Consider the following 144,179-nt stretch of genomic DNA (forward strand, 5'->3'; position numbering starts at 1 on the left):
ATATTAATTTCCATATTTATCATCTATGTGTTCAGACTCAGTTGGGCCAACCACCCCATTTCTCTCTCTAACCACTGCATATACAAAGTGCCCACAATATACAATATCTGAATTATGAGTTAAAAGCAAGCAAAGGTACCAGTAGATCAATATTCAGAGAGGAGCAGGAAAACACCAGATGCAAAATGCTAAACTAACTGAAGTCCAGACTCAATACATCAACGTCTGCAGTCCAATGAAGTGAAAAGCCACCTGTTGGTGAATAGTAGAATTCCACTATTGGCAGACTGGTAACCCCAGTAGCAGATGAAGCAGGTTACAACAGCATTCCTAGCAAGCTCTCATACTTATCTTCTAGTGTCTAGATCGGTTTTGTAAGTCATGTGACCCCCCTCACTCCCATCCATGCAGACTGCTTGTGCTTACTTGCACCAGCTTGGGATTATGGCTGTTCATGCATCCATCTTATCCCCAGGAAACAACTTTCTCCCTAAGAATATACTAGGAGTTAAGCAGCGGGCTAGCTGTTTCAGTTTCACAACCCTCCTGGAAGAGCTGGATCATCCACAAGGCAAACCTAAGCAGTTGATTAGTCCCTACCATAAGGTCTACTGCAGAAGAAATCCCAGCCACCTGCTTTAACAGAAATGCAGACGTAATTCTTATGGTGGCCATACATGGTACAATTTTTTCATACAATCTTACCATTTCTATGTAATATAAGGGAACTGCATACATTCTCCTTTCAGTATATTCACTTAATTTACCCTTATACTACATAGAAATGGTAAGATTGTATGAAAAAATTGTACCATGTATGGCCACCATTACACCTTTACAAAACTCTGGACAGAATAGAACCCTCCACAAATCTGGTATAGGACAACAGTTTTGCCTACTTTCGATGTGCATACAATAGTTTGTGATGTATGAATGAGTGTAATTGATGAAGCTGTCAAAATATTAAAGCAATGTTAGATGAATACACATATACAAACAATGTTTAAATTATAATCAATCTAACAGTGTAAACTCACAGAAATCATTGATTTTCATAGTCTGAAACTCAAGTGTCTCTTCTATGAACAACCAAAGCAAATAATGATGATGATACATTTTCCTTAAGGAATAACACAAGAATTGGTGCCATGAAAAGATGGAAGGATCTAAAGTGACTGAGCTGTGTGCATTTGTTTGTATGTGTTTATATACATTTTTTTTTAAAGTTTTTCCTGACATTGGAGGTTGCCATGGAAACTACCAGTGCTGTGGGAGGTTTATTCTGACAGAGCCAGGAAATCATGCTAGGTGCTCTTCTGAGTGCACATAACGCTGAAATGCCAAGACGGTCTAGTAACATTTCTGCTCAAGAATGTTCTGTGGAAAAGCAGCCTTTTGTGAAAAGGGACAGCCAATTATGTGATTGTATAGAAAGTATTTCCCAGGGATTCTTTCTAATTTAGCTATACTTGGCTACATTTTACTGTACTGAGAAATTCCCTATGTAATAACACCCTATTATTCTCTGAATATGAAAACATTTAAAGGGAACCTGAAGGGAGAGATTTATGGAGGCTGCCATATTTATTTTAAATTTTATTTAACAATGCTAGTTGCCTGGATGTCCTGCTGATCTCTTTGGCTGCAGTAGTTTGTGAATCGCACATCTGAAGCAAGCATGCAGCTAATCTTGACATTTTCTTGTCAGAAACATCTAATTGGCATACTTCTTCAGGGTCTATGGCTAAAAGGTGTTAGAGGAAATGGATCAGCAAGGCAGCTAGGCAACTAGTATTGTTTAAAAGGGAATAAATATGGCAGCCTTCACATTCCACTCACTTCAGGTGTCCTTTAAGTCAAAGGATGAAAAGACCAATTGCAATCCAGCATATAATTTAGATGCAACAACCAATGTTTGCAAAACTGCTAGTGAACTCTGTTACTTGCCACAACTGCAAATGACAGCCCTCTGGAGCTTAGTTACTGGCAATAGGAAAGCATTCATGTTTGCTTAAAGAGTATCTGTAGAAAAATAAAAATAAAAAACAGATATTTACCTAAGGAGAGGGAAGGCTCTGGGTTCTATAGAACCTTCCCACGCTGCCCATGCATGAGTGCGTGAGAGAGGGTGCTCACGCGTACACAATGCAGAGCGGCCTGTCTTCAGAAGCCCGAGTGCCTTCAGAAGCCCACCAGAAGTGGAAGAGAGCAGTCTCCAACCCATGGGTCAGAGACTGCTAACGTGGGAACTTGCAGGGAATGTGGGGCCGGTGAGGAGACTGGGAATGTAGGACCCAGAGCCTTCCATCTCCTTAGGTGAGGTTCTGTTTTTTATTTTTATTTTAACTTCAGATTTTCTTTAAAGCTGATTCCCAGGAATGCAACTAATCAGTGTTATCCAATCCCAGTCCTACGTGACAGATGGTAACAACAATCCATTTAAAAATATACTCTTTAATCATATGTGTACTCCTGTTTCTGGTGCCATGGGTGAGCATTGAGGGACAATGCTAATGAGGTGATTTAGAGACAGTCTAGTGACTAGGCTTGTTATTTCAATGTTAACAACTTTGACCCCAAGAACATTCAAGAGCCATTGAAGCATAAGGAAACTAAGTCAAACAAAGCCCATGTTCAGTTGTGCACGTTTGGTGGGCATGGTGGGCATAGGGTGAGGTTCCCCATACTACTCTGGCTCTCTCATGCAGCCTTGGTTTATAAATCAGGACGGGGAGGAGCAGGAACATATTTTTTCCTCTTAGATTTTGCAAGCAAAGGACTAAATGCAGTGTGGGTGTAGGTGATGTACTGCTACAGGCTGCTGTGTGCTAGGTTAGCTAGTGTAGGAGTCTGAGACAGTGACAGGAGGATTAAATATCAACACTTTACTGCTGCTCAGTGTGTATAGTCATTCTTCTACTAAAAAACAAGGAAAGTACACTATACCGTATGTGTTTTAAAGGGAACTCGAAGTGAGAGACATATGGAGCAATGACGAGCCCAAATATCACATATGTGTAATTTTGCACCATAATTTGCAATTACGATGTGAAAGCGTAATTTGTAATTTGCAGCGAACACATAATTAATTTGGTCATAATTGGTAATGTCACATCATAATTCTGCGTTAACTTGTAATTTTGTTTAATTTCGTATATACTCGTGATTTTGTAACTTCTCGTGATTTATCGTAATTACGTGAAAATGTATCAATTGTAATTGGTTGGAATTACACAAAATTGTGTGTGATTACGAAGTAGCTATAACAAAAATAATTTTGAAAATTATGCATATACTCATAATTATGTCAAATTTCACTTCATTTTTCACAATTACAATTTTCTATTATGATTGTTATTGAAGCAGCATCTCTACAGCAAAATAAAATGTATTCAATAAACAGAAAATACTATGCATCTTAACAAAATTAGACAGGAGCAGCAATTTGGGCACCCCAACATAGATATGAAATCAATACTTAATTGAGTCTCCTTTTGCAAATATACTGTTTCAGTCTCTAGTTGGCTCCTACAGTCTTTGATGAGCATCTGAATTTTGAAAGAAGGTATTTTTTTCACCAGTCTTCCATACAAATTTAAATCAAATTTACATTTAATGGAAAAACTGCTTCAAATCATCCCATAGATTTTTCGATGATTTTAAAGTCAGGAGACTGTGACATCCATTCCAGGACTTAGTATTTCACTCTCTGCATAAATTTCGACCTGTGTTTTGAGTCATTGTTTTGTTGCAATATCCAACCCAAGCATAACTCCAACTTTGTAAGCAAAGCTTGAACATTACTCTGCAAAATTTGTTGATATTGGGTTGAATTAATCAGACTCTCGAATTTAACAAGGGCCCCAGTCCCTGAACAAGCCACACAGTCCCATAGTATGATGAAACCTTAAAGAGGAACTGTTGCGAAAATCTTAAAATTTAAAACACACACAAATAAGTAGTACATTTCTTCTGGAGCAAAATGAGCCATAAATCACTTCTCTCCTATGTTGCTGGTATTTACAGTAGGTAGTAGAAATCTGACAGGTTTTGAGTTAGTCTATCTCTCCATAGTGGATTCTCAGCATGGCCTTTATTCTTTATAAAGACCCTCACTGAAAAAGATTTATACAAAGATGCTCCCCTTACACTTTTTTTGGCAGTTGGATGGAACAACTGCCATTCACTAAGTGCATTTTAAAAATAAAGACATCCCTGTGAACCACCCATAAGGAGATGGGCTAGTCCAAAACCTGTCGGTTCTGTCAGATTTCTATTACCTACTGCAAGTGACAGCAACATAACAACATAGAAAAAATGTATGGCTCATTTTACGCTGGAAGACACACTCTGTACTTCTTAAGTGTAAACAAGTGCAATCTAGAAAGAAAACAGAGCGCTCCATGGTGCATTACCAGACAAAATGTTTAATTCACGCAAAGTAAGCTTCTACTTACAAGATTAAAAAAACACATTTGCATGTCTCAAAGCCAGGATGCGTCTCCCCTCACTCCAAAGCTGTGAAAACCGCCAGGCTGTGGCCAGCAGAGTGGCGTCTGGTATTCGGGAAAGTCCACTCACTGGAGGGGGCGTGTCCCGGGGTACAACGTGCCTCTAGTGTGATGACGCCTTTTGGCATCACTGCCTTCGTCAGATCACGCTAGGGCACAGGCACGGTTGCATTAAATGCGTTTAGTTCCGCCTGCCATGTGTTGCTATAGTGATGGCAGAGGGGTGGGGTTTCTGATGTCACTACGGCGGCTGGTTTTCCCCACCGTGTGTTGCCATGAAAACGGCAGGGGGGCAGAGCTATGAAAACGCGGCATCTGCCGTGTATATCGGTGTTTAAAAAGGAAAAGGTTGTTTTTACGCTTTTATGGGTTTGGCCTTGCATTCACCAGTGTATTGTCAAAAGTGTATTGTCAAAAGACAAAATTGTTTTCCTAGACCTTGAATTATACACCAACGACGTAAAGGCCATTTGCTCAAAGACCCATTTTAAGCCGACAGCAGGTAATTCTTAACTACACCCATCCAGTTGCCACCATAGAAAATGGATCTCCAATATTCCTAGGAGCCAGTTTTGCAGGCTCAGGAGGAATTGTACGTTAACAAAAGACTATAAGGAACAAGGGCTTATACTAACTGAAAAATTCATTGAAAAGGGGTTTACACCACTGATAGTAATGTCAGAGTACATGACAAAGCTCATTAAACAAACAGAGAGACCCACCATCATAAAAGAGGAAACAAGTGGGAATGATATTAATTTTATTACCACTTATAACAAGGAATCCATGAAAATTAAATGTATTATAGAACAAAACTGGCCCTTAATCGGCCAGGATCCGTTTCTAAAAAATGATCTCCCAAAAAGACCAGGAGTAATTTTTAAAAAGCAAGGTCTATAAAGAACAATATTGCACCTAGTAATGTTAGAAAAGTAGAAATTAACCACAGCATGTTCCCCACTGTTACCGGTAATTACAGCTGCCATGTGAAAAGATGTGGATGTTGCCTGTTTTTGGGCCACCGAGTAGAAGAGTTCAGAGACAATAAGATTCAGCCTGTTCCGATTAAAGATTTTATTAATTGCAGTAGTGGCTATGTGGTCTACCTTCTCACCTGTGCCTGTCCTAAATTTTATGTAGGTAGGACCACCAGACCACTAAGACAGAGACTGGGCGAACATAAACGCAATATTTTAGCAGGAAACGAGAAGCATAGTGTGTCCAGACACTTTAAACAATACCACGAGAGTTCAGTGGAATCTTTAAAAATTATTGGTTTGGAAACAATTCCAAAAACCATAAATACAGGAATGTGGTACAGAAAACTTTGTGAAAGAGAAATCTTTTGGATTTTCAAGCTTGACTCTCTATCCCCTGGTGGCCTCAACGAAGGCCTTGAATTAGCCTTGAATAACCTATATGTAAGATGATCATGTAATGTTGGATAAAATGTATCTCTTTTTCCTCCTTGTTGAGTTGTCCTTCATATTTTTCTTGCAGTTCACACATGCTATCTATTTGTTTCTTAAAGGGAACCTAAACTGAGAAGGATGTGGATTTTTCTTTTTCAAATAATACCAGTTGCCTGACTCTCCTGCTGATCCTGTGTCTCTAATACTTTTAGCCACAGCCCCTCAACAAGCATGCAGATCAGGTGCTCTGACTGAAGTCAGACTGGATTAGCTGCATGCTTGTTTCAGGTGTGTGAATCAAGCACTACTGCTGCCAAAGAGATTAGCAGGACTGACAAGCAACTGGGTTTGTTTAAAAGGAAACATCCATATCCTTCTTAGTTAAAGTTCCCTTTAAGGGAGTGGTGAGTAACCATGCTAATAGCAGTAGTTCAATAACTCCGAAATAAGGCTTAGATAGTAGTCCTAGTAGTCTTACTAATGATATGACACTTGCATGTTCTTTTTGTTTGTTTTTTCAGACACAAACATCCATTCATTTCCATTTTTTTATCTTATTTCCATGTTTTTATTTTATTTACATTCCTCCTTCTCCATTCAAATTCCCATCTTAGCCTTTCACCACTGCCAATTTTATTCATTGTGCATAAAATATAATGATTGTATCATTGTATATCATTATTTCATCTGGTATGATGTTTTATGATTTGAATCCATTTGAGGGTGCAGAATAATATTGCATTCAATTTCACTCCTTTATATATGTGTATTTTTATTTGTGATAAGGGTGGACACCTTGGGCTGTTACCCCACAGCGTGGCTCCTTTTTTATATACATTATATATTTTTCACTTTTTCATTCCCTTCCCCCACTGTCCAATACCATTTTTATCTATAGTATTCATCTTGGTCTTTTACCTTCAAGCCCTCGCCTAAGTTCCACCTGCGAGACCAGCTCTTATATACGTATTATACGGTGTCTCCCGATTGTTCTTTATATATATATTTTATAATTTTTATCTTTACCTCATGAATTATTATATTGTAAAAAAAACGTTTACTAGCTACAAGTAAAAACGACCCTTTCCTTTTTAAACTCCGATATACACGCAGATGCCGCGTCTTCATAGCTCCGCCCCCCACCATTACCACGGCAACACACGGCGGGCAAAACCAGCCGCTGTAGTGACATTAGAAACCCTGCGCCTCTGTCATCACTATAACAACACATGGCAGGTCGGAACTAAATGCATTTAATGCGACCGTGCCTGTGCCCTAGTGTGATCTGACGAAGGCAGTGATGCCGAAACGCGTCATCACGCTAGAGGCACGTTGTACCCCGGGACACGCCCCCCCCTCCAGTGAGTGGACTTTCCCGAATACCGGACGCCATGCTGCTGGCCACAGCCGGGCGGTTTTCACAGCTTTGGAGTGAGGGGAGATGCATCCTGGCTTTGAGACGTGCAAATTTGTCTTTTTAATCTTGTAAGTAGAAGCTTACTTTGCGTGAATTAAAACTTTTGTCTGGTAATGCACCATAGAGCACTTGTTTATCTAACCCTTTTGGAGAGCGGCTCAGGGAGACAGACTTTGACACAGAAGTGGATTTTTATTGTTTGGATTTGAGCGCTGGACATTAGTGTGTTTCCTTGTGGTTACTTCTTAATTGTATATGTTTAACATATATTTTAATTTTTAAGATTGTCTAATCCTTTAACCAAATTTGACACTAGTTAGCAGGTGTTTTTCTTGGAATGTGTACTTCTTCTGCCATGTAAAACACTTTTTGTTAATACCAAATACCTATACCGGTACTTTTGTCTTATCAGTCTAAAGTACTTTGTTTCAAAATGGATCTGGATTGTCTAAATTAGATTTTTTATACAACAAGCAACTCTGTGGCGTGAGTGCAGAAAGGGCTTCTTTCTCATCATTCTGCCATACAGATGTTCTTTGTGCAATTTGCACTGAATTGCCGAACAATGTACAGATACACCATTTGCAGCAAGATGTTTTTGCGAATCTGTGTAGGTGATCGGTGGGTTGTCTGTAACTATTCAAAATCCTCTACATATCCTCCTGTGGTTATTTTGGTTGGCCTGTCAGACCTGATCTTAAAGGATACCTGAGCGCTCGTTAATTGTAAAAATAGAGGGAGCAGGCATGTGTAGAAAGCAGTCCTCATGCCCACTGCTCCCCCCTTTTTCCTCCGCCCCCTCCATTATCTTCTAAAGGCCCTCCAAAGCTACTTCCAGGTCAGCCGGGTGAGTAGTGCACAGACGCTGCTTGGCCACTTGCATCCTTGATCGCGGGAGCGTGGCCAGGAGCCCTCTGCACTTGAGCACTATGTAGTCATGCGCATGCGCAGAGCACACTCGGCTGCAGGCGGACAATCAAGGACACCTGTTGCCTGGCGGCGCCTGTGCACTACTTACCTACCTGAACGACCCAGAAGTAGCCTTAGGAGGACCTTTAAAAGATAATGGAGGGGGCCGGAGGATAACGGGAGGAGCAGAGGGCATGAGGATTTACAATTTACATTTATGTAATTACAATTTATGAATGCTCAGGTATCCTTAAAGAGCAATTGTGCTTGTGGCCTTGCATTTCCTGATTACATTCCTTGTACAGTAGTTGACACTGACAGTTTAAACCTCTGAGATAGCTTGCCTTCCCCTAAACCATGATTCTGAACAATATTTGTTTTCGGGTCTTTGAAGAGTTGTTGTGAAGATCCCATGCGGTCACTCTTCAGAGGGGAGTCATAGAAAAGCACAACTTGCTTTTGCACATCCAGTTTCTCGCGCCTGATATGACATATACTTTAAACTGATACTGATTCACTAAAAATCTTTGTTTCTAAAACACCTCAATACACAGATGTCACTATGAAATGAAAGACAGACCACGGCTACTTTTTTTCTTTCTGCTTTGTAATAGCCGAATTGACCAGATCCAAAAGCGACCCCTGGTATCTGAAAGCTGTATGGCTATTTAAGAACCGAACTCCAGCTGCTTTGCCAATGTACCAGTTTTAACTGATCTAATAAATCTTGTCTACTCATACAATACATATAATTGCATCAGGTAAAGAACATTTATCATGTTCATTTCCCTCCTATGTGTCAAGTGTTCACCATTAATGCACTGCCAAGGAAGTAAAATGCATGGTCATTTATATTACCCTATTTTTAGTTTAGTAATGCACTTTGTTTGTATACCAGAGGCTTTTCCTTAACCACTTCCCGACCGCCTAAGAGGCGGCCGGGAAGCGGACCCCGCAAGGACCAGCTCACCCACAGAGGCGGCGGTCCTTGTAAGGGCATGGGTGGAGCAATCGCGTCATCCGTGACGCGATCCTCCGCCGGCGCCTGACTCCGCTCACCCGCCGCAACATCCCGCCGGCCATACGGAAGCGCCGGCAGGATGTTAACCCCACGATCGCTGCATACAAAGTGTATAATACACTTTGTAATGTTTACAAAGTGTATTATACAGGCTGCCTCCTGCCCTGGTGGTCCCAGTGTCCGAGGGACCACCAGGGCAGGCTGCAGCCACCCTAGTCTGCAAGCACACTGATCTCCCCCCCCCCTGCCCCCTGATCGCCCACAGCACCCCTCAGACCCCCCCCTGCCCACCCCCCAAGACCCCTGTTTACACCCAATCACCCCCCTAATCACCCATCAATCACTCCCTGTCACTATCTGTCAACACTATTTTTTTTTAACCCTAAACTGCCCCCTGGGGACTCCTGATCACCCCCCCCACCCCTCAGATTCTCCCCAGACCCCCCCCCCCCCTGTGTACTGTATACCTCTATCCCCTGATCACCTGTCAATCACCTGTCAATCACCTGTCAATGCCACCCATCAATCACCCCCTGTCACTGCCACCCATCAATCAGCCCCTAACCTGCCCCTTGCGGGCAATCTGATCACCCACCCACACCAATAGATCGCCCGCTGATCCAACGTCAGATCACCTCCCAAGTGCAGTGTTTGCATCTGTTCTCTACCCTAAACACCCACTAATTACCCATCAATCACCCCCTATCACCACCTGTCACTGTTACACATCAGATCAGACCCTAATCTGCCCCTTGCGGGCACCCAATCACCCGCCTACACGCTCAGATTGCCCTCAGACCCCCCCTTATCAATTCGCCAGTGCATTAGTTACATCTGTTCTTCCCTGTAATAACCCACTGATCACCTGTCAATCACCCATCAATCACCCATCAATCACCCCTGTCACTGCCACCCATCAATCACCCCCTGTCACTGCCACCCATCAATCAGCCCTTAACCTGCCCCTTGCGGGCAATCTGATCACCCACCCACACCAATAGATCGCCCGCAGATCCGACGTCAGATCACCTCCCAAGTGCAGTGTTTACATCTGTTCTCTACCCTAAACACCCACTAATTACCCATCAATCACCCCCTATCACCACCTGTCACTGTTACCCATCAGATCAGACCCTAATCTGCCCCTTGCGGGCACCCAATCACCCGCCTACACGCTCAGATTGCCCTCAGACCCCCCCTTATCAATTCGCCAGTGCATTAGTTACATCTGTTCTTCCCTGTAATAACCCACTGATCACCTGTCAATCACTCATCAATCACCCCCTGTCACTGCCACCCATCAATCACCCCCTGGCACTGCCACCCATCAATCACCCCCTGTCACTGCCACCCATCAATCAGCCCCTAACCTGCCCCTTGCGGGCAATCTGATCACCCACCCACACCAATAGATCGCCCGCAGATCCGACCTCAGATCACCTCCCAAGTGCATTGTTTACATCTGTTCTCTCCTCCAAACACCCACTAATTACCCATCAATCACCCCCTGTCACTGCTATCCATCAGATTAGACCCCTATCTGCCCCTAGGGCATTCAATCACCCGCCCACACCCTCAGAACGCCCTCAGACCCAAGCCCTGATCACCTCGCCAGTGCATTGCTTGCATCTATTCCCCCTCTAATCACACCTTGAGACACCCATCAATCACCTCCTGTCACCCCCTAGCACACCTGCCCATCAGATCAGGCCCTAATTTGCCCCGTGTGGGCTCCTGATCACTCGGCCAAACCCTCAGATCCCCCTCAGACCCCCTTCCGATCACCTCCCCAGTGCATTGATTGCATCTATTTTCCCCTCTAACCACCCCCTGAGACACCCATCAATCACCTCCTGTCACCCCCCAAGCACTCCTATCCATCAGATCAGGCCCAATGCAACCTGTCATCTAAAAGGCCACCCTGCTTATGACCGGTTCCACAAAATTTGCCCCCTCATACACCACCTGTCATCAAAATTTGCAGATGCTTATACCCCTGAACAGTCATTTTGAGACATTTGGTTTCCAGACTACTCACGGTTTTGGGCCCGTAAAATGCCAGGGCGGTATAGGAACCCCACAAGTGACCCCATTTTAGAAAAAAGACACCCCAATGTATTCTGTTAGGTGTATGACGAGTTCATAGAAGATTTAATTTTTTGTCAAAAGTTAGCGGAAATTGATTTTTATTGGTTTTTTTCATTTTCCGCTAACTTGTGACAAAAAATAAAATCTTCTATGAACTCGCCATACACCTAACGGAATAGCTTGGGGTGTCTTCTTTCTAAAATGGGGTCACTTGTGGGGTTCCTATACTGCCCTGGCATTTTAGGGGCCCTAAACCGTGAGGAGTAGTCTAGAAAACAAATGCCTCAAAATGACCTGTGAATAGGACGTTGGGCCCCTTAGCGCACCTAGGCTGCAAAAAAGTATCACACATGTGGTATTGCCGTACTCAGGAGAAGTAGTATAATGTGTTTTGGGGTGTATTTTTACACATACCCATGCTGAGTGGGAGAAATCTCTCTGTAAATGGACAATTGTGTGTAAAAAAATTAAAAAAAATTGTCATTTACAGAGATATTTCTCCCACCCAGCATGGGTATGTGTAAAAATACACCCCAAAACACATTATACTACTTCTCCTGAGTACGGCGGTACCACATGTGTGGCACTTTTTTACACCCTAAGTACGCTAAGGGGCCCAAAGTCCAATGAGCACCTTTAGGCTTTACAGGGGTGCTTACAAATTAGCACCCCCCAAAATGCGAGGACAGTAAACACACCCCACAAATGACCCCATTTTGGAAAGTAGACACTTCAAGGTATTCAGAGAGGGGCATGGTGAGTCCGTGGCAGATTTCATTTTTTTTTGTCGCAAGTTAGAAGAAATGGAAACTTTTTTTTTTTTTTTTTTGTCACAAAGTGTCATTTTCCGCTTACTTGTGACAAAAAATAATATCTTCTATGAACTCACTATGCCTCTCAGTGAATACTTTGGGATGTCTTCTTTCCAAAATGGGGTCATTTGGGGGGTATTTATACTATCCTGGAATTCTAGCCCCTCATGAAACATGACAGGGGTTCAGAAAAGTCATAGATGCTTGAAAATGGGAAAATTCACTTTTTGCACCATAGTTTGTAAACGCTATAACTTTTACCCAAACCAATAAATATACACTGAATGGGTTTTTTTTTATCAAAAACATGTTTGTCCACATTTTTCGCGCTGCATGTATACAGAAATTTTACTTTATTTGAAAAATGTCAGCACAAAGTTAAAAAAAATCATTTTTTTTGCCAAAATTCATGTCTTTTTTGATGAATATAATAAAAAGTAAAAATCGCAGCAGCAATCAAATAGCACCAAAAGAAAGCTTTATTAGTGACAAGAAAAGGAGCCAAAATTCATTTAGGTGGTAGGTTGTATGAGCGAGCAATAAACCGTGAAAGCTGCAGTGGTCTGAATGGAAAAAAAGTGCCTGGTCCTTAAGGGGGGTAAAGCCCACGGTCCTCAAGTGGTTAATGAATACAGTATGGATCAATTTGTTTTTTGGAATACAAAATATTATTCATCAGCTGGACAAAGAAGTCCAGTACTGCCAACAAAGAATAAAGAGAAAACACAAAGGATATGGTAAGAGAATGCTCATCAGTTATGTGGAAACATAGCTATACTCAGCTTCCTGCTGGCCCCAATAATCTGTGTGTACTAATGATAGGAAAAAAAAATACTCCTAAATTAGAAGTCTACTTTGTTCTCTTTAGTTCTGAATGACATTGAAATGTAATGTTGTTATTGTTGTCTGTGTCCTCATGGCGGAAATTCTAAAGCATGTAAAAAGGGCGCCTAAGGCACCCTGTTAAAAATGGCACCACCATAGGCAGCAATGTTTAAAGCCATAATTAGTGGCTATAAATGGTAATTTGGGTGTCTGGAGACCTCCAATAAAATAGCAGGCATTAGCCACTATTTACCGTTTATAGCGTTCAATCGCAACTTTAACATTGTTGCCTATGGCAGCAGAAATATCAGGAGTTAGGTTAAGGAGGTGGGGGTCTTTAGTGTTAGGATTGTATGTAGGGGGCTCCTTTGGAGTTAAGGTTGGGTACCATGGGGGGGTTAAGACACCAGAGCAGGGGTTAAAGGTTAAAGTTAGTCCCCCGGGGGGGTTAAGGTTAGGCCCCCACCGAGGGGGTTGAGGCTACACACCACCAGTGTTAAGGTTAGGCACCAACAGAGAGTCTTAGGGTTAGGCATTAGAAGTGGTAGTGTTCTGTGTGAGAGTAGAGTTAGGTTAGACCATAGTAAAATATCGGTTATGATATTTTACTGTCAGAATTAATAAGTAGAATATTGGTAATTTTACCGATATTCTATTAATGGCCATCTCATATGCGCTACCTTAAGCCACTTCCCTTTGTCATAAGACCATATTGCACTCCTACTATGTATCCTAAAACACACTGCCTTTATATATTTTATCGTATACTACCCCTCCTCTTTAGATTGTAAGCTCGCAAGGGCAGGGCTCTCTCCCACTTTTGTGTCTTCGAAATCATTATACATTTTATTCATCATGTTACTTTTATCACTGTCATTACCACTTCTGTATTTTTTATTCTGTATGCTGTATAATTTTTTGTATTTTGTCACTAATTATGTATCTTGTATATTAGTGTACACCATTGTCTGTATTATGTACCCCATGTTTGTTTCTTACTTTGTACAGCGCCATGGAATATGTTGGCGCTTTATAAATCAATAATAATAATAATAATAATAAATAATAATCTCTTTTGCCCTTTTTACCGGGTGCCTTTTTTAAATGTATGCCAGAAATTCCTCCCAACTTTTATTGTTATTTTTTTTATGTATATTGCGCCAACATCTTTTATAGCGATGAATATAGCACAAACCAAATATTGGGGAATTTATATACATGAGAAGTTTGAGACACTGTACAGTCATGACATCCAGAAATACAAGTACAGATGCATAAATAGATGGATTGAGATATTATTAAAATTGGTATGCATTCATATGGTAAATGTCCTACATCCAATCGCAGTTCGAGACCTCCATCCTCCCACCTAGCATTTTGTGATTGGACAGCTGCATGCTTTTAACCATGCTACACAGACTCTTCACCACGCTGCTATTCACTGATGATCCAGTATATCGGGGGAAGCGCGTCTGGTTTCCCAGCCTGTATCTCACTATTGGGACTCCTCCCCTGCACTTGGACCCCATCTTTGGTCTCTTGCTATGGATCTATAGCTAAATCCCCTGGATTTAAGCCCTTGGATATGCAGTTACTGGGATCACTTATTCGGAGGACATGCACAAGTATACCCATGCACTTCATGTTTTGCACACTTTAATTTGAACTTTCCCATAGTGTTGGCAGGCCTCTCTGACCAACCTGCATGGGCTTGGAGGCCTTGATGTGCTAAACATCACCTGGCACTCTGACCCCTTTTCAAGTCATCCATAATGCTTCCACTTATGTGCATCTGCGTTGCTTATTTGCACCAGACCATCTACATATTTGGCTTTTAGCCGTGCATTAATGCGCTTAATGTCTGTATTGCTGCTGCTATAGACTTTTGCTCTCCTACATTACCAATGCATAGCGTGGATTCCCTCTCTAGAAAATACGAGTGGAATCTTCCTGCATGTTCTTTGTATTGATTGGCATACCACAAGGTCATATACTGTACATGTGTGTTGGGTCCATTCAGGAGGATGTCCCGGTTTTTCTTTAATGTGTGTTTATTATATTATTTGTGCTTAATAACATTATTTTTTACTTTTTTACATGGTCGCCTGTGTAAGTCCATTTATTTGCTCTTCTTTTTACCAGATTACTGACAAATTAAGTTGTCACTGTCAGTCAGTCACTTATTCAATACTGTAACTAGTTTTGAGTAGAGTATACATTAAATGTGAATATACAATACAATACAATACAATAACATTCGTAAAGCGCTTTTCTCCCATAGGACTCAAAGCGCATAGCTGTGTCTCAGATTAATACAGGGTTTCAGGCTGGGTTGTGTTACAGAGGAGATAGTCAGATGTTCATGAATGCCAGACTGAAGAGGTAATATGCGCACAGCACAGCACACAGTACACCCTGGTTTAACTTTTCCTGAAATGGATGCATGTATCTCTCTATCCCTCTCCCTACTAACAGCTTGAAATTGCAAGGCAGAATGAGAACCTCCTCCCCTCTTCCCCTTTATAATTGCCTGTGGTGTGATCTCTTCCGATTGGTTGCTTGGACAAGGGGTACATTGCGGGAAGGAGTTATTGGCCAAGATAAGGGAGTTTCCCACATTTCCTTCCCGATTTTTTTCCCGCCCAAACACCCTCTGGGCAGTACTTTCTTGTTCTCGCCTAAGGCAAACTTGACGAGGCCAATTTGCTGCAAAAGCAATTAGTAAATTTCACTCTTGCTTTTCCCTATACATCAGGAATGCTGAATTCCATGGTTTAGTTTAAATAAATACATTTCTGTTTTGAATAGAGTATATCTTTAATGCAGAGGAAAATGGCTGAAACACTACATGGGTTTTGTTCTCTAGTTAAAGTATACGCATTTCATCCCAGATGCCATTTGCAAATTGAAGCTGCAGTTACATTGCCTGAGTTTCTGGGGGCTATTCTTTGTTTCAGCTACACCTTCACAGAACTGCTAATGCTGAATAGACCCCCCAAGACATAGAAAAGTGGACATGTAGGAAGCCAGTTCTTCAAACAATTCCAATTAATGCTTCTCTAGATCATTTAACAGCTGAGGGGAAACTTTAGCAGCTCGCAGCTCTCACTGCAAAACATTGAAACAGAAATCTCATTAAGTGTAAATCTCTCTGAGAAAAAACAGACTGATGAAAACTCCTGCCTGCTTCCGCAGTGGTGCAGGCTGCTGCCTTAGCACTAGGTTACCTCCGTGTGGAAATAGGAGTTAATTAAAAAAGAAGGTTACTGCTGGTGACACCGTACATTTTTCTGTTCTAGCAAGCGTGGTCTCTGACCCCTTTTTAAGTATTTAGGATTCAGATTTGGGATTATGGAACAGTATTCTCATGCAAGATAAACATACTGAATAGTTAATTTCCTTCACTATGCATGCAGATAGACATTAAAACTCAAGTCTTAAATAAAACACAAGGTGCCTTGCTGTATTAAAAACAAAGTTGACCAGAAGATTTTAAATTGGTTATCTTAAAATAGCAATATGGCTACCCAAACATTCAAGTGAGTTTCAATATGTCCAAAAGTGCAGTTCACTATCTTTTCATGCCACAAATTTGCCACAGTTATTAAGATGTTGCGGTTTAGGCATTGACCCATAGTGGTTATCATTAATAAACTGTTCTTCTCTCTTTAATACATGTCTCTGACACTGTGGCTGTTCTTGACAGCTTTTGGTGCTCAATATCAATTGTTCTGTATAGAGTGCTTGATGCAGCCCCATGTAAAACTCGTACTGCGGCCCCTAGCGCCTTGGCTACACCACTGACCAAAATACAATGCTGCTGAAACACTACAGGCTTAACAAAAGTGTTATAGCTCAGTAAGCTGCTCCCGCACTTCTGGTGAAGAACATTTATCAGCTGACAGAACTTCCTTCCACTCTTCATAATCTAAATCATTGTTCAGAGTAATCTATTTAGATTTGAATTGATTTGTATGGGATAGTGCAAATTGGTTTATCAGTACCTTGTAAATACTGCCAATGAGGGGTTCAATAAGAATATCTTTAATGAGGTCAAGCACTGGCGAGTGATGGAGGATAATGGGAAAATCACTGAACTGTGTTCGCATAACATTTGCAAGTTTTAAATATCTAAATCTTTGTGAAACTGGGATTAGAAACTGTGACACTAGGTCGTCAAAAGAGGAGTCTCTCTGACCAGATAATTTAGCCAAGGAAGACTATCCCTTTATTAACCAGAAGTGGACATCTGGAAGGGGCGTCAGTTATCTGAGGGAGGGATTGTGACATTGTGACACTTGAGCCTATTTAGATTCAAATAGGTCTTTAAACATTTCCAGATTAATATTGTCTGGCCTACAATGGCGTGTTGCATACTCTGATTAGACATAGCGCAACGCAATATATCCAACACAAAGTTGTCATTACTTATTGCAATGGGGTACCCATAGGTTTCCAGATTACAACCATTGTTGCACTGAAACCAATATGCAAGCTGTTGAATTTGTGCAGCAACTTAGTATTTATGGAAGGAAGGAAAGGCAAGCCCACCCATATCTTTGGGGTTTGGAAGTAGTATGTACGCAGAAGTTGAGGAGGGGCTGTTGAAGGTGGTCGTGAAGTAGTGATTGGAGAGGTAGGAGGAAATCCAAACCCCTTGATGCCCAAGGATTGTAGGGACTGGAGGAGATTGCCCACAGTATCACATGCCGGAGAGACATCGAGCAAGAGCAGGATGGAGTTACTGCCTTTGGTTTTGGCAAGGGTAAAGTCATTGAATACCTTGGAAATGGCTGTTAAGTGTGCAGGTTGGAATCCAGATTGTAGGGGGTCAAGAACGAAATTGGTGTTGAGGTATTGGGTAATCTGCCGGTGGACCAGGCATTCGAGGAACTTGCGTTATTCGATTTTGAGAACATTTTTGCGAATATAGCTTGTAAAATAATATTTTACCACACTAATTTGCAAAAAGCGCAAAAGAAAACAATATTTTTATTCTGAAAATGTTTACCTCAAAAACTGGAAATATTTATATTTTTGACTTTTGCAAAAATCTCAACAGAAGTTATTTTCAATGGCTTTTTCGCTTGAAAATCAAGATTAACATTATTTTCATGAAAAGAATATTGGCATTTTTGCTCATCACTAAATGGGAAGGAGGACGATTCGGCAGTAGTTTGAGGGTAGGGATAGAGCTAGTGAGGGTTTTTTTCAGCAGGGGTAGTATGGTGGCCTGTTTGAAGGGTTTGAGGAAGGTGCTTGTGGAGAGGAAGAGGTTGAACAAAGAGGTGAGGCCCAGGGCCAGGCTAGGGAAGTGGGGTGAAGGGTGTTGGAGGGTATGAGGGTCAAGGATGGTGGAGGTAGGAAGGGAAGTCACCAGCAACAGCTCTCCTGAAATGTGTCCTCACGCCATGCTCTTCAGGCCATGCCCCAATATAATACCACTTTAATTTCACATATTAAATATGTATTTAAAGTGGTATCCGGTTATTTAGTGAACCAGACATTGGATGCAGGTCCAGGAGATGCACACCAAAACTTGCAGGACTGTGCAGCAGGCTCATTTTTACTTTAGTTTAGTTTTAACACTTATTTTCAATTGCTTTAATCTGCTATTTCTCTCCTTAATAGATTATTTAAGGTAATATTTAATTGGAACATTTCATAATTACTTTTTTCCTGAGGCTTTGATTGTAATTTTAATTGCATTGGCACACTCAGTTTAAAAAACGCCTTTATGAAATGTCATTGGGTTGGGGGCAAAGAATAGGAGTAACTTTTATAATTTAACCTCTAAAACATGTCATTCACCCAAAAAAAAATTGCTACATCAATTTTTAACAATGTATACACAGGAATAAGCTAATCATCAGATGAGCACACTCAACTTTGCCTTCAAATACTGGAAAAACAACATAATTCAGTGGTAAGCTGATGATGTCCATAGGTCTCCCCCAGTCTCCCATGCAAGGTATGCATTGCAACTTCTGACTCCACAAGCAAGCCCCAGGACCATATCTGCAGGTCCTAGAGCTCTTGGGAGATGTAAAAAGGTGGAGGAAAGATGTGAGGGCTGGGTTTCTTTTTTCAAATGCTTCTCTCAGAAAAGGTGTATGAATTATCTCATAAGGGTAACTAAGCTTAGTGAAGCTGGCCCTCAATCAGCACACATAAACACATAAAAAATCCATCATGTTTGGTTAGTGCTATGTATGAGTCCATTTGTGCTGCAAAAATTAAAGAGACTCTGTACCCCCCAAAAAAACAACCCCTCTGGGGGATACTTACCTCGGGTGGTGGAAGACCTCAGGGTCCCAATGAGGTGTCCCCGTCCTCTGTAGCTTGGGGGAATCCAGCGCTGGCTCCCCGATACCTCCTTGACAAGGCTTGGCAAGTTCTGCGCCTGCGCGTAAATATTTACCTACCACAATCCAGCGCAGGTGTAGTACTGGCTCTTCGTTTGGGCTGAGGCGGAAATAGCCGACCCCGATCTTATCCGCTTTACTGCTCAGGCGCAAAGAACTCGTGCCTGCACAGTAGAGCGGATACGATCGGGCACAGCTATTTCTGCCTGAGCCCGAATGAAGAGCCACTACTTCGCCTGCACTGGATCGTGGTAGGTAAATATTTGCCTTGCCGCTGTTCAGGGGGTTGTAGGGCTGGACGGAGGAGGACAGGGCAAGCCTTGTTAGGATTCAGAGGCTTCCCCCTCCCGAGGTAAGTATCCCCCAGAGGGTTTTTTTGGTACAGGTTTTCTTTAAGATTTGTGCTGCTTTCATTTTGAAGATATTAGCACCTATTTTTTCCCAGACAATAACATCATCCTGCTCCTGTACAATGGAAGTAAATATCATTTTGGTGATAATAATAATGTTATAGTTTTTTATTTTTTTGTTTTGTTTTGAGAAAATTAGAAAGTTATAGTTTTTGTAGTTTTTATTGTTTTGAAAGTTACAGTTATTGAAATTTTTGGTCTTTTGAATTTAACAATTTTTCTTTTTTGAAAATTATCGTTTTCACATTTAATTACAAAGGTATAAATATTGAAATCTTTGTGTTTAGTGTAATTTTTTCTTTTTTTTGATGCACACGGTTATAGGGTTATGCAAGAAGGGGGGGTTAGGGTTAGGCATCAAGAAGGGGGGTTCTAGGGTTAGGAGTCAGGAAGGGGGGGTTTAGAGTTAGGCAACAAGAAGGGTAGTTTAGGGTTAGGCAGCAGGAAGGGGGTTTTTAGGGTTAGACATCAGGTCCAAGGTTAGGTGTCGGAGGGGGGAGGGTTCTGTGTGAGAGTAGGGTTAGGTTTAGTTGTAATATAATATCGGTTAAACTTATCAATCTTTTACTATCATCATGTACCACTGTAAATATTTTTTCATTTTCATCTGGTGGCCTATTCACAATGATATTTACCGTTTAGACTTATATCAGCTTCACCAGGTGCCCATTTTTCCATGGACATGAAACTGATATGGTTGGATAGTGCTGTGTTTGTGCTCATTTGTGCTGCAAAAATTATCATTCTAATGGTGGCTATACACTAGAGTTGGGTGAACTGTTAGCGCAACTGCAGCCGAACTGTTCGGCTGCCCAACCTGTCATGTGGCTGTGGCTCTTACTACTTCCGGGTCGCAATGACCCGGAGTAGTACGTCTGCGCTGGCCCGGCGGAGCGTGTCCTAGATCGCGCTCCCGTTGCCGGGCACTCTCTGCGCATGTGTGTGACGTCACTCATGACGTCACACACATGCGCAGAGAGTGCCCGGCAACGGGAGCGCGATCTAGGACGCGCTCCGCCGGGCCAGCGCAGACGTACTACTCCGGGTCATTGCGACCCGGAAGTAGTAAGAGCCACAGCCACATGACAGGTTGGGCAGCCGAACAGTTCGGCTGCAGTTGCGCTAACAGTTCGCCCAACTCTACTATACACGGTACAATAAAAACGTTCGATTTTCCCGTTTATTCGATTTAAATGATCGAATTGAATGAAAGTTGAAAAAAAAAATTTCCGATCAAGAAATTCGAGCGATTATCCCGTTTTTTCTGGAAAAATGATCGGACATGCTGGAAAAGTCTTTATATTCCATCTAATGGAATAATCGAACTAAATTATCTAATTGAAAAATTGTACCATGTATGACCACCTTAATGTTTATAGTTTGTGAGATATTCAAGATTTTATGAAGGTCATAACGTCACTCAGCCTTTGAAATATTGTAGGGTGACTGAGTGAACTTTTGACCTTTAGCACAAATGTAGCACTAACCAAAGAAGATGGAATTTTTATTTGTGCTGATTGTAGGGGGGTACAGCTTCATGAAGCTGGGTAACTGCCTTTACTGGAAAAAACAAAACAAATGAGGAATCACTGTATATTCCAGGATCACTAAAACTGACTTTTCCCAGTGCTTTAGCTAGCAAGGAAACAATAATACTCTATTTTCTAGTGCCAACAAACACTGAAAATAATCCAGGCATTCATGTGAATCCTCTACAGCAGTGCTTTTTAACCCATGGTACGCGTACCAGCAGTGGTACGTTGCGTCTGGCCAGGTGGTACGCTCTAGGGAGATGAGAAGGAAGTGTCTGTGGCTGCAGGGAGATCAAAGGTAAAAGTGATTTAAGGCTGGTCCAGTGCCTGGTGTTTTCAGGTTTGTTTTTGTAAGACAATGTGAAGCACTAGGCTAGTTGATAAAAGCACAATTACAGAGCAATTAGAGGGCAGGCAAGCTGGTAAATATATACAGCATGGTGCAGAGCTTGCCTGGAGGGTCCATGGAAAAAATCTATCTGGTCTCTCCCCATTGTTATAATGATTGCATGTGCTGATAAGGTGTTAAACAGGTTGAAAAGTTTTTGACAGTCCCTAGACTCCAGGAGGGCTGCTGGCAGCTTGTGTGAAAGACTGGCAGTGACAGGAGTCCTATTACAGGCAAGTAGCCTCCGTGTGGTGTGGGACTGCAATACAGATAAGCTCTCTGCTCCATCTCAGGCTACTCTCAGTCTCTCTCCACTTCTCCACTCTGTGGGCTAGTGCACGCCAAAATCGCAACAGCAATCACTAGCAATTTGGGAGTGCGATTTTGTGAAGCGATTTTTGAATGAATCGCTCCAAAAAATGCTACATGCAGCATGTTTGCGTTATTGAAAAAATCACAATGCTGCTGTTGGAACATCCTCATAGGGTAACATTAGCCAAGCGCTTTTCAAATCGCTGGCGATTTGAAAGACGCTCAGAAGCACTCTTGGTGTGCACCAGGCCTCCCTCATTCAGATGTTACATATGCAGTGCTAGGAGTGAAGTCACTGATGGGTGACTGCTCTGCACAGCAAGTAACAAGATTAGCTCTCTGCCTCTGCCATGTCCTGCTTGGATAAACAACTCATTCACATTATGATGGGGGTGGGCAGCTCTATTTAGATACTCATTGAATGGTGAACTTCTTAAAGTGGACCTGAACGTCCTCTCTGCTCTAAAATATACACAAAAGCATAAAAACCTTTAAACAAACAACATTTCTTTGTTACAGCTGATACAAATACTGCAATAAATCTGCACTGTTTCTACTTCCTGATTCATGGAAGCAGACATATTGGTTACAGCCTTTGCTTTCAAATGGGCTTATCTGCTTATCTGCCATAGGCAGTCATGTGACAGAGGGGGAGATCAAATTACAAGTAGTGATTAGACACAAAAGAGGGGGAATTACACAGGCTAAACTTTTTAAAAACATCCAGGGTGCATTTCTGTTATGTTTTCCTTCTGTCCTGAGCAAGAGTTCTGGTCCACTTTAAAGTCATACATCAGAAGATTATGGGCAAATTCCACAAATAGAAATTTATCTCTAATTGAATCTGATTAGAGATAGATTTGCACCCAGAAGTGAGGGAAAAAGCTATTGTACCTTTACTGCCATTTGGTTCCACACACTTGAGCGAAAAAGGCGTTTTTTTTCATTGACATGTATAAAAAATAAAGAAAGGAACTGTCTTCAGATGGAATCTGACTTGATTCTATCAGTAAGCACAGGCACAAATATAATATTGGTTAACACGGTATGTATAATCATCGACCAGCCCTGCGTAATATGTTGGCGCTTTAAAAATACAATAAATAATAATAATAATTAATACTAATAGTACATACTTTATCCTTTTTTTTTCACTTATTGGGTTGTTGACATCTTACGAAATCACTGGTGGTACTTGAAAATTTTCATGTGATAAAAGTGGTACAATTTCTGAAACGGTTGAAAAGCCCTGCTCTACTGCAGCGGAGGTGCTCTTGTGACATAGCCTCATTGTGACCACAACCACGGGTGTTGTATACATTTCACAATGCTTTGCGATAGATCTGTTCTGAATAATACAGTTTATTGCCTGATTCAAAATGTACACAGTTCCTAAACGTTTGCCAATAAAATGTTGACATGAAAATAATAACCTGTGGTAAACAGTTGCCAATTATTCTGCTTCAAATAATTTGTTTTTCGGGAGAGCTAATATGGATTCATGATTTAATTTTTCGGTTGTCCCAGGTAATCGATGTAGGTAATTTGAGAAGTGGGGCAGGTCGTGTTGATACTAGATTGCACAGTGTAAGCTATATAATTATAGTTTTTCTTGGCTTGAAATAATTTTTAATCACTGGACAACAAAAAGAAGAGTTTCCCCACCTACTCATTAGCGGATTATGAGAATTTTGTTTTCTTTTAGTACCTAATATGTTAACCACAAGATTTCATTTTTTTTCAATAACATATTTTTATTGCTTTATCCTGCAGTGCCCGGCCGCAACTTATTTAAGCATCTGCATTCATTAGATTGCCAAGATGAAGCAGACATCAGGCATATGCACTTACTGATCTGCAGAATATGGAAAATAAAAAATAGAACAGATTTAGAAGTTGGATGCAAGGCAGTTATTACAACATGCACACTCCACTAATGGTACTTTGGAGTGGGCACATAAGCCTGTATGTTGTTGACATAGTTTAGGAAGTTAAAAAAAATATCAGGCATGTAAAATGGCCTTCATCTTAATGATGTGGCTTAGCCTGGAAATGGCTGATTTGTCTCAAATGTGGCTGTCAGTATAATAAATTCAGTAGTTCAGAAAAAAAAGTTGTATGAATCAGTTGTATTCATCATAAGGAAAGAAAGAGGCACCCTATTTAATGCAACTACAGGTCGTGCTGGTGTACAGTAGAGAGGAAGGAGAAGAAATGTGAAAAAAACAAGTAATTGCAGAAGAGGCGCACACTAATAAATCTATTGAGCCCTATTTCAGAAACACAGGGTTGTAAATCGATCTACTGAGGGCTGTTTCACACTTAAAATCAGCAAATGCAATCTTCAAGCAATTGCTAAGTAGTGATGAGCTGGAATTTTGCAAAGTAGTAATTTTGTAGTGAAATTTTAAATGTCAAAATTGTAACTATGATGCGTAATTTTGTAATGAGGCGTCATTTTGTGATTTTTTTTATATATATAAAGAGACACTACTGATGTCATGTTTCTAAAAAAAGGGCTCCTGCTTTTGGGGTTCACAAAGGGTTGTTCCTCCAACCACCCCTCCCCATCACTTAGCCACCTCCCACTCCCATATACACACACATAGAACAATTTATTTGGATACTGCTAACCTTACTAGCTTCTGACACTGGTTCAAGAAGAGGTCAAGATCGCTGACCTTACAGTCAGCCCTAGAGACAGAATTACAAGGCACTTTCACTAGGGAGATTTCTGATCTGCCACCATTGCTTAGTTTCTAAAGACTTATTTTCCATTACAGACACCTAGATCTACATGTCTCTAAGGTTATGGAGACCTCTTTGAAAGAGTTAAGATAATGAATTTAATGGGCTGAATGTACAAATGGACAGAGATACACAAGAAATGTTTAACTCATAAAGATTTTAAATACAAAAATCCTGATACTTATAGAACCTATTTCTTAGTAACAAGCATAGTTTCAAGACATAGCACACAGGTATGTGACCTCTCCTTAAAGGGACTCAGAGATCAAATCAATAAAAAAAATTATACATACCTGGGGCTTCCTCCAGCCCCTTAGGCACAGATCGCTCCCACGCCTCCGTCTTCCGCTGCCCGCAGCTACAGGAACCGGGTCCCATCACTGACGTCATCGGAGCCAGCCTACGCAGGAGAAGTACGCCTTCTACTTATCTCTCCAGTGGCTGCTGGACAAATACGCAAACAGCGCGCTTCTCTTACGCTAGACTGGCTTCGACTGACGGCAGTGACGGGACCCGGATCTTGTAGCTGCGGGCAGCGGAAGACGGTGGCGTGGGAGCGATCGAAGTGGATGGGGCTGGAGGAAGCCCCAGGTATGCATATTTTTTTTATTTTTTGATCTCTGGTACACTCTAAGGTGTTACATTAAAGTGGAACTGAACTCTTGCACAGGACAGTAGGAAAACATAGAGAAATGCACTCTGTATGTATTTAGAGAGTTTAGCCTGTCTAATTCCTCCTCATCTGTGACTAATCATCGCTGTAATTTGATCTTTTAGCTGTGTCAGCTCATGAATCCCCTCTGCCACAGCAGAACAGCTAGCTTGTAAACACAGGATGTTAATACCATGTCTGCTTCCCTGAAAGCAGGAAGTAGACACACTGCAGAATTATTGCAGGATTTGTATCAGCTGTAACAAACAATTTTTTTCTTGAAAGGGTATTATGTTGTTATTTTTTAGAGCAGAGAGTTTTGAGTTCAGGCCGCTTTAATTATACTGTATTATAACCTTTGCCTGGAGACCTGATTTAAGGGCTTTGAAAATAAAAATAATAATATTTTTAAACAATTTTATAATAAAGAAACATGCATATCTTTGAGGAGTCAAGGGGTCATTAGTTTACTGGATTTTGTTTTCCCACAGTATTGTGCTTTTTCACCTTGGGGAAATCAATAAAGATAGAATGTTTAGCACAACACTTTCCTATGATTGATACAATGCAACACTGACATGCATCCAATGGCATCCAGTTCCAAGTCAATAAAGAAACTACATTGATTCAGTCAATTGGATTTAAGACTGTGATCTACGAGACTAATATTGGCTGCTATCCTGTCTTAAACCTCAATTTATAGCATTCAGCATTATGCATGCAGAGATTGTTTGAATTCAATCACATTCTGTTTTAAATTTAATCAAGTCAGTGCTGGTCCCGGCAGAAGATGGTTATAGATAATACTAAAGGCTATCAAGGAATAAAATATCATTCAAATGTAGTTCGCTGAAGGGTCAATGAAGTAAATATCACACTAATGTCTGCTTAGTGGCCTGACTTCTTTTTGGTTTATTAAGAAGAGGTAGGAACAATATTGCACACAGCATGGACACTACACATTACAAGTACTGCTCAAATACAGAGCATCACTCAAGAATTCCTTATCTTAATGTTAACACTGCACAGCATTATCACACTTGGCGGTAGTGATAATATTTGTGCAAATTTAATTTGGCACAGAGAAGGAAGGAGACATTGAGTCACAACAATGGATGAATGGATCGAATGCAAAGGCATCAGCACCAACCACAGAAGACTAGGTTTGAACAAATCTCATCAGTACTGGGTGTCTCCCCATCTACCAGAGAGTCATTGACACTCTTGTGCTATACACGTGGCAGTGTTACTCTTTATTAATGGACAACTATCAAACATGCCTAAATTAATTTGCCTTGTAGGTGTATAATGTAACAATTTACACATTTATACACACGTTTTTGAAACATATTCCCTGAATCAAATTAAAACTCATCTTTTGCATTAGATCACCAGGAATCAGAACTATGCCACAGTGAAATGGATTGACTTGAAAATCTATCTGCATAGTATAGTACAGCCCTGATGTTACTACAGTATTTCCAATGGAGTTTAGTTTACTATTATTCTTTTTTGTACACTTTCTCAACATTTTCTTCCTCACTAATTGTTTAAAGCAGAACCAAACACTAGCACAGCACACAATTAAAAGTCTTTATTCCACAAGTAGTTGGAGAAGAAATTCACTGATCAGTGTACTGTATTTGTTTAGCTAGATCAAAGTGGCTAATTCGTTCTTATCAGTAGCTGTGAATAGACTGCAGAAGGTCAGCGGGGAGCTCTGCTATGGGGAGATCAAGAGAAAATCGAAACTCGTTTTGGATACAGACTCTAAAAACACTGATCTCAGATGGCCTCAATTAAAAATTGGAAAAAAAAGTTCTTATCATTCTATGTTTTTAGTTGCTCTCTTTTTAATAATAATAATTGTGTTGTAAACCTAATTTTTAATGTTCTTTTTAATTGTATTTACAATGCAATATATTTATTTTTGTCTCAGTCGGAAGTTTTACGCTTTAAAAATACCATGAGAAATTTCTGTGCGTACATACAAAATCAGATTTTCATTATTCCTCTACCAGCTTCCCCCCCCCCCCCCCCACCACCACTTTTACCCCCACTATTCTCCTCTATATCCCTCTCCCTCTTCCCCCTCCCTTTTCTTTCCATCCACACCTGGTCCTTTTCACCCTCTTCTTTTAATACAACAACTATACATCACTACATACTAGTATTGAATGCTTTGGCACTTTGGACTATATTGGACTATTGTATAAAGCATTGAATATAGCACTGCATATGGCACTTAAAAATGCATGTTTTTGTATCTTGTACCCTCACATCTTTGGTGTCCTACCCCTCCCCCCCATTCAGGCAATACATCCTCTGATGTTAATTGATTGATGTTGGTGGGGGTTGGACTACAAAATAAATGTTTTATGGAAACAAAACACTAAAGAAATCTAAAAATGTATTCTATTTTTTAGCCACTGCAGGGCAGCAGCACCAGTAATGTATCAGTACATACTGTATCTTAATTTTTTATCTTCAATTTTGAATTCCTTTGTATCCCTATACAGCCTTCATTCTTCACCATGTTTCACTCTTTATTTATTTGATACTTTTCCCCACAACTCCTCCACTGATGACACGCTCACATCCATATCATTATGGGTAGGTTTGCCATTTTTAATTATGGCCCCAGCACCCTTTCTCCTGAAGCGCACACACGCAAGAGCGCATGACGTACATAATGTTCTGTTTGCTCCTGCCCTTCACAAATATAACCTTCCTTAGTACTTAGAGAGTGTGCACATGCACAGCGCATGACGCACGGAGACACTACAGGCCTCCGCACTGTCCCTGCCTCAGCCGCATATTCATTCTGGCTCTCAGAATCCACAAGCTACAGAGGTATAGTACCATTATTTACACTATTTCACAGCTGAGTACCATCCTTATCGCCACCCAATTCATGTCACCCTCCCCTTTAAAGAACTCACATGGCCCTCTATTATGCAGTTTGCAGTGGAATGTACTTTTTGTATACTATCTTAGGCAATTTTAACTTCATCCTCTTGCTATATTTATGTCACATTAGCCCTTTAGTCTTTTGTCTCCAACTGCTGAATTGACAGTTTTGCAGCGGTACTGTGTAAGCAGTCTAAGGCCACATACACACATCAGACCATAGTCTTTTGAAAATGAAAGATCACAGACCAATCTTACCACCCTTCATGTAGTATGAGAGCCATACTCTACACAGTCTTTTCTATGGAGCTGAACTCCACATCAGAAACAAATCTTTGCAAGATGCTGCACACACAGATGCTGTACTGACACAAAAGATCAGTATCTGCAAAAGATCTGTTCCTGCCAAAAATCCATTCCTGCAAATTGCAATGATGGTCTATGAGATCTGCAGATCATCATACACACATGATTTAACTGACATTCATCTGCAGATCAGATCCACCAGGATGGATTTTCAGATCTGCAGATGACTGCTTGATCTGCAGATGAATGTCAGTTAAATCATGTGTGTATGAGGATCTGCAGATCTCATAGACTATCATTGCAATTTGCAGGAATGGATTTTTGGCAGGAACAGATCTTTTGCAGATACTGATCTTTTGTGTCTGTACAGCATCCTTGTTTTCAGCATCTTGCAAAGATTTTTTTTCTGATGTGGAGTTCAGCTCCATAGAAAAGACTGTGTAGAGTATGGCTCTCATACTACATGAAGGGTGGTAAGATTGGTCGGTGATCTTTCATTTTCAAAAGACTATGGTCTGATGTGTGTATGAGCCTTTAGGGTGAAATTGTATAACAGGATACAATGCAAAAGAACAGTATTCAGTTGATCTTACTTGTGGTTTCTCTATTTGCAAACCTCGTAGATACATGTGGATTTGCACACTTTATATCCTATGCTGCTTACTTCACCATATGCATATTTTTATGTTTTAATTTTCCATTTTAAAATCATTAGCCCTTAGCTAAAAGATTATAAGAATCAGATTGTAGATTATATAGAGAGATAGAAGTATTTTATACGATTAGTTATTATGAATCTTGATTAAAGGACCACTATTGGGAAAATCGTAAAATTTAAAATACATGTAAGCACATACAAATAAGAAGTATGTTTCTTCCAGAGTAAAATGAGCCATAAATTACTTTTCTCCTATGTTGCTGTCACTTACAGTAGGTTGTAAAAATCTGACAGAACCAACAGATTTTAGACTAGCCTATCTCCTCATTGGGGATTCCAGGGTTTTGTTTCGCTTTAAAAGCACGTCATGAATGGCAGTTGCTCCGTCCAACTTGCAAAAAGGCTGGCCAGCAGCATAGTATAAATCCTTTTCAGGGAATGTCTTTATAAAGAATGAAAGCCTTGCTGAGAATCCCCCATGGAGAGATGGACCAGTTCAAAACCTGTCAGTTCTGTTAGATTTCTACTACCTACTGTAAGTGACAGCAACATAGAAGAAAAGTAATGTATGGCTCATTTTACTCTGGAAGAAACATACTTCTTATTTGTATGTTTACATATATTTTAAATTTTAATTTTTTTGCGATAGTGGTTCTTTAAGCCTCCCATTGTATAGGTTTTTTTGGTGGTATTTTTATGTTTTTCCAGTTGCGCTTGCCTGAGGAAGCGAGCTACTGACCCGCGAAATACGATGGAATGATTAAAAAATATCTGGTCTGATCTGAAATGACTTATTGAGTCTTCACTGGAGAGGTAAGTGCACCACTACCTCCCTTTTTTAAACTGTTAATAATACATATTATCTTGCTTTGGCACCTCTGTTTTGTCGACTACTTCATATCTTATTATTCTTATTTTAAGCAAAACAAGGTAAAACAAAAAAGTAAAACTAATCATTATTTTAACCAGTTGAGGACCATAGGCTTAGACCCCCCCCCCCCCCCCCCCCTAGTGACCAGGCTGTTTTTCACTAATTAGGCCACTGCAGCTTGCTTCCACTGCAGCTTGCAGGGCCGTACAGCACAGCACACAAGTGATCCCCCCTTTTCTGCCTACTAACAGAGCTTTCTGTTGTTGGGCTCTGATCCCTGCTGGGATGTTTGTTTATTGTTTTTATTTTATTTTTTTGTTTATTTATGTTTAATTTTTAAATAAATTAACTTTTTTTTTTTTAATTATTTTTTCTTATCCCTGCCCTCCCTCCCCCTGCTTCAGCCTATGAGAGCTGATCGCTTTTGTGCCACCAGAGGGGACAGCCAAGTGACATGGCTGTCCCCAGTGCAGCCAGATCGCAGCGCTGCACATTGTATGTTTCGCCGTTTAACAGTCTCTTAGCGGTGATCACCGCTGGGAGACTGATGACAGAGCAGAGCAAAACCCCACCCCACCCCAGGACTTGACTTGGTGTTAGGCGATCCTGGGGCTGCCGCCACGTTCACGCCCGTTGGCATTACGTGGTCGACTCGTCTAGAGGTTAAAGCAACTAAAAATAATAATAATAATATATGTCATAGAGCATTACTTGAACGCCATTATTTATAGAAGGTGATGGGTGTTAAAAATCACTGCTGGCAAAGATCCCTCATCTATTTATGTTAAATGGTACCTGCATATGCCATGTGCCAAATGTAACATACAGTTTTCATTCATTTATAAGACAGCAGGAAATCACCCACTGGTTGTGTGTTCTGTGTCTCTTTAGATGTGTGACATTCCATTTGCTGAAACCAGGATGCTTATTTTCATAACAAGCTTGCTAGATGTATGGCTGTGCATGCATGCTCAATGTTTTCAGCTAGGAAATGACCCACACATTAATAATCCATGGTGCATTCCTGCTTAAATCCCACTCTACATGAATCAACATGGCACATATCAATATTATCAAAGGCCATTATTATTATTTACTAAATATATCTTAATGGATTTTTTTTTCTTTTTTTACAACATTATTTTATACATCTTTTCATCTGTGTTTTCCAATTGTAACATCTATCCTCACCTTGATTTACATTCCTCAATTTATCACATATAGGGTCATATGCAATTCATTTTTCCCCCTGAGCTTACTCCTAGGAGAACATTTTTCATCTTTGATTTAAAATAACTTATTAGCACTTTGCAATGGAAAAAGTATCAAAAAGTGTGTAAAAAGTACTATCAAAATTATTTTGAGTTTTTTTTTGCTTGCCGGTGGTTTAAAAGGGATTTTATTAACAAGTTTTAAAATATCACCTAGGAGAGAACTCAGGAGAAAAGGTGAATTGCATATGGCCCATGGTTGCATCATTACTGCTGGCAATTGCTGCACTGTGGAATGTTTGTTATTTGACATGAGCAAATACAACACCTGGGCCCATATGCAATTCACTTTTTCTCCAGAGTTTTCTACTAAGAGATAATTTTTCATCTAATATTTAAAATAACTTTTCAGCACTCTGCTAATGAAAAAGTAGCAAAAAGTAATTGGAAAAGGTACATTCAAAATTATTTTGAGTATTTCCTTGCTTGCTGGAGGTTTAAAATGCATTTTATTGACAAATTTAAAAATATTATGTAGGAGACAAATCAGTAGAAGATTTTAATTGCATATGGGCCCCGGGCCCATATGCAATTCACTTTTTCCCCTGAGTTTTCTCCTAGGAGATAATTTTTAATCTCTATTTAAAATAACTTTTCAGCACATTGGCCCATATGCAATACATTTTTTCACCTGAGTTATCTACTAGGAGATCATTTTCATCTTCTCTTTAAAATAATTTTCTCAGCATTTTACAATTGAAAAAGTACTCAAATGTTGGTGAAAAACCACCATCAAAATCATGTTGAGTATTTTCTTGCTTACTGGTAGTTTAAAATGCATTGTGAAAATATCACCTAGTAGAAAAATCAGGAGAAAACGTAAATTGCATATGCCCCATTATGTCAAAATGTTCATGAAAAAGTGGAATTTTCACCTGTCAGCGCTCCTCCTATTCATTCCCCAACAACTTTTTCACTACTTATCACAACAAAATGATCACCTTGTTTTTTCCGCCACCAATTAGGCTTTCTTTGGGTGGTACATTATGCTAAGAATTATTTTATTCTAAATGCATTATGATGGGATTAATAATAATAATAATAAAAAGAAAATGGAAAAAAACATTATTTCAGTTTTCAGCCATTATAGTTTTAAAATAATTCACGCTACCATAATTAAAATCCACACATTTTATTTGGCCATTTGTCCCGGATATTGCAACATTAACCACTTTACCCCCGCGCGTACGTATTTCTCCGCCCCTTTTTCCATCCTTTAAAAACCAGGGACGGAGAAACACGTACTTTCCGCGTTCCCGACGCTGCCCGCGCTCCCGCTCGTAAACACGCCGCCCGCCGCTAGTAAAACCGCCGCCGCCCGCTCGCCCAGAGATCAATGAACGGGAAAATCAATTCCCGTTCGTTGATCTAAGCCCCGCAATGATCAGCTGCTCTCCTATGGGCAGCGCGATCATTGTGAGAAAAAACTCACGTGTCCAGCCTCCTTATTCTTCCTCCAAGCTTCCGGAAGGAAGCTTGGAGGTCGCATTAAAACAAAAAGTTACTGTGGCCATCTTGTGGCCAAATAGTAAACTACACCCTACACATTTTTCACATACAAATAAATGACTTTTACACATAAAATTAACTCATTACCTCCCACACTCCCCATTTTTTTTTTTTTTGTAATTAAAAAAAAATTAAAAAATTTACAATTAAAAAAAATACATAAATAGTTACCTTAGGGACTGAACTTTTTAAATATTTATGTCAAGAGGGTATAACACTGTTACTTTATAAACTATGGGCTTGTAATTAGGGATGGACGCAAAACTGAAAAAAATGCACCTTTATTTCCAAATAAAATATTGGCGCCAAACATTGTGATAGGGACATAATTTAAATGGTTTTATAACCGGGACAAAAGGGCAAATACGTTTCATGGGTTTTAATTACAGTAGCATGCATTATTTAAAAACTATAATGGCCGAAAACTGAAAAATAATTATTTTTTTCCCCACATTTTTCCTATTTTCCCATTAAAACACATTTAGAAAAAAATAATTCTTGGCATAATGTCCCACCTAAAGAAAGCCTAATTGGTGGCGAAAAAAACAAGATATAGTTCATTTCATTGCGATAAGTAATAATAAAGTTATAGACGAATGAATGGAAGGAGCGCTGAAAGGTGAAAATTGCTCTGGTGGTCAGGGGGTAAAACCCCTCAGTGGCGAAGTGGTTAAAATATTTCCCTAGTACAATGTATGGTGACAATATTTTATTTGGAAATAAAGGTGCATTTTTTTCTGTTTTACATCCATCACTAATTTTTAGCCTAATATTTAATAATTATATGCCCTCTTGTCATAGATATTATTTTTTTTCCCTAAAGTCAGTAGGTGTATTTTACTATTTGGCCACAAGATGTCCCCGCTGATCAAAAATCCTATTAGCGTACTTTGTACGCTAATAGGATACAATGTATCATTACATTGGAACTAGGGGAAGTGACGTAGGCTTCCATCGGAATCCTCCGATCACAGTGGCGGCGGGGAGATTATGAATGGAAATATTGTTTCCATTCATAAATTTAACGATCGGCGGCAGAAATCGGCGGAAATCAGCGGCGGCTGTATGTAAAGAATAAAAACAGTGTTTATTCTCGGCGGACATGCTCGGATTGGCACAGGGGACTTTTGTAAAATTCGGCCAAGCTGCTTTGAACTAAACAGAGGCATTTCTGAGCAACTCTGTCAGCTTTTTTTTTTTATTTATGAGCTTCACTACAAGAGGAAGTTACATGAGGAATACACAGGAACATTCTCGGTATAAGAATACATGCTAGAGGCTGCACAGTGGTGAGTAGGTAACTACCATATCTTTTACACCGTAATACTCACTTTTTTCCTCCAAAAAGTGGGGGAAATGCCAGTGCATCTTACGGTGTGAATCTGTAACCCCTACCCCTGCGTTAATCTGATGGGTCCACTATGTAAAAAAAATTCCCAAAGGGCTCTTTCACATCTGAGATGGTGTTGGCAACAGATCAATGCATACGTTTTGATGTATGCAGCTTCATGCATTTTTATATAGGCTATGATGCGTTGCGCTTTACCGCATTGAGTATGCATTTTTAATGCATTTTCAATCTGTCACAGCACATAGAAAAAGTAGGCGATTTTATTATCTTTTGATTTTCAACTGTAACTGCATGCATTGAAACATTTTAAAAATGCATGCTCTTCTCGGAGTTTGTCTACATTGACTTTCATTGTAACGCGTAACGCAACCATCGCACGATTAAAAGCTCCAGAGAACGTTGAACCGCAACGCACAAAAACGCAGCGTTAAATGTGAAAGGTTAGATGAAAGTCTATGGACTTTCATTTTACCTTAGAAAACACACACAATAGCCGTTGTCGAAATGGCCAAAATCATCCCTGATGTAAAAGGGGCCTAAGTGACTAACTAGAGTAGGGTGACCATATTTTGATTTCCAAATAAGAGGACGATCACAACAGCATGTGGGCGTGGTCATGGGTGGGGCCAAATATACAAGACCTTAGCAGTGTGCTGTCTAACTTCGCGGGCATGGAGGGCCGTTTTTTTTAGTGATTGGTTGATTCTAGTGACAGGCAGGCAAGCAGTAATTGGTCGAATCTAGCGGCAGGCAGGCAGGCATTGATACATTGTTCCCCTCCTCCCAGCCAGTGGGAAGCTGCTCTGTCATGCCTCCTCCCAACTCCATAGAAACAGCACACTGTTTGGGTATACCCAACTGATGTCACACTAAGAATTGAACTTGATCCTTACTGGTGACACTGGCACGGTGTTGTAGTGGGCAGAAGGATGGTGTAGTGGCTATAGCTCTTGCCTTGCAGCGTTGGGACCATGGTTCAAATCCTAGCCAGGGAACTATCTGCATGGAGTTTGTATGTTCTCCCTGTGTCTGCCTGGGTTTCCCCTGGGCACTTCTATTTCCTTCCACATCACAAACACATACAGATAAGTTAATTGGCCCTAGACTATGATACATGCACTACACGATACATACATAGAGATATGACTATGGTAGGGTTAGATTGTGAGCTCCTCTGAGTGACAGTTAGTTACAGTATACTCTGTACAGCGCTGCGGAAGATGTTGGCGCTATATAAGAACTAAATAATAATAGTTTTAATAGGAGACTCATCACCCTCACTGAACTCCCCACTTCTCTAGCTGAGACTACAATACTACCACCCCCTCCCCCCTTCTAAACATTATCCCCTGCTGAGGCAATCCTATTATCCTTCACTTTATTCTTCCAATGGTCCCCCTAGGCTAGACCTGGCCTCCAACAGTGTTTCCATAGGGCAACACCTCAGGCACTGACCAGCTGTCACCTGACCTGATCAGAGCAGCAATATCATCTGATCAGGTCAGGTGACAACTGGACAGAGCTGAAGTATCGCCCTATGTAAACATTGGGAAGCATGTCCTCAGGAGTGCCTGAGCAGGGGACATTGTACAGAAGGAGGGGAGGGGGGAGCATTGAAGTCTCTGCTAGGAAAAGGAGGGGGAGGATCAAGGGTCCCAACAATGGTGGAGGATCAGCACTATCACCTGCGAAACACCCAGGCTCAGGATAATTGACACATGGAGGGGCAGAGCTGTAGCCCACATCATGCTGTGCAACTATCTTCTGAGGCCACATGTCACTCACAGGCAGCGCTCCATGCCCGGGTGACCCCCCCTTTCCTGTCACTGTACTACTGACTCTAGGCCTGCACCATTTGCATAGAAAGGGAAGGGGGGAGACAAAGCCTTTTGAATTTAGACTACTCTATTCTCTCCCATCCCCCCTCCACTTCACAGACTCAATGGTAACTCTCTCCCTCTCAGTTCCCGGCAGCCAGAGACAGTAGAAAAGTAAATATAGCTGGAGAAGAGAGAACGCCTCACCCGATCCTACCCTGTAGCCTGCACGGAACAGAAGTTCTGTGCAGTGCTCCGTCCGGAATCTGACTTCCTGCATGTGCGGCAATGTTCAATTTCAAAGCAGCGGTAGGCGGGCCACTCGCATTGCGGCTACGCTGCGGGCGCTCTGCTGCTGTTTAAATCTCTATAGGGGGCCATTCAGTAGGCGCCTGTGCCCTATAAGGCGCCTGTAGGCTCGGCTCGCAAAGAGTCGGCTCTCTGTCTCTTCAAGCGGCTCTTCTGTTGCTCGGCTCGCTCAGTGTTCGGCTCTCTTCACCCGGACATTTCAAAAGCCCGGGAGGACAGCCCGGACAGGTCTGAAAAAGTGGACCTGTCCAGGCAAAAGAGGACGCCTGGTCAGCTTAAACTAGAGGACTACCATAATTAATCTTGTCACTGCCTCTGTCCTCAACCCCTTAACTATGAGGGGTGCTTTCCATGTTCAGGAAAACACACTACAACAAACACATTCCACTAAGTCCCAGGGTTCTCCCCTCCCTCCCTCCATGCAGAGTTATGCACAGTTACGTCTGTACCTGACCCTCCCTGCAGTGGCAACGGCTCTACTGTGATCAGCGGTGTACCATACTTCTCTTCAGGGTCTTCGCTTGATGGCAGCAATCTGACATGTTACACAGTCTTCCTCTTTTTGAAATGTAATTGACCTGATCATCACAGCTTAGATCTATTCACCCTAAGAGCATTTGACTATGAGTAGAGACCCATATGCTGGGAATACGCAATGCGTTTTTGCGGTCGATTTGCCGTTCGATCGTGTTTCGATTCGTTTTTCTACTCGATTTCCTGCTTGATTCTCTTATCTTTTCTTATCAATTTCCATTCACTTCTATCAGAAATCGAGCGGTAAAACAATCAAAAGTGAGATTGGACATGTTGGAATTTATCCATCAAACCATCTATTGACCTCAAAAATGCATGGTGTATTCCCAGTAATACACTGATCAGTTATTTGCCAGTGAGCACCAACAGGTATACACAAACTATAATTAAATTAGCTATCAGAGAACAAAAGGTAATAAAACCTTGAATAAAAGATTGGGAAATCTGCTAGCAGGCCTCGCTGTCAAAAAGAGGAAAACTGTGTAACGTGGTGTCAGATTGCTGTATACACCAGAAAATAATATATATGTTTCTGAATGTGACTTTACTTTTGTACGGTTCTGATCCAGTTCTGTATCGTGCCTGAAGAAAAAACTTAAAGTTTTGAAAACTTGCAAATAAATCTTGTACAGTTACAGTAGTCATTAAAGGTATCACCTAAACAACTTTTGTTGCTATGTCTTTGGGTTCTCTACATGAGTCTAACACTGGACCACACGCATCTGGAGATACCATTGGATGACAAGAAAATTGCATATAACTTGACTGTGTTTTCATAAGCACTGGACAGCAGCCCAAGAAAAGTTGCAGCAGTACAGCCCAGAAACCAGCTATCACAGTGGAGTCACCCTACTAATGGCACCCAAAGCAAAATTAATAAGGAGGGCTTTGGCTGAATTTGTCCCCTACTTACATTTTAAGGTGTGATGTCGAAGCTGACCAGCGGACACATATTTCAGGAAAAAGTTTGGAGATCTGATTATTATTATTTAGTATTTATATAGCACCAACATCTTCCGCAGCAATGTACAGAGAATACATTGTCATGTCACTAACTGTCCCTCAGAGGAGCTCACAATGTAATCCCTACCATAGTCGTTTGTCTATGTATGTATTGTGTAGTGTATTTATTGTAGTCTAGGGTCAATTTAGGGGGAAGCCAATTAACTTACAGTGGTGTGAAAAACTATTTGCCCCCTTCCTGATTTCTTATTCTTTTGCATGTTTGTCACACCTAAATGTTTCTGCTCATCAAAAACCGTTAACTATTAGTCAAAGATAACCTAATTGAACACAAAATGCAGTTTTAAATGATGATTTTTATTATTTAGTGAGAAAAAAAACTCCAAATCTACATGTCCCTGTGTGAAAAAGTGATTGCCCCCCCTTGTTAAAAAATAACTTAAAGGTGGTTTATTACACCTGAGTTCAATTTCTGTAGTCACCCCCAGGCCTGATTACTGCCACACCTGTTTCAATCAAGAAATCACTTAAATAGGAGGTATCTGACACAGAGAAGTAAACCAAAAGCACCTCAAAAGCTAGACATCATGCCAAGATCCAAAGAAATTCAGGAACAAATGAGAACAAAAGTACTGTAATTTAAATCTATCAGTCTGGTAAAGGTTATAAAGCCATTTCTAAAGCTTTGGGACTCCAGCGAACCACAGTGAGAGCCATTATCCACAAATGGCAAACACATGGAACAGTGATGAACCTTCCCAGGAGTGGCCGGCCGACCAAAATTACCCCAAGCGCGCAGAGAAAACTCATCCGAGAGGCCACAAAAGACCCCAGGACAACATCTAAAGAACTGCAGGCCTCACTTGCCTCAATTAAAGTCAGTGTTCACGACTCCACCATAAGAAAGAGACTGGGCAAAAATGGCCTGCATGGCAGATATCCAAGGCGCAAACCACTTTTAAGCAAAAAGAACATTAAGGCTCGTCTCAATTTTGCTAAAAAAACCATCTCAATGATTGCCAAGACTTTTGGGAAAATACCTTGTGGACCGACGAGACAAACGTTGAACTTTTTGGAAGATGCGTGTCCCGTTACATCTGGCATAGAAGTAACACAGCATTTTAGCAGAAGAACATCATACCAACAGTAAAATATGGTGGTGGTAGTGTGATGATCTGGGGTTGTTTTGCTGCTTCAAGACCTGGAAGGCATGCTGTGATAGATGGAACCATGAATTCTACTGTCTGCCAAAAAATCCTGAAGGAGAATGTCCGGCCATCTGTTCGTCAACTCAAGCTGAAGCGATCTTGGGTACTGCAGCAGGACAATGACCCAAAACACACCAGCAAATTCACCTCTGAATGGCTAAAGAAAAACAAAATGAAGACTTTGGAGAGGCCTAGTCAAAGTCCTGACCTGAATCCTATTGAGATGTTGTGGCATGACCTTAAAAAGGCGGTTCATGCTAGAAAACCCTCAAATAAAGCTGAATTACAACAATTCTGCAAAGATGAGTGGGCCAAAATTCCTCCAGAGCGCTGTAAAAGACTCGTTGCAAGTTATCGCAAATACTTGATTGCAGTTATTGCTGCTAAGGGTGGCCCAACCAGTTATTAGGTTCAGGGGGCAATTTATTTTTCACACAGGGCCATGTAGGTTTTGAGGTTTTTTTTCTCACTAATAATAAAAAACATCATTTAAAACTGCATTTTGTGTTCAATTATGTTATCTTTGACTAATAGTTAACGGTTTTTGATGAGCAGAAACATTTAAGTGTGACAAACATGCAAAAGAATAAGAAATCAGGAAGGGGGCAAACAGTTTTTCACACCACTGTATCTGTATGTCTTGGGATGTGGGAGGAAACTGGAGTGCCCAGAGGAAACCCATGCAGATACGGGGAGAACATACAAACTCCTTGCAGATGTTGACCTGGCTGAGATTCAGCGCTGCAAGGCGAGAGCGCTAACCACTACGCCATCATGCTGCCCATGAAGTTTTAGCCCTAATATATTACTAGTTAAAAGGGCAACCAATACTTGGCAAGAACTGTTAAGGCTGTATTACACACCTGTCCAACAAAGACATTGGCCTCATTTCATTAAGCATTGCTGCATTCGGCAATGCAGAAAACAGCTCACTTTACCGAGCACTTAGGAAAGTTTCAATTCATAAAGGCTGTTACCGCATGAAAAATGGAAATTACCGAGCAGCGAGGTAAATAACCGACTTGTGGGGTAAATACCTCAACACATGTCAGTAAATGTCAGCAAATATCAATTCATAAAGCCTACAACAAACAGTAATACCCTTGATAATTACCAACACCTCTGGTGAGGTCTTGACAATGCGAAAAGTCTGTGTGAGTCTGTGTTGGAGCCTGACTCACACAAGCTGAAGCAGAGACAGCTGTGACTGACAGGAGCAGGGAGCCAAGGAGCCAAGAGAAACAGCCCCTGCCTCCTGATCGGATTTTGATAGGACCCTCAGGCTTCTCCAGCCCCAGGCAGCCAGCAGAGAATCGGAACAAAACAGATTTTCCCCAGAAACCCTTTAGCACTTTTGCGGAGGAATTAGTGGGTAAAATCACATAAGTTTGACATATGTAAATTCTCTTGGATATCATCCAAGCTGTGGCAATTAAATTAAATTAAATGTTATCAAAAACTAATGGACAGAGATTCAGAGGGAGCAGAGGCAGTATAACAAACGTGCATTCTAAAGGGATGTCGGGGATGCCTATTACTATTGTAATGCTCTCACTGCATGTAACAACTTGTAACAAAAGAGAGACAACTCTACACTTCTGCTGTTACCGCTCAATGGGCTTCGGTAATTTACCGCACTATAAAGGCACCTGAGAAAATATTTATGAATTAGCACACAAAAGTCTAAAATACCGAATGCGGTATTTTAACGACCAGAATATTTTATCGCACAGCCTTTTATGAATCTAGGCCATTGGAAGACTTGGAAAGTGACAGACAGTACCGGTGAAACAGTTCAATTCAGGGGTCAGGAGGGACAAAGGTTTGCACATTCTTACTGTACGTAAAATGCTTCTGGATCTGAAATTGTTCTCCTGAGGGACATGTTCATGATTTAATCATTACCCAGCTGTTGCAAGCAAATACTATGTATATTGTGGCATCTGAAAAATAATTTGCTATCCTCTTTTGGAAATATGAGGGTTTGTATAGTTAAAAAATCAGAAAAGAAATAATACGCTTACTGACAGACATTCTAAACCTTTCTTTATGTACGGAAAAAGTGAACAGTATGTGTTGCTTTTTGTGTTCTAATTCAGCTGGAGAAATGATTTCACTTTTATAGAAATTCTGATCGGATTAGTTGTAAATAATCTCCATTGATGGGCACAATCGATTACGAACGATTATAAAAATAGTTGTCCGGTTGGATTTTGGTCAAACCAAAATTTGGATTTTCTAGTTGGTTGTGAATTTGTGATAGATAGGAAGCAAAGATTGGTCTGTTGATGGTGTAGTGAACGATTTTTTCTCCGATTAGAATTATATATTTTTCGCTAGAAATTGGATAGTTAGTGGCCACTTTTAAGGTGGCCACTAATGGTCCAATTTCTAGTGAAAAATCATTAGAGCGACCAGAAATTCTGACCACAAGTGTACTCGTTCACTACACCATCAACAAACCAATCTTTGCTTCCTATCACAACCAACTAGAAAATCTAAATTTTAGTTTAACAAAAATCCAATCGGACACTTATTTTTTATAATCATTTGTAATTGATTGTGCCCATCAACAGAGACTATTTACAACCAATCCGATCAGAATGTCTGATCGCTGAAACAATTTTTCGCTAGAAATTGGACCGTTAGTTAGCCACACTGTGGGCGAGGATGTAAGGACGATGTCTGCATCTGGGTTGTTCTCTGGGCAACTGCTATGTCAATCAGGTTAGCCTGGAGTTTGAAAGAGTGGATTAAACTATTATGCTAGCAAGGGCAGGAAAAGAACTCTGTAATAAGTCTTTATTTCATTACTTTTATGCTATGTTTACAGTGGAAGCTGCATTGTGCTCCCTGTAAAAACACAAACGCAATGGAACAAAAAAATTAGCAATGCATGTTATGTGACCTTTAGGTTGTATACAGTCAATGAAAAGTATGCTTCACAGCCTCTGTTAATGACTGTGTTATGTGGTAATGCACTGCATGCACTGCGTTTGGATACTGTAGTGCGTTGAATACCAACGCACCACATGCACTCTGAACGTTGCATAGATTTTCTATTGAAGTGCGCCTTTCTGCATTAAGATGCTCACATAAAGTCACACCACAATGCACCACAATGAACGCAGCCTTAGACCATGTTCACAGTGGTGCATTGCAGTGCAGTGTAATGACCGCTTTGTGACACGGCTTACCGCACTGCAATGCACCCCCTATGCAACGTTCACAGGGCGATGGGTGCGTTGAAGTACAGTGGAGTGCAGCATGGTAACAAACTGCAACGCACTGCATGCATTATCACTAAACACACAAGTTAACAGTAAAAGTGAAGCATACTTTTTATTTACTGTATGCTTAACTGTACTCAATGCAAAGTGAGGATAATGAGCGGTGCCGCTGTCACAATCCATTGGGTCACTTTTTTTTTGCTGTCACAGGGAACGCAAACGCAAGAGCCACTGTGAGCATAGCCTTAAAGTCACTAACAGGTCCTTTTTGTAATTATTTTCCATTAATTTTCAACTAATATTTAATTACATGTATGCAACAACCTTGACTGCTTAAAGGGGCACTATGGCGAAAAATTGTAAAATTTAAAATATGTCCAAACATATACAAATAAGAAGTACATTTTTTACAGAGTAAAATGAGCCACAAATTACTTTTCTCCTATGTCGCTGTCACTTACAGTAGGCAGTAGAAATCTGACAGAAGTGACAGGTTTTGGACTAGTCCATCCCTATATAGGAGATTCTCAGGGATTTATTTATTTTCAATAGCACTTAGTGAATGGCAGTTGCTCTGTCCAACTGTCAAAAAACTGTGTAGCGAGCAGGGAAGCTGGCCAGCATCATTGTTAAATCCTTTTTAGGGAATATCTTTATAAAGAATAAAAGCCTTGCTGAGAATCTTCTATGAAGAGATGGACTAGTACAAAACCTGTCACTTCTGTCAGATCTCTATTACCTAATGTAAGTGACAGCAACATAGGAGAAAAGTAATTTATGGCTCATTTTACTCTGAAAAAAACGTACTTCTTATTAGTCTATGTTTGCATTTATTTTAAATTTGACAGTTTTCCACCATAGTACACCTTTAAGGCTCAGCAGTGCCAGTCAATAAACCACTGTCTGAGAACCCTTTCCAAGCTTGCTTAGTCATTTTAAAGGCCAACTCTAACTACTGTTGTAACTCTTTGCAGCAGCTAAAGCAGTGACTGAAGCTGCTCTTTAAAATGACTGAACAAGCTTCAGTAATTTTGAATTTAATTGCTCAATTTTAACCCTGATCACTTTTTCCTAGGAATGAAAGAAATACAGGATTCTAGATTACTCTCTGCATGCAATTAAATCATAAGTCTTAGTTAAAATTAAGTCAACCACATCATTGTATGTGTGCAATGGACTTTAATTATTCTCTTAAAGCTGTTACATTATTTAAGTTAATTGAAAAACTACTTTCAACGTACATGAAATAGGTTTAGTGTAAACATACTATGCAGCCCTAGTAATAATTTTTCCACAGTAACACCTTTTACATTTAAATGACAAAGACCATGAATAATTTTTTTTCAGTAATATATAAGCACAGCATGGAGGGAATAACTGCCTTTTATTATGCTTCCTGCTCAGGTCTATGTTCAATGTTAGTGTGCATTCCTGGATAAAATAAAACACTGAACATTTACATGTTATAGTTAAGCCCACATTTGAAGTAAAAATAGATGTAACTTATGTCACTGCTACATAATCTTTTTTTTTTAACTACGCAAAATTAAAACAGGAAAAAAGGGTGCAGGAGTCCTTTACGGAAAAAGGACGCTGTCATAGGCACCCTTTATAAAAGTTGCGATTTGCGGCAAAGCAGGGAAATATGGGTGCCCGGAGGCACCCGATAAAATTGCGGGAGCCGAGGCAAGCTGACATGCAAATTGTGGCACTTCATGGCGAGTGCTTCATGCCCGCTTTCCAATGCTGCAATTTGCATATTGGCATGCCCTGGTGTTCCCAAATCTACCTTCTTTGCTGAAAATCGCAGCTTTGCGGCTGCGCCTCCAGGTGCCCAAATTTACATTCTTTGACGCAAATTGCGAGATTATGTAGGAACAGAAAATGTATAAAGAAAAGACCTATTTATATTGCGAATATGTTTCATAAACACTGAATAAAAATGTATTTGAAACAAATGTGTAGCATTACTTTCTGAGCAATCTACATACATGTTTTTTTTGGGGGGGGGTTTCACATGTTTTTTATTTAGAGGCAGATTATATAGTGATGGTAATGTGTAAGAGAACTCATGGAGAAGCATGTGATCACTTTGGTCAGGTGATAGATATGCAAGTCTCTGATTTGCTAGTCATGATAACGTGCTAAAGCAGGATGTGATCACAGCAAATCTGAGCTTAGCAAATCTATGAGCTGATTAAACAAATCACCTTCTTCTCCATGAGTTCTCCTAGAGATGACCGTCACTATAGATTAATAGTAAAATGCACTTAGAAATCACAAATAAAATGCAAATGTGCAAATGGAACCTTAGTGCTCTTTTAAATGAATAGTAAGCTGCAAGCTTTCATATTACTCAAAGCTCTGAATTTCCTTAGTAATTGGTTCAAGAGGAGTAGTATTTCCACAATACTGACCTCATGATGAAAACTATTGTTTCCATTGCACAAAATGTCAGTGAAAACTTTTGTTAATGGATATATTGGAAGCTATCATTGGACTTTAAGGACAGAAGACAGTAGGTCCACTGCAGCCAGGATTAAAGATACATGACAGGAGATTGAAGATACAAATAAAAGACTGCAGATAAGCCTAGAAGCTGAGGAAAAAGAATGGAGCAGAAAGATCCTCGGCAATCAAGCAACAATAGATCAAGGGAAACATAGAAATCCCCCATTAAAAGTTTAAACTGATAGTAATAATCCCCTCTTACTGTCATCATCTTTATGGCACTAGAGGCAGCAAGGAATCAGGTGACCATCACAATTGGACAACAGTATATCACGATGGCGGAAACATCCCCCTTGTGAGACATGCCCAAATGTCAAAAGGCATGAGAGCTGGTTTGATCTGTGAGGACAGTGGGGCACACCCTCACTGGATTTCTTCCAACTCTCAACCACGAGGGCCACATGAATTAGAAATGGACTGGTGGTTGGTATCTTTAGGAGGTATACGCCTTTTTTACACAGTATCCCAGTTACATGCAAGCATAATTTTGCTTTAGTTTAAGTAAAAATATGTACCTGTAATAAACTCACCTTCCGATTGCGCCTGCGACGATCACCACACTTCCGGGTCCCAGCCGCCTGCTTTGCAAAGTGCGCCCGCTGCAAATCAGCGTGCACATGACGTCACTGGTGGGCGGGCGCAGCGCAGCAGAGAAAAGGAAAAAGAGAGCCAAACCAGCGTCCGGAACAGGTAAATATGAAAGCACTCCCTGCACCCAACCCACTTTGCATTGGACTGCATTGGGCTATGCAGAGTTTCAAGTGTTACTGCTCTACTTTGTGTATCAATAACATGGACAATAAAGATTTCTGTGAATGGTTAGAATACTAATTGAATATTGTATGCAATATATATATATATATATATATATATATATATATATATATATATATATATATAAATTTTATTAGCAGTTGCAGTTTTTTTTTACTGTGTCTCTGTACTAAATTTTCTATTTATTTCTTGTAATGCATTGATTTGAACAAGTGAGGCCAAGAATGAAAACAGAACTCAGTAACTATAATGAATTGTCTCGGCTCAGCAAAGTGAAATTGATGGCCCTAAGCGATGCTTTATAGTCAATTCCATAAATGCTGATATGTCATCTTTTTAAAAAAAATGATTTCACTGTCCTGGATAATTTACAATATATATCCCTTTCACTGGTCCTCCGAGTAGATGGGACATGATTCATTGAAAAAAACTTGAGAAGATTAAACTGTTTAAAGCAATCTATGGGAAGTTGAAAGTCAGCAATATTTTTATAATACCTACCTAATATTTTTGTGCACCGAGGATTGTCCCAGGTGTTCCAAAAGAATAAAGAAGAATTCTCATAAATCACAGAAACAGGCTTGGCAACTAATATCCAGCACATCTTAACAGTTAAAAAGAATCTAACGTGAAAATAAACTTATGAGATAATGATTTGTATGTGTGGTACAGCTAAGAAATAGAACATTAGTAGCACAGATGTGAGTCTCATATTGTTTCCTGTACAGGAAGAATTAAGAAACTTCAGTTGTTTTCTATGCAAAAGAGCTTCCCTGAGTTCTCTGACCAAGCTTGGTTGGCTACAGTGCTGTTTTCTGAAGCACTTATCTCAACCTGTCTCTCACTGTTTCTTATTTCTTTAAGGTTTTACTACAGAGGAAAGTTCAAAGGGTCATTAGCTCTGCTCTGTTTCATAGTTTAAGATACAGGGGCCCATATGCAATTAACTTTTTCTCCTGAGTCTTCTCCTAGGTGGTATTTTTAAACTTGTCAATAAACTGACTTTTAAGAAACCAGAAAGCAAGAAAATACTCAAAACAATTTTGATAGTACATTTTCATTTACTTTTTGGTACTTTTTTAGTCGAAAAGTACTGGAAAGTTATTTTAAATAGAAGATGAAAAATGATCTCCTCTGAGAAAACTCAGGTGAAAAAGTGAATTGCATATGGCATTTGTAAACTGCAAGTATTAGAGAATGATGCACTGTTATAAAAATAAAGCTTTATAGCTAAAAATAAAGCTATTCATTATATGTGCTACACATACAATTAATTATATCATTTTTTTTTTCTCTTCAGTGTCACTTTAAGAGATACATTAAAATGTACCAGAGCTCAAACTATAAGAAGATCCGATACTTACCCGCTGCTTCCTCCTGCAGCATAACACGTGTGAGTCCCTCGCCGTCCTCCCGCGGTTTGCCGTTCAGCCGCGATAAGGCTCCGTCGGGATCAGTCTTGGTATTCTGCGCTACTGCACATGGGTAGTAGACCCGGACTGATGCGACTGAGACAATTACTGGGGCTGATCGTGGCTGAACGGCAGACCGCAGGAGGATGGCGAGGGACTCACACATGTATATGCTGCAGGAGGAAGCAGCGTGTAAGTATCGGTTCTTCTTATACCTAGAGCTCTGGTTTCCTTTACATATTCTCTTCTAATTTACCCGTCCATGAGGTTGATTCACAAAACCTCTGTAAAACTACCAAACTGATTACACTGATACCATCAACGTAATTCATGTTGTACAGACAACACAACTTCCATTAGGGGCACTGCTTCTGCGCACATTGTGTACATAACTCAAATTGCATTATGTGCACAGCACATGTGGGGACAGGCTTTCAACATCTGCACACAGTAGTTGTCAGGCTTGCAACCCTATTCTTCCTATCTTTACATATCCTGATTGGCCTAACTTTCAGCTTCCCTGTGTTTTTTTTTTCTCATGAATGATTTGGAATTCCAGAAAATATATTGTTTGTAGTAAACTTACATTAAAATTGGAAAAAAAGTATTCTACTTGCATTATAAATCTTTGCTCTATTCTAAGATACTACTGTGTGTGGTATTCCTGGCACTCAGGCAGATGTGGTCCTCCTTTCCGCAAATATTGGAGAATTAAAATCACTCCTGCAGCTCCAAAGAATCTGCTGACAGTAGGTCCCTGAGGCACTGAAATGCAATTTTAATTTGAAGCCATCCTAGGAGGGGATACATTAGGTACAGGCAAGGCCGGATTTACACTTTTAGTGCCCCTAGGACTAGTATGTTGTCACTCCCCGTTTTTTGTGCTGCAGCGCCCCACCCATTCCATGTGCAGCACCCCCTTTCTTTCATGAACAGGATCAAGTTACAACTTGTGATTAGTCATAGAGGAAGGGGAATTAGACAAGCCAAACTCTCTGAATACATACAGGGTGCATTTCTCTATGTTTTCCTTCTGGATTTCTCTATGTTTTCCTTCTGAAAGAGTTTAGGTCCACTTTATGGACATCGTTATACACAGCATAGAAAATCAGCTTCATGAAAGCCACATTTTAAACAGTTCAAATCTTTAACATTACAGAACCTAACTCTGCTGTTTTGGTGACTAATAATTAAGCCCCATAAATAGTAAATAGACTGTAAATAAAAAATGAAAACAAAAATCCTTATAATCTTCATTTAATGATAACCATGCTGACAATCATTCTGAAGGAAATAATTTAACATCGAAACATATTTTTTTCCTTACTGCTGTTTACCAAAACAAACATGGAAATATTTCAAAAGTGGGCTTGTTGCTCAAGGTCAAATCTACCTCTGCCTTAAAATGGAATAAAACCCAGCATTTCTTCTTTGCTCTAAAAAAATATTTACAGCATATTATACACAACCAGCATTTTTTTTTACTAGAACAGCATTCAAAGGGTTACACACAGGACTTCAAAGTTCAGTGCAGAGAAATCTGGACGCATCCAAAGTGGAGATAATGTTATCTTGTGTTTACGTAATTGTATCAAGTGAGGAATGTGACACATTCTCTGACTGTGCCAGACAGACACTCAAAGCATTTCTGCCTTCAATACATACCGTATTTTTCGGACCATAAGACGCTCCGGACCATAAGACGCACCTAGGTTTAGAGGACAAAAACCAGGAAAAAAAATACTAAACCTGTGGCATCCATGGTACAGGGGCATCTTGTGGATATTCTCCCCTCCCCAATTTATGTGCCCCCTTTGTACCTGTAGTGTCTCTTTTTTGACCTCCACTGTCCCTGTGTGGTCCTCTGTCCCCCTGTGTCCTCATCCATGCCCCTTATGTCCTCTAAGGTGTCCCCTGTGTCCTCCAAAGTGCCCCCCTAGGTCCTCCAAAGTGCCCCCTGGGTCCTCCAAAGTGCCCCCTGGGTCCTACAAAGTGCCCCCTGGGTTCTCCAAAGTGCCCCCTGGGTCCTCCAAAGTGCCCCCTGGGTCCTCCAAAGTGCCCCCTGGGTTCTCCAAAGTGCCCCCTGGGTTCTCCAAAGTGCCCCCTGGGTCCTCCAAAGTTCCCCCTGGGTCCTCCAAAGTTCCCCCTGGGTCCTCCAACGTGCCCCCTGGGTCCTCCAACGTTCCTCCTGGGTCCTCCAAAGTTCCCTCCTGAGTCCTCCAAAGTGCCCCCTGGGTTCTCCAAAGTGCCCCCTGGGTTCTCCAAAGTGCCCCCTGGGTCCTCCAAAGTTCCCCCTGGGTCCTCCAAAGTTCCCCCTGGGTCCTCCAATGTGCCCCCTGGGTCCTCCAACGTTCCTCCTGGGTCCTCCAAAGTTCCCTCCTGGGTCCTCCAAAGTTCCCCCCTGGGTCCTCCAAAGTGCCCCAGTGGGTCCTCCAAAGTTCCCCCCTCCTCTAAAATGCCCCGTGTTCTTGTGCACCCTGTACTTTTCTGTCCCCTGTGACAACCTGTCTGCCTAAAGTGTGTGTGTGGCCTGCAGTATGCTAATGCACAGTGTGTGTCCCCCGAGGCTGCCGCGACCCTCCATACATTGTTTCCGCCCGCCCCCCCGTCCTCCTCTGCCCCTCCTCTGCCTCCCTTCCCTGGCTCTCTAATGTGGGGATATGCGGGGAGTGCGAAGGCTGCTGCGGCTTACCGAGTGATTATCGCGCTGAGCATCGGTAAATCCGCCGAGTTAGCAGCCGCTGGGTTGTCCGTGCACGTTGCTGTAGCCTCTCTGCCTTCACTTCCGCTTACATCACCAATGCGGAAGTGAAGGCAGAGAGGCTACGGCAACGTGCACGGACAACCCAGCGGCTGCTAACTCGGCGGATTTACCGATGCTCAGCGCGATAATCACTCGGTAAGCCGCAGCAGCCTTCGCACTCCCCGCATATCCCCACATTAGAGAGCCAGGGAAGGGAGGCAGAGGAGGACGGGGGGCGGGCGGAAACAATGTATGGAGGGTCGCGGCAGCCTTGGGGGACACACACTGTGCATTACCATACTGCAGGCCACACACACACTTTAGGCAGACGGGGCAGCCGCGGTCACTTGATTTTAAGGCTGGGGGGACAACTGGTGCCGACTGAGGCCGGGCAAAAATTGCAGCATTTGGACCATAAGACGCAGGCACTTTTTCCCCCCATATTTGGGGGAGAAAAAGTGCGTCTTATGGTCCGAAAAATACGGTAATGAATAAAACCAGTTATGAATAAAATGCAAAGTCAGCTCTCAAAGCAAAAACATGTACTTTTGGGAACTTGTAATTTCTAAATGAATATTAAATACCTATGTATAAATGCAAATATGATAACCATATGGCATATAAAAAGTAGGAAAACATGTTTTTATTGAATATTATGTCAGGGTTTTATACCGCTTTAAGAAAAGAGTGGTTGAAAGCAATGTTACTAGTGAAATACAGAGATCTATATTATGTCCTTGTAAGCATGCTCAGAAAATTAGCATGTGTTTTTTGCTCATTGGTTTGGACTCTGGAGGAAGGCCTGCCGTTTACTGTGGAGATGCATAGCAGCCTACTTGTGCATTTATTGCATATGTATCACATGCAATATACTTCCTGCTTGAGTACACTTCCTGCTTCCTGCAGTAGTTGGACCACAAACTATGCCGAAATTTTGTCATACCCCCATTGCTTTTTGTATATTTGCAAGTATGTGTAACTAATGCCTTTACTTTAATAACAAATAAACACAGTGTACGTTTCAAGCCTACTGAGGGTGACTGGGAATTTTTCTTTTGTCTTGTCTTTTTTTGTCAAACACAAAGCCTGTCAGTATATTTTGGGGTTATGGTAATAAACCTGAGTGTCAGGAAGAAAACACAAACACGGTGAATACATGCAAATGCCATACAAATAGTGTTTTGATCAAAATTGGAACCCAGAACCCAATAACCACTGATATCTCCAACTTAGACCCTAAAGCTTCAGACATACCATTGAGAACCCAGTTAAATACTTTGGGAATAAGAACTGTGATAATCTCCTCATAAGTTTCTGGAAAAAATATGCGTATGGCCAACATGTAACACAGAAATAACCATGTGTTATTTTGGGAAGCTGAGAAATTGGTTTTCAGCAGGAAAATAACACTATGTATACTGCAGCCAAAAATGTAAATAGAGGAACAACTAGCTAAAAGCTAGTAAAAGATAGAGACGCTTTACAGTAAATATAAAATTACCATACTGATTTGGATAGGGATAACTAGATAAAAGAGAAGACAAGAGAAGAACTATGGTTTACAGTGAAACAGGAACTAAGAAAAACATTCAAAGCTCGAATAATTTAAATATGGAAACAAGGCAGAAAGACTAGTGTCTATATTTTGTGTACAGCACTGCCTGTATTTCTATGTACTCCATGTTTTGTTCTTACCCTGTATCAGGGGAGGACTGGGACCTTTTGGCCTGGAGGGAAAACACAAACTAGAGGCCCGGCTTCACGGCAGCCCCAGCCCAAATGACGTCACATGCGCCCCACGTGCTATATACCAGTAGTCATATGGTCATGCCAATGCAGAAATACAGCAAGGATACTCGAGGGACAGCATAACAGGTAAAGCATAAATGCACAGGCATCGTGGGGTACAGAATAGATTTTGAGGGAAAACGCTGGGGTTTCCATTGCGTACATAGTTTGTTATTATCGCACTTAACGAGATTTCCCAGCATCTCAGATTGATACATTCAACTACTTTCCACCCAAAATAAGTCAAATTGTTGATTGGGCATGCTTGTGGCGGCACAGATTTTCATCCAATTGGATAATTATCGAAGCAGTAGGTGGATCGGCCAGCCCTAAATCATTTAAGGAGAGGCAGCCTGGGGGGAAATCTCCCCCCTTCCCCCCTGGCCAGTCCTCCCCTGCCCTGTATGGTGCCACAGAATATGTGCCACATCCTTTAAATCTGTCGGTGTGGCCCTGGCATGCAGAAAGCTGGCAGATAGTTGTGAGCAGGAAGGTAGTTATGGGCACTACTGACAACCAATAATTTGGGGGCACACTGCCAAATGATGTTTTGTGGCAAATTGCTAGTCAAGTTATTTTTTTAAAAGGCACATTGCCAGACTAATTATGGTGAGCACCACATTACTAGCCTTATCATGCTTTGGGCCACACTCCCTAAATATGTTTAGGGTTGCACACTGCTAGCCTAATTATGATTTTGGGCAAGTCTTTGAGACACATTGCATGATTACATTTTGGGGCACACTGCCTATCTAGGTTGTTCTGGGCAATATTATGCCAAATATTTAATGTTTGGGGTCACTTTACATAATTATGTGTACTGCGCATGCGTGAGCGTGCTGCCTGAAAGCCCAAGTGCTTACAAAGACTGCTGAAGTCTCCCACGGTGGAAGATTTAAACCGTAAAGCCTGCAGGGGAACAAGGAGACCAGGAGGAGACCATGGATAGAAACCAAAGTTGGTACAAATGAAATTGCAGTCATCAAAACAGGCAAAAGGACTGGTGAAATATGTCCAAAATAGAGAAAAGTAGTAGGTGCTTAAGCTATAAATTATTAAGTGCTGTAGTGGAAATTCCTATTTGATAAAATGTATTATGTATTCATTATTACTGTGACTCAGAAATAATTGAGTGTTTAGAGACAGTGCTGACATTAATGGAAGTGTGCAAGAAGTCTAGGCGTAACGATTGTGGAATTATTTCCGTGGTCAGCGCACAAGTTGCGCGGCGACACTACGGAAATCCTCCACAAACGTCTGAATAACAGAACCCAGCTTTGGTGCAATGCACCTGTAGAGGGGAATTCCCACCGGCAGATGGAGCTGTGGAGTGCAGAGGAACAAAGCCTCTGCACTGCCATAGATGCCAGATATGAATTGCACGAGGGGAAGCAATACAGGGCAAGATAGCCCCCAGTGAAAGAAAATGAACACAGAGACAGAATGTATGTGTGTCTACCAATCTAGTCGCCACCCGGCGACAGTGAACACACAACAGCGGAAAGCAAGTGGGAATGCAATCGCAAGAGTGGCGATTGCCAACAGTGACACAAGACCGAGTAGAGACAGAGCACAAGTGTAGCGAGAAAGACACAGCAAACAACAATGATGAAAACACCAAGGAAAATAACAAACGCACTCGATAAGCGCGGTCACCGCACGAAAAGCACAACAGCGAAAAAGCACGCTAATGGCATGGTCTCCGCACGAAAAGCGCAACAGAGACAAAACGCGCCAACCCTAACTAACCAATGAAACACGAAAATGAATAGAGAACGCGAACGCTTGCTAAACGGTTACCTCACCGAGCCTAAAGCAAGCGTTCGTTCCAGACAAGACAGACAGAAAGAGTAACCAGTAGCAACCGCAGCTCTGGCCTACACTCCCAGACAGAGTACAGAAGGAACCACCGCCACTACTGCTAGTGCGAATGCAATCCCAACAGACAAAACGATTTCCTGTCAACCACCACTGGCGACAAGACAATCGCAAGGAAAGACAGAACGATTCGCTACCGCCAACCGCTGGCGACAGCGCAATCGCAAGAACAAAACACGACAGAATAGGCAGTACAAATATACACAATCCTGACTGCACTAAACACGAATGCAAGGAGCACTCCCAAGGGGTATCTACTCTAAACTAGCAATAATAGCCAACAATGAGCAGAGGGCTGAGACTCCAGGCAAGTTAACAGGAACAAACCATCATGACCAGCAGGGAATTCTGGGAGCAAAAGGTATTTATACTGCAAGCCATCAAATGAAGCAGCTAAGCAATTTGCATGACAAGTGGACGCAAATTTCTCACCAGTAGAGCAACTCTGAAACTTGCAGTGTGAAGACAGGTCTCTTTTCCAGAGACCTGCAGCACTCAGACCTAAAAAATGGTCAAACAGCTGTCTGCCTGTGCAGACAGCAGCGCAGATCATTACACTAGGCATCCGTGTTTTATTTCATAGCACATACTCATTTGGGATAACACCAGCTATCCACTTAACATGCTCCAAAAAGGTTTCAAAGACTAAGAGCGAGATTGTTATATTATTATTGGGTGGACTTTTTGAAATAACTAAGGGAAGATAGTCAAAGTTTAAAGATATAATGAGAAAATATAACCTGTCCAGGAAGGATTTTTTTTACTGACACTGAAGCAAAAAAAAGTATGATATAATGAATTGTAGGTTGTAGTACGGGTAAATCATAGAACATTAGTAGCAAAGAAAAGTGTCTCATATTTTTATTTTTAATTATAGTTTTTTTTTTATAACATTGCATTATTCTCTAATATTTGTAGATTCCAAAATATACTCTGTATTTTAAACTATGAAACAGAGCAGGAAAGTTCAAAGAGTCATTAGCTCTGCAGAAAAACCGTAAACAAACAGGACACAGTGAGAGACAGGTTGAGATAAGTGCATCAGAAAAGAGCACTGACTAAATTAGTCAGAGAGCCAAGAGAAGCTGTTTTACATAGATAACAACTGAAGTTTCTTAACTCGTCCTGTATTGGAAACAATATAAGACTCATATCTGTGCTACTAATGTTCTATTTGTTAGCTGTACTACACATACAAATCATTATATCATAAGTTTATTTTCACTTCAGATTCCCTTTAAGTACAGCTTTAATCCCTTTGATGCTCGCAACTAAAAGAGATGGCTCAATGAAGCCCTTTTGATAACTTTCTAAGCCTTGGGCACAGCAGTAAATCTATATCTGAATTATATAAAGAACTCAGAGATCAAGTGCTAGAAAAAGGACTCTGGAATTATATGAAGAGCTGGCAAAAGGATTTCACACTAGGTCCACAGCCGGACTGCTTTCCCAGAGCAGACAGCAGCAGACCAACAAACATGCAAAATGGACCAACAATGCTTTCCTATGGAAAAGTATGGACTTACAGTGCTGCCCATAATTATTCATACCCCTTGCAAATTTTGACCTAAAGTTACTTTTATTCAACCAGCAAGTCATTTTTTGATGGGAAGTGACATAGATGTCTCACAAAAGATAATAAGACAATGTACAAGAGGCATTATTGTGGGAAAAAAAATCTCAGCTTGTATTTATATTTGAGCAAAAAGTGTCCATTCCAAAATCATTCATACCCTTCTCAATAATCAATAAAAAAAAGCCTTTATTGGCGATTGCAGCAATAAAACACTTCCTATAATCGCAGACCAGCTTTTTGCATGTCTCTACATGTATTTTTGCCCATTCATCTTTAACAATGAGCTCCAAATCTTATAGGATAGAGTATCTTCTTACCATCACCCTGATCTTTAGCTGCCTCCACAGATTCTTAATTGAATTCAAGTCAGGACTCTGGCTGGGCCAATCCAAAACGTTAATGTTGTTGTCTGCTAACCATTTTTTTCACCACTTTTGCTGTGTGTTTTTGGGTAATTGTCATGCTGAAATGTCCACTGGTGCCCAAGGCCAAGTTTCTCTGCAGACTGCCTGATGTTGTCATTGAGAATCCTCATGTATTGCTCTTTTTTCATGGTGCCATTTACTGTGAGAAGGTTCTCTGGTCCATTGCCTGAAAAAACATCCCCAAAGCATTAGGTTCCCACCACTATGTTTTACAGTAGGGGGGTTTTCTTTGGGTTGAAGGCTTCTCTGTTTTTTACACCAAATGAAGAAAAGATCAATGTGACCAAACAATTACATTTTCGTTTCATCTGACCATAACACAGAAGACCAGAAGTCTTTTTCTTTGTCCAGATGAGCATTTGCAAAGGCCAAACAAGCTTTTGTGTTCCTTATCTGGAGAAATGGTGTCCTCCTTGGTCTGCATCCGTGGATCGCAGCAGTGTGCAGCGTCTGTTGGATTGTCTGCCTTGAGACATTGCCACCAGCAGACCCCAGATTCACAAAGATGGCCTTGTGGTGATCCTCAGATTCTTTTTCACCTCTCTCACTATCCACCTGGCCAGCGCAGGTGTCACTTTTGGCTTCAGACTACTTCCTCTGAGATTTTTTACAGTGTGGAACATCTTGTATTTTTTAATAATGCTTTGTACTGTAGCCACTGGAACTTGAAAACATTTAGAAATAGCCTTGTAGCCCTTTCCGGACTTGTGAGCAGCCACAATGTGCAACCGCGGAGCTCCTTTGTCTTAGCCATGACTGTCCACAAATCAACTGCAGAGAGCTGCTGTTTTTCACCTGTTGAGTTGTTTAAAACAGTTGTTCCAAATTAATCAGGGTAATTAGGATGCTTTAGAACAGCTTGGACTATTTGGAACGGTATAGAACGTTAGATTTTCCCACAGACTGTGGCAGATTGAGAAGGGTATGAATAATTTTGCAATGGATGCTTTTTGCTCAAATGTAAATAAAAGCTGAGAATTTTTTTCCCACAATAATGCCTCTTGTACTTTGTCTTATGTGTTTGTGAGACACTTATGTCATTTCCCGTCAAAAAAATTACTTGTTGGTTGAATAAGAGTAACTTTAACTCAAAATTTGCCAGGGGTATGAATAATTATGGGCAGTACTGTATTTACACATGTTCATCTCCAAAGTGTCCTAGTGTGTCCTTTGTGTTTTCACAATGCACAAATCTGTATGATTTTTTTTGAAGAGAAAATGCCAGGAAATTTGTATTGTTTTAAGTGAAATAAATATGTCAGCCCCCATATTCCTCTCACCACAGGGTCCCTTTAACTTTAGTGAAGAGAGTTAAAGTGAACTGAGTTTGAAGATCTACTGTATTGTATTATCCTCATTGCCGCAGGGAAGACAATATTTAATTGTTGGATTAGAGCCATTCCCCATCAATATCAATTTTGAAAAAAGAATTACAATTCCTGTTCTTAATGGAAAGGTTGGACACACTACAAGCAAAAGGAAACAGGAAAGACAAAAGACTTTTCACAATATGGAAGAAGTGTATTCAGTTTCATTCATTTAGCAATATATATGGGCATCAATACACTAATGGAGGTATCCTAATATATACAAGATTTAGGAGCAGCAAGGAGGTGAATAGGAAAGATTCAAATCTATAAGTGGATGATCTAGCTAGAAATACCCCTTATAGAAAGGAAGTTAAAAAAATAGATGTGAAATAAGCTTAAGGATGAGACAATGTGGCTGACAATTCTAATGCAGAGAGACAAGGCAGGGAGTGAAGGATGTGGAGAACTAAACTAAAAGTTTTGGAACCTGGGGAAGATGATTCACTAAATGAGGAAAGTTTTGAATGGCAAAAAACTGCCCTATGTATATTTACAAAGCACATACTGACTCACCTGCATCACTCTCCACCATCCTCAAGTGGGGGCAGGGCCTCTCCGCTGTGTGGTGGAAAACTCCAAGCTTTTTTCTCTGGTCCTGAGTGCACCCCTCTCCTCCATAGTTATGTAAGGGGTGGGGGTGGACCTATAAAGCTATAATATCTTCCTTCTCCCTCTGCCCCCCCCCCTCCCCTCCCCCCACACACACACACTTGGCTGCTTTATGTATAGGGCTGGAAGGGGGGAGGGGCAGGTTGGGAAGAGAAAAAGAGATGTCAGTGCGGTCTGGTTGCTGAACTCCTGAGACATAAAGGGGGTGTGCTGCAGGAGCTTTGTATGCAGGAGGTACATTGATTTCTAGCTGTTGGTGCTTCAGACATTTCAATGGGCCCCATACAGCAGTACTGCTTGTACGGCTAGATACTTAAGCATAATATTCAGTTTACTAACGAATCGTGGCAAATAAGATTTGTCTTCAAGGTCCTAGAACAGTTTTCAAACATTTCAACATCTATACACAGAAAATATGATTCCTACCATCCATTATTCTGCTTCCATAACAAAAAGAAGCAGCAAAAAAACCAAAACAAACAAAAAAACAACAACAACCTAATACACAACAAAAATACAGGCGAAACAGACGTAAACTGACTAAACAAGAACTCAATTAAATCTATCATAATTGAAAATAAAAAAGGCAAACAAGTTTAAGTATTTGTCTACCTTGTGATACAGAAAAAATGCCAGGGATAAAATTAACAAAGCAAACTATGTTTTTGTTATGGAGAAAACTACAGTATATAGAAAGTCATACCCAAATGCACAATGATATGGATAAATAGATTGATAAAATACAGAAAACAACAGCTACATTATACAGGGAATCTGTATAAGGTTCTTATTAACCAAAATAGCTAATTTACAACATTTTCTCAGCTGATGTAAAGTGCAAGTCTGGTTACTGTGATAAGGAAGATGTGATGAAAATGGTGAAAACGTGTCTGTAAAAAGCATTTAGGGACACCACATAAAATAGCTCTTTGGTTAACTGCAGATGGGAATAGAAGATATGGGCAGCTAAACAAGGTGAAGGTCAACCGCGAAAGAGACTGAGGGCCATATTCTATTGCTGAACTCGCCAGCGCTAAGCACTGGCGAGTTCTTAACTTAGGCGATGGGGGGCATGGCCTAATCTAATTAAACTTTAGACCCCCCCAGGCGGAAAAGAACTCGCTTGGGCGATATAATCGCCCAGCGAGTTCTTACCACGGAATTCAATTACCCTTATCATGTCTCCGTGAAGCGATGCTTCCCGGCAGACATCAGCGTTAGCTTAGACCTGCAAAAAGCAGGTCTAAACTAGCTAACGCACGTCGTCGCAGCAGCATCTGGGGGTCTCCTTTAATAAGGAGACCCCCAGAGCTCCGCGTCGGGTCGCCGCACAGTTTAGAAGCCCAGGCGCAGCTCTGCAAAGGCTCCCCTGTCATACGTACCGCCGCCGATCACTCGCCACCTCTCGCCGCAAAATCCATCACGTAATTACATTGTATCTAACACTGTAATTACTGTCCGCATAGAAGGAGCCCGGGCAAAGCATCTTTGAATCTGCAGCCGGGCTCCCCATTGGTCTGCTGTCTGAACCAATAAAATGGCTCAGACAGCAGACCAATGGGGAGCCCGGCTGCAGATTCAAAGATGCTTTGCCCGGGCTCCTTCTATGCGGACAGTAATTACAGTGTTAGATACACTGTAATTACGTGACAGATTTTGCGGCGAGAGGCGGCGGGTGATCGGCGGCGGTACGTATGACGGGGAGCCTTTGCAGAGCTGCGCGGGGGCTTCTAAACTGTGCGGCGACCCGACGGGGAGCTCTGGGGGTCTCCCTATTAAAGGAGGCACCCAGATGCTGCGGCGGAAGATGTCGGCGATGTTCGGCGGGCGAGTGCGCATGTGTGGGGAGTGAGGCCGTGGTGCTGATGGACAGCATCACAGCGTAAACCTCACTCCCCATCGCTCAGTAAAAGGGAGCTTTCGCCTGAGTAATGCTCCCTAACGATCGGCCATCGCGCGAAGGATATGGGCAATAGGATTTGCCGGTAATCCTCGCGCGATGGCAAGGTGACAAGTAGCTCGCATCTGCAAGCTACTTATCATCTTGAATAGGATATGGCCCTGAGGGCCATATGCAATACACTTTTTCTCCTAAGTTTTCTCCTAGGTGATATTTTCACACATTATCAATAAACTGCCTGTAAAGCCACCAGCAAGTGAGAAAAGGGGAATTAAATAAAGATCTGAGAATTTTGGTGCGACTTAGAACACTATCAGCAGATAGTGACAAATTACACAAAAAGCTCTATTTGCCAACTAGGCATGAAAACAAATCAGTAAGTTCAGTATCAAAATATATTTTCTTTAATATTTCCAAATAACATAAGACTTCAGCTATCCACATGTGTCATCTACTCCAACTTACTAAATGTAGCACTACTAACTGTTCTTCCCAAAGAAAAAAACTGAACACGTCCATGAAATACTCAGAAAAACGTAAACTTTATCTATTAAAGTTTAATCTAAAAGTCGCCTGGTTTGACCCTGAGAAAAGGAATGTGTGGGTATTCAATAGCAATGCCCTATATAGGCATGTTACATTTGAGCTGCTCAGCAGAAAACTGAAGGTTTATCTGACAGTTACATGGTAATGCCTGTGCTTTGAACATTAATAATTGTTCAACTGTTTCAGAGCTTCAAATTAAATTTGACGTCTGCTGTCAAAGATTCCAGGTCTCATCTTTGTTATTTTCTATATTATTGGTTATGTAGATGGATGACCAGTTATATGAAATGTTTTACTATAACACTTTGTGAGCACTATTAAGTGTCTTTTCATCCTTATTTCACTGTACATATAAACAAACGAAATTGTGAAATTGTATTTTATGGTATTTTATACTACAGAGAATAAATTCAGTTTTCCAAACTTTGCTCAGCTGATTTTCATTGCCAAAGCCTTGCATTGTCTGGGAGCCATGTGTAACTGTATCACTTCCATCCACCTGCAGTGCATTTTAATTCCTTCCCCCCAAGAAGAAATGTACATTTCTTAAGAATAAATTATTTAACAATGCCTCATGAGGTATCTGCTTTTGGTGGAAAATGTGACAAATAGACAAGAAAAATAACATTTGTATTGCACTTTTCTCCTGGTAGACTCAAAGCACCAGAGCTGCAAACACAATGCGGGCTCAGTAGGCAGTAGCAGAGTCAGGGAGCCTAGCCCAAGGACTCCTTACTGAATAGGTGCATTAAATTTAGACAATGCATTTTGTCAGTATATGGTGCTAGGTGAGTAGAACTTGTAAATTGGATTTAAATTCATGTTCCCAGGTAGTGAGATCCATTATGCAAGACAAGAAAAAGAGCTTGCACCATAGAAAATAGCATTGGTAAGGTCAAAGATATAATGATACTTTAATATGAAAATTGCAGGAATAATATATATCCAAACCATATTAACCCCCCAAAAGGCTGTCACAGCTGTCACCAATGAAATGAATAACATAATCTTCATAATACAGTATAGTAATGGAATTGACCATGTACTTTTATCCTGAACCCGGGTTCATCTGTGTGGGGGCTCAATCCTAAAACCTTCACTGCACAATTATTTCTGATAGGCAGCTGTTTGATCATTTTTATTTCTATATTATAATGGTTATGTTACACATTTCCTTGGTGACAGCTGTGACAGCCTTTTAGGGGCATTTTAACATGTTTTAGTTTGGAGATACAGTATATTATACCTGCAATTTTCATTGTAAAGTATCATATCTCTGATCACATCAATGAGTGGTGCTATTTCCTATGAGCCAACCTCTTTTTCTGCATAGTGTACGTTACATTGTCTCAGCATACTCATGCCCTAATGGCTGGAGTAGGTGCAGATATCTTTCCTTATTTCAGTTCTAAGATCCATGGCTTGAAAATCCTAATCCCAGGTTACCTGTGACTCATAGCATGAATTCTTTCGTAGATCCCTTTAACCACTTATCGTTTTTGTTCACAGTACACAAGAATAAACTGAGGGGTGGGCATCTAGTGGCCAAATATTAAAATTACACCCTAATACACTGAATTAACTAAAAATACATAAATCCCCCATTAAAACTAGCTCCTTACCTCCCCACTCTCCCATAGTTACCAAAATAAATTGTTTGTATATATAAAAAAATGACCTTAAAAATACATATACACCTTGGGAACTCAACATTTTTTAATATGTATGTCATTAGGGGATATTACTGGTATTTTTTGCAAATAAGGGCTTGTGATTAGTGACAGATGCAAAAATAAAACAAATACACCTATATTTCCGAATAAAATATTGTCACCATACATTGTGCTAGGGACTTAATTTAAACATTATAATTACTGGGACAAATGAACAAAATAAAATGTGTGGGTTTTATCCACAGTAGCAGGTCTTATATCAAAACTATATGGCTGAAAATAATTATTTTTTTTTTCCATGTTTTTCTTATTATTCCCTTTAATATGCATATATAGTAGAATAAAATTAGCAAAATGTACCACCCAAAGAAAAACTATTTAGTGGCAAAAACCAAGATATAGATCATTTTGTTGTGATAAGTAGTGATAAAGTTATTAGCAAATTATTAGGAGGAGCGCTAAAAGGTGAAAATTGCTCTGGTCCATCACAACTCCTCAGTGGTGAAGTGGTTGACTATGTCATCCCCAAAACTGATAGAAAATGCTGGACTTGAGGAAACGTGTAAGAGGGATTGCAACTCTTTATTGGACATTAAAATAAACTTATTGACGCAAAGCAGGAAGAATAAACAGTCTCTGTTTATTGTTATATTTAAATGTATGCAAAATATTTGTAATTAGTAACTCTAAAAAACAGCAATAAAATGTTGTTTTACACATTGCCCACAATTAGAAAGTTATTTGTAAAATGTCAATTTCCTTCTCGTAAAACATATAGCTATAATATAGAGAGAAGTGGTATTTGCAGCTAATAGGTATTCTTCAAGCAGAGCAAAATGATTTATTCTCTGTTATTAGTCAGTTTTATCAAGTAGCACGGAGGATCAAGGTCAGTGCAAAGAAAGCTGTAGCAAAAGCTAAGCAGATTCCTAGAGCAACCAACTATTAGTATGATGAATTTATACAGCACTGGCATCTTCTGCAGGGCTTCCCAGAGTAGTTATATTGCTAGCTGTTTCTCAAGGGGGTCACAATCTACACACACAATCCCTACCACTGTCATTGTCTTGTGCCCTATAACAGTCTATCAATCACATTTTTCAGGTAGAGGGGGAGGGGGGAGTGAGATCAATTAGCTTATCAGTATATTTTTGGGATGTGGTAAGAAAGAAGAATGATTGGAGTAAGACTAAGTGAACACAGGAAGACCATACAAACTCTAATGCCTCTAATGCTGTATGTTTTGTTAAATGCCCACTCCAGCTAAAAAAAGTAAGCAGTTAAAATCTGACAGAACCGATAGGTTTTGGACTAGTCCATCTCCACATGGGTGGTTCTCAGGGTTTTTTTGTTTCAAAAGTAATTCTTGTTTAGCAGTTGCTAAGTCTGATTGCCAAAATAGAGCGCAAGTGGGAGGAAGGCTGGCCGGTATCCTCTATAATAATCTTCCAGTGTCGCTGCGTCCAGCTGTCCCTGTGTCCCTGTTATTTGCTACTGCGCATGTGCGTAGTACGGACAGCTGGACGGGACCAGGGAGCGAGGTGGGCGAGCGAGGCGGGCGGGTGCGTGCGCGCTCGTGGCGGGTGCGTGCGCGCATGTGCACTGGTGGCTGTAGAAAAAAGACCTAGAGCCCGTTTTTAAATATATTGTCTATTGGCTACTATATTGTCTACCACTCTACCACTATATTATGTACTAATGTGTGTATAGTCATTTATACCAATGTATGTTTTGTTAAAGGACCACTCCAGCTAAAAAAGTAAGCAGTTAAAATCTGACAGAACCGATAGATTTTGGACTAGTCCATCTCCCCATGGAGGGTTCTCAGGGTTTTTTTGTTTCAAAAGTAATTCCTGTTCAGCATTTGCTAAGTCTAATTGCCAAAATAGAGCGCAAGTGGGAGGGAGGCTGGCCGGTATTTAACTATATTGTCTATTGGCTACTATATTGTCTACCACTCTTCCACTATATTATGTACTAATGTGTATATAGTCATTTATACCAATGTCTGCATTTTACATACTGCCGTTTGTTTCTTTCATTGTATATAGTGCCATCGAAGATGATGTTACTATATAAATCATCAATAATAATAATAATATTTGTAAACATCATACCATTCTGACATGTCAATGAATTCTGCTACAGAATACTGAAAGAGATGGGCTTTAAAACATGCCACAACACAGCTTTAAAATTGCAGAGCATCACATGATTGGCAAGAACTGGTGCATAATCTTTATATCAAAAATGGTGGCTCTAAATGGTATGAGATGTCAGAAGTAAAGTTGCCAATTAAAATGTAAATTAACTTTTCTTTTAGCACTAAGAAATAAGAGAGTTTAGAGAGTTATTATCACTATTGCCCTTTTTGTTTTTGATGTTATGGCACTATCATCTCTAATTTTGGTGTTTGGAGTGTAGTATAGATAATCAGGGCTGGATTTATATGTTTCTCCCCACCCCCAGCTAAATGAGTCCAAATGAAGCCTTTACATACGACTGATTATAACATGAGCTGTGGAGATGACGGGCTGTGCTAATTGTATTTTTGTCCTTTATCCAAAAAACTAACTGATAAGGTAATTGGTTTCCTCTCAAACTTGTCTTTAAGGGGCCCATACACTTACACGATTTTCCACCGATATACAGCAGATTCGATCACTGTGATCGAATCTGCTGTGAAATCGTTGCGCAAACGCTGACCGAACAATCGATTTTCATCCGAAATCGATCGTTCCCGTCGATCTGTCCACGCGAAAGATTTTGCTTGATTGCCGGTAGGTCGGGAGTGCGTCGATAGCGGTGTTCAAATGTCCGACGTCCGATGCTAGCGGCAATACATTACCTTTTCCGCCGGTGCATGTCCCCGCTATCCCTTCTCCGTGCTGGGCTCCGGCTGGCTTCACTTACTTCCTGTCCCGACAGGAAGTTTAAATAGTAGAGCGCCCTCTACTGTTTAAACTTCCCCCGACAGGAAGTAAAGTGAAGCTGGAGCCCTGGAGCCGAGCAGCGAGAAGAGACAGCGAAGACTGGGGGACTCGCGCTGGCCAGATCAGGTAATGTATGCGGGGGGGGGGGGGGGGGGGGGCAGCGGCAGCTCCACAGATTGTGAATCAGTTTCATAGTGAAATTGATTCAAAATCTGTTCGCAGTGTAGGCAGCCAGTAGATCCCTCTTTGATCAGATTTGATCACAGAGGGATCTATCTGCTGGTCGATCTGGTGGCAATCGACTAGTGTATGTATGGCAGCCTTTAGACTATGACTTAGATTGAAAGCCCCTCTGAGGAATGATTAGTGGCATGAGTATGTCATCTGTAAAGTGCAGAAGTGCAGAAGGTGTCAGTTCTACAAATACATAATAATCTATGATTGTAGGGATTAGATTGTGAGGTCTACTGAGGACAGTCAGTGACATGAATGTGAACTCTGCCAAGTGCTGCATAACATAATAATACTGACAATAATAATAACAATAATAAATTAGGCCATTTGACTATGACTATGGTAGGATTTGATTGTAAAATCCTCTGAGCACAGTCAGTGGCATGACCATGTACAGTGCATGTAAACAGTACATAATAATAATGATGATAATAATAACACTGCTTCTAGCTCACCTGCAGTGTCTCCAGTAATAGTGCTCTCCTTATAGCACCCCAAGTTATCGCTCTCCCCTTATATTGTCCCCAGGGTATAATTGCACCCTTATAGTGCTCCTTCATTAGTGCACTCCTCTATAGTGCTCTTCGGCAAGTGTGCTTCCAGGCTAGTGTGCTCCGCTGCCACTGTGCTCCCAGGCTAGTGTGTCCCCTTTTAATGTGCTCTTAGGCTAGTGTGCTCCCCTATAGTGCTCCAAAGCTGCTATGCTTCCAAACTAATTTGTTCCCCATGACTGCGCTCCCAGGCTAGTGTGCTCCCTTATAGTGCTGCCCAGCTTCTGCGCTTCCAGGCTACTTTGCTTCTCTATCTCTATGACTGCGCTCCCAAGCTAGTGTGCTCCCCTATAGTGCTCCCCAGCTACTATGCTTCCAGATGAATTTGCTCCCTCTGACTGCGCTCCCAGGCTAGTGTGCTCCCCTATAGTGCTCCCCAGCTACTATGCTTCCAGATTAATTTGCTCCCCATGATGACTGCGCTCCCAGGCTAGTGTGCTCCCCTATAGTGCTCCCCAGCTACTATGCTTCCAGATTAATTTGCTCCCCATGATGACTGCGCTCCCAGGCTAGCGTGCTCCCCTATAGTGCTCCCCAGCTACTATGCTTCCAGATGAATTTGCTCCCTCTGACTGCGCTCCGAGGCTAGTGTGCTCCCCTATAGTGCTCCCCAGCTACTATGCTTCCAGATTAATTTGCTCCCCATGATGACTGCGCTCCCAGGCTAGTGTGCTCCCCTATAGTGCTCCCCAGCTACTATGCTTCCAGATTAATTTGCTCCCCATGATGACTGCGCTCCCAGGCTAGCGTGCTCCCCTATAGTGCTCCCCAGCTACTATGCTTCCAGATGAATTTGCTCCCCATGATGACTGCGCTCCCAGGCTAGTGTGCTCCCCTATAGTGCTCCCCAGCTACTATGCTTCCAGATTAATTTGCTCCCCATGATGACTGCGCTCCCAGGCTAGTGTGCTCCCCTATAGTGCTCCCCAGCTACTATGCTTCCAGATTAATTTGCTCCCCATGATGACTGCGCTCCCAGGCTAGCGTGCTCCCCTATAGTGCTCCCCAGCTACTATGCTTCCAGATGAATTTGCTCCCTCTGACTGCGCTCCCAGGCTAGTGTGCTCCCCTATAGTGCTCCCCAGCTACTATGCTTCCAGATTAATTTGCTCCCCATGATGACTGCGCTCCCAGGCTAGTGTGCTCCCCTATAGTGCTCCCCAGCTACTATGCTTCCAGATTAATTTGCTCCCCATGATGACTGCGCTCCCAGGCTAGCGTGCTCCCCTATAGTGCTCCCCAGCTACTATGCTTCCAGATTAATTTGCTCCCAGTGACTGCGCTCCCAAGCTAGTGTGCTCCCCTATAGCACTCCCCAGCTACTATGCTTCCAGATTAATTTGCTCCCCGTGACTGCGCTCCCAGGCTAGTGTGCTCCCCTATTGTGCTCCCCAGCTACTATGCTTCCAGATTAATTTGCTCCCTGTGACTGTGCCCCCAGGCTAGTGTGCTCCCCTATAGTGCTCCCCAGTTACTATGCTCCCATACTCCCCTATTGTGTTTCCCAACCAGCTGGTTGACCAACCTGATTTTTCATTTTTTTTTAACAGACAGAAAGCAAACAAAAATCTGCTGTTCCGTAGTCTGTCACTCCCCCCCCCCCCCCCCCCAAAAAAAAAAAACCCTAGTCCTTAGAAATCATGCATCTTGTCAAACTATGCACACTGTTGCTGATTTTTTTTTTTGGGGGGGGGGGGGTGCAATCAACAACCTGATAATGTGTGGCAAGTTTTATTTTCCTAACTATGACTGTGACTAACTACCGTAATAGAAGGAAGAAGTTTTAAATCAGGATGATACCATTTATTGGCTAACTACAAATGAATAAGAATAAACAAGCTTTCGGTCTTGCAGCCTTCGTCAGGTTTACATCCTGTTAGTTTGAAAGCTGGTGGTACAGACAGCTTATATACATGCTGTAATAGAAGGAGAAAGTGAATGTAGGTAAAGAAAGAAGCCCTCCTAGAAAAAGTGGGGGTGGGCAGAGACAAAAAAAAGCACACGAGAGAGGGTGAGAAAGAGAGAGAGAAAGAGAGAGAGAGAATGGACAGAGAAGGCAAGTCAGAGAAAGTGGACAGAGAAAGCAACATAGAGAGGGTGGGTAAGGAAAGCAAGACAGAACTGCTAAGCAAAGAGGTGGTAAGAGAGAGAGGTTGTGAGAGACATCAAGAGAGAGGGTGAGCAGAGGAAGTGACAGAGAATATAGGCTAAGAAAGTGAGAGAGAGGGTGGGCAAAGAGATGGCTAGAGAGGGCTGGTGAGAGAGAAACACCAATGAAGACAACAACATCATCAAAACAATAAACAGGTGCAAAAGGCAAGGGTGAAATTTGAATACACTTGGATGAGCTATTCAAGGCCTCTCTACTTACTAAATGGCATTTATAAATTTTAAATGAACTGTGATTGATTTTCAAGACTGCGGTGATGGCTGTGGTAATACTTGTTCCCTAACCAGCACTAATACACCTATTTACATCGGTATTAGCCATCATCCCTTCCAGTCCTGGCGATACTCTTAATTTTCTGTTGCTTAGTAACAACAACTTGTACATGCTTAAATAGCCTGTTTTACTTTTTTTGCTTGAGTCGTTTGTTCTACAACAAAATTAGCCACCATTATTATAATGTTTTTAGTAGAAAACATATTAAAAACACATGGAACAAATAAGATGGCAAAATGCTCTTGAGCTTGGATTGTATAATTCAAAATCAGTAAGGACATCATACTAAATGTGTGCTTTAGAACTGACATTAATGTGAATGGTATCTTAGGATGGTGGTGGTATTTATAACTTAACCAAAGTAAATAAAGAAGCTAGACTCGATGTTTTACTTTTGTACATGTATAACCTAAGTGGTACATTTATAAGGAAGAAAACACAGAAGTGATTTATCTTCTGCAGTTACATGCACAATACTATGTGATGCTAAAACCCTGATGAGCCCTGCATGACTTAAATGAATGGTTTGAGCTGGGCATACTCCATTCAATCTTTTAGGTTTTTATTATCTACTAGAAAAAGCTGATAGATTTTTCCACTTGATCAAAAAATCAGAAAAACCATACCAATTTACCATACACTTATAATTGATTTTTCTGAAAATATCCAACAAACAATCGAATAAAACTCAGTTTTTTAATTTTCTATATGAGTTATTAATCAAAAAGAACAGAAAAATCGATTTTAGAAATCGCCCCAAAAGCGCTTGTGCAATGATTCCCTATGAGAGTGTTCACATATGAGTGTTTCAATTGCTTTCCATTCGCAAAAGTGCTACATGTACCATTTTCTGAGCGCTTTGGCTCAATGGAAGGTATAGGGAAATCGCAAAGCGCTTAAAAAAGCGCTTTGTATAGCAATTTCTAGAGTGCTTTTATGAATAAATACATTGTATTTATTCATTTCCAGGTGAAAGAGTTCACTTCCTGACTCACGAATCACTCTGATAAAGCGCTTAGATAAGCGCAGGGAAAAGCGATTAAAAACTCTCAATATTCCAAGCATTTTTGTCAAGGCCTGATGCCAAAATTACCAAAAACCATACCACACATTCACCAAAATCAGCTTCTGCTACTGAGAAAGATGTTTAGCTATATAATAGCCAAGCCTCAAATTAGCCATTCCAATTAGACAGGTTGCCACAACACAATGTTGGACCATTAACAAAGAAAGACAAAAAAGATATTAAACCAATTCAGCAGATGCAATGGACTGTACGGTTTGCCTTAGAGTTTGCTAGGATTCCAAGTGGTCATTTTAATGTAGGCATAGGAATAACAGAATAAATGAAAATGACTAACACAATAAAAGCAAAACAGAAAAACAATACTCAACTCAACTACTAAGGAAAGTGATGCAAAAGGAATGTTTTCTAGAGAAAAATGTCACTAAGGCAGTGTTTTAGTTACAGAGGCACTGTCGTATTGTAGTTAAAGAGGCACTGTAACGACATATAAAGTAAAATGTAGTACATTTTCAGGATAACCACTTTTATGGCAATTTTCCTGGTTTCAGCATCAAAAACACACACACACACACATATATATATATTAAATTGAAAGTAGTCCTGCCCTCCGAATGATGCTTAGCCTACTAGGCTGATTAGCTATGTGGAATTCCTCCCCGGAGCATTCTGGGAGATCAGGTATATTTTGCATTGGCTTTGGAACTCTCAGTACCCAAACATTCTGCAGAAATCACCACCTGCGTGCCACTTAGTTTCAGAATGTAAATTGGGTGAGTTAAGATTTTACAATGGGCAATTTTATTCATTACGTTATTTTCACTACCGTTCCTCTTTAACTGTGTCTATCCTTTTATATCAGTTAAAATGACAAGTACATTTTCAGCAGCATCGCGAATAGCCTAACTGACCTGCTTTTTTCATATTCCTTTGTAATTGGTAAAATTCTGTTAAACTGAGTAGCTTACTGAGTCAAAGTAATTACTACAAAGGTTACTATAGTAACTACAGCTATAAAGCCCAGCACTGTATTAAAAAGCATATATTAACATAAACTTTCTCTCCAAACGCATTCTATTATTGAAAGGTCTAGAAGTGTTACTGCCTGGGCTTCATAAAATGCTGTCACACGGCTTCATTTTCCACCGCTCTATTCTTTGTTTTATGCATTTTCCATGGTCACAATTGTAATTAGCAGTTTATTATGATTTCTCCTAATTTCAATAATGTTGAATTACCCCACCCCAACTTTCCCCTAGCATCCGGGTCTGCAGGATATATTAAACTGACACAAAGATTCCTTTCACAATACGTCCATAGCCATGGCAGGCAAGGCCACAAAGGCACCAGGAAAGCAAGGGGTAGGTTGTGGGCAGCAGTCGTCCTGCTGCACAGAGTTTGCGGATAGCGGTGGGTGGCTACCAACAGCCGGATCTGGCACTTGGGGGAGGAAGGGGCTGTGAACAGACACTTACAGTGATCTCTGAGCTGCCCGTCACTCACCAAATGTGCCACTCGCTAAGGAGCCTACAATCTAATCCCTGCCATCATGTCACTAACTGTCCTCAGAGGAGTTTATAATGTAATGCCTGCCATCACTTCACTACAATCTGTGTTATGTTGGGGGTGGGGGGAGGGCTTAGGATGCTGGTGATGCTGGGCCTTGGGCGGTAAAAAGTACAAATCCGGCCCTGTCCATAGCACTGGACAACAATTCTGCATGTCAACTCACTGACCAATGCCATACAATTCTATGGGGTTGTTCACATCTCTGCACTGTAACGCATCACATTACTCTAACGCTCTGCACACAGGCTTTGAATTAACGTCTAAGGTAAAATGCATGCAGTTGTCCAGTTTAAACACATTATAACGTGTGCATTATGCAACGCACACAATGTGAATTCAGCCAACGAATATAAAAACGTTGTTGGGATGGACAGGAAGCAGAATTGGTAAGGTTCAGGTAAACAGCTCATTCGGATTTCACGGAATTGAAACTTCCGAATTTCCGATCGGAAATCTGAATTTCCGATTGGAACTCGGAAATCGGAAAACTGAACTCGGAAATCAGATTACTGCAATTGGGTAATTTTAGCCCAATCATAGAACTCGAAATCTATGGACCAATCAGAGAATGCAGAAACAACTCGCAAGTATTTGGCCAATCAGAGAATGCAAAAAATGACATAAAAACACTACTCGGAACTTGGATTTCTGTAGAAATACTGCATTACCACAACTCAGTAATTTTACCCCAATCACAGAACTCGGAAGCATTGGACCAACCAGAGAATGCAGAGTCAACCCGGAAGTATTTGGCCAATCAGAGAATGCAAAAAGTGACCAGAAAACCACTACTCAGAAATCCGAACTCGGAAATCGGAAACCGATCGAAAATCCGTGAAATTGGTAATCGCCATTGGCGGAAATCGGATTTTCTGCAGAATCGGAAATCGACATTTCTGACCATCCCTAAAAAGCTCACACTAGTAAATGATTTTTGGGGAAAATAGTCCAAATGGAAGTTATAAAATCGCCCACACATGGCAGAAAGACAGATTTACCAAGATGGGAGGGAAAACAACTAGAGAAAAATGAGATCTTGCCCAGATGACAGATGATTATTCTGGACAAGTGCTACATTTACGCTTCAGTTCACCTTGCATCAGCCTTGATAAATGTGCCTCATTATTTCAGACTGCTCAAAGTCACATGTGAGGATTCTATATGCTCAGTATATTTCTGTAATAAACACCAAAGCCAACAATATCATCACATTAGTATTGATTAGTGAAAGTCACATTCACCTTTTATGCATACATGACAGTTCAACTCAGCAGCTGTACAATAACCAACACTACAAAGTGAAAACAGGTAAGTACACTTGTACCATGCAGCTTTGATGCACACATAAAAGTGCAACGTTTGACTATTATTAGACACAATACCCCATGCTGCACACACATGCCAGCAAAGGGCTTGTGAGTGTGTCCTAATAAGTAAATGTGCACTTATGAGATAATGGCCCATAAACAGTTAACTTTTTCTCCTGAGTTATCTCCTAGGTGATAATTTTCTTTTTAAATATAATTTTCAACATTTTATCATTGAAACAGTGCCCAAAAGTTGGTGAAAATGTACTATAAAAATTATTTTGAATATTTTCTTGCTTGCTGGGGGTTTAACCACTTCAGCCTACAGCTTCGAAAATCTTATGCATCCGAGCAATGTTCACCTCCCATTCATTCGCTAATAACTTTATCACTACTTATCAAAATTAATTGATCTATATCTCGTTTTTTCCGCCACTAATTAGGCTTTCTTTAGGTAGTACATTTTGCTAAGAGCCACTTTACTGTAAATACATTTTAACAGGAAGATTAAGATAGAAATGGAAAAAAATCATTATTTCTCAGTTTTTGGCCATTATAGTTTAAAATTAATACATGCTACAGTAATTAAAACCCATGCATTTTATGTGCCCATTTGTCCTGCTTATTACACCATTTAAATTACATCCCTATCACAATTTATGGCGCCGATATTTTATTTAGAAATAAAGGTGCATTTTTTCAATTTGCGTCCATCACTATTTACAAGCTTATAATTTTAAAAAATTTAATAAGATACTCTCTTGACATGTATATTTAAAAAGTTCAGACCCTTAGGTAACTATTTATGTAGTTTTTTTTTTTAATTGTAATTTTTTTCATTTTTTTTTTTAATACAAAAATGTATTTGGGTAATTTTAGTTTGGGAGGTAAATAGCCAATTTTAGATGTAATATAATGTATTTTTTTATTCAATACAGGTATGTGGGTGCAGTTTACTATTTGGCCACAAGATGGCCACATTCAAAAAATTCCTAGATGCGAACGATGTCGCATCTAGGAACTAAAAAGAAGAGAAGAAGTTTCCTGGGGGCAGAAATACCACGCTCTCTGATGAGAAAGCGTCGGTATTTCTGCCGGGGACTTAGATCGGTGAATGGGAATTATATTCCCATTCACTGATCGGGGGGGCAGCGGGAGGCAGCGGGAGCTCGCGCGGGCGCGCGCCCGATCGCGCGCACCACACGGCTGCAGCACCACTGCCTATTTGGACGGATATATGCGTCCAGATATGGCGAAGTGGTTAAAAGGCATTTTATGACAAGGGCCCATATGCAATTCACTTTTTCTCCTGAGTTTTTAATATAAATTATTGAAGAATTAAGAATATTTCCAGCTCTCATATCAATTCCAGTACAGCATATCATTATTATTATGTATTATTATTTGTTGTATCTATAAAGCGCCAACATATTACGCAGCGCTGAATATCATCATATTCTCTTCTCCGTTTTTCAAAATTATACAATACACAATATACAAAACCCATAAAGACCCCCCCTCTAATCTCCCCAATCTTCTCATCCACGATTAGTACTTCTTCTCTAAAGATCCCCTCCACCAATTACCCTCCAAATTACTTCACAAGTACAAAATTATATTTACAGGAGGCTCCCTCCCCTACATCTCCACCATATCTCCATACTCCTTAGTATCTTGAAATTCACACCATTTCCCCCATTTAACATGAAATGCTTCCACTCTATCCTGCTGCAAAGCAATCTGATTCTCCATGCTCTTCACAATATTAACCCTTTCCACCCATTCTTTCAGGGTTGGAGAACTCTGGCATCTCCACTTAACTGGGATTAAACTTTTAGCCGCAATCAGGAGCTGAGGAATAAAAGATCTCTTATATTTACCAATAGACATAGATGTTCCATGCAGCAATACCTTTACTGGGTCCCAATCTCCACGCTCTTCCCATAATTTCTCAATACAATCCAACACATCCTTCCAAAAACCCGATATTATTGGGCACTCCCACACTGAATGCATTAGAGTCCCTTTTGCTCCACACCTCCTTCAACATCTATCACTCACTCCCTGAAACATTAATACCAACCTATCCGATGTTCTATACCATCTTGTCAATAATTTAAAGTTAACCTCCTTGGCGGTAATCCTGAGCTGAGCTTGGGGTATGCCGCCGGAGGTCGCCGCTCAGGCCCTGCTGGGCCGATTTTCGTTCTGAAAAAAGCAGCACACGCAGCCGGCACTTTGCCAGCCGCGTGTGCTGCCCGATCGCCGCCGCTCCGCGGCGATCCGCCGCGTGCAGCGGCGAAAGAGGGTCCCCCCAGCCGCTCATTGCGGCCTATCTTGTTACTTTCGATTGCCGGAGGCGATCGAAAGTACGCTTCCGGAGCGCCCTCTAGTGGGCGTTCATGCAGCCAACTTTCAGTTGGCTGCATGAAATATTTTTTTTTTAATTTAAAAAAAACCACATTGCAGCCTCCCTGGCAAAATAAATAAACCGCCAGGGAGGTTAATTTCCTTTATTCTAGAACTCTTGAATTGATGTAACATGGGCCAAAATACATATTTTCCTTTTCAACCCATCGTCTAAAGAGATGCCAGCATCCTCCTCCCATCTACTCAAATATCTAGGAAATTCTCCCTCCCTTAATTTATTCAACTCTTTGTATAAAAATGATATCAGATGCATGGGAGGAGCCTCCTTCACAAACAATTTCTCAAATTCTGATAATTCAGTATAAATGGAAAGATTTCTCCCCCTCTCCGCCAAAATGTGTTTTAATTAAGCCTCCAAAAATCAAATGGAAATTGACCATATTCCTCACGCAACAGGATTAAAGTTTTAATTTCTCCATAATTCATATTATCTCTTAAGATTACCCCTCCCCTCTCACGCCATATTCCAAAAAAAAAAATGCTTTCTTTCCCTGGCAGAAAAAAGCAGAGACCCCCCAAAGGAGTCATCAAGGAAATTACCACAGACAACCCCCCCCCCCCCGCATTATTAACAACATCCCACACTTTTAATACATTTCTAATCAATACGGGTGTCAATCTTGGTAGATCTCTAAATCTCCCCGGGAGCCAAAAAACTTTTGCCACATCCAATCCAACCAATTCCTTTTTAATATCTACCCACCTTTCCTCCACCTCCATACGTCCAACCGAAAAGTCTTACCACTACACAAGCTCTATAATACAGTTTCATATCCGGAAGCCCTAACCCCCCCCCTCCTTTTCTTTAGGGCGTACCAAAACCTCATACGCTAATCTTGGGGGCTTCTTCTGCCAAACAATCCTAATAAGGACAGATTTAAGAGACCTGAAAAAAGCTGCAGGCACACAAATTGAACTGTTCTCTTCCCTCTGTTTACATTTCTCACAATGCTTTATTGCTGTCTTGAAGAACAGATTTTCAGTATCACTCATAAATTCTGTGCTGGGGAAGCTAAGCTGAAAACTTGCACTGGGCATATGGCTCTGTGACTACACCACACCACTCATAATACTTAATAGTAATAAGCAGAATTACCCAATCCTGCCTTGCCAGAATTTCTGAGAAAATTGCAGTTTCCATGGAAACATGGAAATAAGAGGGAATACATTATACTTCATGGAGAAGGAGAAGTAAGGATGCTTTTAATTGGTTTTTAGGTATACAATGGGGTGAAATTGCTTGTAACAAATAAAAATACTTCTTACTGCTATTTTTAATCAATACTTCAGTGCTGAAAGTAGGCACTAGTGCAAAGCAAGGTTTTTAGGAAGTAATTTTGCTTGATGCCTCTAATAATTAGGGAAGATCCTTACAATTATGCTGGATATATTCTTGTTCCAAAAACAGGCACCAGTGCAAAGACAGGGAAGAAAGGGAAGGATCTACGAGCTTTATTTAACAGTTCCAGACCGTTGCTATGTATATAAATATATATACACCCCTGTATATTTCACTAGCAGATCAGGGGCATAGATATACGCATTGTTTATTTACCGCCGCCATTCGCATTCACCATGCTGTTTCCGTTCGTCTTTGTCGCAATCCCGCTTTTTCATGATCAGTGAATGGGAAACAGTTGTTCCCAAACCCAATCACAGTTCCTATGATGAATAAAAACGGCATCAGCAAGATGCAGGCTTTTATTCAAAAAAAGATAAAGTAAACGGTTAAATTCACTACTTCCCATCTACTCAGGAACTACGTGTGGAGCCATCTTATGGCCAAAAAGTAAAAATACACCCAAATACACTATTATACACTATTAAGTAGAAAAATGAAATACATATTTATTATTCTTTAACCCCTACCCATAGTTACCAAAATAAAACACTTGTAAAAAAAATTATACCATTCAAAAAAATACATAAATTACATACATAAATTAAGTTACCTTAGGGACTTTTTTAAATATGTATATTATGTATATGTGTTATGGAATAAAAAAAAAAATCTAAATGGAAAAAAAATACACCTTTATTTCCCCAAAAAATATTATCGCCATACATCGTACTAGGAGCACAATTTAAATGTTGTAATAACCGGGACAAATGGCCAAATAAAATGTGTGCGTTTTATCTACAAAAGCACACTTTATATAGTATAATGGCTGAAAGCTGAGAAATTATGTCTCTATTTTCAATTTTTTTCTTCTTCTTCCCTGTAAAATGCATATAAAGTAGAATAATTCTTACCAAAAAGTACTTCCAAAAAGAAAGCCTAGTTTGTAAGGCAAAAAATAATATATAGATCATTTCAGTGTAATAAGTAGCAATAAAGTGTAATGGATTGCGGAGATGCCGCCGCGCGGTCTGGCAGCGGGGCGGCTGTGTCCGCATTCAGACCGGCGGTTTCCGCACAGCAGCATGTGTCTGGTTTGCCTGGGCCTTCTAGTGCACACAGATGGAGAGCTATGCGCGCGCGAGCTGGAAGGCAGGACCTTTATGCCAGTAGGAGAGGGATCAGCTGATCAGGTCAATCAGCTGATCCCAGCGCAGTTACTGATTGGCTGAGTGGCGCTGGGCGGCGCTGAGGAGCGCTGCAGTATATATGGATCTTGCTGGTCAGTCTCGGGTTGTCTGCCATTGCGAATACTTACGTGTGAGCACTCAGACCTCAGTTAGATCCCACAGTGTGTTAGAACCAGGTGGACCTGGGAATTCACACTTAGCCAGATGACTGCTGTGTTATACTTTAGACCAGTTCGGGGGTGTTGAGACCAAGGACCTCACACCCAAGCTTAGGATTACTGTGTCATTGCTGAGTTATTCTCTAGACTAGTTCCTGGGTGTCGAGACCAAGGACCTCACACCTCAGACTAGGACTGTGCTTTATATCTGTTATGACCATTTGCTCTGTCGACCTCTCTCTTGCCTTCTGATTCGGTACCTCTGCATATCTGCCTACCTGTTGCCAAACCCTGCCTGTACTCGGTTACCGAATCAGCCTTCTGTCTCTGTACCTCATCTGCTCGTGTGTTGCCGACCTGGCCTGCCCAACCCTCCAGGCTGTCACTCATCCCTTGAGTGCTCAGTCTATCTGTACTAGCTGTGACACTATTCCACCAAGTGTCAGTTAGCTATTAGGACTCCTGCTCCTCAGAGAGTCCGGCCTGCTAGCAGCCAGTGGCCTCCACTCCTCTGGAGTCCCCTGGCTGCAGTACAGTCTATTATCTGATCACCAAGTATCACTGGTTGCCAGGTTCTCTCTATTCCCTCTCTCAAGGATATAGTCCCTGCACAGCCGAGGGCCAGCTGCCCCTCAGGTGGTTCCTGGCCGAGCTGCCTGTGTCTTCCGCCTCACGGGAGCCTACAGTTACACCAAACACTTACACTTCATTAGGTGTCCAGAGGTTAGTCATACTTGGATTATTGGTGATTCTGCAGATCATCCTTAATCAAGTATATATATGTATTGTTGATGATTCTGCAGATCATCAATAATCAGATTCTCTCTGTGTGCTGATACCAATCGTTACATAAAGTTATTGGAGAATAAATGGGTGGAGCGTGATATTAAAATTGCTCTGGTTTTGAAGGGGAAAAAACTGTGGTTTAGATATGGTTAAAGAGGATCTGAAAGAAAAAAGTGCCCCTATTGGGTACTTACTTACCTTGGGAGGAGGAAGCCTCTGGATCCTAATGAGGCTTCCCCATCCTCCTCTGTCCCTCCGTTCCAGCATTGTCAGCCAACGAAGATCTGTCGGAGGCTCCAGGATCACAATCCTTTGTGAGCCTTGGAAAGATGCAGTACCTCATAGGGGCACTTTTTTTTCTTATAGATCCTCTTTAAGATAACTGATGTTGAAAGAATACAGCTCAAGTAGTGTAAAATAAGCATTTAAAACATGGACCTTGATTCATTAAACATTTATATAGAGTTTTCTCTAAAGGCATGCCTTCTTACTGTAGGTATGTTTCAGTTACAACAAACACTAACATTAAGGCCTGGAACCCACTAGAATCACTTATCTGAGTGCTTGTGATGTGGAAAGTTCTTGCTAATGTAATGCTATTTGTGATATCCCACTTGAGGCAGGTGGGGTTTGCACATAAGATGTCACTCCTCGGGTGTGAGTAGTTGGCTTACTGGTCAAAGAACTCACCCCTGGTCACATGATCAGTAAATGACATTCTGCTTTCCGGGATGCGGAAACAGACCGGAGGCTTGCTAGACGTGAGTGGACTGCCGTGGGTTCCAACACCATGCATAGTGCAGCTGTGGCGGACAGTTAATTGGGTGTTAAAGTGGACCTGAACTCTTGCACAGGACAGAAGGAAAACATAGACAAATGCACCCTGGATGTATTTCGAGAGTTTAGCCTGTCTAAATCCCCCTCATTTGAGTCTAATCACAAGTTGTAATTTGATATCTCCCCTGTGTCACGACTGCCATGGCAGATAAGGTAGATAATCTCATTTGAAAGCACAGGCTGTTAACAATATGTCTGCTTCTATGAAATCAAGAGGTAGAAAAATTGCAGATTTATTGCAGGATTTGAATCAGCTGTAACAAAGAAATGTTTTTCTGTAAATATTATTATGCTGTTGCGTATCTTTTAGAGCAGAGAGGAAGTTCTGAGTTCAGGTCCACTTTAAGGTGTCTATAAGGGGTACCCTGGGGGGTGTTGGTTATCCTAAAGAAGTGCCGCATGCTGATGGTGCAAAACGACTGTTGACCCTCTTACTGCCTTGCGACTTCTTCTCTCCATAGCAATGTTGTTGCCTGGTATCTACTGTAAGTCTTTTACCCTGAATTTGTAATAAAAGGTTATTGTCTAATGGATGGGCGTTTTCACTATAACTTGCTGAATGTGCAACTTGGCTTTAGTAAGCTGCACTGTGCACTCTATATATGAAGAACAAGGTCTTAGTCCTGTGCATCAAGCTTTCTTGTTGCACAGTGATCCCACTTCATCCCACTTGAGGGATGTGATAAAAAAAATGACCCATAGCAAGAGCTTTTCAAATCATTAGCACTTAGAAAACAATTGCTAGTGGGTCCCAGGCCAAAGGCTGCACTCGCAATGGGGTATCATGATGTGTTTCATGGACAATATAATTGCTAATGTAATGGTACGTTCACAGCGGTGCATTAGCAGAATGGTGCAGTGGAATCCATCAGTATAACCCTGTTTATGTAATGCAGTACCAAATAATAATAGGGGCAGTGAAGCATACTGTGTGTGTACTGTATGCTTCACTATTTGTGTTGCAAGGCACAACTAACATGCAATATGACTTTTCACCCCTGTTGCATTGCAATTTTGCTTTCGCAAGATATGCAACACAATGCGCCACTGTAAATGTAGCCTAAATGATGAGAAACTTTTAATTGTTCTTTGCTCTTAATTCAGCTAGTGACTTTACATACATGCCATGGAAGAAGACTTATACCTGCTGTTGAGGTTTATGAATACTAGGAGATTGAGGGAACTGATTAAAGTGGAAAGCATGGTGTCCTAATCTAGATGCATGCCCATGGAAAAATGCCACATAATGGAATTAACTGACTTAATAACCTTTTTTTTTTGCCATGAAAGGGATTCCCTGGAATTGTACTATTCATCCCTGATACCAAATATATTTCTGGTAAAGAGCAGACGCCACGTGCTTCCCTGATAATCTGGGAAAATCATGGAATAGGATTTAACATATTACATTTTATCTAAATAAAAGGACTGTGAGTTATAGATCTGGTATAATTCACCTTTCACGTTGGTTAAACATTTCCAATAAAATGGATCCAGTAAATGTGTCTATGGTCTGCTTCTTGTACTATTCAGCATTTTACCAGGCAAGAGTTTGTACTCTGTGCATTAGTTAATTCATTGATGCATTTAGGGAAATTAAACGTCAGTATTTGCTGTAATGAGAAGTGCTGCCTGGCAGTTAACAGCAGATTCTTGGGGAATGATTTACTAAAGGAGACACACTGCAAAGAGATGTGTAATGAAACTCTAGTTTCATTTTCAAAATCACCAATTAAGTAACTGCATAGCTTATTCTGCAAAACCGGTCTGTATTTATTTAACAAATCTTCAATTAGGTAGCAAATGTTTGCAACTCTCACCTGGGTCTAATCAGGCAACAGAGGGTTCCTAAAAGCTTATAATTCACTAGCAGGGGAACTGAATCCCTTTGTACAAACCCACAGTGAAACCTTACTACCTAACAATAATTAATCCTATATATTAACCGAAGGTTGTAAGTATGCATGGTACCCAGTGGTGCTCAGCAGAGCTCGAATATTCGAGTAGCTCGAATATTCGAGCTCTTTTTCAGCTATTCGAGCTCGGTATTCGAGCTCCGAATAGCTGGAGCTATTCGAATGGGCTATCCGAGTACACTCGAATAGCCCATTCACTATTCGAGCTATTCGAGCAACTCGGCGCTATTCGAGCTCGGTACCGAGCTCGAATAGCGTCATAGCCCAGATTGATGTCCTTAGAGCCAATCAGAGGGCTCCCAGGCCCTCTGACGGCAGCCAATCACAGAGGGGGACCCTGGCCAGCCCCTACCCTATAAATAGCGGCCGCCATGTTCCGTTTCTCCATGCTTGCCTGAGACTTGTACAGAGAGAGAGTTGCTCCTTTGTGCTTTGGCTTAGCAAGTGCTCTATTGTGATCATTTACCTAGCGTTTTTGCTCACCTACACCTGCCATATACACCTATATTGTTGTTAGTTAGATAGACATTGTATTTTAGTTAGTAGCTTGTGTGTTACATTAGAGACAGGCAGCTGCTGCAAGCTTACAGGTTTAGGCCTCAGGGGGGCCTTGCCTCTGTGGGCAGCTGTCCTCTGTTTATTTCTCTCATCTATACCAGTATTTCTGCTGTCCTTTACTAATAGTATTGTAGTTATACTGTACTAGGAGTAGGACACTCACTGACTGTCACTGTTTATAGGCTACTAGCTAGCTCCTGCGTGTGTGCACTCACTCACTGTCTGTGTGTACACACACTCTATTTCCTTCTGATTACTGATAGATTATTGTTAGTTAGTTGTACTTACTTACTACTTACTCTTACTGTACCCGTAGGGACACTCACTGTCACTGTTCATATAGGCTACTAGCTCCTGCGTGTGCGCACTGCACTCACTGTCTGAGTGTACACACACAACACACACTCTATTTCCTTCTGATCGCTGATTGATTATCGTAATTAGTTAGTTCTACTTACTGTTACTACTTACTCTTACTGTACTAGGAGTCTAGGACACTCAGTCACTGTCCATAGGCTACTAGCTCCTGCGTGCGTGCACTCACTGTCTGAGTGTACACACACCCACACTCCATTTCCTTCTGATCGCTGATTGATTATCGTAATTAGTTAGTTGTACTTACTGTTACTACTTACTCTTACTGTACTAGGAGTCTAGGACACTCAGTCACTGTGTTCATAGGCTACTAGCTCCTGCGTGCGTGCACTCACTGTCTGAGTGTACACACACCCACACTCCATTTCCTTCTGATCGCTGATTGATTATTGTAATTAGTTAGTTCTACTTACTGTTACTACTTACTCTTACTGTACTAGGAGTCTAGGACACTCAGTCACTGTGTTCATAGGCTACTAGCTCCTGCGTGCGTGCACTCACTGTCTGAGTGTACACACACCCACACTCCATTTCCTTCTGATCGCTGATTGATTATCGTAATTAGTTAGTTCTACTTACTGTTACTACTTACTCTTACTGTACTAGGAGTCTAGGACACTCAGTCACTGTGTTCATAGGCTACTAGCTCCTGCGTGCGTGCACTCACTGTCTGAGTGTACACACACCCACACTCCATTTCCTTCTGATCGCTGATTGATTATTGTAATTAGTTAGTTCTACTTACTGTTACTACTTACTCTTACTGTACTAGGAGTCTAGGACACTCAGTCACTGTGTTCATAGGCTACTAGCTCCTGCGTGCGTGCACTCACTGTCTGAGTGTACACACACCCACACTCCATTTCCTTCTGATCGCTGATTGATTATTGTAATTAGTTAGTTCTACTTACTGTTACTACTTACTCTTACTGTACTAGGAGTCTAGGACACTCAGTCACTGTGTTCATAGGCTACTAGCTCCTGCGTGCGTGCACTCACTGTCTGAGTGTACACACACCCACACTCCATTTCCTTCTGATCGCTGATTGATTATTGTAATTAGTTAGTTCTACTTACTGTTACTACTTACTCTTACTGTACTAGGAGTCTAGGACACTCAGTCACTGTGTTCATAGGCTACTAGCTCCTGCGTGCGTGCACTCACTGTCTGAGTGTACACACACCCACACTCCATTTCCTTCTGATCGCTGATTGATTATTGTAATTAGTTAGTTCTACTTACTGTTACTACTTACTCTTACTGTACTAGGAGTCTAGGACACTCAGTCACTGTGTTCATAGGCTACTAGCTCCTGCGTGCGTGCACTCACTGTCTGAGTGTACACACACCCACACTCCATTTCCTTCTGATCGCTGATTGATTATTGTAATTAGTTAGTTCTACTTACTGTTACTACTTACTCTTACTGTACTAGGAGTCTAGGACACTCAGTCACTGTGTTCATAGGCTACTAGCTCCTGCGTGCGTGCACTCACTGTCTGAGTGTACACACACCCACACTCCATTTCCTTCTGATCGCTGATTGATTATTGTAATTAGTTAGTTCTACTTACTGTTACTACTTACTCTTACTGTACTAGGAGTCTAGGACACTCAGTCACTGTGTTCATAGGCTACTAGCTCCTGCGTGCGTGCACTCACTGTCTGAGTGTACACACACCCACACTCCATTTCCTTCTGATCGCTGATTGATTATTGTAATTAGTTAGTTCTACTTACTGTTACTACTTACTCTTACTGTACTAGGAGTCTAGGACACTCAGTCACTGTGTTCATAGGCTACTAGCTCCTGCGTGCGTGCACTCACTGTCTGAGTGTACACACACCCACACTCCATTTCCTTCTGATCGCTGATTGATTATTGTAATTAGTTAGTTGTACTTACTGTTACTACTTACTCTTACTGTACTAGGAGTCTAGGACACTCAGTCACTGTGTTCATAGGCTACTAGCTCCTGCGTGCGTGCACTCACTGTCTGAGTGTACACACACCCACACTCCATTTCCTTCTAATCGCTGATTGATTATTGTAATTAGTTAGTTCTACTTACTGTTACTACTTACTCTTACTGTACTAGGAGTCTAGGACACTCAGTCACTGTGTTCATAGGCTACTAGCTCCTGCGTGCGTGCACTCACTGTCTGAGTGTACACACACCCACACTCCATTTCCTTCTGATCGCTGATTGATTATTGTAATTAGTTAGTTCTACTTACTGTTACTACTTACTCTTACTGTACTAGGAGTCTAGGACACTCAGTCACTGTGTTCATAGGCTACTAGCTCCTGCGTGCGTGCACTCACTGTCTGAGTGTACACACACCCACACTCCATTTCCTTCTGATCGCTGATTGATTATTGTAATTAGTTAGTTCTACTTACTGTTACTACTTACTCTTACTGTACTAGGAGTCTAGGACACTCAGTCACTGTGTTCATAGGCTACTAGCTCCTGCGTGCGTGCACTCACTGTCTGAGTGTACACACACCCACACTCCATTTCCTTCTGATCGCTGATTGATTATTGTAATTAGTTAGTTCTACTTACTGTTACTACTTACTCTTACTGTACTAGGAGTCTAGGACACTCAGTCACTGTGTTCATAGGCTACTAGCTCCTGCGTGCGTGCACTCACTGTCTGAGTGTACACACACCCACACTCCATTTCCTTCTGATCGCTGATTGATTATTGTAATTAGTTAGTTCTACTTACTGTTACTACTTACTCTTACTGTACTAGGAGTCTAGGACACTCAGTCACTGTGTTCATAGGCTACTAGCTCCTGCGTGCGTGCACTCACTGTCTGAGTGTACACACACCCACACTCCATTTCCTTCTGATCGCTGATTGATTATCGTAATTAGTTAGTTGTACTTACTGTTACTACTTACTCTTACTGTACTAGGAGTCTAGGACACTCAGTCACTGTGTTCATAGGCTACTAGCTCCTGCGTGCGTGCACTCACTGTCTGAGTGTACACACACCCACACTCCATTTCCTTCTGATCACTGATTGATTATTGTAATTAGTTAGTTCTACTTACTGTTACTACTTACTCTTACTGTACTAGGAGTCTAGGACACTCAGTCACTGTGTTCATAGGCTACTAGCTCCTGCGTGCGTGCACTCACTGTCTGAGTGTACACACACCCACACTCCATTTCCTTCTGATCGCTGATTGATTATTGTAATTAGTTAGTTCTACTTACTGTTACTACTTACTCTTACTGTACTAGGAGTCTAGGACACTCAGTCACTGTGTTCATAGGCTACTAGCTCCTGCGTGCGTGCACTCACTGTCTGAGTGTACACACACCCACACTCCATTTCCTTCTGATCGCTGATTGATTATTGTAATTAGTTAGTTCTACTTACTGTTACTACTTACTCTTACTGTACTAGGAGTCTAGGACACTCAGTCACTGTGTTCATAGGCTACTAGCTCCTGCGTGCGTGCACTCACTGTCTGAGTGTACACACACTAAATTTACTTGTGATTACTACTGATTATTGTAACTGCTAGTTGTACTTCCTGACTGTTACTACTTACTTACTGTACTAGGGGACACTCACTCAGTCACCTCACCAACCAACCCACTCCATTAAAGTACCCCACTTTTCACCCGCCCTTTTACAAAACTTTTGTCTATACGCCCAAAACATTTAAGATGTCTGGAAGTGGCAGCCAGCGCGGTTTGGGCAAGGGGAAGGGCAGCAAGGGAATCAGGAGGAGAGGGAGCAGCATTGTGGCAAGCCGCGGCCGCGGGCGCGCCACCATGCACAGTTCTGCAGCAGCAGCAGCAGCGTCAGTGGCTAACATTCCTCCCATAGCCACTGGCCGTGGACGCCTTGGGCGCCGCCCAGCAGGAGCATCTGCAACTCACGCTGCAGAGACACAGCAGCAGCAGCGTGTAGCACCTGCTCCCATTTTCCTCCAGCCGGGTCGGAAACGTCCCATTGAGGAAAAGGATGCAGACACTGTGGTGCAACTCATGACGGAGGATGAGCAGCCCGCCATCAGCTCTGCATCCGAGGCCTCCACCCTCACCACCACCACCACCCCTGTTCGCAGCAGCCGCCCAGCAGGGTCTGGGGAGGAGGCCAGTTCACCGTCACTCGCCGACCTGTCATTCAGCAGTCTTTTGACCCCAGGCATCATGAGTAAATTGTCTGCTGTTGTTGGCGATCTTGAGGAGGAGATGCTGATGGGCACTTTGGGGGATGAGGGATTGGACAGCAAGACTGTGGCGACAGTCAAGCAGCCCATCCATGCATCAGGAGAGGAGTTTGGGGGGTCCTCATCCCAGCAGGACATGTTTCAGGAGGGGGAGGATGATGATGACCCGGTGACAGACAGAGACTGGGTGCCACCACCTCCAGGGGATGTCGTCCTCAGCAGCTCTGAGGAGGAGGAGGAGGATGCTCTTGTGGGCCTTGCAAGGAGGCGCATCATTGCAAGCATTGGCAGCAGCAGTAGGCAGGTCCCACAGCCTGCTGGTGTCTCAGGCTCAGCAGCAGCAGCAGCAGCATCTGCCAGTACCACCACCAGCCGCACCCAAGCCCCCCCAAGCCCCCCTCCCCAACCACCACAGGGAGACAGGCAGCAGCGCTTCCATGCGGTAGGGGGATGTTTAAGTCACCAATCTGGCGATATTTCACCATGCCCACTGTGTACAGCAAGTACGCCACTTGCAACCACTGTCAGCGGAAGTTGAGCAGAGGTGCAGACCCCTTAAAGTTCTGCACCAGCTCGCTCATCAACCACCTTGCGGCTAAACATTTCCACCAGCATGAGGAGTTCCAGAGGCTGAAGGCATCTGGTGCTGGCAGTGGCACCACACCCATCACTGCACAGCCTTCAGCAGCAGCAGCAGCAACAGCAGCCACCCGCCCTCCTGCTCCTCCAGCAGCACCAGCAGGAGTGCGGAAACGCACTGCTCCTCCCCCCTCTGCAACTCCTGCCGCCGACACTGAGGCCTGTTCTGGCAGCCAGTCCTCAGTGGCCTCCTCTGCTGTGTCTGCTGATTCCCGTGTCAGCAAAAGGCCACGCCAGAGCCTTTTGAGCGAGTCCTTCCAGGGGGTGGTTAGGGCTCTGCCTCCCAGCAGCCGTCGCGTGCGGCAGCTGAACGGCTTGCTGGCACGGGCCATGTGCTCCCAACTCCTGCCGTACACGCTCGTGCAGGAGGGGAGCGACATTCGTGCGCTGCTTGCTTGCGCAGCCCCAGACTGGCAGCTCCCCAGCAGACACTTCTTTGCCCGCAAGGCCATTCCTGCACTGCACCGCTTTGTGATGGCCAATGTGGTGCGAGGGCTGGAGCACGCGGTTGGTGAAAGGGTCCACGTCACCATGGACTCCTGGAGCAGCCGCTTCGGGACAGGCCGCTACCTGTCCTTCACTGTCCACTGGGTCAGCTTGGTGGAAGGGGGTGAGGATGGGAGAGCAGCAGCGGGCACAGCAGCAGCAGCAACACAGTGGGTGGTGCCACCCCGCAGGCTCAGGGGAACTGCAGCAGGTTCCTCCGATCCTCTGCCATCCTCCGGCACACCTGGCCAAACCCCCCGCCTCAGCAGCAGCGTGAAGGCCCGCCACTGCCAAGCGCTGCTGCACTTGGTCAGCCTTGGGAAGACCAAGCTGACGGCAACCCATGTGTTGGCCAAACTCCAGGAGCAGGAGAGGATTTGGCTGACCCCCAGAGGCCTCAGAGTCGGAGAGGTGGTGGCCGACAATGGGGCCAATCTGGTTGCCGCAATAGACAGGGGAAACCTGACCCACATCCCCTGTCTTGCCCACGTGCTGAACCTGGTGGTGCAGAAGTTCCTGCGCACCTACCAGGGGATGGGCGAACTGCTGGAAACGGCAAGGAATGTTGTGCGTCACTTCCGGCGCTCGGCTGCAGCCTGTGCGAGCCTGGAAGACGTGCAAAAGGAGCTGGATCTGCCACGCCATCGGCTGATCCTTGACGTTCCGACTCGCTGGAACTCCACCCTGGCGATGTTGGAGCGTCTGGTTGAACAGAGGCGCGCTGTCAAACAGTACCTTGCCCTGGCCACTGTTTCCGCAGCTCAGAGAAGGGACAAGACCAGCAACATCCCGTCCATCGTCCCCGATGATGACTGGAGGCACATGCAGCAGGTGTGCTTAGTGCTGGCTCCCTTCCTGCAGGCCACAAACATGGTGAGCAGGGACCATGCTATGGTCTGCGAGTGGGTGCCCCTGGTTTCTCTGCTGAACAGGGCCCTCGATGCTTTGCTGGAACAGGGAGCGGCAGCCTTGGACCAGCAGGAGCGGCAACCAGCTGCGCAGTCCACCTCTGAGGGGGAGGAGGAGGAGGACTTGGTGGAGGTCCCTGACCTGGCTGCTGATGAGGGGGATCAGCACAGCGCAGCTGAGTTGGTGCGGGGGTGGAGAGAGGATGAGGCGGCAGAGGAGGAGGATGAGGACAGCACTGACGTCGATGTGCCAGCAGACGTGGCCCGCCTCTTCCCAATGGCAGCGCACATGCTGACGTGCCTGCGCAGGGACCCCAGGGTGATCCAGATGAAGCAGAGGGAGGACATCTGGATCAGCATGATGTTGGACCCACGCCTCAAGGGGAAGTTGAGCCAGTTCCTGCCGCCTGCAGGAGGAGACCCAGCGCAACAAATAAGGAGCTTGCAGCAGGCCCTTGTTGAGCGCTTGGAGGAAGCCTTCCCCCAGCCTTCCACCCCCACTGTCCAGCAGCCAGCACAGAGGCAGCAGCAGGTGCCTGCATCCAGCAGCAGCAAGCGCCCCACAGACCTGCTGTCTCTCAGCCACGAGCTCTACAGGACTGTAGAGGCTCCGGCAGCAGTGACTAGAGAGGAGATGCATGCAGCAGCATCCTCCTCCGGTCCCAGCCAGCGCCTGACCCGCATGGTGGCTGACTACATGGGGTCGTACAGCGGGCTTGACAGCGATGCCCCTGTTGATCCCATGGAGTATTGGGTCAAGCGCATGGAGATCTGGAGCGAGCTGGCGCAGTACGCCCTGGAAGTGCTGTCCTGCCCCCCTTCCAGCGTGCTGTCCGAGCGCTGCTTCAGTGCAGCTGGTGGCGTGGTCACCGAGAAACGCTCACGTCTGTCTCACAAGTCTGTGGACAGACTGACGTTTCTCAAGATGAACCAGGCGTGGGTGGAAGGCGAGTTCCTGGCCCCTGTTGTCGGCGAGAGGGGGACATGAACTGGCTGCCGGAACCATCGTTAATGTGCCTTACCACCCTTTACCACCTCCTGGCTCCTGCTCACTAAGCCAGCCTGGTTCACTTTGACTATTACGTCGCCTGCAGCCACACATTTTACACCTACAGTGGGCTGCTGTGTACTGCCCTTCTGCTGTCTGTCTGTGTTTCCCACTGCCAGGGTACACAGAATTACCTTCTGCTGCCACTCTGCCACCAGCGATTACGTCAAACAATAGCTATATTGGTTGCAAAACCAAAAACCAAAAAACCATAAAAAAAAAAAAAGGTTTAATTTTTCTGAGGTGCCCGGGTTGAAAACTGTGTTGTCCCAGTTGTGTATTGGACACAATGTGGGCTGCACCACCGCTGTCTGGGACCTCCTGTTGTGTTTATTTACAGCCCTGGTATCACCGCTAGGTACCAGGGCTATTATGTCACGCTGCCTACCTGCTGCCACACTCACACTGCTCCTCCATACCTCCTCCTGCTGCTGCTGCTGCTGTCTGTCTGTGTTTCCCACTGCCAGGGTACACAGATGATTTACCTTCTGCTGCCACTCTGCCACCAGCTATTACGTCAAACAATAGCTGCTCGCCTACTCCTCCATTCCTCCTCCTGCTGCTGCTGTCTGTCTGTGTTTCCCACTGCCAGGGTACACAGAATTAACTTCTGCTGCCACTCTGCCACCAGCTATTACGTCAAACAATAGCTATATTGGTTGCAAAACCAAAAACCAAAAAACCATAAAAAAAAAAAAAAGGTTTAATTTTTCTGAGGTGCCCGGGTTGAAAACTGTGTTGTCCAAGTTGTGTATTGGACACAATGTGGGCTGCACGACCGCTGTCTGGGACCTCCTGTTGTGTTTATTTACAGCCCTGGTATCACCGCTAGGTACCAGGGCTATTATGTCACGCTGCCTACCTGCTGCCACACTCACACTGCTCCTCCATACCTCCTCCTGCTGCTGCTGCTGCTGTCTGTCTGTGTTTCCCACTGCCAGGGTACACAGATGATTTACCTTCTGCTGCCACTCTGCCACCAGCTATTACGTCAAACAATAGCTGCTCGCCTACTCCTCCATTCCTCCTCCTGCTGCTGCTGTCTGTCTGTGTTTCCCACTGCCAGGGTACACAGATGATTTACCTTCTGCTGCCACTCTGCCACCAGCTATTACGTCAAACAATAGCTGCTCGCCTACTCCTCCATTCCTCCTCCTGCTGCTGCTGTCTGTCTGTGTTTCCCACTGCCAGGGTACACAGATGATTTACCTTCTGCTGCCACTCTGCCACCAGCTATTACGTCAAACAATAGCTGCTCGCCTACTCCTCCATTCCTCCTCCTGCTGCTGCTGTCTGTCTGTGTTTCCCACTGCCAGGGTACACAGAATTACCTTCTGCTGCCACTCTGCCACCAGCTATTACGTCAAACAATAGCTATATTGGTTGCAAAACCAAAACCAAACAAACCATTAAAAAAAAAAAAAGGTTTAATTTTTCTGAGGTGCCCGGGTTGAAAACTGTGTTGTCCCAGTTGTGTATTGGACACAATGTGGGCTGCACGACCGCTGTCTGGGACCTCCTGTTGTGTTTATTTACAGCCCTGGTATCACCGCTAGGTACCAGGGCTATTATGTCACGCTGCCTACCTGCTGCCACACTCACACTGCTCCTCCATACCTCCTCCTGCTGCTGCTGCTGCTGTCTGTCTGTCTGTGTTTCCCACTGCCAGGGTACACAGATGATTTACCTTCTGCTGCCACTCTGCCACCAGCTATTACGTCAAACAATAGCTGCTCGCCTACTCCTCCATTCCTCCTCCTGCTGCTGCTGTCTGTCTGTGTTTCCCACTGCCAGGGTACACAGATGATTTACCTTCTGCTGCCACTCTGCCACCAGCTATTACGTCAAACAATAGCTGCTCGCCTACTCCTCCATTCCTCCTCCTGCTGCTGCTGTCTGTCTGTGTTTCCCACTGCCAGGGTACACAGAATTAACTTCTGCTGCCACTCTGCCACCAGCTATTACGTCAAACAATAGCTATATTGGTTGCAAAACCAAAAACCAAAAAACCATAAAAAAAAAAAAAAAGGTTTAATTTTTCTGAGGTGCCCGGGTTGAAAACTGTGTTGTCCAAGTTGTGTATTGGACACAATGTGGGCTGCACGACCGCTGTCTGGGACCTCCTGTTGTGTTTATTTACAGCCCTGGTATCACCGCTAGGTACCAGGGCTATTATGTCACGGCGAGCTGCCTGCCTCATTGACTGCCTGCTGCCACACACTCATCCTCCTCCTCCTGCTGCTGAATTTACCTCCTGCTGTCTTTGTGTTTCCACTGCCAGGGAGCACATACAATGGCGCTTCCAACATGCGTGCGCCCACCAGCTATTTGTTACGCTCAAAAATAGCTGCATTTCTTAAAAAAAAAATTTGAAAAGAGAAATACGTGAAGAAGAAGAAGACGATATTGAAAAGGAAGGAGAAGATGAAGATGAAGAAGAAGAAGAAGATGAAGAAGAAGATGAAGAAGATGATGAAGAAGAAGATGAAAAAGAAGAGGAAGAAGAAGAAGATGAAGAAGAAGAAGAAGATGAAGAAGAAGATGAAGAAGAAGAAGAAGAAGATGAAGAAGATGATGAAGAAGATGAAGAAGAAGAAGAAGAAGAAGAAGAAGAAGAAGAAGAAGAAGAAGAAGAAGAAGAAGAAGAAGAAGAAGAAGAAGAAGAAGAAGAAGAAGAAGAAGAAGAAGAAGAAGAAGATGATGATGATGATGATGATGATGATGAAGAAGAAGAAGAAGAAGAAGAAGAAGAAGAAGAAGAAGAAGAAGAAGAAGAAGAAGAAGAAGAAGAAGAAGAAGAAGAAGAAGATGAAGAAGAAGAAGAAGAAGAAGAAGAAGAAGAAGAAGAAGAAGAAGAAGAAGAAGACAATATAGAAGAAGAAGAAGAAGATATAGAAGAAGAAGATCGAGAAGAAGAAGAAGAAAGATAAAGAAGAAGAAGAACAAGTATATACAGTAACACTACTGAACAAAATTAAGGACACAACTTCTCTTTCCACATTTTTTTTTAAAGGAACATCCCCACATAATCACTTGCTGTTGTTACTTGGAAAAAAAGAGGTTTCTTGCATCATTCACCCAGGTGTTGGAAGCTATTTAAGGCCAATTCGAATAGTCAGCTCGAATAGTTAGCTCGAATACCGACTCGAATAGTGAGCTCGAAGTCCGAGGTCGAATCGAATAGTAAAAATTATTCGACTCGAATATTCGACTGACCTCGAATAATTTACTATTCGAATTCGACCAAACTCGAATTTTAAAAAGGGGTATTTGAGCATCACTAATGGTACCTGTGGGCGGCTGCTTAGTATGCAGCGCAGTTGTGGGCGAAGGCTTAGTTGTGAGTGGTGGTGCCTTAGTGGTGCGGTTGTGGTGTGTGCGCACAGCTTAAAGGGACACTTAAGGCAACCTAAAAGAATGAGTTTTACTCATCTGTGGCTTCTACCAGCCCCCTGCAGCTGTCCGGTGCCCACGTAGTCTCGCTCCTATGCTCCTGTCACCCGCCGGCAGCCACTTCTGTGTTCGGCGGCAGGCACTGACAGGCCTGTGATTCTTTGCGTTCCTGGCTGCAATAGCAGTATAGAGGGCGCTATTGCGTCCAGGAACGCCTTTTGCTGAAAACGGAAGTGGCTGCCGGCGGGGCCAGGAGGATCCGAGCGAGACTGCGTGGGCACTGGACAGCTGCTGGGGGCTGGTGGAAGCCCCAGGTGAGTAAAGCTCATTTTTTTTAGGTTGCCTTAAGTGTCCCTTAAAGGTGGATTCATGCAGACACACCTGTGGTCGGTGGATAAGTGTGGTGGGCGCAGATGTGGGCAGTGGCTTAGTGTGGGTGGCGACTTATGTAGCAGGAGTTTCCTGGTTCTGAATAAACTCAATGCGTTAAACAAGGCTTTGTCACTTTTATGCCGGAGATACACGGTATGTTTCTGTATGTTTCGACCCGTGTATGTCCAGCATTACAAAGCAAAATAATATTTTGCTTGGAGATTACAATACAATATACAATAACATTTGTAAAGCACTTTTCTCCCATAGGACTCCTCAGTTTGATGAGGATTGTCCAGGAGAACATTTGTTTATATTTGATTAGAATTTGGAAAACTTTGGACATCTGACTGTGTTACTGCAGTATGAGCCCTGACTTGTGAGGACTACTTTCTGTCACTGTTGCACAGAAGGCTCAATAATGAGGCTTTGGGATAGCAAGGGAAAGCACTGAGTGACAGTTATAAAAACCTGACTTATAAAAACCTAGCCCAAAAAAAACCCCAAACATTTTTTTATTTTGTCTTCTTTTGAAGGAATGTATATACAGTACTTCCTGTTCCTGTCTGTGAGGGAAATTATCTCCAAGAGGCTGAAAGAAATAGACAATCACAGGTTGTAGTAACCCTTTTCCTCTCTACACAGAACTAAAAATAAACATTTTGGATGGAGATAGCCTCAAATTACAACCATTTGTATCCAGGGACAATAAATGTACAGTGCATAAACACTCTCAGCAGCACTTCAGAACTGTAAATAGTTTATTGTTGGCAGTCTTTAAAAAAATTATTCTAGTCTAAAAAATACTTTTAGTTTTGCAACTAACAATCACAAATGTCCAAAGTATGTTCAAATTTATGAACATTGTGGTCTCTTAAAAATATATAATACTGAATGTTGCTATTAGCGGTTTTGTGAATGTATGTGACTTTTATTTTATATTTAAAGGACATCTGAAGTGTCACCCTGAGCTGCCTGGTATGCTGAAGTGTGAAGGATATTATTATTATTGATTTATGAAGCATCAATATATTCCGTGGTGCTGTACACAGTAAGAAACAAACATGGGGTATAAAACAATACAGACAACGGTATATACCAATATACCAAATACAGAATTAGTACAAAATACAGAATTGGTACAAAATACAGAATTGGTAAAAAGAGTGACAAAAGTTACATGATGAATAAAATGTATAACAAATTTCAAGACACAAAAGGGTGAGAGCCCTGCACCTGGGAGTTTATAATCTAAAGAGATATGGGGGCTGCCATGTTTATCTATTTTTAAACAATTCCAGTTTCCTGGCAGTTCTGCTTAAGCTTAAGAAGGGCCTCATTTCACTGCAACATAGTAAAGATTAGACAGCCCTGTGTATAACTGAATGTCATTTGTTTTTGAAAATATTAGATAATTGTTTAATGCAGGTGAGCAGTGAGGCCTGGAACCCACTGAAAAACGCAAACGCAAAACGCAAACGCTAGCGTTTTGTCTGAGCGGTTTGCAAGCGGATTCATGCGCGTTTTTGGTCGTGTTTTGCAACATTGTATTTTTTTCGGGTGCCTAGCGTTTTGCGTTTTGCGTTTTTATCCTGATTGGTCCTGTGAATTATTTTTCATTTTGTTACAGTGTGCTGAACCGCAAAACGCTAGCAAAACCGCTCAGTTTAGGTTTTGCTGAGCATTTCCGCTAGCGGTTCAATACTTTACATTGAAGCGCTAACGCTCCCAAAATGCTGCATGTCCTGCGTTTGCGTTTCTGAGAAACGCAAACGCTCCTGTGGAAGTTGCCCCATCCATTAACATTAGCCCAGCGTTTTGGCAAACTGCTAGCGTATCGCAGTGCTGCCAAAACGCTGCCAAAAGCGCTCCTGTGGGTTCCAGCCCTGACAGTCTATTCCGCATACATACAGGAGCTCCATTCAATAGATAATTTATTTGCATCTTAACCACTTGATGACCTACCCTTTACCCCCCCTTAAGGACCAGCGCTGTTTTTAGTGATCTGTGCTGGGTGGGCTCTGCAGCCCCCAGCACCGATCAGGTAGCAGGCAGAGAGATCAGATTGCCCCCCTTTTTTCCCCCCTATGGGAATGATGTGCAGGGGGGTCTGATCTCTTCTGCCTGCCTGGGTGTTGCGGGGGGGGGGGGCACCTCAAAGCCCCCCTCCACGGCGAAATTCCCCCCTCCCTCTCCTACCTGCTTCCCCCCGGTGATCAGGGCTGCACAGGACGCTATGCACAGGACAACATCAATAATTTAGGCAAATTTGCTGAAGAGCGCAGTTTTAGAACTGTTGTGTTGGTGATGTTATATCAGTTAAATCCTTGGAGAGAAAGGAACAGAGGAAAACAAAATAGATTTTTATGCACTCCGGTGAGGGATGCAGTAAGAAAGTGAATGAGTTTAGAACACTATCTTTAATGAGGATCTGAAAAGCAGTTAAAATAATTCATATATTTTGAATGATTTTGCTGGCTTCATTAGGAGCATAGGAATTATATAAAGAGATATATTTATAAATAATGAAATGTTCCCAATTCACCAGATTTACTCCCAAAATGCTAGCATAGTCACTGACAATAAGCTTGATTAAACTGCACAATAAAAAAAAATCACCTGCGCGTGTAAAATGATCCCATACATCTTTGCAGCTGGTTCAGTTACCATTGTAATGCTTGTGCTATGAGAGTGAATGCTACTTCACCTGGTGCATTAACACTATTCACTTGAACAGGAACACATTTTGCTGGAATGTTAGGATGCAATTGTTAAAGCTTACGGATAGATGATATTGGACTTGTGGAGCTTTCAGTCTACACCATGCATTTTTTATTGCCTACTGCCTTATTAGTGCGATATCAGTTTTTTTGAAAATAATTTTATTCATTTGTAATTTTGCTAAATATTTTATAACAATTTAATTTATTTTCTTATAATCTTCTTTTCTTTTAAGCTTGTCCTTTTTTTGTAAACCCTTGCCCATTTATAGCTATATCACTGCCTACAAACTGCTAAAAGCAAAAAAAATATAATACAAAAAAACTGATTGGATGACATTGCCTTTAATAACAAATTTTTTTCTGATTTTCCTTACACTGTGGCTGAAGTGTAATGGGCTATCCCAGTTGTTGTCATCCTCTATAGTCTTCTCAAGATCTTGAAGACTGCCTGATGACCTGTCTGCACTACCACACATACTAAGAGGGACCCCATACAAAAAAATCTTTAAATGTTCTACTGGGGATTCCAAGTAGTCCAGTGATCAACAGTAATCTTCCCCGAGGATTCTAATACGTTGGCTCAGTTGACCAAAGAGAAACCCAACAGAAAATGTATAGTTGCTTTATCCTGGCAGAACAGTTGTTTCTGGCACAAGTGTGCCAGTAATTTTATTCTTCCCTCATACATGCCAATGTAAATTTGCAGCTATGGGGCACTGGGGTGCATAATTCTGAAGCTGGCAATAGCCATTCAAAGGCTTGATGTGGGGGTATGGTTATGACAAAGCTATGGACATAGAGCAGTGGTGGGGATGGTTCACAGATTGGTGCTGAGCTGGGGTAGCCAAATTCAGATAGTGTCGGAAAGGGCACAAGGATTGGTAATGAGTTTGGCTACACCATAGCTGCATTGAGGTAGCAGTAGGTGTTACAATAAGTGTGATGAACATGGTTCGGCTGTAATATAACTGAGTCCTGACAGAGGAAAGAGTTTCATGTTAGCAGTGGAGACAGAGTGGAGATTGTGTGAAAAAAAAAAGTTTGTTTTTTCACTTCATTGGCTTTGTCAGCCACTGCACAATAAATGGATGTACACTCTGGAGTGAGAACCTCTAAGCATGAAGATAAATAATCAGCCTAAATGAACATGGATTTTAATCATCTAGAGTCTGGTATACATGTGCACAATGTCCAGATCCGAAAGGGACAACCCTACTTCACCTGCAGGGACTGGAACCCCTGCAGGTAAGCTTAGGGATCGTCCATACTGTGCATATTGTCATGCAGTACCCATTACTTAGCAACACACGTAATATGTTGCTGCTTCCCTTTATTGTATAGTGCAGTCAGTGCACTAGTTGATCTCAGTGGAGTACAATATACTGTAGTAAGTACATGCAGAAAAGGCCAAGTTAGCAAACTGTTTTGTTTTTTTTCATTACTGCTGTAATGGGAAAACATACATCTTTTTGGCTATATAAAATTACATTTCTATTTGCCATTTCTGTAAATTTTATACAAAAAAAAAAAAAGCTTCAGTAAAAGGTTCCTTAATGAACCTCTAGAGCACATATCCATACTGAATTGCTTAGGAAGCTGGCCACACGCAAGGCAACATTAGGAGTCTTCTTTAACATAGCGGTTGATAAAGTATTTTTAAGCCTGCATGCTCATGCACTTGTTAATCACTGTTTGCAAATGCAGTTTATGACCTCTGCGTAATTAAATGCATGGATTGAATGCATAACCATCAATACACAATAAGCTAACCATCAATACACATACATTGTTCGCTGCAATCTATTAATGTGAACCATCTTCAAACATATACAAACAAGCAAGGCAAAAATCACACTTGAAATCAATCTATCTATCATGTATTATTTGAAAACATTTCATGCAATAGGATAGTTTACTTTTTAATTTTTTGACACAATCTAAAAACGAGAAACATCTGTGACTTTAAGTTAAAAGAAAATAGCAGCTTACAGTAGATCCTTACTGGGATATGATACTTGGAAAAAATTAAGCATACACCCTTAGGGCCCGTTTCCACTATCGCGAATTCGCATGCGTTTGCCGCATGGGAATTCGCATAGCCAATACAAGTGGATGAGACTATTTCCACTTGTCAGGATTCCTTTGCGTTTCTCTGGGCAGAAAAAATCTGCACAGCAGAGCCATCAGAATTCACATACCGCATACCGCTATGCGATTTGCATACAATGTATTTAATAGGGAATTCGCATGCAGTATTGGTATGCAAATTTTCATGCAAATTCGCATACGATTTCATGGAATCAATGAAAAAGCACACAGGCACTGCCATGGTTAAATTCGCGTACATCGTCATCCATGCGAAATCGTATGCGAATTTGCATGAAAATTTGCATATAACCACATGCGAAATTCGCATCCGCATGCAAATTTTTACCGTGGCGATTCCCACCGCACAAGTGGAAACGGGCCCTTAGATGTTTAATTGATTAGACATTAGTTACGGTAGTTTTATTAGTTTATTTGTTTTATAATTTGATTTTAGTTGTAAATTTGTCTTCTCCCCAAAAATGTCAGAAAGTGCCGAAAAAAGGTTGTTTCCTTATTAATTGTAAAAAGGCCCTTAAAAGTGTTTTCCTAAAAATATATACAGGATCTTTTCAAAAAATTAGCATATTATGATAAAGTTCATTATTTTCTGTAATGTACTGATAAACATTAGACTTTCATATATTTTAGATTCAAATACACACAACTGAAGTAGTTCAAGCCTTTTATTGTTTTAATATTGATGATTTTGGCATACAGCTCATGAAAACCCAAAATTCCTATCTAAAAAAAATAGCATATTTCATCCGACCAATAAAAGAAAAGTGTTTTTAAATAAAAAAAAAAGTCAACCTTCAAATAATTATGTTCAGTTATGCACTCAATACTTGGTCGGTAATCCTTTTGCAGAAATGACTGCTTCAATGCGGCGTGGCATGGAGGCAATCAGCCTGTGGCACTGCTTAGGTGTTATGGAGGCCCAGGATGCTTCGATAGCGGCCTTAAGCTCATCCAGAGTGTTGGGTCTTGCGTTTCTCAACTTTCTCTTCACACTATCCCACAGATTCTCTATGGGGTTCAGGTCAGGAGAGTTGGCACGCCAATTGAGCACAGTAATACCATGGTCAGTAAACCATTTACCAGTGGTTTTGGCACTGTGAGCAGGTGCCAGGTCGTGCTGAAAAATGAAATCTTCATCTCCATAAAGCTTTTCAGCAGATGGAAGCATGAAGTGCTCCAAAATCTCCTGATAGCTAGCTGCATTGACCCTGCCCTTGATAAAACACAGTGGACCAACTCCAGCAGCATGGCACCCCGGACCATCACTGACTGTGGGTACTTGACAGTGCACTTCAGGCATCTTGGCATTTCCCTCTCCCCAGTCTTCCTCCAGACTCCGGCACCTTGATTTCCGAATGACATGTAAAAGTTGCTTTCATCCGAAAAAAGTACTTTGGACCACTGAGCAACAGTCCAGTGCTGCTTCTCTGTAGCCCAGGTCAGGCGCTTTTGCCACTGTTTCTGGTTCAAAAGTGGGTTCATGCTTCCATCTGCTGAAAAGCTTTATGGAGATGAAGATTTCATTTTTCAGCACGACCTGGCACCTGCTCACAGTGCCAAAACCACTGGAAAATGGTTTACTGACCATGGTAGTACTGTGTTCCCAACCAAGTATTGAGTGCATAACTGAACATAATTATTTGAAGGTTGACTTTTTTTGTTTTAAAAACACTTTTCTTTTACTGGTCGGATGAAATATGCTAATTTTTTGAGATAGGACATTTGGGTTTTCATGAGCTGTATGCCAAAATCATCAATATTAAAACAATACAAGGCTTGAACTACTTCAGTTGTGTGTAATGAATCTAAAATGTATGAAAGTCCAATGTTTATCAGTACATTACAAAAAAAAATGAACTTTAACACAATATGCTAATTTTTTTTAGAAGATCCTGTATATATATATATATATATATATATATATATATATATATATATATATATACATATATATTTTTTTTTTTAAAAAGCCAGGCCATACACCAAACACAGAAGGTCCTTAGAGAGTATCTGTCCCAAAACTGCACATAGACCCATATAGTACTATTAGGTGTGCCCCTGCCTAAAAGGATCCTGATGAGAAATTAAAGTTTTTTTCCATAGTAATTCCTTTCCATCCAATTTAAACGGGACAGTTTACAATTGCTGCATAACAATGCTGTACAAATTTCTATGCAGATACAATGATGAATGTAGTACAATATGTATTAAGATATTGCAGGACCTGGGACCAATTCATGGTCAGGTTACATAGTTAATACACCTTCCTTTTCCACATTAACAATTGTACATCTTGCATACATGGGGCATAAACTGGGCGCTATAATATTAATAGTAAACTTGAGTGTTTTGAATAAATGTTATGAAACTATATTTTGAATTGTGACCTGAGGGCCTTAGCACAATGTATGGAAGCCTTACAAACAATTTTTATGCTATATTCTCATATGATCCATGAAGTAATGTAACTGAATGTTTTTTTTAAATTAAGTAACGTGCAGCTTAGCTGAAACGGTCAGTTCCTGCTAGCATTTTTAAGTCAAATGTTCATATATTCAATGTTTTTTCTATGCATTTGTAACGTGTATTTTTTTTCTATATAACCCCTACCAAAAATTGTTGTGCCGATGCTCCAGAAAAATAGTTAATAATATCAACTGTGTTCTGAACCACTACCGCAAAAATCATAAAATTTAAAATACATGTAAGCACATACAAATAAGAAGTACCGTATTTTTCAGCATATAAGATCCTCCAGCATAAAAGACGCACCTAGGTTTAGAGGGCAAAAATCTGGGAAAAAATATAACTAAACCTAAGTGCCTCTATAATGCAGGGGCATCGTATGGACCTTTAACCCCCTAAAACTGTCCCTAAGCTACTCTATCTACACTACACTGCCCAGCTACACTACACTATTTTCTGCTTCCCTACCAACTAAGCTACACAGCAATTAACTACACTACACTACACTAACAAAACACACAAATTCAATATGCTTCACTACACTACACTACACATCACTGACAACACACCACTTTAATACACTTCACTAGACTGACACAAAACTCCACTCTCTACACTACACTAAGCTAACACTAACCTGCACTACAATAACATCATTACTACTACTGGGTGCAGAGTGCACAGGGAAGCTCTTATCCGTCCTGCCACCACGCTCCTCTGCCGTTCCAGCTGCGATCCTCTTCTCTCTCTGCAGGTGATGTTGAGTGGCAATAAAAAAAATACGTTAGTGGCATGTTACACTGCAGCCACGATCCCCTTCCTGAATGCCACTCACGGAAAGCCGCTGCCTCTACACGCTGGCTCCTTCGCGCAAACCTCCTTCTTCTTCCGCTTCAGTGCACGTGCGCCGTGTAATGCGTGACATCACGCTTGACGTGGCGCACATGCACTGAAGAGGAAGAAGAAAGGAGGCCAGCACGAAGGACCCTGCATGCAACGACAACGGCAGAGGCGGCGGCTTTCCATGAGTGGCATTCAGGAAGGGGATCGCAGCTGCAGTGAAACAAGCCACTAAAGTATGTTTACTTTTATTGCCAGGAGGAACAGAGGACCCAGCGGCGGTGACACCGTCACTCAACATCACCTGCAGCGGGAGAAGAGGATCGCAGCTGGAACGAGGGGCAGAGGAGCAGGGCGGCAGGACGGGTAAAAGCTTCCCTGCGCACTCTGCATCCATTTTTCTGTATCTTTGGCATATAAGACGCACCAACTCCCCCCCCCCCCCCCTTTTGGGTAAGAAAAAGTGCGTCTTATATGCCAAAAAATACGGTGTTTTTTCCAGAGTAAAATGAGCCATAAATTACTTTTCCCCTATGTTGCTGTCACTTTACAGTAAGTTCTTTATTTTTAAAAGCACTTTGTGAATGGCAGTTGCTCTGTTCAACTGTCAGAAAAGAGTGCAGTGAGCAGGGAGACTGGTCAGCATCTTTGTATAAATCCTTTTCAGGGAGTGTCTTTATAAAGAATAAAGGCCATGCTGAGAATCCCTCATGAAGAGATGGACCTACTATAAGTGACAGCAGCATAGGAGAAAAGTAATTTATTATTTAGCAATAATTTCCGCTGTTTATAAAGCAGCAACAAGTCTTGGATTTCCTCTACTAAACACCGCCACTTTAAAAAAATATATTTTTCACCATTTGCAAGCTACTCTACTGCTTTAGGTTGGATTTTTTTGGCTTTTTTTTTTTTTCAAAACATAAGGATGCAGCATTTGCATTTCACCAATTTGTAATTGAGGTGAAACATGTAGTGAAGATCGGTGAATGTACAAATTAGCATTTTATTTATACATTGTAAACAATTTTCTGTGATGCAAAAGATCAATTGTGCCTATCTGATAAAATAAATAATATGTGAATTTTAAAGTGTTTTCAGACTTACTGCAAGTTGAAGGAAGATTTCTTGAATATCTTTATGCCCATGTTTCTCAGCTATTTTAGCTGCATCATCTCCATATTTATTTGTGATTTGGCAAATGTCTCCTGCTGTGGGACTTTGCAGCAAAATACATGCAACTTCTTTCAGTCCAAGTTTAGCAGCACAGTGTAGAAGAGTGGGGATTTCAACAGAACTAGCATCTGAAATAGAATTAGGAAGATAAAGTCTAAAATGATTTAAAAAAATGAATACAACTTCTACAAATAAAGTCTGTGGACGGTCTCTCTTTCAGGACATGTTATACACAAAGAAAAGTGAGGTAGTTTCATCTGAACATGTTTCTTAAAGGTAATGTAGCGTGCACCCCTTTATATGGTATTTACCAAGTGCCCCTTGTTAGTAGCATCATCTCAGGTACTCTTTGACTTGGTATGTCAGCTCTGCTGCGCCCTACACTGCACAGCTGCGGTTGGGGCTCTCTGTGAGGGGAGGCAACTTGGCGAGGGTGGGGGACTTCCCATATTGCCCACCACAATTTTAGGCCAGTTGGCAGGGTGAGAATTTGGAAGGGGGCCAGTTTGAACTGACCACATTACACGTATATCGTGTAATAAAGTACACATTCTGTGGCACAGACCTTGGATTATGTTTATGCAGGAAGTACCAGGTTTACTTCATGCAATAATCACATTGCAAGTTTCAGGCTGATTTTATAGCACCTGTTGACAACTTACAGATGTAATTTAACTGAGATCACATTTGCCCTTTTCCCTTCTAAGATCTCCCTTAAAGTATTAAAGCATACCTGAGCTGACATGATAAGATAGACATGTGTAGGTACAATGGCAAGCATATAGTAACTAGGCTGTGTTCCTTTTTTTTTATTTTTCTGCCTGAAAGAGAACATTCAGGTATGTAAGTGACCAGGGACATAACTATAAATCATGGGGCCCCCCAGCAAAATTTTGAAGCCCCCCCCCCATGTTTACACACTTTCACTTGCCAACCCCTTGTGACCCTCAGAGCCTGGTGCCTATCTTACAAGGGTCAAAAAACAAGTGTGGCCATCATGATTTTCACACCCATACCAAGTGTAGCCACAAAAACACCTGATCTGAAGGATGGACCCATTTATAAGAGGAAGTGAAGTCGTTGTTGGGGCCCCCTTACAGCTCTGGGGCCCCCTGCAGTTGCAGAGACTTCTCCACTCTAGTTACGCTCCTGCAAGTGACAGTTTCTCTTCAGTCGAAACTCAGCCCCTTCCAAACGGTATGCTTTCAACTCTGCTCTCTTGTCCTTCCCATTCTCACACTGTGTGCATTTGACTGTCCTACCCATTTTTACTATATGCCTAAATGCACCTGATCAACCATTCTACAATCCCCTCAGCATTTTCAGGACCTCTCCTCATTGCACTGCTCACTCATTCTGAAGCCCCATGTGATCTCCAGAAAATCCTTCATTCCTCTGCCATCTGTACCGCTGTCATTATTCCCTATTGTGTTCTAGCCCACCGCCACTAATCCTTGTTACCTTCTGTCCAGTTTTTCTCACCTGCCTCACAGATCTCCTTTGCCACTCTCACCATCATCATCTTTAGAATTAACTTTTCAGCATTACCTTCTTTTCTCTTCTTTCCCATCAGTTACTCCCCTGTCTTTTCCCTATTGATGCAACAGGACTGATGTATGCTTCTTAAATCCATCTAACCCCCCTTCTCTTCTTCACTGCCACTGGAGATATGTTCCTCCAATCTATTCCATTACAGACCTTTGTTGCCTGCTGTAATGTAATGCACCACTCCACCGTCATAAATCCCTCGTGTATTTTTTCCTTATTCCAGTCAGCCGTCAATAATCTCTTCTGTCTCATGGCCCATCACCATCACTGTAATTTATACCTATTGCTGCTTGCCTCATGTCATTTCAACTGAAGTGATCACCACTTTCTCCTCTCTCATCCCATTAGCTAACAAGAATCCTTGCAGTCTTCTGTTCTGACATGCACTAGTGTCACTTATCCCCACTATGGACTAACTCATCCCTCTCCAGAGCCACTGACCTCTGCTGACTCCTATATCAACCTGCTCTGCCATAACTATGCTTCAGTGCCCTGTGCATTATGTCTCATCTGTCACTCTAGGCTAGTGACGGGTGTGCACAGCCTTAGCTCTGAACTCTTGCCCAAAGGATCAAATCCCAGTTCTTACCAGGGGACAGTCTTCATAGATGTGTACAAGGCTTAATACTGTTCACTGCTAGTAAACACACCCATCCCAAGTTAATTAAATGTATACAAATGCACTTTTTACATTAAATCTCTTTCATATGCAAGTTTAAATTACAGTCAGCCCATTTTGCTTTCTATTTCCCAATTCAGTGCTCCCTGATGGGTCACGTAGAGTAAGGTTAAGCCATTATACAAAACAAATGTGTATTCCTCTAAATCATGTGGCGCTAAGTGTAATGGCCGTTGCGCCCCTGGACCAGTAAAACTGGCTTGTGCTACCTAGATGAAACTGCATCTGCTGCAAATCTAGTGTGTGTGTGTGTGCAGTGGCCCCCAATTCCACTTGAGGCTTCAGCCAGCAATCGGGCGATCAACCTGGCCAAATACTGCCCAAGAACATTGTACTTGCTTCACCCACCGCATGATGTATCTTTGCGCTCCACTCCATCTGACCTCCTCCCCCATGCATAGCAACAGTATCAATCATTAACCTGCAGGTTAATGACACGTCTATGCAGTGTTGTCCCTGTAATGTTGTCCAAGGGATCAAGTCCCAATCCCTGTCCTGCGACATGGCTTGTGTTTACGAGGCTTTACAACCTGTGATAAAAATTCATATTTTAGCAATTCAGTTTAATCTATTTTTTTTAATTAAAACCTAATTTGACTGCATTTTGACCAGGTCATGACTGTATACTAGATTAACACTTAAAGTTGTTTGTTTGGATTGATTACCAGCTGAAGAATCAGCTGGTTCATTCCATTTGCATCATCTGCAATTGAATACGCAGATGTGCTATCCAAAGCCCTTTATTTGCTGTTGAAATGATAGTTTTATATAGCTGTGTTCTTCACTCTTGTCATTGTTTGGAAGCCTGCTTTCTGTTGCATATTTTTATTATCCATTCTTGAAACAGAGGGACTCCCAGATGTGCGTATGAGATGAAAAGATTTGGGCTAGAACAATCTCTGTCAAGTCAAGCATCTACTTGCTTTCAATAGGAAAGACTAAGTAATTTACTTTTATTCTGGCAGTAAGATGTGCAAGATATCAAGACTAATATTAGAAATATCCTGTTATTTAGCAAGCCCAGCAGCCAGCATGTCATATTTTGCGTCTCTCCTTTGCTGCTCCTGAAGCTGGCCTGTAGCATGGTGGCTGCCTGTAGCCTATTAGCACTTCTGGTAACACCCCTAAATTATTAACATCCACCTGTCATGAAATCATATTTTCTTGCCTGCAACTACAGCAAGTTCCTTTATATGTAATTCCCATGATTTTAATACACTGGATGCGTGACTCAAAAACCTTGAGGGCACCTGAAATATTGGTGCTGCTACACATGGAATTTATTGGTTTAGCTGTGCATTCTGGGTCACACTGGTTAAGTAAAGAAGTTGCTTCGATGTGCTACAAATGAGGCACCGATGATAGTGCTGCTCTTCTATGGTGTCAATGGACTTTCTTGATTCCCTCTGCATCTATGAAGATGACCTCTACCACTGAAACTAACACTGCAGGAACAAAGTTCTACTTTTGCCAGTTGTATATTGAAATTAACGAAATAATTCTATACCAAACGCATTACAGGATTAGTTGGTGGGCTACTTCTGTCACCTACATTTGTCCTCTGCTGTGTACTGGCCAGTGATGTACTATACCATTATTTCTAATAGGGCAATGAGGGATGTGATGGCTTTGCTCACTCTAGCTGGTAATGTTAGAGACCAATGGTTAGAGGCAGAGCCAGGCCAAGGGCAGAGGCAAGAGAGGCTCCAGCCTCAGGGCGCAGTGTAGGAGGGGGCGCACAATTCACTCAGCTATCATTCCCCTATTGTGTTTGAAGCAGAGAGAGATAAAAAAAGGGGATACCATGCCGCCGAACTTTTGGAACACAGGAAAAAGGGACACTAAGACACGCCTCTGCCACACATTTAACCACACCCATTTTTTTAAACCACGCCCCTCCCACTCTCTCTCAACTTCAAAGACATTCCTTGCTAAGCCTGGCGTTTTATTTTGTTGTGCTGCTGATGAAGTTCAGCGTGAGGCAGAGCTGCAGAGTGTGATGTGATGCATGTATTTTAGTGTTCTCTGCAAAGACTCTGGGCAGTGAAACAGTTAACTGCAAACTCTCCTGCTCTGTGAAGAGGTCGGGACATTTGACCAGTGCCCCGTGATGCCGTGATAGAGGCTGCAAATCGTTAGTGCCACGGAGAAACTGTGACACTTGGTCAGGCTGGGATACATGGCAGTGACTCCAAGCCAGATAACTAGGGGGTAGGAGACCCTGGGACACCTCTTAGTCTAATAGCAATCAGTGTGTGATGGCTGGGGTGGGAAGGATGAGGGGGGGCGCAGTTTGGTGTCTCAGCCTTGCGTGCTGGAAGACCTTGTCCCGGCTCTGGTTAGAGGAACACAGAGCCATATAGAAGCTCCAGAGTGACACATTTCTCCCACATAAAGTGCACATTTAAATTGCCATCATCTGGCCATATTTCTTACATGTAGTATGAATATTACCTAAGCAACGTACTGCAATTTTCTGAATTTCACCACAGTATGCCATTGGTCATATCAGATCTACTTTTTAAGTAATCAGGGAAAGGTGCAGTTACCGTATTTTTCATGAAACCATGTGACTGATAAACAGTGTTGCGTGAAGCATACAAATTTATAATATACATCTGATAAAGTTGCTTAGACTTTATCCAGAATTTACATATGCCACCTAAAGCAGAAAAAGCTGCCATCCGGAGACAGTAAGAGCCCAAATGGGCAAAAACACTGCAAACCAAGCTGCTAGTTTATGCGGACGCCGTCCTCCTTCATGGGGGCACCCACTCGCCCGCTCTACTCCTCCTGACCCTGGAGTGTGCTCAATCGAGTCATAACCCCCTATTTTTTATCTCAAAGGGTTTGTTTCTAATTTGTTTGTGGAGGGGGTGACTCGGGCGACTTTACATTTTTCCCACTTCCCTATACACCCTAAGAGATTAATACCTGCATTTTGCTGGCTAAGTGGACTATTAGAGTCTGGGGTGTTACGGCGTTGTGATTAGCAGCCGAGGTGCACTGAAATGCTTCGGTGGGACAGCCTCCTGACACGGGTCGAGCACGAGTGTACGCAAACACAGGGAACAAGAGATGTGCAACAGTTGATAAATGGTGGTTTTAGAAAAATTACTAAACTTTATGAGGGGAAATCTAAGTTGTGGTGGAATCTTAAATATAATAAGATCTATCTGGATGATCAGTTTACCCCCCTCTGGCTACAGTTTCAAATTTTCCTGCACCGTAGAAGATTTCAAAAAACGTTGGGAAAAGAATTTTGAGTGTTGTGCTAAAACTCTTATGAGCGAACTTGAGACAGAAGACTTAAAAACTCTAGAGGAGGAGATAACGAAATTCACTGAATCAATTAGTATTTACAGTGAAAACCCTCTATACACGCAACACGCAACGCCGAGCTGGAGAAATATATTAACCAGTTCAATAAGAATCTAGCAATAGAGACCAGAACGTTCTGAGAGATAGAACAGCATATAAGATAGGCTCCCCCTACAGGTGGAGCAATCCGAGAAGGAGACTTCCATGTAAACCTAAAACTCCTAAAAACAATCCCACAAACAACCGTCAGCAACAGAGGAATCTGATTCCTCTACTGGTGGTAGTGCAGTGCAGTGCTCTCTGCAACTTCTGTTTCAGGTAACGATAATCCTCATCAATACAACCTTAGACACAAACAAGTTAAAAACAATTCGTCTAAACCTTTAAAGAAGAAGGGGCAAGACAGGGAACCCGTTCAGGTAGAATCGGGTTCATCATGTCAAGAGGACTCAGATGGGGGCACCAACACTGCACAGGTCGGTCGTGGTGTCTCTGGAGATCTTGGAGCCTTACCCTCCTTGTCATCAGCCTCGGCTTTTTTAGCCAATGAGCAGAGGAAGGGGGTGAGGTTATAAAAGAAAGACGTAGGGACAGTGAATCCTTTACAACTCACCTAGAGATCATTAATTTAACAGGGGAAAATATCCCCGATGGATATCGTACACTATTATCAAAAGATTTAGGATTCTGTCCCACATACAATGTCAATGTATTTGACACTGTAGTAGACTTGCATTTGTTCGGAAGAAGAATATTATTACAGGCCCTTTATGGTAATAAAGCCCGGAAGGTTCCCACAAATAAGTTTGACAAGCCATGGTCAGAGGAAGATTTGACTGCTCTCCAGATTTTAATGGAGTTAGAAAACGACTCCACAGACAATGACAAGGTGGCACAGACGGGGACATGTGCATCTTATCATGTCCCATGCCTGGATCAAGTCAAAGAAGTTTCCACCCTTCTCGTTGTATCCGAATCTTAAGACCTTTGAAGAGGTGGTAGAGAGGGATCTCGTAAAACTCAAAGGACACAAGACCGACCTGGACAATCTTAGCAGGGCCGAGCGTGACATTTTGGATGATTTGAAGACAAATAAAAAAATGGGTGATTAAACCCTCAGATAAGGGGGGTAATGTGGTGCTCATGAAGGCAGAAATGTACAGGAATATGTGTTTAGAGATTCTGAACCAACGTGATTGCTATTTGAGGGTCCCCCAATCCAAAGCCACACGATGCCAGAAGGCATTATTTGACCTCATTGATGATGCAGTATCTCGCACAGTCACTGATGATAATACGGCTACATATTTGAAGATTTCCAATCCTGTTACGCTTGGTGGTATATCCTCCACGGTCAGCACACAATGCGGATTCCGACACGAAGGAGGTACACACGCTAGCACAAGGAACCAGGATATCCCCAGTTTAGTGGAGGAGAGGACTGACTCCAACAGGAGATGTGGCCCACAGAGCAGGCGTAGATTCGAACAGCCACAAACAATCCTTCCACTGTAGTGGCTCAGCACAAGGTAGCGCTGAGCGCATAAACCAGAACTCAGAAGGTCAGGACAGGTAACAGAATGAACGTTTGCTAAACTAGTCACTGCTTAAGTGACAGCAAACGTCCAAGACAAGACAGACTGGAATGAGGCAGCCAATGCGATTGCAGCGGTGGCGTGCCTCACAAGTACAGGACAGAATAGTCTGGAAATAGAGTTCAAAGAAGGCAGACGTAATTCACACAAATATACAATAGGTATGATTTCCTAGCGTATTACGGTTACAGCTATCAATGAACTACAAACGACTAACTGACATATGTATATATCGGCAATAAACCGATATATGACATAAGCAAGGAACACTAACTAAGAACTGGAGCAGGACTAGTAACAGGACTGAACTAGCTAAGCACGGGTGATCACGATACGCGCAACCTACCAAAACGTGCTGGAACTAACTGACTGAACACAGGATATAAACAGTTTGAGTACGTATATATCAGCGACACTGATGCATTAACGTAACACGAATACAAAGAAAATAACAAACGTGATAGTATGCGTATATATTGGCGATGAACTGGCGATAATGATATATGACGCAAGACCAGCAAAGTAACAACTTCTGGTAACAAGAGCAGAACTAGGAGGACTCGCTGACCCCTTCGCAGGAGTCAGCGCAGTCCACACGGACTACGAACGAGGTGGGAGCCGCACAGAGTAACAGACAGAATCTGAGACTATGATAGCCCATGGAGCACTGCAGGAAGCAGTCCTTTATACTGAGGTCATCCAATGGGAGCAGACATGCAGATTCCCACACAGGTGAATGGTAATTAATCACAGACTGACAGCAGGAAAGGGCAGACAATGATATGCAGCCTGCAAAAAAGGGATTGCAGCTCCATTGCAGCAGACAATGTTTGTTTTCACAAAAGCATAATAATCTGCCATTAACTTCAGAGCGACTGCAGATGGAATCAATGCTCAGTGTAAGCGCACGCAAAACTATGCGAGCAAATGCACGCAAAGAAATCAAAAACTGCTTGTCTTCAGTAAAACTGCAGCGAGCAGTACATGCTGCAAAAGTGATCAGAACAAATCCCATCCTACTGACGTTTTATGCATTGCCCGAAGTTCACAAGAACATGAATAAACCACCAGGATGTCCAATAGTTTCGGGTCGAGGTGCACTCCCTGAACGGGCTAGTAATTACGTTGACAGACACCTCCAATCTCATGTACAGTCATTACCTTCTTACGTGCGAGATTCTTCACATCTTTTGCAGGTGCTCGAGGGACTGCAACTTCCGTTGGGTACTCTGCTAGTGGCTCTGGATGTGGAGGCCCTCTATTCGAGTATACCACACAAATTGGGAGTTGAAGCTGCTGGTATTTTTTGGGGGAGTTAGGGATTAAACATACGGCCCATAATGCATTTTTGTTATCTCTGTTGAATTTCATTTTGAACAATAATATTTTTTTGTTTGAAGGGAACTTCTACCTCCAGGTGCAGGGGGCGGCGATGGGCATAACATGTGCCCCTTCGTATGCTAACCTGTACCTGGGGGAGTGGGAAAGAGAACTGTTTGCAGATGATGGCCTCTCGATGTACCTGTGCCACGTTTTAGCTTGGCACAGGTACATCGATGACATCCTCGTCTTTTGGACAGGTGGCCTGACCTTTTGGATGAGTTTGTGGGAATTATCAATGTTAACACTCGTATCCTCAAATTTACTATGCAAGCGAGTTTTTCTGGGATTCCTTTCCTTGACCTCTTAATCTCAATCTCTCATGATGTTTTCATTTCAACGCGGTTATACAGAAAGGATACCGCCACAAACTCCTTATTGAGGGCTGAAAGCTTCCACCCCTCACATACCATTAGGGGTATCCCAACTGGACAATATTTGCGTATTCGCAACTGTTCAGATGATACTACATTTCGTCAGGATGCAGGCTGACTAAGGTCGAGGTTCAGGGAGAGAGGATACAGTGACAAAACTCTGATTAAGGCCTATAAAAGGGCAGATACGAGTGTGAGGACTTCCCTCTTCTCCAATAAGGGACAGGCCAAGGATGATAAGGAGCAAACATTGAGATTTTGTACAAAGTTCTCGGCACAATCACAAGAGATTTCACACATTATACAAAAGCACTGGCATATTCTTGTGAATGATGCCAGAATTGGCACCATAGTCCCTCGGGTCCCCCTTTTCTCATTTCGAAGAGCACCCTCTTTATGTGACCTATTGGTCGACAGTCACTTTGTGGATCCAAAAAATGCAACTAAACATTGCAGGACCACGGGTACCTACACCTGTGGTGGCTGTTCAATGTGCCGCTATATTCAGGTGGGCAATTCGGTCTTGCTACCGGATGGTAGGGATTGGTCTTTACCACACTATGTGAATTGTAATACATCACTGGTGGTTTACTTAATCTTATCCCCGTGTGGGGTGTTCTGTGTGGGTAAAACCAAAAATTAATTTCGTACTAGAATTTCACAACATGTTACAAGTATCAAAAGTTCCAGTATGACCAATCCCACTCCGGTAGCTAGACATTTTAAAACTGCTCATGGCGGCAAACTCAATCTTTTACGATTTGTTGGGTTGGATAGAATCCATGGCTCCTTACAAGGGGGCAATATGGACCGCTTGCTCCTGCAGAGAGAAGCCAGGTGGATCTTTGATGTAAATGCAACCAGATATCCTGGTTTGAATGAAAATACCAGTTATGTCCCTTTTCTGCCACCGTAGTATGTGCTTCTCTTGTTTGCTGCTCATTATTGCTGCCTCGTTTGTTTGACTTGTTGCCCGGGGAAGAGGTTTGTCGCACTGGAGCATTCTGCGCACTATAGTAGGCATAACTATTATCTTATATCTAATTGCATTTATTGCAAATAATGTATTCCATCTTTATGGACTCTCCCCATGGATCTGACTCCTGGCCTTGGCCCGCTGTCATTCCATGATAGTGGGGGGAGTTAACATTGATATGTTATTGTGTTATTTGGGCTGCTGCATATATTTTCTATACATATATATTTATCTTTTGATTTTCATTTTGTGTGCAATTTGGTTGGTATACGTATGTGGTTGGTAGGCTGTACAACTGCCCTGTGCTCCCCGTCATTGGATCGTGCTGCTCTGTGTGGTCTCGGCTCTGCCCGCCCCCTCCCTTGGGCCGGCATGCGGGGGGTGGGGCTTGGAGGATGCGCTGGGCGCGCTATTGGCTGGCGTGCCCATCGAGTCTGTCCGACCTGCCCCCCAGCTTGATTGGCCCGTGGGTGGGGGTGGGCGTGGCGGTGTGGTGCATCGTGATTGGGTGGTGACGGGCACATAGGCGGCGTGTCACAGAGGACAAGACATGCCTCCTGAAGAAGCCGGTAGAGCTGGCTAAATCGATCGAGGATGCCGTCCTCCTTCATGGTGGCACCCGCTCGCCCGCTCTGCTCCACATGACCCTGGAGTCGCTTACATCTCCTCATCTTCCCCCAGATATTGGAAGATCTGGCATCTGCCATCCGGAGACAGTAAGAGCCCGAATGGGCAACAACACTTCAAACCAAGGTGCTTGTTTATGCACAAACTTTTTCTACCATTGACAACTGCTTGCACTGCATGCTTGATAAGCTGATATCTACCTGGTAAACTCTGCTATACCTGCTTGTGTCTTTGCTTTGTGCCTGCTGACTGTTTGGCTAACAGCTACTTCTCATATAAGACACTGGACTGAAGTCATAAACACAAAGCTTTGCTGCTGGTTGCCAAAATGACTGACACTATGAATATTTGCTGAGTACGCCTACTTAGGTGGTGATCTGCTTGCTATGTTTCGCATTTTCTGTGTCAGCTCCTATCAGTGCCTGCATGCATTTATCTCATCTGTGCTTGTCTTGCACCACCTGCCAGAACTTGGTTGTAAAGAAAAAGTTTTGATATACCGAGAAGTCTATTTATGGCTGCGGGTTGAGATCACACTATGCTCAACAACTTCAACATCCTTGTAACTAAATTATGAACATGCAATTCAGTGCAATAGTAAATGAATTCTCATACAATTTTTGAAATCTTTTTCTATGAAACACGTATGGCTGCGCAGCCTTAGAGACATTTATATGCACTTGAGTCTATTTAGGTATTATGAAGCTTCATAGGAGATTTTTTGAGGGGATTCTTGAGGGGATTGCTGGCTTCAGTGGGGGGAAGGGTTGGTGGGTTCCTGCCGTGTGATTTTTATATTTATATTCTTTTTGCAAGTGTTAAATAAAGTTTTGTATTTTTCATATATTTTTTGTATTTGTGCTCAATCGAGTCATACCCCCCCCCCCCCATTCATCTCAAAGGGCTTGTTTCTAAAGCAGAAAAAGTATCTGACAAAGTGTAGACACAGACACAGTACATTTATATTGCACTTTTCTCCTGGCGGATTCAAAGTGCCAGAGCTGCAACCACCAGGGCACGCTTAATAGGCAGTAGCAGTGATAGGGAGTATTGCCCAAGGTCTCCTTACTGAATATGGGCTAGCTTATTGAACAGGAAGAGCCTAAATTCGAACCCTGGTCTCCTGAGTCAAAGGCAGAGCCCTTAACCAATGTGAAGCCTACTAAGTTGTTTGGAATATGTGAATATTAAAATTACTTTGTTAAAGGGAATGAAAAGTGTTCATCTTCATAGCTCCATCCCCCTGCCTTGGACTTACACCCTTTATGTATCTTTATGTGCAATTTTGGTGACAATAGCATGGATGGGGCTTTGCTATTTACCGATAAAGTCGGCACAAAATTTTGCAAAAATTACACAACAATTATGCGAAATTATGGATGATTCCCCGAAATCAACTGAATGGGCATAATTGCAAAAATGTACACTGATGACGATCATCACTATTGTTTTGGTAGAATTGCGTATGGCCACCTTTACCTTAATAGTTACACAATACATGGCACAAATCACCATACACTGTAATACAGTACACTATAAACATGTAGCCACAAAACATATTACATACCTGCTATTTATTCAGGTCACTAAATTTCATGCGTCTCATCTTAACTAACTTCAATATCACAGTGCACGTCATTCACTTTATACATAAACTCCTCCTGTGTGTGCCCTGAGCTGCCTAGACCCACCTCCTTCCCAGCTACACACAGGCGTTATCTTTTCTGAATCGTGGGGGTTGCAAGACAATGCAGGGCACATACTCATAAAGTGACTTAACCCCTTGATCCATTCATTGATCTAAGTCCCCACTGCAATGATCACTGGCTTCTATGTGAAGCCGCAATCATTCTGAAAAAGAAAAAGTTACACATCCACGGTTCAGTTCCTGTAAGCGTACATAGTACGCTCACAGGATTCATTGAAAAAAAAGACATCTTGTGGCCAAATAGTAAAATTACTCCTACATACCATTTATTTTAACCATTTCCGCCGCCCGGACGTGAAGCTCACGTCTGGGCGGCAGCTCAGCAGCGCTCCCGCGCTTGGGCGCGCTCCCGCCCGCGATCGCGGGCGCGCCCCCGCATCCCCGCTGTGCCGCCCGGTAGCCCTGGGATCAGTGAAAGGGAACATGGTTCTCGATCACCGATCCCTTTCCCCCGCAGAAAAACCGAAGCGCTCACCTGTGAGGCTCCGGCTCTTCTGCCCGGCCAGATTTCCGCATCCCCCTTGTACTTCCGCGTAGCAGGAAGTACAAGGAGGGAAACTAAAAACGAAGGTGGCCATCTTGTGGCCAAATAGTAAACTACAGCTACACATATTAAACATAACAATTTACACAGAAAACAACATTAAAAATTAACAGTTTATGTCCCACACCAAAATATTCGACAAATAAAAGTTTTAATAGTAAAAAAAAAAAAATTACAATTAGAAAAAAAAAAAAAAAGACATAAATAGTTACCTAAGGGTCTGAACTTTTAAAATATGCATTTGAAGGGGGTATACTACAAACATTTTTAAAATTATAAGCTTGTAAATAGTGATGGACGCAAAACGGAAACGATGCACCTTTATTTACAAATAAAATATTGGCGCCATACATTGTGATAGGGACAAAATTTAAATGGTATAATAATCGAGACATACGGGCAAATAAAATACATAGGTTTTAATTATGGTAGCGTGGATTATTTTAAAGCTATAATGGCCGAAAACTGAGAATTAATGAATTTTTTCCATTTTTTTCTTATTAATCTTGTTAAAATGCATTTACGGTAAAGTGGCTCTTAGCAAAATGTACCACCCACAGAAAGCCTAATTAGTGGCGGAAAAAACAAGATATAGATCAATAAATTGTGATAAGTAGTGATAAAGTTATTAGCGAATGAATGGGAGGTGAAAATTGCTCTGATGCATAAGTCGAAAAATCCCCGCGGGCTGAAATGGTTAATAAAAGACCCACAATTCCATTTTAAACTAATTCCTTCCTTCCCACACTCTCCCATAGTACCCAATAAAAAAATTTGCATAAAAAAATGACAATAAAAAAATACATAATCGTTACATTAGGGACTAAACTTTTTTTATATATATTTCAAGAGGGTATATTACTGATAAACCATCCTACCATTATGATCAATTCAATAGAAAAAGTAGCATGATTAAGGATTTGTACTTTTTGAAAAGCATGCTTATATACCATAGCTGGGTTTTGAACCCAGGATGCAGTGTGTAGTAGGTACTAGGTATCTGTCTTACCCTCTAGACCATGATCCACACTACATGGTAAAGCTTGCCTAGCATAAACCATACTACCATTATGATCAATTCAATAGAAAAAGTGGCATGATTAAGGATTGGTACTTTTTGAAAAGCATGCTTATATACCATAGCTGGGATTTGAACCCAGGACGCAGTGTGTAGTAGGTATCTGTCTTACCCCCTAGACCATCAACCACACTCAGGGCCGGGCCGAGGCAGAGGCTGGAGAGGCTCCAGCCTCAGGGCGCAGTGTAGGAGGGGGTGCACAATTCATTCAGCTGTCATTCCCAATTGTGTTTGAAGCAGAAAGAAATAAGAAAAGGTGATACATGGCAGCGACTGCAAGCCAGATAAGTAGCGATTAAGGTGTTGGGGGCCCTGGGGCACCTCTTAGTGTAATAGCAATCAGTGGGTGATGGCTGGGGTGGGAGGGATGGGGGGGCACACTTTGCTGTCTCAGCCTTGGGTGCTGAAGGACCTTGTCCCACCTCTACATGCTAAAGCTGGCCTAGCATGTACCATACTACCATTATGATCAAATCAATAGATATGCTATGGTATATAAGCATGCTTTTCAAAAAGTACCAATCCTTAATCATGCTACTTTTTCTATTGAATTGATCATAATGGTAGTATGGTTTATGCTAGGCAAGATTTACCATGTAGTGTGGTTCATGGTCTAGAGGGTAAGACAAATACCTACTACACACTGTGTCCTGGGTTCAAATCCCAGCTATGGTATATAAGCATGCTTTTCAAAAAGTACAAATCCTTAATCATGCTACTTTTTCTATTGAATTGATCATAATGGTAGTATGGTTTATGCTAGGCAAGCTTTACCATGTAGTGTGGTTCATGGTCTAGAGGGTAAGACAAATACCTACTACACACTGTGTCCTGGGTTCAAATCCCAGCTATGGTATATAAGCATGCTTTTCAAAAAGTACAAATCCTTAATCATGCTACTTTTTCTATTGAATTGATCATAATGGTAGTATGGTTTATGCTAGGCAAGCTTTACCATGTAGTGTGGTTCATGGTCTAGAGGGTAAGACAGATACCTAGTACCTACTACACACTGCATCCTGGGTTCAAATCCCAGCTTTGGTATATAAGCATGCTTTTCAAAAAGTACAAATCCTTAATCATGCTACTGTTTCTATTGAATTGATCATAATGGTAGTATGGTTTATGCTAGGCAAGCTTTACCATGTAGTGTGGTTCATGGTCTAGAGGGTAAGACAGATACCTACTACACACTGTGTCCTGGGTTCAAATCCCAGCTATGGTATATAAGCATGCTTTTCAAAAAGTACAAATCCTTAATCATGCTACTTTTTCTATTGCATTGATCATAATGGTAGTATGGTTTATGCTAGGCAAGCTTTACCATGTAGTGTGGTTCATGGTCTAGAGGGTAAGACAGATACCTACTACACACTGCGTCCTGGGTTCAAATCCCAGCTATGGTATAACAGCATGCTTTTCAAAAAGTAAAAATCCTTAATCATGCTACTTTTTCTATTGAATTGATCATAATGGTAGTATGGTTTATGCTAGGCAAGATTTACCATGTAGTGTGGTTCATGGTCTAGAGGGTAAGACAGATACCTAGTATCTACCACACACTGCATCCTGGGTTCAAATCCCAGCTATGGTATATAAGCATGCTTTTCAAAAAGTACAAATCCTTAATCATGCTACTTTTTCTATTGAATTGATCATAATGGTAGTATGGTTTATGCTAGGCAAGCTTTACCATGTAGTGTGGTTCATGGTCTAGAGGGTAAGACAGATACCTAGTACCTACTACATGCTGCATCCTGTGTTCAAATCCCAGCTATGGTATATAAGCATGCTTTTCAAAAAGTACAAATCCTTGATCATGCTACTTTTTCTATTGAATTGATCATAATGGTAGTATGGTTTATGCTAGGCAAGCTTTACCATGTAGTGTGGTTCATGGTCTAGAGGGTAAGACAGATACCTACTACACACTCTGTCCTGGGTTCAAATCCCAGCTATGGTATATAAGCATGCTTTTCAAAAAGTACAAATCCTTAATCATGCTACTTTTTCTATTGCATTGATCATAATGGTAGTATGGTTTATGCTAGGCAAGCTTTACCATGTAGTGTGGTTCCTGGTCTAGAGGGTAAGACAGATACCTACTGCGTCCTGGGTTCAAATCCCAGCTATGGTATATAAGCATGCTTTTCAAAAAGTAAAAATCCTTAATCATGCTACTTTTTCTATTTTATTGATTATAATGGTAGTATGGTTTACGCTAGGCAAGCTTTACCATGTAGTGTGGTTCATGGTCTAGAGGGTAAGACAGATACCTAGTACCTACTACACACTGTATCCTGGGTTCAAATCCCAGCTATGGTATATAAGCTGTTTTGAAAATCTGCAATCCCCTACTGGATGAGAGAGAGAGAGAGAGAGAGAGAGAGAGAGAATGAGAGAGAATCCCTAATTGTGATAAAATTATTGGCGAATGAATGAAAGGCGCTCTGAAAGGTGACAATTGCTCTGGTGCTCAAGGGGTAAAACCTGGTGAAGTGGTTAAAGGAAATAAATATGGCAGCCTCCATATACCTAAGCCATAGTTGGGGCTTATAGAAGGAAAAAAAGAATCTAATTCTTATGTAAAACATGTAACTACCCTCAAAATAAGCAATCTAGGACACCTCAAAGAAAATACACCATTACAGTTACAATTTATTCAATGCTATTTCCTAGCAAGAAACATCTAAATGAGTGATCAATAACACAGGGAATGTTAATTAAACAAAAGCAATAAGGCCAAAAGCTCTTAGGACGATCACTGCTTGACAGATTAAGAATGACTATATTTCAGCATTTCTTTTTTCTAGAATAATCAATACCTATTCTAATTGTTGAAGCTTGATGATTATTTTTTTTTACAGAATCTAAAATGAATTATGTAATGATGATGATATACCTTGCTATTTTATAGGTGACTTAGGTGAAAAAAAAATCTAAAACTAAAATAATATAGGCAATAGAACCATTGCATATTTATAAGCCAAATACTAAGTATTTTGTTGTGGAATTTTATTCTTCTGTTTACTGCAGCCCTTACCGAGATTATATAACAGATACCAGTAAGTGAGTCTATAGTAATTACTGGTAAAGATAGGAGGGAAGAAAAGTGGAAGATGACTTAGTAAGAGAAATATGGATTAAGCAGAGACATTAAAGGACCACTACAGCCAAAAAAGTAAGCAGTTAAAATCTGACAGTACTAACAGGTTTAGTGCTTGTCCATCTCCTTATGGGGGATTCTCAGGGTTTTCTTTGTTTTTAAAATGATTCCCTGAATGGCAGTTGCTAAGTTTAACTGCCAAAATACTGTGCAAGCGAGTAGAGATGCTGATAGTGTACTATTTTGGCAGTTAGACTTAGATACTGCCATGCAGGAAATGCTTTTGAATACCAAGAAAACCCTCAGAATCTCCCATTAAGGAGATGGACTAGTCCAAAATCTATCAGTTCTGTCAGATTTTAACTGCTTATTATTATTATTATAATTATTATTATGTTTTATTTATATAGCGCCAACATATTCCGCAGCGCTTTACAAAGCACAATAAGACGGCAAGGGGAACATAGATATACTAACAAATTGTAAAACAGAGTTCCAAGCAGCGCAAATATTGTGACAAAAACAGTAAACATGAGGAGGAGGACATTTTTCGCTGTAGTGGTCCTTTAATTTGCATTGTATAAGTTCCCTGGTATACATTTTTAAATTCAAAGGGAAACTGTGATGACATATAGTAAAACATTTTAATACATTGTTCAGGATACCCATTTTTATTTTAATTATCCTGGTTTTAATGTCAGATATGTTTCAGATATATTTTTACACTCCTTTATTTTCTTTCTCTCTGTTTTGCTGTTTTCCTTCTCCCCTCCCCCTTTTCTTACTTCACACGAGTTTTTCTACTCCTAGCCCCTCCCCCGTTATCTTTGGCTGCCTATTTTTACTTCTTGTGAAACATAATCATTTTACAATAGTGTCTTATTAACAGATTAGCATTAAATGTACTGGTTATGTTACTAGTACTACATATCTATTTCCTGGTAATTATAAATTAGTTGATAATGTGACCTTTACTGGAGACATATCTATACAGTGGATTAATTATACCCCCATGTTTATATGTATTATGCTTTTTTATTATGTTTATGTCTACAGCATTCTATCTCTGACTCCCAATGCCCTTTTTTTAAACGTCACCGCCCCGTCTATCGTGAAACATGAGTCAGGCAGTCATTTTTAGCTAAAGTGTATTTTATTTATATATGTAATGGATGTCATACAAACATAACTGTGTGTTTCGAATGGAAAGCTGATGATGTGTTTAATGTACTATATGTAACATGACATGCTAAATGCAGTTTTTAAACATCTAAAAATCCCCAGTGTTCTGTAAGGTCACGACCTTTGTATTCCGCTCAGACAATATCTGCTATTAACATTTCATGGGTGTGGGCTTGACACATTTGACACCCTCCCCCCCTTTTAGAATTTTAAGCTTTTAAAGAGGAACTGTAAAGATATAATAATTTACTGACAACAGATATGTTATACTGATGAAAACCGTCACACCGAAAAATGGGTGTGGTCACACAACAGAATGTGGGCATAGTCATGGGTGGGGCAAAATATACATGACCTTAGCAGTGGTATAAAAGGTCTGCCGGGGAAGTTTGAACTCTGCCATAGTGCTTCCCCCCAAAATACATGTAATTTGACAGCTTTTCACCAAAAATCCCAAAAATAGTTAATCTGGCAGCAGATCCCCCAAAATAGGTGCCCCAGTATAGGTAACCAGGTCAAAAGGTATCCCCAGTGGAAGTAACCAGGTCTATAGGTTTTCCTAGTGCAGGTATCCAGGTCTATAGGTGTCCCCAGTATAAGTAGCTGGGTCTATAGGTGTCCCCAGAATAGATAACCAGGTCTATAGATGTCCCCAGTTTAGATAGCCAGGTCTCTAGGTGTCCCCAGAATAGGTAGCCAAGACTATAGGTGTTCCCAGAATAGGTAGCCAGGTCTATGGGTGTCCCCAGTATAGGTAGCCAGGTCTACAGGTATCTCCAGAATAGGTAGCCAGGCCTATATGTGTCACCAGTACAGATAGCCAGGTCTATAGGTGTCTCCTGTACAGATAGTCAGGTCTATAGGTGTCCCCAGTATATGTAGCCAGGTGTATAGGTGTTCCCAGTATAGCCAGGTCTATAGGTGTCCCCAGTATATGTAGCCAGGTGGATAGGTGTCCCCAATATATGTAGCCAGGTCTATAGGTGTCCCCAGTATATGCAGCCAGCTGTATAGGTGTCCCCAGTATATGTAGCCAGGCGTATAGGTGTCCCTAGTATATGTAGCCAGGCGTTTAGGTTTTCCCAGTATATGCAGCCAGGTTTGAAGGTGTCCCCAGGAAGGGAGGCAGCCAGTGAAAGGGAGCTGTGGGCAGAGCGATGGGGAAGGGGGAAGTCTCCCCCCCCTTCCTTCACCTTGGGGCTCCCCTTCTTGGCTCTCCCCTCCGGAATATTTAAGTGTCACACAGCGTCTGACAGCGGGCGGGGACTTACCGCTGTTCTTCCAGCCACCGGAGGGAGCTCTGATCTGTGCGCTGCTAGTCTGGTCTTGAGTAGACCAGACTAGCGGCACACAGATCAAAGCTCCCTCCGGTGGCTGTAACAGCGGTAAGTCCCCACCCGCTGTCAGCCGCTGTGCGACACTTAAATATTCCGGAGGGGAGAGCCAGGAACGGGGGCCCCAAGGTCAGGGATGGGGGGGAAGACTTCCCCCCTTCCCCGCTGTGCCCACCGCTCCCTTTCACTGGCTGCCTCCCCTCCTGCTCAGGGTTCTCTGGCGGGCCCTCACGACCACGGGCCCTCGGCCCGTGCCCGAGTGCCCGGATAGTCAGTCCGCCCCTGCCCCTGCTGCTTTGTGACTTTAACGTTGCATTACAATGCAACGTTCCACTGTGAATAAGCCCCCTGACACATTTTTTCCTTTAATATCCCAGTGTTCCTTGGAATCAATGCTTTGAAACTCATACATGCCATTACAAATACAACATATAACTTTGAGGCCAATTTTTTTAAACAATGCATATTGGAAATCTTCCTCCACTGCCACTTGGTGTCCTGACATTCAAAAGTCTTGTATTGATAAGGACGGGTCTGATATTATGATAAGCTACGTTAGTCACATGACTAACATGTCATTATGATAAAACAGACCCACACTGTGATTATGAGATTGCAGTCATTCGCTGTTATAGTGTTTAAAACTGATAAGATTTTTAAAAAATTGTCATGTATATTAATCAGCTACAGCAATATAAATGTATAAATTAATAAAGATAATTTAAAGTAAAAGGTAAAAAAAATGATTAACCCCTTAACCACTGAGGGGTTTTACCCCTTGAACACCAGAGCAATTTTCACCTTTCAGCGCTCCTTCCATTCATTTGTCTGTAACTTTATTATTACTTATCACAATGAAATGAACTATATCTTGTTTTTTTGCCACCAATTAGGCTTTCTTTAGGTGGGACATTATGCCAAGAATTATTTTATTGTAAATGTGTTTTAATGGGAAAATAGGAAAAAATGTGGGAAAAAATTATTATTTTTCAGTTTTCGGCCATTATAGTTTTTAAATAATGCATGCTACTGTAATTAAAACCTATGAAATGTATTTGTCCATTTGTCCCGGTTATAAAACCATTTAAATTATGTCCCTATCACAATGTTTGGCACCAATATTTTATTTGGAAATAAAGGTGCATTTTTTCAGTTTTGCATCCATCCCTAATTACAAGCCGTTTAACAGTTTATAAAGTAACAGTGTTATACCCTCTTGACATAAATATTTAAAAAGTTCAGTCCCTAAGGTAACTATTTATGGGGTTTTTTTTATTGTATTTTTTTTTTTTAATTACAAAAAAAAATAAAATTGGGGAGTGTGGGAGGTAATGAGTTAATTTAATGTGTAAAACTAATGTATTTGTATATGTAAAATGCTTTAGGGTGTAGTTTTAAAACAGTGAGTTTGTTTACATGCGACCTGTAAGCGTCGCTTACAGGAAGCAGTATGAGACTGGGAAAATCCCAATGATCGCGCTGTTTCTCAAAGAAGCAGCAGATCATTGCGGGGGCTTAGATCAACGAATGGGAATGGATTTTCCCGTTCATTGATCTCTGGGCGAGCGGGTGGCGGCGTGCACGAGTGGCTGGAGCGTGCGCATGAGCAGTGAGAGCGCGGACAGCGGCGGTAGCGCGGAAGGTACGGATTTCTCCGTCCCTTGGTACTTTAGGGGGGAAAAAAGGGACGGAGAAATTCGTACTGCGGGGGGTAAAGTGGTTAAACTGGTCTACATTCCCATATATCAGCTTTAATCCTTTAAGCCTTTACAGCACTTGGTCCCTGGTTCGAATCCTTGCCAGGGCACTATCTGCAAGGATTTTGTATGTTCTCTCCATGTCTGTGTGGGGTTTCCTCCCACATCACCAAAACATACAGATAAGTTAATTGGCTTCCTCCTAAAAAGCAGCCCTAGACACCGCCGGGCCGACGTTGAAGCGGGGTGAGGCAGGTTCCTCTGGCGCCAGAAGTGGGGGGGGCGGTGCCCGCCTTGCAGTGGGTAGAGGACACCGAACATGAGGGGGTAGCAGCCAGGAAGGTGGAACAGCGGGCACAGCAGTAGAGAGGGGTGTTGGACCCCCCTCCCTCACCTGGGGCTCCCCCGTCCGTGCTCCTCCTCCAGCTATTTTCCCAGCATTTCTGTCCCAGAGAGAAGCAGGGAGGCAATTACTCACCTCCTTCCGGTCCAGGCATTGCGTTCCACTACTCATGTCCCTTTCTGCAATGCTGCCCAGTGTACTCTAGTGGGCAGCATTGCAGGAAGCACGAGCGATGGAATGCAGCCTGGACCAGAAGGATGAGAGTAATTGCTTCCCTGCTCCTTTCTGGGACACTAATGCTGGGAAAATAGCTGGAGGGGAAGCGTTGATGGGCAAGCCCCAGGTGGGGGGGGGGGGGGGGGGTCTGACCCACCTCCCCACCGCTGTGCCCGCTGCTCCCCCTTTCTGGCTGCTGCAGAACATGTTAGCGCTATATGAATACTAAGTAATAATAATAGTGTTATGTAAAATGATGTAAATACCATGAGAATATGTTCTTAAAAAAAGTGTGACAAATAAAAAAATATCCTAAAAGGTTTGTATTTGTTCTGCAAATGGAATTCAAAATCTCTCCCTAGCTTCATTCCCATATTTCTATTTCTGCTGAGCGATATTCCCATGAAGATATAAACGCTGCTCATATTGTATGTATAATTGAATATCTCCACACTTAGCTTTTCTTTCATCATGAATGGACAATATTTACATTGGTTAGTCAGATTCTAACACTATGATTACATGTAATTAGTACAGATGAACCTGAAAACCTGTGTATTTTGTATAAGCATAGCAAAACTGAACCATATGTTGAATCGCTATAGTCAGGGTGATTTTCACAGTGTAGCTTTACATCCATTTAATTCAGACAAAGTTCTCAGCCAATTTGCTACACAATGCATTTTGATAGAGACACTTTGTGCCTCCAGCTAAAATTTTACAGTCTTCCACTGAGCCATTACTTAGAGTTTATCTTCAAACAGCAATTTGACCTCATTTGGAGTTTTTTTAACTTCCTTATGGCTTCTTTAGCTGTTTTAAGACACGCATGAGCAGCTTGCTAAATTTATTTTGCATATATCTACAATCTTAACTTTCTTTTCCTCCTCCTTGTTTTTGTGGTTTGGTAGTAGGTTAGAAAGATCACACAGATTAAACTGAAGCTGTTCCAGGATGGCCTATTAGGATTGGACATATTTGTGTAATTTTTACCAGTGCATTGTGGCTGTACTCAGCAAGGTTTGTCTAATTAAGCAGCTAGTTTAAAAAATATGGATAAAATCAAACACATTGATATGAACTATTTTTCAGTATGGTTAAAATTATGTTACTTAACAATTCGGTAAGATTGTGTTATTCCTCCACAGGCTACTACATCCTCAACACAAAGCTGTGTATTGTTTGAGTAGTATTCAAGTTGACCTGAGAGGCATATGTAGGCTGCCATACTTATTTCATTGTAAACAGTATCAGTTGCCTGGCAGTCCTTCTGATCTCTTTGGCTACAGCAGTGTAAATCACAGACTTAAAACAAGCATATGACTAATCCATTCAGAATCTTTTCAGGAACACCTGATCTGCATGCTTGTTCAGGGTCTAGGGCTGCAAGTATTAATGGCGGAGGATCAGCAGAACACCCAGGCGATCTGAATTGTTTAAAAGGAAATAAATATGTCAGCCTCCATATCCCTCTCTCTCCAGGAGGTCCTTTAACACAATCATAAAAAGATTTTCTATGAAAACGTTTCATAAAAACCTACAAGTTTACCAGCAAAATATAAAAAATACTCACTGGGAACTATGAGACTTAAAGTGGAATAAAACCCAACATTTCTTCTTTGCTCTGAAATATTATTTACAGCATATTATATACTACCACCATTGTTTTTACTAGAACAACATTCAATTAGTTAAACACAGGAGTTACAAGCTCAGTGCAGAGAAAGCTGGACACATCCGAACTGCAGATAATGTTATTTTGTGTTTACTTAATTGTATCAAGTGAGGAATGTGACACATTCTCTGACTGTGCAGATTCTCCTGAACACAGACAGACACTCAGAAAGCATGTCTGCCTGCAATACAAGATGAATAAAACCAGTTATGTATAAAATGCAAAGGCAGCTCTCAGAGCAAAAAAAAATTACTTTGGTAACTTGTAATTTCTAAATGAATAATAATAATACTTATGCACAAAAGCCAATATGATAACTGTATGGCATATAAAAAGTAGGAAAACATGATTTTATTGAATTTTATGTCAGGGTTTTATACCGCGGTAAGAATCCTCAACAAACAAGATAGGAAATAATAAATAACTATGTAATAAAAAAAATATAAATGAAAAATATAATGTTAATAAAATGTGATATTATAATGATAAAAGGTCATTTCTATTGGTGTCTTTGATTTATCCATATACTGTATTTGAATTTATCTACTTATTAAATATACTCCACAAAAGTCAGAGTATGGTTACTGCCTCAGGTGCTACTGTGTGTGTTGTGAGAGGATTATTTGTAAGTGACCATCTTGAAACAGCATCAGATTCATTAATGTGATCCTTTCAACCTCTCACCACAGCACAAAAAGATATGGAGAAGGAAAACAAAGGTGACATAAAGGCTGCCAAGGTAACAGGTGCATACACTACATCCAGTAATAATGTAGAAGTCAAACAAAAGAAGTATAATAATATGCAGCTTGGCAAGGTCTGGGAGAAATCATGGAAACCTATATAGCTATAGTGATACGATACAATGTATATGTATAGTATACAATAACATTCGATAGCATCAGCTGTAAACACACAATGTTTTACTTCAGTGGGTTTGAAAAAAAACAACTTAGCATTATTGGTACACAGACCATTTCACATTTAAGGCTATGCACACAGTGGTGCAATGTTTTACGTCAAACAATATACAGCAAGACCCCCGGCAGGTATCAGCTCATTGCCTGATGCCAGATACATGTGCTTGCCAGTTGCTTGAACGAGTGTTAAATAGCGCAACATCTAACCCCCCAGCAGGGCTGGGCCGAGGCATAGGCTGGAGAGGCTCCAGCCTCAGGGCGCAGTGTAGGAGGGGGCGCAGAATTCATTCAGCTGTCATTCCTAATTGTGTTTTAAGCAGAAAGAAATAAGAAAAGGGGATACATAGCAGTGACTGCAGGCCAGTGAACTAGATATTAAGGTGTTGGGGAGGTTGTGGGGCCTGTGGCCCTCTTAGTCTAAAGCAATCAGTGTGTGACAGCTGGGGTGGGAGGGATGGGGGGGCGCACTTTGGTGTCTCAGCCTTGGGTGCTGGAGGACCTTGTCCCGCCTCTGCCCCCCAGCTCAGCTTTTGGGACTTTTGGAGCAGCAGGAACTACTCATCAACATCCAGGCGCCATCTTCTATGCCTTCCGCAGCTCCCAGCAGCTTTCCACATTGGGTCATGTGACAAGCCGGGTACCGTGCATAGATGTCAGAAAGCCACTGCGATGCAATGATATTGTATTGGTGCATTTACATCGGTGCATTAGAAGTTGGTGTGATGGATCCGGAGGGCATAACATAATACATGCAGTGCGTTACCACATAAAGCACACGTTAGCAGTGGCTGTGAAGCATACTTTTCATTGACTGTATGCTGCACTGTAGCATGCTATGCAGCTTTCCCCCTCCATTGCATTCCTGTTTTACAGTGAACACAACGTATAACCTGACTGAGAACATAGCCTCAATGTTTAAAAACGCCTCTCCATTTCAGTTTGCCATCAGGTATAAAAATACACAAAATAATTTTGATAGTACTTCTACTACTTTTGGTAGTTTTTCAATTGGGAAATGCTGAAAAGTTATTTTAAAGAGAAGATGAAAAATTATCACCTAGGAGAAAACTTAGGAGAAAAAGTGAATTGCATATGGGCCAGTAAGTCAAATGTTTGACCCTGGGTTTTCTAGGACCTGCAGTCTCCAGTGTCCCCGTAGTATTTCTAACATACTCCTTTTAGATTTTACAATGTCCAAAAATGAAGCTATATTTTTGTTTAAAACTAATTGTGTGCTAATTAGAGAAACTCAATGAGATTCCAATCATTCTGTCTTTTTTAAATATTAAGGAGCACGGAATTGGGTTAATCAAAATCAGCAGGAAGTACATTCCAGGCCCAATTCCATCTCTAGTACTAGCACTCTATTTGTCACTTCCTGCTACAAAACACGTATCTGAAAATCTCTGTAACAGACAAACATGAGAGTGGCATCAAGGTGTTCATCTGGCCAGTTTGATCGTAATCATTTAATCTGGCAGAGATTGATGCAGCAACATGGCTACCCAATTGATCAATTCTGTCCAAATAAACTGAAATGATTGATCAGGCATGCTGGAGAATCTCAATTGGGTGCACGGTGGTAACAGCTTTTGATTTCCTGTCTGACTGACCCAATAGACTCCTGGCTGGTCTAGACTCCCCCTCAAGGGTATAAGTACCCAGCCTGTGGTAAGTGTGGAAGCAGTTCATCTGTCCCATTTGTGTGCCGCCTCCTGTGTCTGGCATCTTTTTGAATTGTTACCGCAAGTACCTATACCATGTGATACCACTGCATGTAGTGACATCACCTGGTACAGGTGTGTTTGTTGAAATTACTAGCACCTAGATGCTCAGTTCACTTTAAATAGTAGCTTTACTGAATATGGCTGAATAAAATTGTATATGTTTTGCAATATTACTTTATACATATCTTAGTAAGTGTTTGCCCGTTGTAAACTCTTTCCTTACCCTGATTTACATTCTTAAATTTACCACAGGTGGCAACAGCTTTACTGTTGTCAAGGTATATCACTGTGGAAAGTGAGCAGAAAAAACACCTGGGCCCATATGCAATTCTCTTTTTTTGCCTAGGACATAATTTTTCATCTTCAAATTAAAATAAACTTTCCAGCATTTTTCAACTAAAAAAGTACCAAAAAGTAAATGAAAAAGGTCTATCAAAATTATTTTGAGAATCTCCTTGCTTTCTGATGGCTTAAAATGCATTTTATTGACACATTTAAAAGTATCACCCAGGAGAAAAGTCAGGAGAAAAGGTGAATTGCATATGGGCCCAGGGCCCAGGGCCCATATTAACCTTTTCACCTGAGGTGATATTTTCACCTCTTATGAATAAAATGTATTTTAAGCCACCAGCAAGCAAGAAAATACTTTGAATAATTTTGATAGTACTATTCATACAAAATAGTACTATTCATACAAAATTCAGTCAGCGTTTAAGTTGAAACCAAGTTAATATTGTCTTAGACAATAGTAGCAACATTCTGAATAGGGCTTAACACCTGGACCAGGATTCTGGAAGTGGTTGGGACAATCCCACAATTTGATAGGAGCCTTTTCTAAAAAAATATAGTGCAGCTAGCAAAATTAGTTAACCCTGGCACTGCCTGTGTTCTCTTACAAGATGATTCAAGAGAAATGCAGATGTCGTGTTATAGCAAATAAATCTATTCTCTTACAAATTTATATGGTTGCAGACCTTATTCTTGCCCTTCTGCGCCTTTGAATCACTCTCAGCTGATACATAACCACTTCAAATGGCTCCATCTTCTCTGTCAGCAATGATCTGACAGGAATAACGACAGAGCAGTGAAGGAGATAACTAATCCTAAATGTAACGCTAAACCACGCCCACTTCTTTTTTCATGAATTGCACTTTCTTCCGTTTTAGCGAATCGTTACCGAATCGTTAACGAATGTTCGCTAACAGCTGTAGATAACTTTGATGAATCTTGAAATGAAGTTAACAAATTCGGTATTTTACCAAACTGTTGTTAACAAATTTGCTAAGTGTTGATGAATCGAGGCCAAGAAAAGCTGTACTGTAACATAAATGTATCATATTCTAATTATATACTGTAGAGTAACAGTCCACCACATTTGAGTCAATTCACAAAACTTCTCAAAAATTACTTTTTTTTGTCATAATTATTATTATTATAGAAATAACCTTTAAGCACCTATGTAAGCAAAATAATCACTCAAAGAAAGTTGTTCCTGATTAACTTCATTTCAATATTACTTTTCTTACCTTAGTTACCAGTATATTGTTTTGGTTTGTTTTTTCTTGCTCTCTGGGAGCTTAAAAAGTAACATAGATAAGGTGAAAATAGGTGAAAAAGCATTGTGAATCATAACCAATGTCTTCTATAGTTATGGAAAAGAAACTGAATACATCAGGGAGAAAAGACTTACTAATTGCCTGTTGGTTCACTTCATGAGAAATCTTGTTCTTTAATGATCTTGCTAGCACTTTATCAAGGTCTTCAAGACTGTGCACATCAAATGCCTAAGATTTAAGAAAAATGTAAGAAAATACTGCTGATCATACAATTAGTGGAACCATTTAGACTACCAGTTATAGAAGAGCATTTTATTAACTTTGCTAAATATTTCACTAAGACACTTTGATGATAACCAAATCATTAGTAATACAATGAACATAATCAGATGACAATGATTTTGCCCACCGCCATCAAGTTTAAAGTAATTGTTTACATTCTGTATATTCATAACAAAAAACCTTGGAAGATTGATGCAGAACACAAAAGTGATCCAGTTGGCTAACTCCTGTAAACCAATTTACCATTACAGATTTTGAGTTGAGGTGATACCATTCATTACTTGATAACAACAATATTGTTCTGATCATTTTCTATATACTGTAGATATGTATTTGAATTGCTTGTGTCCAGACATATGATTCATTAAAAATGAAAGAACATTCTTAGAACTTAAGGGACCCATACACTGGTCGATTTCAGCCATTGATCGATCGATTCTATAATCGATTGAACAAAAATCGATTCTTTCAAATCAGCAAATCGATCGATTTGCAGCCGATTTCAATCAATTTGATCTATTTGACAGGATGGAAAATCTAGGTCGATTCGATGGCCCATAGAGTTGCATTGGATCTAATGGTGCAATAATGCATTTAGATCGATTTTCAATAGATTTCCAATAGATTTCATTCTGAAATATATTGGAAATCTGTTCCTAGTGTATGTCACACATCAGACAGATTCCTGTCAGATTCAGGCATCTGACAGAAATCTATCTGATGGTCTAATCTACTGCAAATCTATAAGTGTATGGCCACCATAAGAGTTTGCAGTCTTTATGGAATGTAATCTTATCTCGATCTGACAAGCACAGAGAAGAAACAGCCTGTGCCCTGTGGAAACTACCATGCATACTGTACTGTGTATAGCATTTTCAGGATAAATCACAATATACTGTATGGTTAAGTATGATATACATATGTAGTATACATATACCTGTATGTATATATATATATATATATATATATATCATACTTATTAAAATATATATCATATAAGTATGATATATATGTATATATACACAGTATATATACTATATATATATATATATATATATATATATATATATATATATATATATATATATATATATATATATATGCTACAGTTGAGGGTCATGCAACTTTGTATTACCTGTTGTAGTACCCCCCCCCCCCCCCCCAATGCAGTTTGTTTGTTTTTCTACTGATGATGAGAAAATACAGGAAATGATAATTGTTATAGTTATTTTAATGAGAAAAATTAGTCATTTATATGGGACTTTCCACTCTTTGCTGCAGTTTCACATGTGAAATACAATTCACACTTTCACATGTACTTTATTTACTTTTTAGGCCCATACACATGGCATACATTTGTCTGTAGTTGTGAGGCAGCGACAAACAGGCACGAGAGAACAGCATGTTTATGGCAGCGACAATTTGAGTTTGCGACAGTTGTACACACGTGACAACAGAAAGAGTAAAGACACAACTGAAGCTGTCTGCCACAGACTCCGTATAGTATTAGTACTATGGTAGCGACTCTGCTGTCTGTAGAAGACTTTTGTACATACGACAGGACACCAACAGACTAAGCGATGGTTCGTGAGACAAAAGTCACAAGAGATTCACCATTTGAATCGCTCAAACATGGCTGTGTCTGTAGACAGTCTTTGGCCCATATGTAATTCACTTTTTCACCTGAGTTTTCTCCCAGGAGATAATTTTTCATCTTCAAATTAGACTAACTTTTCAGCACTTTTCAACTAAAAAAGTACCCAAAAGTAAATGAAAAAGGACTATCAAAATTATTTTAAACCTTTTCTTGCTTTCTGGTGGCTTAAAATGCATTTTATTGACAAATTTAAAAATATCACCCAGAAGAAAACTCAGGAGAAAAATGTAATTGCATATGGCCCTTTGTCTCTTGCCGTGTCCACATGAATGAACTGTCGCACGAACCGTCGCTCAACACATGTCTGTACAGACATTTGCACACCATGTGTATGGGTCTTTACAGTTAGACCAGAAGCAGATTATATCTATTAATTCCACTGTTACTCACAAGATCATTCTGTTCTGGGGGATTGAATTCTATCGGTAGAGAAATGGTATTTGCTTGCCATGTATTATAATTTTGAAAATGTATAAGCAGTGAGTGTTTAATTGTTGTTTCATGCATTTACTAGTCTTTGTACTAAAAAAAAGATTTGTTTTATTTCTTATCAGGAAAATAAGAAATATTATTTTAAATAATGCTATACTTATTTAGAGTGCCAACTGTTGGTTTATCTGGCACGTTATTGTTCTCCTGCTTGTAAACAAAAGGATTTTATTATTGGTCACCAAGTCAGCAGATTTGTCTTCTGTAATCTTAGATATTTGTTTACTAAAAAATGTGCATAACTTAGCAAAAGCAGTAGCTTAAATACACACACATTTTGATTAGAAATGTTTAAAAATATGTTTGATGTACACCCCAATAACCACAATAACCTCAAATCCTAAAGCCCACTGTCTGGGGGTAATTCGGGACTCTGAGCTCTCATTTAGCCCAGCCTTCGCTCCTCCCAAGAGACCCTTTTGTCCTCTAGCTTGGTCACCTCCTATCACTCCCACATCCAGGACTTCTCACGAGTGTCCCCTCTCCCCTGGAACTCTCTCCCACAGTCTAGTTTTCATGCTTTAAAACTGGAGACCTTTAAATGTACTCCCAAAACACACCTTTTCAGACAAATCTACAATTTGTTGTAGGTCACAATGGAAGCTCAGGGCTTCCTTTGCTAACTCCTTCCCTATTATTTCCACTCCACTACCCTCTAGATTGTGAGCTCGCAAGGGCAGGGACCTCTTATTGTTTTTTCTTTTGTTGTAATGTATCATATATATACCAATTCTAGTGATATCTGAAACCATACATTAGCTATGTATGTATTTGTACTTGTATTGCTGGATTGTCATGATCATACAGTGTCTTCAACTTCTCATGTATACATGTTCCCAAATATTTGTTTTATTCTATGTACAGCGCTATAGAAGATGTTGACGTTATATAAATTAAAAAAAATAAAAAAAATAAAAAGAATAATAAAGCCTGATACATAAAACAATTTTAAAATTATCAGTGCTTCTTTGTAGGGTTTTTAGTCATGTATTTCTTGTAGCATTGGTTGTAATAATGTGTGCATTAGCTCTAATAAATATAGTTGCATCTTCACATTACACTGTTAGGTATTGTGTGATTTTCATCCTTGAACTATTGATTTGAATGTTGCAAACAATGACTTACTGTGTTATTTCCATTTAGTTTACATACTATAGTTAATGTTTAATAGTACTATCTTACTTTATTATAAACATTGTGCTGGCAGTGAGCTGAAGACTGGACAAAACATGTACATATTGCATGACAATGGTATTTGGAGGGTCTGTGTTATCTCCATCAACTATTGTTTAATTCAAGGTTAAATTAAGATGTTTTTTTTGAACATGTTGTTGTAATATGTTTTGCCACCTTGACTATCTCTATACAGCTGTTCTGTGTGAGGGTTTGTTCTATCTGAACTGTTGGCTTTTCTACACAAAGCACAAAAAAAGAGAAAAATAGAAAAGTCTGCCTGTATCATGTGGGGCAGAGACCCACAACATAGAGCACAGCATAGACTTAGGGGTAAGGGAGCAGCCCTCTGAAGGTAGATGCTTTCTGACCCCCAAAAAGTCCATACAAATACAGTACATGAACTTCCTCTAGAGTATACATGTCAAATTCTGGTCCGTGGGCCAAATCTGGCCCTCAGAACCATTCAATTTGGCCCCCAAGTGGTTTCCCCACTTTGCATTATGTTTGGCCCTCCCTAGACTACTAGGGAAGCTATATTCGAGGTGAAACACTAAAACATTTGGGAAACCATATGAGGGAGGTAGAGGAAAGCACTAAACACCAGGGAACTGTATAGGAGAGGGTGGGGGTCACTAGACACCAGGGAACTGTATACGGAAGGGAGGAGGGCCAAAAGACACCAAGGAACTGTATACAGGAGGAAGGTGGCCATTAGACACCAGGGAACTTTACAAAGGAGGAAGGAGGCCAGTAGACATTGAGGTTGGCCCGCGGCTCTGTCCCATTGTTCAGCTTTGTCCCACTTTGTATTTGAGTTTGGCACCCCTGCTCTAGAGGAAAGTTTATTTTGTAGATTTCTGATTCCCACTGCTTAGATTCCATTAAACAAAAATTCTGAGCCTTGTTTGTGGTTGATGTCTTGGTCTAGAGGGCACTCCCGAAAACTCCTTCATATTGCAAAATTTTGTTCTGCAGTCAACATTTAAAATCAGAGCAGAGGGCTGTAAGATAGTTTACAATAGTTAAAATCCACATGTAACCTGATGAGTGGCCCACCAGCGAAAAAACAAACCTTTTATTTCTTATGCCCAAACCAGAAAAAAACAGGCCAGTAAAAGGCATTATTTGCCTATGAATCCACATCCCACTGTATAGCATTATGAACATGCCCAAAGTAGGGCTGGTGAATGTGCTTGCCAGCTATGATGCCCTGAACTGAATATGTCTAGTATGTGGTTTTTGTTTGGGATTAGATACACTATGTAAAGCGCTGTGGAAAATGTCAGCATTGTATAAATACGCAATATTATTGTCAGGAACTAACCTGCTCTATGATACTGCTGTGGTACTGGCATTCCAGGAAGTCAGCGTGAGAGGCAGACTTTCCCCAAGACTGCAGACGGCATCCTCGGCACTCCTTTAGAAGTGTAGGGTGCTGCACAGGCTACTGGCTCGGGGGGGTTGGCAGGGCAATCTCAGACAGATAACAGCCCCAGCATACTTATAGATGTGCAGAATATGACACCTAGTGTTACTCTAGGAGGTGGGTGTATGTGGTCACACGCTCACCTTATGTATTATGCCCGACTCTAACAGCTGTTGATTACCAGCTCATCATTGCTTGGGCCAGCCAGTAGTTGCAGGAAATGGTTCCCAACTGGATATTGGAGGTGTGGTCTAGGCTGGTTGGCTGACTGCAGTATATATGCTGATCCTGATCTCATCTTTGCCCATGATACAATTAACTGTGATACTTCTACTTGGGTGCACTCTCTTTGCTATTCCAGTTGTGACCCTGCTTTGCCCTGCTAACTCTGGTATTTGTATTGCTGCCTGGACCAACTTCTGCTAGCATGTGACGACAATTCTGCCTAATCCCTGATCTTCCTTCTTAGCTGATTGATCTCCTGTGTATGACTCTAGGCTAGTTATTGACCTCAAGTTTGGCTTTTCGCCTGCACAACAAGCATCTGATTCCTGGTTTTGACCCCTGGCTCATTCTGGACTTTGCTACTGAACTCTCTGGTACTTCAATAATTCTCCTAGCTTCAGCATTTATATCTTACACTCATAAGCCCTTACAGCAAGCGAAGTTGGGCAGATAAATAACGTCTCCCATTTAAGCGGGGGCTTTTCTATAGGTGAAGAGTATGGCGGAGATTGGGACATAAGTACTAAAAGGAAATTGGTGAATGCTGGGAATACTGACAAATAGTTCTGTTCCAGCAGTTACCGGGAATATATATTGTTTACATTTCTTGCTTTCTTGCTTTAAGATTCTGCAGGGTAATCTGAAAACCTGTTGGGCATTTTGCATTAGACGTGTTGTTGAATAAAAAAGTATTTCTGTGAAAAAGTGATGAATCTGAAAATATGATTACGAACGCTTGCATATTGATATTTATGTCCTCCTTTTTAGAACAGTATGTAGATTATAATTTTCTTATTTTTAACTTATTTTGAAAAGAGCAAGCAATGTTATTTTTGCATTTAGTTTGTATCCTTTTCACTTTTGCCATACGTGGGCATGAATGGGTGTTGTGATAAACTGTAAAGGTCAGATCATTTTATTACATTGCTTTACTTTTGAAGTGATCCTACAGGGCAAATTTGAAATTCCAGAATATATTTCAAGCATTTGCTAAGCCTCTGGGATGTAGGTTCTAAAGTTCCATTCTTACTAAGCCCCACCTTTATTCACAATGTCTCCAATAGTGTAATATTCTGTAAACCCCCCTCCAGGGTCTGTGAAATGAATGCAAGCAGTAAAAAAAAACCACATATTGTGCTTTTTCTCCTGGCAGACTCAAAGCACTTCAGGACTGCAGCCTCTTAGGGAGCGCTCCACGTGCTACCAGGGTTATTAGAGAGCCTTTTAGAGTATTTTATAGCTCATTTTAATATGGGGCAAATGTACATTGTATACATATGCATATATACAAATTTAAAATGTTACAATTTTTCGAAATAGTAGTCCTTTAAACATCTACTTGAACTCTGAGATTGACAATTTGTGGTATTCTTTACACATTATTATCAAGTACTAAAAAATGCATTTCCATGCTTTGGCAGTTCATGACTGAATGTTGTGCTTCATTGCAAACTGTATAGTAAAGTGACACGAGGTTAATATCAGCTATGGAACTGCCTATGTATCTGTCACTGAGCTTTTACATTTTCAAGACATAATTTTCTTCTGTTGGGCAATATTTTCCATCAGGTTATCTCATATCTCCACTTGGTTGCTCTGTATGTGCTGTCTGGAAGCTCATTGCAGTCACTAGAATAACGTACAAAACAACTGAAACTACAATCTGTTTTTACCAGCAAGTTAACTTATAGTTCTGCGACACCTTTTTAGTTTGCAAAGACGTTTTTTTGATTATACAGCAAGCACATTTGATTATGAGCAAGCAGCGTTTTTTGTTTGATTGACAGTATATTCAGTGACCTTTTTTATTTTAGTCCTCTTAGAAAAATCATTTTTTTTTAATTGTTATACAGTGTTACACTATTTTAGGTGTGATATCTGAAAAAAAAAATTAAACATTAATGCTGCAAATTTTTTTTCCTTATTATAAACCCCTCGAGCTTGGCGCATGCTGTAACCGGAAAAGTGGAAAAGAGCCCAGGTACATCCTGTTGAAAAGGACGGCCACTATGCTAATGGCGGCTATGCAGATCGGATAGCGGGTGGGCACAGTGCCCGCTATTATAGCGGGCACTCTTTTCAACAGGACACTGGGGGATAAGTGTTAGGCGCCCAGGGAAGGGGGTTTAAGGTTAGGCACCCGGGGGAGGTTAAGGTTAGTTACCCACAAGGGCAAAGGGTTAAGTTTAGGCACCCACGGGGGAAAGCTTAAGGTTAGGCCCCCACCGGGGGAGGGGGGGTAGGTTGGGTACCACTAGTAGGGGGTTAAGGTTAGGTACCACTGGGTAGGTGGGGTTCTGTGTGAGTGTAGGGAGAGGTTAGGTCATAGTACAATATCGGTTAATAGTAACAATATTTTACTATATGAATGAAGTAATAGGATATTAAGAAGTTTACCGATACTCCACTAACGGCTATTTCCTGTGCTCTTTTCAACCTTTATCAAATGTATGCTGCTTTAACTGGTTAGTTTCCTGGAACAAGTTTGCCGCTAGACTTGACTAGGGCATCATGTAACATGGAGTGATGCAATCAGGTACACCAAAAAGGTGAGTGCTGAGTGAATAGTGCAGAGAGGCTATACTTCCTTGAGACCCTGGTCTGTATTTATGTCTCCTGTTAAACCCATGGACTTTATTTAACTCAGCATGTGATACTGTTCATTTCTAATCAATACAAACCAGCATTCTAAACACCTATGATGACTAATATAGTGTGACAACTTTAATCATAGACAGCTTCATATTACTTCAAACTTTAAAAAAACTTTTTTATTTTTTGCAGCAATGCAGATATATCATTTTCTCAAATCCATGGGCCCAACTAACTCTCTCATCCCACAACGCTCATCCTACTAGGCCTGGTGCGATCTTAGACCACTAGAAGGAGGCCTCATATCACTACTGTACTCCATCCTTTCACAACCCCTTGCATTTCAAAAACTCAAACCAATGCTAACATGGGAATCGGAGCTGGGAGTCGAACTTACCCCAGAAAGATGGTCCAAATGTTGTACCACCCTCTCTAAGGGAAGTAATTACTTTTCCCACATTGAAACCAACTATAAAGTCCTCCATCGAGCATACATTACACCATTTCAGTTGCATGGCATGGACCCAACCAAATCAAAGCTATGCTTCAAAAAGTGTGGTAGAGAAGGAGACATTAACAGTGGCGTAGCTACAAACCTCTGGGCCCCGATGCGGAATCTGGATGTGGGCCCCCCGGCAACAATAGCCCCCCCCCCCCCCGGCAACAACAGCCTCCCCTCCCCCGGGCAACACCCGACGCACACACATATCCGAATCCCTATAGCCAGCTATAGGTCCCCCCAGTATAGGTAGCCAGGCATAGGTAAGCCAGTATAGTTGCCCCCGGTATAGGTTAGCCAGGTAGGTGCCTCCAGCATAGGTAGCCAGTATAGTTGCCCCCAGTATAGGTTAGATAGGCAGGCGCCGCCGGTATAAGTTAGATAAGTTAGACAGGTGCCCCCAGTACAGGTTAACTAGGTGGGTGCCTCTAATATAGGTAGCCAGAATAGTTGCCCCCAGCATAGGTTAGATAGGTAGGTGCCCCCAGTATAGGTTAGTTAGGTAGGTGCCTCCAATATAGGTAGCCAGTATAGTTGCCACCTGTATAGGCTAGCTAGGTGCCCCCAATACAGGTTAGATAAGTAAGTGCCCCCAGTATAGGTTAGATAGGTAGGTGCCCCCCAGTATAGGTTAGATAGGTAGGTGCCCCCCAGTATAGGTTAGATTAGGTAGCTGCCCCCAGTATAGGTTAGATTAGGTAGCTTCCCCCCAGGATAGATTAGGTAGCTGCCCCCCAGTATAGATTAGGTAGCTGCCCCCAGGATATATTAGGTAGCTGCCCCCCCCAGGATAGATTAGGTAGGTAGCTGCCCCCCAGGATAGGGTAGAGTAGGCAGCTGCCCCCCCCAGGATAGATTAGGTAGGTAGCTGCCCCCCCCCAGGAAAGATTAGGTAGGTAGCTGCCCCCCCAGGAAAGATTAGGTAGGTAGCTGCCCCCCCCCCAGGATAGATTAGGTAGGTAGCTGCTCCCCCAGGATAGATTAGGTAGGTAGCTGCCCCCCAGGATAGATTAGGTAGGTAGCTGCCCCCCAGGATAGATTAGGTAGCTGCCCCCCATGATAGATTAGGTAGGTAGCTGCCCCCCAGGATAGATTAGGTAGCTGCCCCCCCAGGATAGATTAGGTAGGTAGCTGCCCCCTAGGATAGATTAGGTAGGTAGCTGCCCCCCAGGATAGATTAGGTAGCTTCCCCCGCTTTGCCCCCACATAATGGAGGGGGGAGCCGCAGCCGCGGGGAGGGCAGCCCGACCTCTCCCTCCCTTCCTCTCCCCGGGCCCCCCCCCCTCTTATGCAGAGTGAGCGCGCACGGAAGTGCTGTAGGCAGAACTCACCTCCGTCCCTGGTTCCAATCTCCGCTGGTCTCCTTCCGCTCTGCATAGATGCTGTTACACACTGCTTCCTGTTTAGCCGGAAGCAGTGTGTAACAGCATCTATGCAGAGCGGGAGGAGACCAGCGGCGAGTGGAACGCAGGGAGGTGAGTTCTGGCTACAGCGCTTCCGTGCGCGTCACTCTGCATCTGAGGGGGGGGGGCCCGGGGAGAGGAATGGAGGGAGAGGTCGGGCTGCCCTCCCCGCGGCTGCGGCTCCCCCCTACCAGCGCGCACGGACCGCACGGCCCTCCACATGGAGATGGGCCCCTCACCCGCCTCTTTAGGAGCCGGGCCCGGTCGCCATGGAAACCGTTGCGACCCCGGTGCCTACGCCACTGGACATTAAACATATATGGTGGTTTTGCCCGGTAGTGCAGAAATATTGGAGGGAAGTTACTTCACTAATAAACACTGTGTTGGGGGCCTCCCTAGCTCCAGATCCTTGCATGCTTCTTTTTGGCGATAAGCCCCCAAAATGGAAGCACCCTTATCACCGACTAGCACAACATGTAGCAAAAGTGGCTAGGTCACACATAGCCAAGCAATGGATGCATCCAACACTCTCCATTCAACTAACTGACAACATAATACTTGATATTATGATCTCCGAAAGGATATTAGCTATCATAAATCTTTTGGAATTGCGCTCCTGTGCATTTACATTATGAACTTATGTAAAAACCTCAAGGCTATAAAACCTCATTGTCGCCCTCCTTGCTTTCAGATATCACATTCCACACAAAAACAGAATGCATGTATTGTACCTGTTTACTTGTTTTTCTGTTCCTCTTACTATGTTTGTACTTAGCACAGCCCCGATAGGGGCAAGAGAATAACTGCTGTATTGTGTAAATAGTTTCTATTAACCCAATAAAACTATTTGAAACTAAAAAAAACTTTTTTGAATCAGGAACATTGTTCATATAAAAGCATTTGGTTTCAGGTAAGCTTCACCTGAGAATAGTGCCCTCTGAAATGTAGTATCAGCCTTGCTAAATAGGCAGAATGTATTGCTCAGCTATACTTATAATTCTCTAAAACAAGAGTTACTATTTATGTTTTTATGCATCCTTGAGCAGGCCTGGATTTACCTAACAGGAGCCTATAGGCACAGATGTCCTGCCACCCTAAACTTTGGCCTCCAGGATCCCACAAACCCCTGCTGAACCACAACACAAGTGTGCTGGCTGGCCCAGCTGTCACTTCTCCCTTACCCATCATAAATGGCTACAGGTGCCCTTTAGCATTAGTTAGCCAGAGGTACCCTCAGTATTACGTAACTAGTGGTGACCCCTGACTGAAGGGAGATCTCATCAGTTGAATGTTGAGACTTTGTGAATAACCTCTCATATACACTTTGCTCGTGACTCAGCATAGGGAAGGGAGGGATGTGCTCAGGGAGCGGAGTGAGCCGCCTTTACATCATCAGCCGCCTGTAGGCGCGTGCTTACAGTGCCTTATGGTAAATCTGGCCCTGTTCTTGAGTTCTCTTTTTAATTCCAGCCAGACAAGGTGTAGCAGGAGGTAACTACAACTCTTAGGGACCCCAGCAAAATGTTGTATCTCCCACCTTGTTCAGCTTCTGTTCTGGCAGTCGGGAGAAGAGGGACTGCAGCATTCACTAAGACAAGTAGCTATTACACAACATGTTTGCTGTGGTCTTCATTGGAGGCTACCAGAGGAGCAATAGAGGGGGAAGGCTTGCCTGTTCTGTATGGGCAGCAGGGCCGGATTTAGGCCTAGGCCGCCTAGGCCATGGCCTAGGGCACCACAGGAGGAAGGGCACCAAAGCAGCAGGCTAAACTGGTGCAGCATTTGCAAGCTTGCGAATGCTGCAATGCAGGGAGAACAGGCGAGCGCCTGACCGTGGCACTCTGCTGCCAGCCGCCTGTGCAGCAGCCACCTTGCTCTCTGTGCACGTTTGCATTGTGGCCAGCGGCTATGGACTTGGGCAGCATTGGAGACAGAAAGGAAGAGGAAGCTTCTGCACTGAAGACGAGTGGGGAAATTAGTGACACTGATGGCTGCTCCAGTGTGAAGGCAAGCTGGCTACCTATACTGAAAGGTGGGGGGGTGGTAAAAGGAGGGCTACATATACTGGAGGGAAAGGGAAGAGGGGATATCCAGCTAACTATAATGGAGGGAAGGGTCATCTGGTTACCTACACTGAGGGGGGGGGGTGAAGGCTGATGACAGTGGCCTAGGGCGGTAAAAAGTACAAATCCGGCCCTGATGGGCAGAATGCATAAACCAACAACACTGGGCTAAGCAAGTTATATATAGTATCATATGGCATGAATAAATATAAGTGGTGTAACAAATAATTGTTCAGGGTCTGTGTAATGCAAAAAGTCTTCTCCATGTGGACAGGCTGTTGTGCTCTGTCAGTGGAAGTGCCTCCACTCAGTCATTCACTAGCTTACCTTTACTTTAGTTTGGATCCTCATTCAAGTCAAGTATTTTCCCATACCCCACACAGTATGGTTATTTGATAACAGAGCTAATACACTATCTTCTTCTTATGTATATTAGGCCCAGCTTCCCCAGTGTGATGCTGGGCCAAGCAAACGGCACAAAGGGTGGGTGTGTGGAAGGACAAGGGTAGACACACTCTTAAGGAATTCTGAAACCCTGGGACATCAAATTAAGTGAGACACTTTGCACCTTATAGTAAGGCTGCGTCCACACTAGGTCCGGAAACGTATCCGTGGCTGCGTTTTTCAAACCTGATGAAAAACGGAGTCCCGGATACTAATGTTTAAAATAGCAGCCAGCCTCACCCAAGTAAAAAACGGATCCGTCTGCGTTTGCGGGGATCCGTTTTCAAAACCTGAACGGAAGGTCCGGAACCTGCTGCATTTTCACGCAACGGATCAGGACCACGGATACACGCAGGGGGTAGTGAAAGCAATGAGAAAACGCATCTCCAGCTCCACAGGCAAAAAACGGATGTGAAAACGGATAGCCTGAGCTTTATGATTGGCCCAAAAAATCCTCCCACTCCTTCCTAATGATAGAGACGTTTGCTGTCAGGGAAAAACCTGAACGGAAACTGATGCAAAACTGATGCAAAACTGATGCACTTTCATCAGTTTGCAGTACGGTGGTACTTCCCCTAATCTTCCCCGGATCCGGACTGCAGTGTCCGTCCTGCATCTGTGTCTAGTGTGGACCTAGCCTAATAAATACTGCGTATAGAGCCCCTCCCCCCCCCCAAAAAAAACCGGTTTTATCCCTCAGGCTTTCTGATTCCTTTACCTCTGACCTAGAGTTTTAGAGCTTTTGTCAGGCAACATATAATGTTAAGCCTGGTGGAGTTTCTGACTGGTCGGCCTGCAATATATACTAGTTTTCCATGTAAAATCACCTGCATGAAAAGATGGGCTATGTTTGTGTGGAGTTGATAAAGAGATTAACGCTTATAACAGAGCCACAGAGAGTAAGTGCTAGGCTGCTCTTAAACATGCTTGGATATACACACACATGTACACACTCACAAAAGTATTGGTTGATTATACCTGAGGATATGTGAAATAATTCAAAGACATGACTTTGTGGAGGAGCAACACACTAAGATACAAATACAACAAATAGGTTGCTTTAAGTGGAAGTATTAATTCCTGTGAATGCGACAAGACACCCTACATGTCAAACTAATATAAAGAAAAGCAGAAGTGTAATTTCCGTTTACAGTAATAATGAAAATGTTTTACAGACCATACCTACACTTTCTTACTTGGCCTTTAGTAAACCTAACACAAAGAAAAATCTATATAAAGTATCTATTTCCCAAATCTATAGTTACATTTACAGTGGGGGAGTCGAATGTAGAAATGAAATGATGCTGGTGAGATGCATATAGCAGCTAAAGTAGTACACAATATGCCCTTTGGGTCTGAAAAGGCTTGTGCAACTATACCCAGTGCATAGCTCTTTACTGCAGGTAAAAGCAATTACCTAAATTCCACAGATGCAGTTCTTAGAACAGAACCATTTTTAACAGCCCAGGGAACACCATTATGAGGGTAGCAACATTAACCCATGAAAGCTAGAGATAGAGAAGATGTCTGAATGTTTACAGCATGTTTTAGATCACACTAGAGCATTACCCCATTTAGCCCTTCCTGTTTCCTCTGAAAAAGTGCCACTAAGATGGGGGTTTCTTGATTAATAAAAATAGAAGGAACGTAATATAAATGCACTGAATGATTTAATGCAAGGCTATCAGTTTGATTAGTTTGATGAGTACCAGGATTTACCTCACTGCAGCAGCTCGGGAAGCAGAGCGGGGAGAGGGACAGAAGAAAGTCAGGGGCAGGGGCACACACACGGAAGAATGGAGAGAAGGTAAACTAGCACAGCAGCGGGCTGGTGTAGCAGATAGGTCTCTGTTCCCTTCCATTCTCCACTCTGCACTTCTTCAGCTCTTTGTCGCTGCTGGCTTTGATCATGATGGGCTTCTTCGGGCATACGTATTATAATGTCTCCATTGAGTAGAGTGCAGGGTGAGCCGAATGGCAGCTCACCCTGCTGCCGCTTAAATTCCCGGTGGCTTTAATTACCCTTCCCCCTCCGAGTCATAGCAACTCGGAGGGAGAAGTAATTCGAAGTCTGGGGATCCCAAAACTCCAAATAACTAATGCAAGGGCCACGCACTATAGCATTACTGCTATAGAGTCACCTAACTCAGGCGCCAATGCAGCTCGCACACGACGCCGAATTCACCTGCTTTATTCTTCTGGACTTTCCCAGCTGGTGTCTCCCAGTTCCCATTCTGGCTTGCCAAGGTTTAAAAACATAAGTTAGTCACAGGTTTCTTTGCATGTTTGCCACGTCACCTGGTGGCCACTTCTCACAATGGCTGGCTAGCTCCCGAAGTGGTCAACTTTGGCATCTGGCCATAACATTTATAATTTCTTCCTGCACTGCTTTCTACCTGCTCTTATGTAGACTGTGTTATCTCAGAGACACTTAGGCCTCATACACATGTGATGAAACTCTAGCATCAGTACGACTGTCTTACAATGTAGTCACCACGGGGTATAGCGAAACAAGCAGAGTATATTGCTCAGCTATACTTATAATTCTCTAAAACAAGAGTTAGTATTTGTGTTTTTTATGCATCCTTGAGTTCTCTTTTTAATTCCAGCCAGACAAGGTGTAGCAGGAGGTAACTACAAATCTTAGGGACCCCAGCAAAATGTTGTATCTCCCACCACCTTGTTCAGCTTCTGGGAGAGCAAGGCAGTCAGGAGGAGAAGAGGGACTGCAGCATTCACTAAGACAAGTAGCTATTACACAACATTTTTGCTCTGCATGGTCATCA

This window comes from Hyperolius riggenbachi, chromosome 1, assembly GCF_040937935.1.
Source record: "Hyperolius riggenbachi isolate aHypRig1 chromosome 1, aHypRig1.pri, whole genome shotgun sequence".
Lineage (NCBI taxonomy): Eukaryota > Metazoa > Chordata > Amphibia > Anura > Hyperoliidae > Hyperolius > Hyperolius riggenbachi.